This window comes from Sphaerodactylus townsendi, linkage group LG07 (assembly GCF_021028975.2).
Source record: "Sphaerodactylus townsendi isolate TG3544 linkage group LG07, MPM_Stown_v2.3, whole genome shotgun sequence".
Taxonomy (NCBI): domain Eukaryota; kingdom Metazoa; phylum Chordata; class Lepidosauria; order Squamata; family Sphaerodactylidae; genus Sphaerodactylus; species Sphaerodactylus townsendi.
This window is the reverse complement of record NC_059431.1, coordinates 104,821,495-104,932,565: the sequence shown is the minus strand read 5'-3', so window position 1 is coordinate 104,932,565 and position 111,071 is coordinate 104,821,495. Positions and strand designations below refer to the sequence as shown.

Below are 111,071 nucleotides of genomic sequence, written 5' to 3'. Positions count from 1 at the left end.
ATGACAGGGGTGTACTGCCCAGGGTTACATATGGGGGTCAAAGATACGCCAGATGGGACAGGGACATTGCAGCATTAGCTGTCAGTGACGCCATGACATCACTTTGAGGGGAAAACCCAGAAGTGACCTCCCACATCTCTAGTAGTTGCCATAAACTTAGTGGTAAAAATGGCTTTGTCCAGAAGTGACATCGGTCCTCACTAGGAATGATGAAGATCGATACAGTTCCTAAAGAGACATAATGTCACTTTCCTTTCTTTTTTTCCCCTGGAAGTGACATTAACAACAACATTATACTATCCTTGAGAGTGGTTTTTCCCCTGTCTTCCTCTGGTTGCTGGAGTGTATGCTCAAGGCCCATTGAGAATATAAGATCTCCCACCCCATTAGGCACATAACAAGGCAACCCTAAATCGTGGAGCAGAGCCAGGCATGACTCATTACTTCAGGGAAGGGATGCTTTTGAGGAGTGAATGGTTCCCCGATTTGGGTGCCAGCCAGCAGCTGGCAGCCAGTGGCGACATGGGGGCCACTGTTGGTGTGTCTGTGTTACATCACTTCTGGGGAAACTGAGAATCAATGCCATGTTGCTCCAGGAATCGACAAGAATCTCTGTGGTTTTGCCCACAGGGTTTCTGGAAATTTCTAGAGCACAGTGACATTGCTTCTGGAATTCACCTGGAAAGGATGTAATGCTGGTTGCATCAACAGCAATTTGTAAACAAAAATAAATCCTTCCATGGTACTCAGGGGCGGGGGCAAAACATGGGCGCCAGTTGCCTGGAGACGCACTGACCACCAGCCCCCCCACCCATCACCACTGCTGCAGCCAAAGACTGCTACAGAGCCTGTATATTCCGCATGTGACTACATGAGAGATTTAAATAAAGACATTATTATTATATTTTCAATCCCTTTTTATTTTCAATCCCTTTTATCTTCACTGCTGCTGTACACTTACTTGTTTTCTATGAACTACACTAGTGGTGGCGAACCTTTGGCACTCCAGATGTTATGGACTACAATTCCCATCAGCCCCTGCCAGCATGGCCAATTGGCCATGCTGGCAGGGGCTGATGGGAATTGTAGTCCATAACATCTGGAGTGCCAAAGGTTCGCCACCACAGAAGTTATTTCCGTGGTATTCACAGCGCATTCAGGTCCAGTCTGTGTATGGATGGTCAGGATCTTTTGCCATAAGGTACATCATTTTGCACTGACAATGGAGTCTTAACTACACAGTACATTGTTCCTGAATGTGTCCTAGGTTTTTCCCTGGGGTCTGTCAAGTAAATGTGCGTTCAGAGATCCTGCGACTCAAAATGGACTGCCGCATGGTTCGATTCTTCTGATGAAATTTTTGATTGAATGCAAACGCATGCATTTTATAATTTTAATTATTGTACGCTGTCTGTAGAATCTAAATAAAATAAATAAAAACATTATAAATACAATCATTTAAATACACATTATTGTAGATATCCTTCAGTTCTTTCTGGTTTGGATTCTACCATCCTGCATCATTTGATGTCATTCATAAAGCTCAGCCCTGGCCGCAGATAAGGAGCCTAACCAACTACAGTCCCAACAAACAAATTAAGAAAACCCACTATTTCTGATGGTTGAAATTTGTTTCTTAGGAATTCCTAGTGCAGTGATAGCAAACGTTTTCGAGACCGAGTGCCCAACTGCAACCCAAAACCCACTTATTTATCGCAAATTGCCAACACGGCAATTTAACCTGAATACTGAGGTTTTAGTTTGGAAAAAATGGTTGGCTCCGAGGTGTGCGTTACTCGGGAGGTGGCTTTGCTTTGAAGCAACCGTGCAACTCTTCCCATGGGTGAATCACAACCTTAGGAGGGTTTACTCAGAAGCAAGCCCCTTTGCCAGCAACCGAGCTTACTCCCAGGTAAAGGATCATGTTTTAGTTCTTCCCATGAAAATCAGTGAGGTTTAACAGCACTTAACAGGGTTACCTACACTGCTTCCCCAAAACTAGGTCTTAGGTTTAATGCTAATAATAGAGCCCAGCAGCCCAGGGCAGCCTAGATGTGTGGGGGGAAAGGGGCGACTCTGTTTGCACGTGCCCACAGAGAGGGCTCTGAGTGCCACCTCTGGCACCCGTGCCATAGGTTCGCCACCACTGTCCTAGTGACTTGGTGGCATGTGACTGAGATATGGAATACAAAGAAGCTTCTTACTCTGCTCTGCCATCTAAAGGAATCCAACCGTTACTACAAGCTCACCACTGGCAAGATATCATGCAAATAAATAAACACGTGAAATGTAACTTCTACTTGTATATAAAATGTGAAAACTCTGCAGTGCCAAAACTCTGGCCCCTTCTGCACACGCAAAATAATGCGTTTTCAAACCACTTTCACAACTGTTTGCAAGTGGATTTTGCCATTCCGCACAGCTTCAAAGAGCACTGAAAGCAGTTTGAAAGTGCATTATTCTGCATGCGTGGAATGAGCCTCTGAAAGTCAGGAGCTTTCTTCCAAAAATGGTATCACCTGTGGAATGTTTGCAACCAACAATTCAAAGATCTTATAACAATATTAAACTTCAATGAGAGATTATATCAAACGGAGTGGCAAAAACAAAGAGAAACATAAAACCAAGATTGTGTCCACATATGGTTAGATGTTGCACTATTGCCGTTCTGCCACAGTCATAGGGAATTTAATTTTCCTTGCAGACCAGAGAATCCAGTTGTGAATCGTTCCTACCCCGCAAGGATAGCGCGACATCCAATGCTATGCAGATGCAACTGAAACCTTCGCTCTACATCTAGTAGCATGCAGTTGGTCATGCACAACTCTTAGTGGCATCAGATGTAGATGCACATGATTGTCCAGATCCAAAAACATCTTTTATCCAATGGGAACCTGCGGGGGGTGGGGGGAGATTTGGCATTTGTTATTTCACGTTGGTTTTAAGTGAAAATGTTTTTAAAGCCACCTTGAACCATGAGGAAAAGTTAGATAATTTCAAAATAAATACATAGGTAAGCCCTGATGCATACCCAGAAGCAACTTTGTGCATGTTTATCATCATTGTGTGGTAGCCTGTTCCTCTGTGCAGGGCTGGCATGAAAGCATCTATTCAGCCTTGTTTATTGAATGTACACAGTACCATGTCAAAGTAGGCAGCCCAGCTGTGTATATGTGTGCTGGGATGAATACTCTGCTGTTTTCAAAGCAGCTTAGCTCTAGTAAATGTGCACTTGATGGTGGTCTTTAACAGGTAACTCAGGTGGGTGGGCGTTGAGTCCGGTGTCCAAAAACTGTGTTTCTGGTCATGTTTCTTGCTCTCATGAGTCCATTTCTTTTATGGCTTGAAAAATGTCATCACATTATTTGATTGTCATTTAAAATGGTTGTCAATTAGAAATGCTGAGGACTACTCTGTAAAATTCTATAAGACTGTTTTAACGGCATAACATTATAGCAATTCTTGATTTTTTTTAAAAAAAGAAAGTAAAACCCCTATTAGATGGGGGAAATGGTGCTGCAGGGGACCAAGGCAAGGAAAATGTGTTTTAAAAAATCTACCTGGATGCTGTGTTGCATCTGTGAATGCCTCTGCCTTCAAAACAACATGGGCAGCCCAATCAGAGCAACACTGAGAACCGGGGCTGTGTGGAAGCAACCTAGTACAGCTGAACTATATAGAACCATGAGGAGGTTTTTGAGCAACTCAGAATTCGACTTCAGACCCAATGTTAAGCAAATATAAAGCTGAGCCTTAGAGTAAAGATGTCGTGCTACTGTTGTGTAAAACTATAAGCAGACTTTCATGAAGTCCCATGAATTTCAGGGGAAGAAAGTTACTGTCAAATTGTTGCATTCAAATTAATGTGACAAACTTGGGCAGAATTATCTAAAAAGCTACCTATCAAAAGCAGCAGGTGGAACTGACAAGGGAAGTTGCTTTTGCAGGAGGATATTGGCAAGGGACGGGGTAACAACTGTGCCTTACTGCAGCTCTAATTTGGCCAAAAATGTGGTTCTTCCTTCAGATAATGGTGCCTGCTCCAGTAGGGGTTTTTGCTTCCATTTGTGCAAACCCCTGACCCCCGTCCACACCCCATGAAGCTGACCAACCCCTTCTTCAGCCATTTTCTCCTCCCCCTTCTCTTCCGTTTTCTAAAGAAATTTTAATTTTTGTTGTCATATCAAACCAGCGATGTAACATTGAGACAGAGATACAAACTAGCATAGTCGACTGGATCAGCTTTGTCAATTTCATATTGAACTTCCAATGTAACATTAGGACAGAGAGCAATTTTGATGTTGGGGGCAATTGAAAAGTGTGCTAGGAATGATCGCTACATGAAATCAGGGACTGCTGCAGCAAAGAATGTGTTAATGCAGAGCAAATTCCACTGGAAAACGTTATTCTTTGTGGGGGGAGGGTGAGCTAAATGTTTCTGTTCCTTCAGGTAATGGTGCCTACTCCAGGAGTTGTTTTGGCTTTCATTTTAGATTGGTAGTTCTCAATAGCAGGAAGGTAGGGCAGGACAATTTTGAATTGCCACTTCAAAATGTAACTATGCAGTTACTTTGGAACATTTGCACACAAAAAAGTGTGTGGGAGGGGTCTCCTACAGATGACATCCTACCACCATTAGGAATAAAAGGCTTCTAGCAGTATTGTGTGGAGTAAAGGCAACTGAAGAGACAAAGGTGAAAAGCCCCAAAACAACAAGAAAAAGGTGGTGTGTAGAATGATTTCACTGAAAACATTTCCAAAACACAAATTTTGACCATTGGGAAAATCTGTGGTAAGCTGTGCATGCGGAAAAGGCTTAACTTCTGAAATGAAATGTATTTAGGTAACTGAAGGCAAATCCTTATATCTTAGCCTTTTCCCTCCCTTAGGATAATACTAAACTATCTTATAGGACTATGGTAAGGATGAAAGTATGTGAAGCATTTTGAACATCGGAAATACCATATAAATGTCATTCTTTTTTGTTGAGGGGAAAATGGACTTGTGGCTGTTGTTTAGCCCAAAATCATCCAGTTGTTTCAGAGCTCTTGATTTGAGATTTTATTTTGAATTAGGGACTCACCAATCTTCCTATTTCTACATTTAGAAAATATTGATGCCACCTTTCCAAAAAAGTGCTTGAGACATATAAGCAAAAGGCACACTGGTGTGCTGCGTATAGTCTGCGTACAGTTTTGCCACAGGGTGGCAGTATGTTCTGTTGACAATGCTTGGGATCGTTTCAACATCAGACTACCCATTATGGCATTTCAGACTGAGACAGTTTTTAGTAATTCTTTTAACTGCATTTCTTTATATCAAATTTCCCCACATTGGAGAGGTGAACAGAACATGCAGGACACCTTAATGAGAAAGACCTTCCTGACTGAAGAGACTCTGTACTTTTAAGTTACTGCAAAAACGTATTGAGAAAACAATTAATCACAGGGGTACTTTTGTTAATTGTTGTTGTTGTTCAATTGCTTTTCTCATTAGAAGGTGGCTTTGAATACAGTTCTGAGACAACTCCATATCTGAGGTAAAAGTATGGAATTACTTCAGAAATAAGCATTTACAATCTCAACTGAAACAGGTGTTCTTTAGCTCTTAAATTTTTATACTACTTTTCCTGCAGGAAGCTGATATGTTGACATGCATTGTTTTCACCTCTCCATTTTTATTGATACAATGTGGAAGGTAAGGCAGTCAGGCAATGGCCCAAGGTCACCCAGTTAACTGCATGGTCACAGAAAAGGTTTAAACTCCGTTCTGTTCCAGCACACTGATCATATAATTTTAGCAGAAATAAGCATGTTATCTATCTATCCATACTCTAATCTCACAAAAAGATGTCAGTAGATTGTATTTTCCTCCCCCACAGAACTCAGACCTTCTTTGCCGTAGAATGTTTTGCCTGGGTCCTAGTTCCCACCTAGCCCTGCTCCCCCCATCTGTCTGAAAGTCATTCAATGAACTATAAATGCTCTTGTATCAAAGTAGTGTGTTCAGTAACACACAAAATAATGGTTTTGACAAAGGCAGCACATAAAAATGAATGCTAAATCTCATATTCATTTGGGACTATATTCTAATGCAGAAGCATACAATTTTCTCAACTGCTGCACCTCGACTGACCATAGTAACATCTTTATCTGAGACGGAGTATATCTATGTATACAGCTGTCACTTATGGGATGAACATAAGAACAAGCCAGCTGGATCAGACCAGAGTCCATCTAGTCCAGCTCTCTGCTACTCGCAGTGGCCCACCAGGTGCCTTTGGGAGCTCACATGCAGGATGTGAAAGCAATGGCCTTCTGCGGCTGTTGCTCCCGATCACCTGGTCTGTTAAGGCATTTGCAATCTCAGATCAAAGAGGATCAAGATTGGTAGCCATAAATCGACTTCTCCTCCATAAATCTGTCCAAGCCCCTTTTAAAGCTATCCAGGTTAGTGGTCATCACCACCTCCTGTGGCATATTAGAGGTTTATTTTTAAAAAGTCTACACTGTATTGGTCTCAGAGGACAAATGAGAAGTTGGCATTCAATGTTTGTTCTGTTTATAAATTAGAAATAACAAAATGGAATGGAAACCGAACATCCTCTTCTTCATTCACAACACTAACCAGCAGGCAGCATTTAGAGAATTTAACAACACAATCCTCAAAGGGACACAAATGAGCTTAGTGAGTCAACCGAACCATGTCCTGTTTTCCCTCCTCTGTGACCCTCCGCAGTTTATTTTTCACTTTGGTGGAAGTAAAGTATGGAATGCCTTCAATGCACTGCATCTCACTAGTCTTTCAAATCTAGAGGACGTGTAGAAATTCAGCAGATGAAGACGTCCTCATCACTCTATGCCCATTTGTTGAGTTCCTGCCTTTCATCAGGATTTTTAAAAAGCAAAACTCATCTAGGAAAAGATTTACCTGGGCCAGAAAATAAAAATGTAGCATCCTTGCTTCCTCTTCTTTTTATTGTTTTGATTATAGGGTGCAATTTGCTTTATGTGTTTTAAACACGCTGTAACTCCAGAGACCCTCCTGAGATGGACCACAAGGTAAAGACACACAAGATCGTTTAAAAAAGGTTAAAAGAAGGCATCTCAAAAGACTGCAACGAAAAACAGCTGCTCGCTCTGCTTGTCATATCTGACTGTTCACACCTCGATCACATTCATGTGTCCCCGCTTTAAGAAGTTTCAAGATGTGCATTGGGAATCAGAAACACCTTCAGAACACCGTTGAGGTTATTGCTTTTTGAGCAGAAGCTGCCAAAAGAAAATAGTGGAAATGAGTGGGAAACATAAGAGTTTGGGCTCACTCGCGTTGACCTCATTAACACCCGGCTGTAAATGGACAACTGCAGAGGGGTCCAGTGTGGCAACCTAAAACAGTAGCCCAGCGGTACCTGAAAGACCAACCACGTTTGTTTCAGCAGGAGCCTTATTTAAAGCCAGCTGAAGAAAAAGTTCTGACTCGCACAAATCCATGCTGGCTGAAACGTGGTTACTCTTTTAAGGGGCCACTAAACTTCTGTTGTAAATTAATAACCTTTAGCCCGCCATATTGTTAGACATGACGCCGCTCTGTCCCGGCGTCTCTATAGTGAGAGCTCGTCCATCTCTCGCAAACGAGCAAGAAGGAACTGCATTTAGTCCTCCTCTCCGCTTGGGGGAGAGTCTGCCTATTCCATCTCTATGGCAACAACTCTCATAGCGCGTCGAATGTCTCCGATTCCTGTGTGTGGGCACTCTATGGTGTGCGGGCGCTCATCTCTATGGTGCTGGTGGGAGGAATCTTCCGTTTACTGTCCTCCAAGGGCGGCCACTCTTGCTGCCTTTCTTCCGGGATGGGTGGGAGGTAGTTGTGATGATGGCGGACGAAGATGGGAGAGCGGATCCGGAGTCCTGTGCTCCTCGTCTGGAGGCGGAAGTGGAGGCCGCCGGGGACAACGAGTTGGACTTCGGGATCCCCCTGGACTCCAACGGCTACGTGCTGTACAGGTAGTGGCCGCGGCTGCGCAGCCCCTCTCCAAGCAGCCAGCTTTTGCTCAAGCGAAAAATGGGGTCTGCCGGGGAACAGTCACGCCTTCTTCCCTGGCTCGACCTGTTTGTTTTGCATCGCTCAGGAGGGAAGGGAAGGCTCTCTGCATGGACTCCGAGAGGCACTTTTAAAGATAAACCAAATAAAAATAAAATAAATACTTGGAGAATGAATTGGGGCATTGCAAAAAGATTGCAACTGCCGGAACTCCCCCCCCCCCCCCTTCTCTTGCGTCCTGAAATCTCTGGTCCCTCATGCCTAGAAAGGGACTCGTGGGAATTGCTGGGTTTAGAGGAAAAGACTCTTTGTATATGCCTAGATGTATATGCTGGCATGAAGCGCACAGTAATCAGTGCCAACTGTGTCTGACCAGCGGGGCTTTGAGTCTCAAAAGCATATACCCTAAAAATCTGGACTGGATCTAACAGTTCTATGGCAGACCGACACTGTGAAACTATCTGCTCTTAATGTTATACATGAGTATTGTAATTCTGCCCTGATGTTATTGTCTTGGATGAAAGGGGATTAGGGGTACTCATGCATAAATCCTGCTGATTTCCCTCAATCACCATGATTTAGGTCACATGTGACTCTCTTTATACAGTTATTAGCCCCAATGGATATTGCCTGCCACTCAGTCAGAATTGAGGGGCAGCACAGCTATCTGTCGGTGAAGCCTTTGAAATGTATGTTTCTTTGATGTGTCTGTTTCATATGCTTGTCATCAATTATGTCTTTACAGGGACAGAAAGGAATGGGCTGATATTGAGCCAGTACCTCAAGATGATGGGCCAAACCCAGTGGTTCAAATTATATACAGCGAGAAATGTAAGCTTTCAGGGGCATTTTAATAAACCAGTAAGATGCCCAACAAATAGGAAAGGAGTGGGCAAGGGCCAGCTGCAACTTTCCTTCCCAACTGGATTTGCCTGCCTTTCATTTTCCTAGCCCCAGTTTTCTCACTTTGCCCCCTTGAGATCTGTAACTCTGCTTCTTCCTTCTCAGATTCTGTCCTGTCACTGTGATAGTTTCTAGTAGTACTTGTACAACAGCTGGAACAATTTTTTTTCACAGGACTTTCCCACCTGATTAATTCTGCATGTGGAGGGCAGGCCTAAAGATAGTGTAGGTGTTCCTCTTAATAAAAGAAAAGAATTGGGAGTTTTGTGGGAATGCAAAGCTGATGGAGGAAAGATGATGACTGAGGACTACACTTGCTGTGAGCAATAATGTGTGGTGGTTAACAATTATTTACAACCTCACCTGCTTGTGTAAAAAAAATTAAAATACACTTTTGGAGTAAATACCAGTAAGCATGATTTCAGGTATTTCTGTAGAGAATATGGGTGCAGACAAAGAAGAAAAGTGAAGATGTTGAGTTACGCACATGTAGACTTCATCCAAGGATGTGGAACTGAAAGGCCAATGTGTAGGCTTTGCCAGAACTTTGTGCTTTATTTTTACTTTTTAATTTACATTTTGCTTTTCTCTATGATTGGAACCAAAGCAACTTTTCACATTTTTCTCTCCCCCAGCCCCCTGAAATGTTTTATTCTTGCAACAACAACCTTTTGGGGTCGGTTAGCTTGAGAAATTGTGACACACTCTGGGTCACTTGCAAGTTTCCGTGGCAGTGCAGGGATTCAAATCCAGTTTTTCCAGTTTCACTTCCCAGTAAGCGTGATGCCATCCTACCCCACTCCAGTCTTTAGGGAGGAACATAAACAACTGAAGCCTTTTTATGCTGAATCAGACTGTTGGTTTCCCCAGGCCAGTATTGTCCGCTCTGACTGACAGTGACTTTCAAGGATCTCAGGCAGAAATCTTTCCGTATCTCCTGCTACCTGAACTCATTAAGCTACAGATGGCAGGGATTGAAACAGGGACCTCCTGCCTGCAAAGCAAATGCTCTACAACTGAATCACCCCAAAAGGTTGTTGTTGCAAGAAGAAGCTAGGTTAAGGGCTGCTAGATTGAATGAATGACACTTATCAGTAGTGACATAACAGTAAATTAAAGTAGAAAGATGGGAAGAACTTTAGAGGGTTTCAAGGAAAGAACAAGGAACATGTTTGATGTATGGAAAAGTATGAGCAAAGAGTATACAGGTTTGGTGAAGAGCATCACCAGCACCCAAGTAACAGTAGCTGTGAAAGATATTGGCAGCAGTGTTTGAACTGAGTTGAAAGAAATGAGGGGTGACTAAAAAAAGTCCGGTGTCATTTGGCTTAACGCCCTTTTCTCCACCAGTCAGAGACGTATACGACTACTTCCGAGCCGTCTTGCAGCAGGATGAAAGGAGTGAAAGAGCGTTCATGCTGACAGGGGATGCCATTGAGCTCAATGCTGCAAACTACACCGTATGGTAGGCAGCAGTGTTCAAGTTTTGTTGTTGTTGTTGTTGTTGTTTATAAGAGCTTTAAGTAAACGAGTATAACATTCTCTTGCTAATTTCATGTATGAGACTTGAGTGCCCTGACATTTGCCATGGTATTCCCTTTGTTGAACAACTGACAATGCATGTTTTGTGTGGCCACCTTTGGTGAGCGTTTGGTCAGCATGGTGGAAGAGCTAGACTCCAGATGGGAAGTAGAAGAAGAAGAGTTTGGATTTATATCCCCCCTTTCTCTCCTGTAGGAGACTCAAAGGGGCTTACAATCTCCTTGCCCTTCCCCCCTCACAACAAACACCCTGTGAGGTGGGTGGGGCTGAGAGAGCTCCGAAAAGCTGTGACTAGCCCAAGGTCACCCAGCTGGCAGGTGTGGGAGTGCACAGGCTAATCTGAATTCCCCAGATAAGCTTCCAGAGCTCAGGCAGCAGAGCGGGGAATCAAACCCGGTTCCTCCAGATTAGAATGCACCTACTCTTAACCACTACGCCACTGCTGCTCCTGTGGTCCCAGTAGCTGCTGGGACCACAAAACGCATATCATCCAAGAGATGCACAAGTGGCAGGTTTGATTCAGGGTATAGTTGAAAACATTGCGCCCTTGCCTTGCCAAAACTTCTCCATCTGTGTGATGGAGAGTGAGGCTGTCATACCCCACACCTCTTGAGCCCCTGCCATTGGCACATGGCTGTCATGTTTGATTAGGGCATAAAGATGTAAAGTCCCACATACGTTGGCTGGAACAGCATGATCAATGTCCCAGGTAAAATCCAGAAATCAACCACACTGTCAGTTGAATGCATTTTTTACCCTACCTTTCTTCTCAGTACACAGCCATGAACACGATTCTCCCTTTCTGCCTTTTGTGGCTTCCCCGGGAGATAGTGAATGACCCAAGGCCACGCAGTTAGCTTTACTGGAGAATGGGAAACTGAATCCAGATTGTAATTGGGCATGCTGAACTGTATCCTGTTTACATGTTGGATGTGACGTGCGTCCTTGTGGCTATCCAGTGGCCCTGCCAGAGGGTGGAGTGGGGGGCTAGTAGTTGGACAAAAAGGGAAGCAAACTTGTTTCCTCACTACATATTATAGAGCAATTGGAAGAGAGAGCTGCCTGAGCTAGGCCTGGACATTGATCTTCGAAGGCCTTGTGAAAATCTTATCTCAAAGTGGTAGGCTGATTTGGTCTAGGTTGATTTGCTGATGTACATGTCCAGTTTTAATACAGCATTTAAGAGGGTTTTTATATTTAGTTTAGTTTTATTTATTGACTATGGATTGCAAGTTACTTTGAGAGCCTTGGCGAACAATTTCTTCAGAAAGTGAGACCTTCAGTCTCTTTAGATGCTGTATTGATTTGTCACCTCCAGGACAGTTTCTGCTAGCAGAAGGGAAAGAGATCACCCCTTCTTCTCGTGGCTGGCCTCTCACTCCCTACTTATGTTGTTTCTGGGGATACCTTCTTCCCCACAGAGCTGAATGTCCAGAAGAGGGGTGTGCAGCAGGAGTGGAGAGATAAAGAGGGCCTGCTCTGCCGATCCCTTATTGCAGGATGCAAGCTGCATTTTATAATATACTGTCTGGGACTATCTGATTACACAACTGGATAAAGGCCAAAATATTGCTGTTGTTTCTCATAAGCAGTGCCTTATTTGCACTGGATGCAATCCAGATGAACTCAGCTGTGTGGAGAATCAGTGGAACTTAAGTGTACAGATCCTTTTCTGAATTGCACTTGGTATGACTCAGATGGATGTCTCTCTCTTCTTGTGTCTGTCTTAAGGTTATTATAAGTGCCAGACCTAATAGAAGATTTGTGCGCCAGACAGCTTTTCTATTCATGCAGTCTCTCAAGCCAGGATGTGGGCCCAGGTCTCAGATTTTAGGCAGATAGTTGCTATTCTTTTAACCTTACCATTTGGCATAACGGTTTTCCTAAAAGATCCCATCTATTCCTTTCGCAATTATTGGACTTGTTTTTTGAAATTTTGCTCCTGTGATTTTTTAAAAAAATGATTGTGAGCAGTTGGTTTTTCATTATTCTGTACCAGTGCAAGAAACAGCGGAGAACCATGGCCCAAGATCAGTTTTTCTTGACATTTCTTTTTCTGCAGGCACTTCCGCAGGGTGCTTCTGCAGTCCTTGAAGAAAGACCTGCTTGAGGAACTCAATTACATCACAGCTATCATTGAAGATCAGCCAAAGAATTATCAAGTCTGGTAAAGCCTGATTCTGTTGTGTCCTTGTTCTGTGTTGGTGGTTCCATCTGGGGAGGCTAGATCAGTGGTTCTCAAACTTCCTAATGCCGCGACCCTTTAATACAGTTTGTCATGTTGTGGTGACCCCCAACCCTAACATTTATCCATTTTACAGATGGAGAACACTGATGCAGAGAGTCTTAGGTGACCCGTGTGAAAGGGTCGTTCGACCCCCAAAGGGGTCCCAACCTCCAGGTTGAGAACCACTGAGCTAGATGATCACATACAGACCACTGCTCAGTAGTTTAACCAGGCCCATATGGCTCAAATGTAAGAGAATAATGCAAGTTGCTTATATCTGTGTCATCAGTAATGGGCATGTTATATTTTGCAGAGGGCCATTATTGGATGAATGCAAGAGGAGGGGCAAACAATGCTGATAGAAAACCAGAAAGGCTTTCTGTACATTGACAATGCTAAAGACATGGGTCAATGAAACCTATTATGTTGAAAAAACTATAATGGTGAATTAATAAGCGAGTTAGAAATAAGATCCATTGCATTGAAAGATGGTTTCCACCTTGGGACTGTGTACCTTGCCCCGTGTGCTGTTGTGCCAGTATAGCATCTCCTCAAGGTGGGCTGTTAGTAGTTATGTATGTGGAAAATAGGTCTGGTTCACACATGCACATTTATTACAGGTGGGTTGACAGTGGCATCAAAAGATGACTCACAGGTGAGCAAGTCAATGCAACTGAGTTGTAGCTGAGGGAGCTTTCATGTAATGTGGCAGCAACTCAATGGATTCAACTCACATGATCTGTGAGTGTGGACCAACATTCCCTCATTCAAATGACATTCTACCTCATGTATTTTCCTGGTGATTAGCACCCAGCATGGTGCTTTCACAGCAACCAAAAAAAATATATCCCTTAACACTAAAAGTCACTGAATGGATGTTGTTTGAAAATGCATTGTGCTTTCTCAATTCATAGGCACCACAGACGAGTGTTGGTGGAATGGCTGAAGGATCCGTCCCGGGAGCTCGAATTCATAGCGGACATTCTTAACCAGGATGCCAAGAACTACCACGCCTGGCAACACAGGCAGTGGGTCATTCAGGTATTTTTGTTCCTGCCGTTACTGAGCAAGTATTCATCCTTATCCTGGAAGGAATGGGTGCAGACAGTTGAAATGTACTGTCATGACTCCCTTTCAGTGAAGGGCAGCCACAGCAGTTGAGAGATCCCCTTCCCAAGCCTTGCTCTCCATATCCTGCCTGCAGAAGTGAGGTGGGTGTCGACCAGAGACAGGACTTTTTCAGTGGTGTCTCCTCTCCACTGGATTGTCCCAACTCTCTGTCTGTTGAGACAGGAAAGGGTTACATTCCAAACCCATTCGAGTGGAGTTTGAACTTGAATCCTGCCCCTGGATCATTTTTGTTGACGCTATAGATCAGTGGTGGTGAACCTATGGAACTCCAGATGTTCATGGACTACAATTCCCATCAGCCCCTGCCAGCATGGCCAATTGGCTGATGGGAATTGTAGTCCATGAACATCGAGTTCCATAGGTTTGCCACCACGGCTATAGATGGATTGTTTCATCTTTTCAAAAAGTTCATAGGTCAACTCAGTTCATCCTATCAGTCCACACACACTCCTACACATTTCACCCGAGATGCTGTTCTGCGCATATAAATATTGTTGCTTCTCTAGTTTACATTTCCAAATTACAAAGGCTGTCTTGTCTGTCTCCAACATAGTTTTATTCATCTCAGATATGCCGATTTAGCCCTTCAATCTAGAGCTGCTCCCCCTGGAGATAATTGAGGCAATTTCTTCCTTCCGTCCACCCTTTTTTTTTCTCTCAGGAATTTAAACTGTGGGATGATGAACTGGACTATGTCGAACAGCTTCTGAAAGAAGATGTCCGAAACAACTCAGTCTGGAACCAAAGATACTTTGTTATCTCAAACACAACTGGATATGATGACCCTGCCATTCTAGAAAGAGAAGTCCAGTAAGCAGCAGTTTCTCCAGCTTCCTTTCACCCCATTTGCACAGGTAGAGGAAGTGAATGTATTGAGGATTTCCTGGCCGCAGTTGAGACCGCAAAGAGACAGTGCTCTAGGAGCAGCAGTGGCGTAGTGGTTAAGAGCAGGTGCATTCTAATCTGGAGGAACCGGGTTTGATTTCATGCTCTGCCCCTTGAGCTGTGGAGGCTTAACTGGGGAATTCAGATTAGCCTGTGCACTCCCACACATGCTGTCTGGGTGACCTTGAGCTAGTCACAGTTCTTCGGAGCTCTCTCAGCCCCACTCACCTCCCAGGGAGTTTGTTGTGAGGGGGGAAGGGCAAGGAGATTGTAAGCCCCTTTGAGTCTCCTACAGGAGAGAAAGGGATATAAATCCAAAGTCGTCGTCGTCGTCGTCTTCTTCTTCTTCTTCTTCTTCTTCTTCTTCTTCTTCTTCTTCTTCTTCTTCTTCTTATTATTATTATTATTATTATTATTATTATTATTATTATTGTTATCATTATTATCATTATTATCATTATTATCATTATTATCATTATTATTCAAATTTGACAATCTTTAAAATTTCTTTATGAGAGAAATATTCCTTTCCCCTACTCAGGTGAAGCACAAATGTATATGACTGTAACAGGTGTATTCTTTGGTTGTTCCTCACCTCGAATCTCCTCGGCTTTGGATTTTCTTTGTCCCAGTTTTTAGATTGTAAGTCCCCCAAGGCAGGGATTTACAGCTCGATGCACAGTAAAGTGTAGAAAAAAAGCATAACAGTTTATTCCGCTGAGGGAAAAATACTTTTGAAACAATCCATATTGGACATTTGGCATTTCGTGAGTAATCCTTTATACTTGTGGCCACCTGAGGCTTGCCTGTGTGTGTTGTGCAGATCTAGGAAACAATTCTTTTTTTTTTCCTTGTTAAGAGAAACTTTCTATTATGAACAAAGGAAAAGCCCTTTTTCATGAGGGGAACTCTGCCTTTTTCCTCTTGGAATTGAGCGCTGCGGCACAGATTTCTCGTCGCTTTTTTTCTCTCCTCTGCTGTTCGTCAAACACTTTTACTTCCTCTCCTTTTCAGGTATACCCTAGAAATGATCAAGATGGTGCCTCACAATGAAAGTGCTTGGAACTATCTGAAAGGGTGAGACTCCAGTGTTTGTTGGTAACTGCAACTGTGTGCTGCAAGCAGAGCAGAACATTGTAAGGTGTGATATTTGACACAGAGTTGCAAAATGTTAGGGTTGTAAATCACAGCAGGAAAGACCCCAAATGTATTGGGTTAAATCAGTAAAATGTTATTGGGAGCGTATTTCAAGAAGCTTAACAAGTGATTCCTAAGTGAGAATATTTGCATTCAGTTAAATGACTCCCAGGGGTATAGTTTGCATTCAGTTAAATGACTCCCAGGGGTATAGTTTGCAGCTCAGAGTTTGGGAAGAGTATCCTTCCTCACCCTGGCAAGACAAAGGGAGCCTGCCAAAGTTCCCTTTTCTGCCCAGCTCTTAAAAGCTCAGGAGCCCAGTTCTTTTTGGACTTTAGCCCTCTTAGTGGTGCAATCTGTTCATGGCATGATGAGCTAGGAGGGTAGAGGGCCTATTATGGGCCTTGTAGCATGACCATATTTGACTACATTCTGATTTCACTCAGCTTTTCTGTTGGATCAAAGCTGAGAGGGCTGCTTTACACAAGAAGATGAAGAAAAGCTGGTATTTATACCCTACCTCTTCTCCATCGTAAGGAGTCTCAAAGCAGTTTATAATTCCCTTCCCCCCTCCCCCACAATAGACGCCTTGTGAGGTTGGTGGAGCCAAGATAGTTCTGCGAGAACTGTGACTAGCCCATGGTTCTCCAACAGGCTTCATGTGAAGAACTGGGGGATCAAACCTGTTTCTCCAGATTAGAGTTCTCTGCTCCTAACCACTACACCGCTGGCTCTCAAGGAAATAGGTGATGGTTTCGAGGAAACCAATTGTGATTACAAATGTCTCACCACAAAAGGAATAACCGTATAATGTTGTTGACATATTAATGTCATAGTAACAACAGAAGAACACAGAAAGGGAATTGATTTTTTTTAAATGGAAAGTTGGGAAGAAGTCATCTGGAGTTAAATATATACATTATCCTTTTATTAGCACAAAATAATACCAGAATAGAATATATGAAAACTCTCAGTGTCCAAGAGTGTGGAATTCCTTCAGAAGATTGAATCAGAGCAAAACAGCATTAGCGAACACCTATAGTTAATGTATCATGTGCATCTTTGTTGGCACTAGAGGTTTGTGACCTCAGTGCCCAGACAAGTACATACCTGTTCAGACGCTCATTCAGATATTCAGGACCCAAGCCATTTGTATGTCAACGTCAACACCTTAAATGGGGAGCCAGTGTAGTTCAGGTTTAGGATGTGCCATACAGTTGGTTGCTTGGAAACCTTTTTAGCAATGAATGATTCATAGTTGGCTGTTTCACCTTGATTGATTGATTGATTGATTGATTGATTGATTGAATGAATGAATGAATGAATGAATGAATGAATGAATGAATGAATTTGTAGACCGCCCCATCCCCGAGGGGCTCTGGGCGGTGCACAACAATATTCATTACAATTAATACAATTATTAAACCAATAAAATCTATTAAAATCTATTAAAAGCAGTGGTCAATACAAGATATCAGGCGCCCCAAAAACCCAATTTAATTAAAGGCTTCCCTAAAGAAAGGGAACGGCCGGACTCCCCTCTAGGAGGGTAGCATATGGTGGTAATCAGATATATATAGAGAGGGGGCGCACATTTCAGCGACTGGACACTCCGAAGGCCCGGTGGAACAACTCAGTCTTACAGGCCCTGCGGAACTCACCAAGGTCCCGCAGGGCCCGGACAGCTGGAGGAAGAGTGTTCCACCAGGCCGGGGCCGGGGCTGTGAAGGTCCTGGCCCGTGTGGAGGCCAGCCGCATCATTGAGGGGCCAGGAACCACCAGCAAATTGGCCTCTGCGGAGCGCAGAGGCCGAGTAGGGGCATATGGGGTAATGCAGTCTCTGAGGTATGAGGGTCCCAGGTCGTGTAAGGCCTTAAAGGTCAAAACCCACACCTTGAAAACTATTCGGAATTCCACTGGAAGCCAATGCAACTGGCACAGCACAGGCTGGATGTGATCACGAAAGGCGCCCCCTGTGAGCAAGCGCGCCGCTGCATTTTGGACCAGTTTCAATTTCCGAATCAAGCGCAAGGGAAGGCCCGGGTAGATTTATCCGAGATTTCAGAAGCTCTCTGACTTTTGTAGGTACAGTGCGATGTAAGGAATAGGATGTGACCTTTGCGTCCTCATTCCTAGTGGTTTTCTTCTCGTGTCAGGATTCTGCAGGATCGTGGTTTATCAAAATACCCTGGTCTCCTGGAACAGCTGCTGAACTTGCAGCCCAGCCACAGTTCTCCCTACCTGATTGGCTTCTTGGTAGACATATATGAAGACATGCTAGACCACCAGTGTGAAAACAAGGAAGAAACACTCAACAAAGCGTTAGAGGTAAATGTAAAACCTTATCTTTTTAAAAGCACTGCACTTATTTACCTGGGCCGCTATTGTTTTTAGCCTGCTTGGCAGCTGTCAGTACAGCTACCTCTCCCTGTAGAATTTCATCGTGGAAACTAAGAAAGTACCAAATTTTAGCTCATTGCAACAGATTCAAGGATAGGTGGTTTTTTACACTGTCTCACAAAGTTTTTGCACAATTGTAAAGTAAAGCAAAATTGTATTGTCGAAGGCTTTCACGGCCGGAATCACGTGGGTGCTGTGTGGTTTCCGGGCTGTATGGCCGTGTTCTAGCAGCATTCTCTCCTGACGTTTCGTGGTACACAGCGCACAGACACATATCAAAGAACACGAAAGGCACTGCAGACTATTTCAGCCAGAAAAATCAGCAATAGCAGAACCCATGATAAACCAACCTGGACATAGAATATTATTTGAAAAAACAGAAATTCTGGACTACTCTGAAAGCCACTACGTCAGACTACACAGAGAAGCCATTGAAATCCATAAGCACATGGACAAATTTAACAGGAAGGAAGAAACTATGAAAATGAACAGAACTTGGCTGCCAGTGTTGAAAAATACTAGAGTCAAGACAGTGTCTAACCAGCTCCACACAAACACAGGATGACCATAGACAAAGGAAACAAAGGCCAGGATACTTCTATTCAGATGCTCCCACCAGTGACCTTGCTATCTCCATTGTTACTCCCATGCTATAGCCTTCATTGTTACTCATACTTCTATTCAGATGCCCTCAACTATTGACCTGGTTGCCTTCTTTGTTACTCACAGACAATGTTTCTTCACCCACCCTGGACACTCCAACAGATATATATACTCCACTTGCTTTCCCAACATCAGATCCTCTGAAGATGCCAGCCACAGATGCAGGCGAAACGTCAGGAGAGAATGCTGCTAGAACACGGCCATACAGCCCGGAAACCACACAGCACTAAAGCAAAATTAATGGGAGCTTTGCAATACGGTGGAAGTTGAGAGTTCTAATTTTCAGGGGATTTTCAGTGGAGTTACCTCGTGTGTAGAATTTCCTTTTCCTTGATGCTTGCTAGGCACCTACTATAAGGTGCCAGGCCAAAACATTTCTTTTTATCCAGGCTTTTAATTAATAATTTACATTGTTTTATAGTCCGCTTTTAGCTGAGAACCGTTTTGAGACTCATTTTAAACTGCTCAGTATTTTGTGTTATTTTTAAGCTGTCACTGTTTTAGTGGCTTATGAACTGTTAACTTTTATAGTGTCATTTTTTTTAAAATGACGGCTTACTTCATGGGTCACCTCAACCGGGTTCTCTGAAAGGGCGGCACAGAAAATGTCTAAAATAATTTCCATCAGTTGTTTAGTTATTTATTCAACTTCTGCAGGTTTCTTGAAATATCGTGGCACGAATGTGCTTTGTTCATAGTTGCTGTCACCGCTGAGTTCATACCTGCTGTTTATCAAATTGTTAATATTTAATGTTTGTCTCGACAAAGAAAGTCTATTTGAGCTTTTTGACTGTTTCATTTCAGGTCGCTTCCATTTTCTGTTCCCCTCATAATGTGCCATTCTGTGCAGATGCAGCATCTGATTTCTCTTCATGTCTAATATGTTCTCCAAACTCCTAATTTACAGTGAATGGCTTCCAGCCAAAACCGTCTCTTTCATAACGTGTGGGTGGCAAAGGTGCCATCTAACACTGCCTGTTTAGACGCGGCACTGTGTTCGCTACTTCTGCTGTTTTGGTGACAGAATCGCCAGTTTTGAGCTTCGGCTATAAATCGTGGTACATCAATATCACGTAGATGAGGAGGACTGGGAAATGGTTTATTTTTATTACTGTCCCTTTAGAGTCCTGGCTTATGCTTTATAGCCCTAATCAGAGGACTTACTTAGTCGTCAGGTTTGTTCATTTCCGTTACTATGTCAAATTTCAAAGGCCAGTGGCTTAAATGCTCAAACAAGAGGGAAAACCTTTTCTAAGAAGGATACATCTTTATATGCCAACAAACCTCTGTGCTGTGTCATTCATCGCTTTGAAACCTGGCACTGCTGCTCTTGAAGATCCACTGATCTACTTTACTTCCTTCATTTGTACCCCACTTCTTTCTTGAGTGGGAACACAAGATTCTCCTCTCCTCTACTTTAACCTCAAAACAACCCTGTGGGTTAACCTAGGCTGAGAGTGTGTGACTGGCACAAGGTCGGCCAGTAAGCTTCCATAGAAAGTGGTGATTCGAACCTGGTATCCCCAGATCCTAACCACTATGCCATAGTGCCTCTTTCTGAGAGCTGTCCTACATGCAGTGCAAAAAAAGAAGAGGAAGTATGCAGACTTTACTGCTTCAGATGCTGTGTTCGTATATGTCAGTGATGGTGAACCTTTTCGAGATCGAGTGCCCAAATTGCAACCCAAAACCCACTTATTTATCGCAAAGTGCCAACACAGCAATTTAACCTGAATACTGAGGTTTCAGTTTAGGAAAAACGGTTGGCTCCGGGGAGTGCATTACTCGGGAGTAAGCTTGGTGGTAGTTGGTGGCTTTGTTTTGACGCAACCGTGCAACTCTTCCAATGGGTGACTCATGACTAGGAGAGTTTACTCAGGAGCAAGCCCCATTGCCACCAACTGAGCTTACTCCCAGGTAAAGGATTGCGCTTTAGTTCTTCGCATGAAAGTCAGTAGAGTTTAACAGCGCTTAATAGGATTACGTACACTGCTTCCCCAAAACTAGGTCTTAGGTGTAATGCTAACCCCACTCTTTGTCTTTGTAACCCTGGTTTAACTAGAGTAGCTGTGGTTTATGTTAATTGCATTTTGTCTTGCCATAATGTGAAACCATGGTTCCATTTTGGTTTATTGTCACAGTTAGTCTAAATTATGGTGTGAATGCAGATGTCCTGGTTTGTTCCCTAGCACTGCCCTCCATAGCTGTAAAAGAAAGGCAGTGAAACCAGCATTTGAGTGATTGGGTCAAATCCAGCAATATACCAGCAGAAGGTTTTGATAACGTGGCTTTTAGTCCATGTGGGTCCCATGACCCTCGGAATAACTTTTCCCTGGGTCAGCTAGGACAGCTGGAGGGGGATAGAATGTGGGAAAGCTCTTGATTTTTGCATCTGTGGATCAATGGGCTCCAAGCTGTCACCTGTAAATCTAATCCTATTTTAAAAAACTAAACATTAGAATAAATCATAGTTTTGCATTGGGTCTAAATCAAGCTAACGTGTAAATAATACAACTGTGCAAATAGCCTTTTAACAACCTTGGGTTTGTTTGTTTTTTCCTTTATTCAGTTGTGTGAAATCCTGGCTAAAGAAAAAGACATCATACGGAAGGAATACTGGAAATATATAGGAAGGTCCCTGAAGAGTAAACACTGTCCGAATTTGGAACAGAACGTGTCAACTGAAACGGATCAGCAGTAACTCCACGTGGGGAGGCGTGGAGGGGAGCACATTTAGCTCTGTGGTGTATTAAGCTATGAGTGGGGGGGCAGAGTTAGGCAGGTGACTTTAACTGATGTTGGCCACTCCCTTCCTAAATATGGCGTAGTTATTCATTACTGCCGAGGTATTGCTTTTAACCACACCAAGAGCGCAAAACATTTGGCATAACCAACTGACCCCTGGTAACTGCTGCTATACACATTGGCTATGGGATGTTCCAAAGCACTCTGTGTATGTGTGTGTTTTTTTAAAAAAAAACTTTACAATTACTTGAATTGTACCAAATAAATGCATTATTTCTGAACAGTGTATATGTAAAATGCTACAAAAGCTGTTTCATATCCCAGATCTGTTCCCTCCACATGGTGACCCCCATTCTGGTCACAGCAAGTGCATGTAAGATACCGAATGTATTAAAGTTGGATTGCGGAAATCTTTCTGCATGGTGGATTTATACAGTAACTTAATTTTAATCACCACAAGGAGAGAATGCAATTGTATGTTGGAGCAGCTATGCAACACTGATTGTGTTATTATTATACCCAACTAATGTCATTCAATAATTTGTAATAAAAGTATAGCAGGCAATTCAGCACCAAGGTCTGAATGGAGCCCTCTTTGTATCTCGCCGAGCTTGGACCTCTATTTTTTTTGGCAGTATCCTCAAGGGTAACCTGGTTTATTGCCCTTGTGACTGTCAGTGGCACATGCTTTGTGTACAGAGGGTTCCAGGTTTGATACCTAGCACCTCCAATTAAAGATTCTCAGATGGAAAGTATCTGGAAGCTACCATTATTTGCCTGGAACTCACAGGGGCTGCAGCCAATCAGAGTTGGCAATACTGAGCTATACTGGTGATCTGACTCCGTGTAAAGCAGATTAATATATTTATCTAGCTCAGACGTCCAATGCATAAGGGTTTTTTTAGGAGTTCCCAAGTAGAACCCGTTGCATCTATAAACTACACATTATGCTATATAATCATCCATAGGACTAGAAAGCAAATTATCCATTCCTATTTTTATAGTTTTCTATCCGATACATGGAAATCTAACACATGGAAATCTTTGTTCCTTGAGTCATTCAAACACAGCAAAGGAAATAAATTTGAAGCTAATCATATTTTGTTTATTCTTCAAATGTTTTAAAGCTGTGCTTGGCAGAGGTGCAGTGATGTTCATTTTTTTTCAGCGTTAGTACCTGTTTAAAGCAGAATTAGTCGTACAATGTCTGTTTCAAATAGAAATCTCAGTAGACACTTACAATGCAAGGAAACTTTGGGTGGCGAATGGGGCCTCTCTAATCCATTTCAAGTTGATTCTCTGGATCAAAGATTTTAACTTTGTTTTTGATAGCAGTCGTTAAAACAACTGGTTCACTTCAAAAACGCACGCTTCTACCTGCTGGAAGAGGAAGGTAGACGAGTCCTACAAAGTAGCAAATTAATACATGGTTTCGGGCTGCTGGTTAGTTGGAACCGTGGCATTCTAGCAACATTCTTCCCTGACGTTTTTTTATGCGCCTGGGCATCTGTGGCTGACATCTTCAGAAGATCCTCTGAAGATGCCAGCCACAGATGCAGGCAAAACGTCAGGAGAGAATGCTGCTAGAACATGGCCATACAGCCCAGAAACCACACAGCACCCCAGTGATTCCGGCCATGAAAGCCTTCGACAATACATTAAACAAAAATTTTTTGATCTGTTTGCAGGGGGAGGAGGCAATTTGCAAACACCTAAAAATTCACAGAAATTCTGACCGGTACGTTGGCTTGTATCACTTAGGTTTGCCTCTACTTGAAAACAAAAGTGAGATTTGGCTTTGAATCCAAACAAAATCAAAGTCCTCCATCTGCATGCATAAGAACATATGCTGTTTATCGTCTCCACTACTCTTAGTGATCTCTAAAGTGCTACCTGGCTTGGATCTAACTCTAAAACCAGCTCTCTCCATCTCTGCTTCTTATCCTTGGCCACCTCCCCATAATTGCATGCAGACATGGGCGCAAGTTGTACTAAACCCAAACAAACAAAGCCCTATCTGTCTTTCAAGAATCCTGCACTAAATTTCCATTTAAAGCAGAAGTCACCTTGTGCTGACCCTGAAACAAATGCTCTTTGCAGCGTACTGAGCAAAGACCCAAGTTTTGTAACCAAGCCTACATTTTGTCTTAAGAAGAAGAAGAAGAGTTTGGATTTATATCCCCCCTTTCTCTCCTGTAGGAGACTCAAAGGGGCTTACAATCTCCTTGCCCTTCCCCCCTCACAACAAACACCCTGTGAGGTGGAATTGCAGGGCTGTCAGAGCTCTAAAGGAAAGCTGCTTGACTAGCCCAAGGTCACCCAGCTGGCATGTAGTGGGTGTATGCACAGGCTAATCTGTTGAATCTCCACAGATAAAGCTCTCCACAGCTTAAAGTGGCAGAAAGCGGGGAATCCAAACCCGGGTTCCTCCAGATTAGGAATGCACCTGCTCTTAAATCCTACTACCACTGCTAATTGCTACCTTAATATTCCTAGAGGCACAAGGTGTCAAAATTTCGGTGGGTTCTCCACATGTGTTATGGACTACAGTTCCCATCATCCCATCAGCATCATGCTGGCAGGGGCTGATGGGAACTGTAGTCCATAACATCTGGAGGGCTGCGAGTTTGACACCTGTGTTCTAAGGTCTGTTAAAGTGACCAACCTCTCTATTTTAGCCTTCCACATGCAGTATGGGAGCAGCAAAATTGATGTTGCTTACATGGTTGTATTAAGCATTCTGAAGAGGTCCACAAATGCTGAGCTTCATTAGTCCCCTTCTTAGGGCATCTTGTCTCACTACAGAAAGTGGGTGTCTATTTGTGCTGTAGTAACTGGAGTCAAGACTGCAACACATGATCTGGGCTAAAACCAATATGACCTGTTCTTTGCCAAAGAGCTCAGGCTATGAGGTCTCTTGCCATCTGATGCTCACAAAGAGAACAGAGGTGCGTGGCCAGATATTGTCTGGCCAAGCTGGTTTCTATGATTTAAAGGCCAAATTCCAGACTGTGCATTAGAAACATTGTGGGGAATCCACCTTTAAAACTTTTAAGAGAGCCAGAATGGTGTAGTGGTTAAGAGCAAGTGGATTCGGATTTGGAGAACCGGATTTGATTCCCCACTCCTCCACCTGAGTGGCAGAGGCTTATCTGGTGAACCAGATGTGTTTCCGCACTCCTACATTCCTGCTGGGGGGACCTTGGTCCAGTCATGGTTCTTCAGAACTCTCTCAGCCCCACCTACCTCACAAGGTGCCTGTTGTGGGAAGAGGAAGGGAAAGAAGCTTGTAAAGCCACCTTGAGTCTCCTTACAGGAGAGAAAGGTGGGATATAAATCCAAACTCTCCTTCTTAAGTTGGTCAGGCCACTATTTCTTTTTTGTCTTTATGTGTGCCAGGGATACCAGCCTCCAGGTGGGAACCTGGGGATCCCCTGGAATTACAGCTCATCCCCAGTCTACAGAAATCAGTTCCTCTGGAGAAAGTGGGACGCTTTGGAAGGTGGCCTCTGGCATTCATCTCACTGTCCTCCTCAGGCTCTACCTCCAAGTCACCAAGAGTTTCTTGCATAAAGAGTTCAGCAGCACAGATTTGTGCTACCCAAAAAAGTGGTATAAGTAATTTCTCCCTATGGGCTTTCCTGGGAGGGAAAGGATTGGTTCTTTGGAGGTCGCTTGGTGGCACCATCCCCATCAGCCGCTGCACCGCCCTCCCCCTCTGCATTGGTCTGTTACTCTCAAAAAAGTCCTACACATACATCTCTTTTTTTCACATTAATGTAGCAGTCTAAATATTCAATGACGTTTGTAAAATTACTGTCACTGTTCAATAATTTCATTAACGCATAAAGTTTTTGATGCAGTTCTGAGCGGCCTCACTGTTTTGTTGACACCGTCTGGTCAAGACGGAATAGTGAAAAAGAAAACGAAGGATGGGTGAAATGCTGGAATAGGTATCTCATCTGTTATTTAAGACCCACCAAGGTTGGTTGGTGGAATGCATGCTTAATAGCAGTAATTGATGCTGAACTTAATTCCGAATTTTATTGAAATAAAATCAATAACAAATTCCTGAATCACCTATGTTACCAAAACAGAGTCCTAAGCAAATGCCACCCATATAGGAAAAAAATATTTCAATGTGTCTTGAATTACATTTCGTTTTGTATTTGATTGTACAGAACCTGCTGTTCTGTTAAATCTATTAGTTTTGCTTAGTGCATTTGCTGCTCAAAAAAAAAAAAAGCTTAAAGGCAGTTACATGATTAAAGTTACAGATTAAAGGCAAATATCTTACATGCACAGTCTTACCATTTTGCTATTTTTCTCAATTGTTTGCATATTTTACAGGACTATTACTTCATATTGTAAATGGCACTGAAGCCACATAGTTGCCCTTAATAAACATGGCAACCACTTTCAAATACTCCTAATATAGGTAGGATTTCCAGAAGTAAAGATGGCTACCATTTTCATTGTTTTCAGTAGCAACTGAAGCAAAACTGCCCTTTGAGAAGATGGTTTCCCTGTAGACTCTATGGAAAGGAAACTGAACATAAAATGCAGACAACGTTTTGGAGAGTAGGAAAGAGGCTGAAAATGGATATCTGAAAGAAAGGCAAGAAAATGTTTATAGCTGAGCTAGATGAAACAGGAATGCCAGACTCCAGGTGGGACATGGGGATCCCCTAGAGCCCATCTCTATACCAGTGGTGGTACAGAGATCAGTTTCTTTGGCGAAAATGGATGCTTTGGAGGGTGGATTCTATGGCATTACACTCTGCTGAGGCTCCTCCCCAAACCCAGTCCTCCCTGGCTCCATCTCCACGAGTTTCTCAGTCTGAATCTGGCAACCCTATACGCACACCCTGCCAGTGGCCAGGGGAGACCTGGCAATGCCGAAAAGAGACAGAGGAAAAAGAAACGGACAGTATAGAACGGTTATGGCGAACCTTTTAGAGACCAAGTACCGGGGTGGAGCAAGGGAAACTCTGTCCAGGGCACACATGTGCCCTGTGCCCCTACCACGCCCCTGTAAGCCCCCGCCCTGCCCTGGAACGTCCCCGGAACACTCTGAAACACCCTTGGAATGCCCTTGCCATGCCCCGCAGGGGCACATGTCCAGTGCATCACGCACCCCTTACCCCCTTGGCACTATGCCACTGCCGAGTGGCCAAACTGGGGTGACAGCATAAGTGCCCACTAAGAGTGCTCTGAGTGCCACCTCTGGCACCCATGCCATAGGTTCGCCACCACTGGTATAGAAGAAAATGGGTGCAGGTATAAGAATCAAGAAGAAACCCGAGGTTGGCATAGTAACAGATTTAGAGAAGATTTAGGGCAGTGGAAGGTATGACATTCGGGCAGACCCAAGAGCAATCCTAACAAGCAGGTCTACTCAGAATTCTACTCGGTTCTGTCAAGGCCTACTCCCAGAAAAGTGTTCTTATGACCGCACTAATAAGCATGCTTTTAAGTAGATACAAATTGCACTGAACGTATTGGAATGATATAGAAATAAACATGGCTGTAGATGGTTAACAAAGCTGAAAAAGAGAAACATTATTTTGGTACAGTTGCTCTTTCCAAAGATGGGGAAAACCCATACGATTTTGCAAAAGCTTAATATAGGATTTCATTCTTGCAAATCAGTGCAAATCATTCAATCATATTGTTTTATTATGTTGGGCTGGCAACTCGGGTTGGGAAATTCCTGGATAACTCGGGATGGATCCTGGGGAAGGTGGGATTTGGGGAGTGGAGGATCCCCCAACAGGGCACGATATCATACACTCCACCTTCCTAAGCAGCTATTTTCTACAGGGAAACTGTTTTCTGTCCCCTGGAGATCAGTTGTGGCTCTGAGAGATCTCCAGGCCCCATCTGGGGGTTGGCAACATTCATCAATAAAGTTGATAAAGTTAACTTAAGATGGTCCTAGAAATATACATTTGGAAGATGGGGGAATATCGCTGCAAAATATTTCTCAATAAATATCATGCTAATGTAGCTCAAGTAAACTGTGTTTTCATATTGTTGGGATGGTAGATGTCGATTTACAAATAGTTCTGGTCACGTTCACAAAAATTTCCCAATAAAAGAGAAAAATAACACATCAGCACTTTTGTGGAACTGTTGGGGCTAATTCCAGTCTGTCCTCTGGAGAAGTAGCAAAGATAGAAACAGGAATTCTAACAGGACATCTTTTGGAAGGAGGCAAATAACAAAGGGGACATGTGTTATTGTATCAAGCAGTACTAAGAAGAAAAGCAAGTTGCAGGTATATTATTTTGAAAGTATTTAGTAATTCCCTTTCCCCAAAAAGGTGATAAAATTGATTCACAAGTGGTCGAAGCATAAAACACCGATCATAAAATTCACATCAAATGACAATAACTAAAACAAGTTTGGAGGCAAAACAACAGGCAACATTCCTCCCATAATCCTGTTTTAGGGCCTTTCAGGGAAGGCCTTTAGGATAGTGTGAATCATACTTCTTGATTAAACAAGTTCCACAAGTATAGTGAAAAGATATAGTTTTCTCCAATTTGGAACGAACAAATCCCTGCCAATAGAGGATTATATAAACATCGAAATTATTCTTTCATGGCAATGTAATTAAAATTTTCAATATAATTTATATAAAAACATTTCTAGTCAAGAAAAGGTTGCACATTACCACCTGTTGATTTTCAGGAATTATCTGTTCTGTTAAAACTGCTGTACTGATGAGTGTCCTCTTAAAAAAAAACACACTAGGCGATAATAATATTCACATAGTGTTTCCTCTGTAGCCCATGTTCAATACAGCTCTGAGAAGATAGCATAACTAGTAAGAAATTTAATGAGTGAATAATAAAAAACAGACATTGCTTTGATATCCTTACATGACACTTTTGTGTGTTGTGTTTCAAATGAATTATCTGGCATGACATTTGACCACTCAGTTCACAAGTCAGAGGCCTTCCAACATATTACTGGCTGCGTGTTCTTTCCTTATATTATAATATTGACCTGTTTCACAGTTCAGGATTTCAACTTTTTTGTTTTGAAGGCAAGTTGTGCCCCCCCCCCCCCCAGGTGGATTCCACACTGCAGATTTATAACGAATTGCAATCGTTATAGATTCATTTCTCATTCATGAAAAGGGGAAACGAGTTCCTTTATAACGATTGCAACCCGTTATAGATATGCCGTGCGGAATGAGCCTAACGTGGGGAAACCGATGACATTTATAACGACTGCAACCCGTTACAGATACGCCGTGCGGAATGAGCCTAATGTGGGGAAAACGAGTACATTTATAACGACTGCAACCCATTGTAGATATGCCGTGCGGAATCCAATCTGAGGGAGAAAAGGAGAGGAAAGCGTGAGGCGCTGAGGGAACGGAGCGAGCCCAGCAACCGCCGCCGTAAACCTTGCACTCTTTCCTCCCCTTCCAAATCCTCTCTCCCTCAAAGTCTCAGCTGCTCTCTTTCCTTCCCCTCCCCTCGTCCCCAAGCCAGGTGCTTTCCCTTCCTCTCGGCCGACGGGACCAGAAGAAGGGGGAGGAAGGCAGGCCGGGCTACGCGAGGAGGAGGAGGAGGAAGAAGAGGAGGAGGCGGCCGTGGCGGCGCTGTTACCGCCGAGCTGTGGCGAGGGAGGGGAGCAGCGGCCGGAGAAGCCGGCGAGACCCGCCGTCGTCGTCGTCGTCGTCGTCGAGCCGAGGGGCGGCGCTAGGCGCTGGCGGGGCCTGAGCCAGCTATCGAGTCACCGTGTCACGGCGGCGGCGGCTGCCGCCCGGGAAGCAGGGAAACTGCCGCCGCCTCCTCCTCTCCTCTTCCTCCTCCTTCAAGGCCTCGCTCCTGCCACCCTCGCCGCCGCCGCCGCCGCCGCCTCCTGCTCGGCCGGAGCCGCTTCCCTCCCTGCGCGCGGCCCAAGGCGAAGCGAATCCTCCCAAGGAAGGGAGGGACCGGCCCAAGCTAGGCCAGGCCTGCCCGGGCTGCGGAGCCGGCGCCAAGCGGCAGCCACAACCGGGGGTGGGAGGGCGGGAGGGAGGGAGCGGGGAACTGGAGCCCGGGACGGGCCTGGGCTGGGCCGCGCCGGGCCGCCGCCGCCGCCTTTCCCTCTGAACTAGGATGTCCCGACATGAAGGTGAGTGCGAGGCCGCGCCAGCCGGGGAGGGAAGGAAGGAAGGAAGGAAGGAGGGAGCGAGGTGGATCATCATGGCGCCGCTCGTGGAGTCCGAAGCCGGGAGCCGAGCCCGGCCTGGGGCGGCCGGGCGGGCGGGCGGGCAGGAGGGTGGGCCGGGCCCTGCTTTGCATTGTCATGGGGCCTGTGGCCGTTACGGCGGCGCTTCGCCCCGACCGGACGCGGCCTACAAGACCGGGCCCAGACCGCGGTGGACGCCTCAGCCGCCGGGCCTGGGCCCCGCCCTAGGCTGTGTGTGGGGGCCGCGGGGCAAGCGATCCGTGGCTGGGCAGGGAAGGGTGGCTGGCGACTGGGCCAGGTGGGGGAAACCAGCAGAAGGCTGGGGCTGGGGAGGGGCTGGGGAGGGTGGTTAACGATGCACGTGGGAATGGCGTGCCTACGCTGGAGAGTTAACGGCGCTGAGAGTTTGGGGGCTGCGGTGGGGCGAGAAGAGGACCCCGCTCGGGAGACATATGCCGAACACAGGCTACGTACGTCTGAGCAGCCCTGGGAAGGAATGGGCTGGGAGGGGGAGGGGGGGGAAGAAACAGGGGATATGTTTGGGCGAGGGAGGGGATTGCAGAGGTGGGGATGCCAACCCACCTGGTCTCGCCCGAGGCAAAATGGTTGCACGTTTTGACCAAATCTTCAGGTGGCGTGGACGTCGGAACACAGTCCAAAGAGGGATGTGGCAGCCGTCACGGTGAAGGTGTATACCTGGCGTAGTTGACAGAGGCCGGGAAGGTTCACGGAGCCCACCTGTGCATGAGTGGATGTTAGGTAGAATCGGGCCGGAGGGAAACACGCGAGTGCCTGAATGTTCTCTATTGAGGAAGTCAGTTTGGAAAGAGAAGTTGAAACTGAGCACTTTGGGCTCGCCATGAGAGGCATCATATGCTGGGTGCATACATGCTTTTTGTTTTGTGCAGTGGGGAGCAGCGTGCAGCTGTGGCTAGAGGAGAATTAACTTCAAATCGCAAAGGGTAAGAGGTGCGAGGGTCTACTAGTATGTACTCTGTTCTTGTACCATGTACAAAGTTGATTGGGTGGTGCTTTGCCTTTGTAGAGGGTTATTGGAAATCGCAGCTGAGATCTAGCCTTGTCTAGGAACAAGGTAGAAATCTCTACTGTTCCAGTAGTTTTCTATTGTAGCACTGAGGTGCATGTGGAATACTAAATTCTCTGCAGTACTGACTTCCTAGTAACTCTGTCCCCTTTGAAACTGTAATATACCACGCTGCCTTCCGCCTTTTGCTTGGTCATGTTTGCGATAAAACGGAAGGTAAAGTAAGCGATAGGTCAGATTTCTTTATGTAATGTTTATTGCTGTCACTGAAATAAATGGATGTTCAGGAAAGAGGAAGTAACTGAAAAGGTTGAAAAGTGTGCATGGCAGGAGGAGAAAAATTATATATATACATATATCGAGCGTAAAGCATGTGGCTTGTGATGTTTAATACTATAGCGGAAGAATGATATACAGATGTTCCCCTTGCTTCTCTGAAATAACACTTTTGAAACAATATAAGGGCAAGTTAAAAAGGAAAGGAAGTAATCGCTGGTGGATCAAAATTTTTGCTGTGGCATTAAAGGTATATATGGTAATGATTCAGAGGAATAGAAAGAGTTCAGCACAATCAAAACTTTATGTTAAGGTATATGTTCCTCGTGTGTGTGTTCTTGAATTTTATTTTATGTGGTAGAATGTTTTCCTACTTTTTACAGTTCACATTCTGTTGCTTTGTGGGATTTTCTCCAAGAAGATGCATATATAGCACAAATGGGTTTGAATGAGTACTAGACAATTTTTTGAAGAATAAATCTGTTGGTGCCTATTAACCGTAATACATAAATGGAATCTGTAGGAGCATACAATGAATTGAGGGGCTATTACCCTGATTGGGGGCTTCCCAGAAGCTTCTGGCCAGCCTCTGCTGGAAACAGGATACTGGCCTAAAAGGACTCTTGGTCTGATCCATTAGATCTCTTATCTTCAAAGTGAACAATAAGTTATTTTCTACATTATTTTGGGATGAATGCTTCTCAAATAGTGGCTTAAGTCCTGCAATCAAATTGTATATAGACTTGAAATATTCCACCAGAATAAAAGATCTATTATAACTGCACTGATTAAAATTATAAAGGAGAGATGCCAACTGCTTCTGAGGTTTTATATGTATCTTGTATATGTCAGCTCTTCAGAATCTGAGAGTTATCCCTATAAATTACTGATTTAAAAAAATCATTTGCTTGAGATTCTGTAAACATACCAGTGGCTGGGTATACACTATGAACTCTTGTGAGTTTCTTTAGTTTTTGCTGCTTCCTGATTGTATGAATGTTTACTTAGAGGTAAGTTGCATAGATTTTAGTGAGACTTTTTTACAGGTCAGATCTTGGAAGTGCACCCAATTGATTAGTTGGAATATAATGGTAATAGTGGTTCAAGAGCCACTCAGGGCTCTTTGTCCTTTTACCCAGGCTCTTCTGATCAGTCTTTCCCAGAATGGCACCAGTCCCATGTTCAGGAAAGTGGGCAACGCCATTGCCTGGTAGGGCTTGTGGTTGGTATGTGGTTCCCATCTTGAAACTACCACTGACAGGAAAATTAGTTAGCTGCAAGCCTCCCCAGGGTAAAGGCCTCACTCCAGAGATGGTAGAAAGTGTGGCTCCTCCAGTTGCTAGAAGTCATGAATACCACTGGTACTGAAATCATTTCCTGGTGAGTGGTTTTAGTGATAGAAAGAGGCTGTTTACTTTTAATTAACGGTGACTACCATTTCGGATGCTTTCAGAAAACCTTCAAAAAGTTCTTAATTCTGTAGACATTTGTGAAGAATGGACTTTCTTCTAAGATACACACTGTTTGGTATTTAAATGTTCAGTTTGACATTCTCCTCCTGAACGACTATAAGAGGAACACTGCAGGTACCACTTCAAGGAATGCTAGAAGCATATTCAGTTCTTTCCAGTGTATTCATCTCTTGCACACTAGAGAATCTACATCAGCTTCCAAAGTTACCAGTTTAGAGTAACTCAGGCCTGTTGCAGCAAGTATTCTCAGTTACTTCATGCATAGGCATCTTGAGCTGCTCAGTTTGGCATATGCCACTGGTAATGGAGTTGTGAGGCCAGTGGAAATGTCTAACGAAGATTGGATTAATTTTTTTGGAGGGATACTTGGAGGGGTACCCAGTGAATCAAGAATGAATAAGAATCTGGGAGTCTGGAAGATGCCCTACAGGAGTAGGCTGGGACTGGTCAAGAGAAAGACAAAATCCTTGTTATTTCCTGAAGCAACAAATGCTAGATAGAGTTCTGAAAAGCTGACCAAGGTAGTTTGTAACTAACTTGCATTAGTGACTGTGGTGACGTATTGTCAGTTTATGTAGTCTGGTGTTTGGGCTCTTGGTGATACTTGGGAAAGGGAACCATTGGTTCTGCAGCTAGTTACCTTGGAACATCCTCCTCCTTGAGTAAAGCTGCTTGGGCTGTGGACTCGAGACCTGCATTGCTTGGCATCTTTTACTTTGCTCAGATTAAAGCCTCGTGATTGGTGGGCTGGCTCTGGGGTATGATGGCTGAGTTTTAGTCCTTGTTGTGGCTTGTGGAAGCACTCACTGGGGAAGAAGATAACTGTGAAGAAGAATCTCATGAAGTACGCCTGGGTCACTCCAGTTAAGACTGCAAGACTGCTGGTGTTACTGGTTGCATTGACCAGAAACTGCTCCAGTCTCTTTAACATTTTCCTTCACAATACTAGGCCAAATCTAGCACTAGTACAAAATGTAGAGGCCCAGAAGTCAGAATTCAAATACACATGGAATGCTCATACTTTCATTTGGGTGCCTGTAATATTGAAGCAGGTTCAAAAGCTGCACACATTTTCAGATAGGTTTAGCTGCTGTCCCACCATTAACAGCTACTTTGCCAGATCAGATTAAGGATTCCAATATTCCATTTACAGCTGCAGTCAGTGAAGGGATAACCGGCATTTGAGATTCAGAAGTCTGTCTCTGTCTGAGTATGGAGGCTCAATTTTAGCTTTTCATGGTTTAATACTTATGTACCTTTATTCCATGTGTTTTTAAAACTCCCCTTGAACACATCAAGCTGGTGACCAGCAGCTTTGTCTGGTATGAAAGCTTTCTTTTTGTTTACTTACACTTTCATTGACCCTGCATTCTAGTATGAAACGAGATGGCTTGATCCAGTCAACTGTAAGTAGAGTGCAAAACTGAGCCTAGCCACCCACCACCCCAGTGCCTGAGCACCTGGTGCACCAAGCTGGTATAGGAAGTTGGAAGCTTTTGTGTCACTCTTGCATCACTGTCCAGCCTTCTTCCCTCCACTTGTTTAAGAAACATGATTTGTGTTCCTTGGCCTACAAGAGGGTTAGACAGGAGTCTAGAAAGTGAACATAGTTCACATATCACCCTCAATGGCTTAGTAGGTCGCTGAATGCTTTGATGTACACTCTACAGATGAAATTCTGAGCTATATTAGATAGATAGATAGATAGATAGATAGATAGATAGATAGATAGATAGATAGATAGATAGATAGATAGATAGATAGATAGATAGATAGATAGATAGATAGATCGATCGATCGATCGATCGATCGATCGATCGATCGATCGGAGTGTGTATATATTTAGAGAGAGTGAATGTATACATACACAGAGAGCACAAACAGACACTCTTTTTCCCTGGTAGCCAGGGAAATTTGAGCAAAAGAACTCCTAAAGAAAGCCATCAACTGGTCTTGTTGATCAGATATATTGAAGTTGTGGTGTGTTCTGCTTTATTTTATATACTTTGAACTTTTTGTTGTGATATTTGCATTGTGAAGGCCTTTGGTCATATAGTAAACAATTGATATAGATAGTTGTGTGTGTGTATGTCAGCAATTCTATTTTTGCGGTACTTTTAAAGCATGAATTCTATCTAAATCAGGTGACTTGTTTTTCATTTGTGAGTTCTAAAGCACTGTCACTTCTGTTTATTTCTCTTCCTCTGTATAGCTTGAAAACCTTGAATTTGTGTGTGGCTGTGTCTCTAGCATCTTTTGTAATGAAGTTTGATGCAACTAATTAACTTAGTTTTCCTTTAGTCCGTCTTAGCTTGTCTTTTCATAGCTTTGCATGCTGAACATTTTTATCCCAAACAGTTTTCTTAGCTCTGGTTCTTCAGTTAGCATGCAGCTTAGAATATGGTCTTTAGTAGGAGTTACAAAGTCTTTGCAGTGTCAAAAGACAGCCAACCACAAAGTTTACACATGCATCCTACCAGGATAAAGGCATGTTATCTTTCATTGGAATGGCTAGGGTTATGCTGCTGAGAAACGTTCATTTGTTTGTTTCTGAAAATATTAATATCCCACATTTCCTTTTGGCTCAGTTTTGAAGCCTTTCTCCAACGCTTATGTTAGACTTGTTAGGCTGAAGGAAGGTGACTTGGAGGAGGGTTGGATTCACTGCTCTCACCATACTTTCCCTTGGAAGGAATTTGATTACTGAATTGAGTTTATGAATAGTTGAAGGGATGTGTTGCATTTTGAACTGTTATACTTTGCAGAGTTCTGGCCTGGGGGTGGGGTCTGAAGAGTTATAGTCACCCAGATGTAATTATCATGAAGAACGAAGGCTCCAGTTTTTGTTTGAGTCTTGTGAGATGAGTCCTTGATGCTTTGGCCCAGCCACCAGTGATGATTTGGAACCTCTCTGAATTGTCAAATGTTCAGTACACAAAATCATATGTCGCTTCTCAATTGAGTTATAAAAATAAGGTTTATTTATTTTTATGTCTTTGTTTATAGCTTTTTCAGTAAACTATGTGGTCAAGTGTCAAGCTTTTATCCAAATCTGTAGCAGTTAAAGGTTTATTTTCATCAAAGACATAATGGTGCAGTTCTTGAGTTACTCAAGTCTAAGCCCATTCATTTCATTAGGTTTAGTCTAGAATAACTGTACATAGGATTGCACTGTAAAAATCTTATTACTTTAGCAGAAATACCTGAGATAAAAATTGCTTTTCATCTGTCAGTTGTATTGTATGCTTGACAAATGCTTAAATTGTGGAATTTTTCTTTGTCCTTCTAAAAATCCCTGCTTAGGATATGTCAACCAACATTTCCTAGAATTCAATAGCCAAGACACACTTTCCCCTGAATTAAAAATGGAGGGAAGTCATTCTTATATGGGGGAATTTCAGATTAAATGTTATAAAAATTATATGTTCTCAGAGGAACCTACCACCTGTTTTTTTATGTGAAGTCAGTGTTCTGGACTTGCCTTGAGAAGAAAGTGGCCAGTCTAGGGCAGTGACTCATGCAGAACTGCACCAAGCAGTTTTCAGAGGAAAGTAATTCTGCTTTATTTCTTTGCTGGCACTTAAATGATCCAGTCTTGCCATATATGGAGGCGGGATAGAATTCATAGTTTCCTGAAGAAGAATGAATCGTTAAAGTGTTTACGTTGATACAAGATTGATCCTTTCTTCAACATCCAGACACATGTTTTTGAATATGAAGTTCTTCTAAAAAACATTTACCATGCAATTTCAGTTATTGCTTGCAAGGAGATTTGATTATCAAGTATCCATGTTCCTTTTTAATCTGGTCAGTCACTTTCAAACCTTGTTAATGTGCCACCACAAAACTACGAGCCTGTCGCTATAACTTAATCAATTAATAGCTCCTTAGAATATAACCATTAGAAGTGGCTTCCTGCTGTATCTCTGCATGCATTACCACTTTGGCTTTGTCACTTTCAAACCAGCCTCCACTGGGGGTGGGCCATTCTGAGTTAGTTTTCTGTTCTGACACACATGAAACAAATTTTCCTGATTTAACTATTTACTTTCAGTAAGGAAACTCATTCATCGATGGAGTCCTCCGGCCTACTTGAAATGTCCCATTAATTTCAGTGAAAGACTTGATCTGCACATGTAGCTAGGTTCTGCCCTTGATATGAGTGACATTTCAGGCGCATGTATGCTCTCAAATCAGTGATTTCATTAATTAATTAATATTTATTTATAAATTCAGTTTAATAGACCGCCCAACCCCAAAGGGCTCTGGGCAATGTACAACATATTTAAAACCAACTGTAAACAGTTAAATAACATAAAACTTTAAAACTATCATTTAAAATCACAAGGTACCAATTTTAACTTATAATTATATAATTATAATAATAATCAGATGGTGCTGATCATACAGTACAGTAGAACCTCAAAAATCACCGATAATCCGTCCGGAGATTATCAGCGATTTTCGAAAATGGCATATTTCGAGGTATGCTGTTTGCGCATGCGCAATGCCATTTGTGAATGCGCAACGGCGTTTGCATACCTTCACGGCCACCGAAAATCGAGGTGGCCGACGATTTTCGATGGCGGAAATCGGCTCCTGGCAATTGTCGAAGGCACCGTTTTTCGAGGTTCTACTGTACATGTCACGGGGGCTAGTTAAGATGATATTCCATCATGTTAATTGGACAACAGGAGTGGTAACCTTTCTATGGATGTCTCTCCCCCTTCCCCCACTGCCAAAGGCCCGGTGGAACAAAACCATTTTGCAGGCCCTGCAGAACTCGCACAGGGCCCTAACTGAAGATGGTAATGAGTTCCACTAGATGGGGCCAGAGCACTGAAGGCCCTGGCCTGGATGGAGGCCAATCGTATTGTGGAGGGGCCAGGGACTACCAGTAAATTGGCCTCTGTAGAACGCACAGGCCAAATGGGGACATAGGGGGAATGGGGATATTAGTGGACTCCTAGGTAACTTTAATTTCATTGTATAATGGCTGTATCACACACTCTGAAAAGCCTTGCTGTGTACCATATTTCAGACTAATTAATATATTGAAAGAAGCCACATCTCATTTGTAAGCTTTTGTTTAACCAGGTAATCACATGGCATAAATTACAAAAAACACACCCTTGATCCTTGAGAAGTATAGGGAATTTTCCAATATGATTTATCTATTAACTGTTGGCTATTGTCAACAGTGATGTTAACTACTGTTAAAGCTAACCACACTTTCTTAACATTGAGAACATAGAGCATGAGAGTAATTATTCTCAATCAAACCAGTGGTCCATCTAGTCCAGCATCCTGTTTCCAACATGCCAAAGGACAATTCACAGGCAACAGCCCTCACCTGCTTCCCAGCATCTGTCAATCGGAGACATTCTGTATCTGAAACTGTAGGTCCCATTGAGCTGTCATTTCCTTATCCTCCATAAATGTGGACACACACACTCGTTTGAAATCTAGTCATTGCCCCCTGCCTCATTTTATAGCATTGAGATCTACTAGTTGTATGAAGCAGTACTTCCTTTTTATCTTCCTTGACTTTACTGCTCTTCACTTTCATAGGATGACTGAGTTTTGTGCATAAATTGTGACCCCGAGTCATTTTTTAATAAGTGAAAAGCTGCATATGCTTTATTCTTCATAGGATAGGCACTCTAACCTGAGATCATTTTGGTTGTTCCTTTTTTTCTGCTCTTCCTCCTTAGTATTGTTTTGAGTTGCAGGGACCAGAGTTTTATGCACTATGCCAAGAGTAGCTGTTCCATAAGGGTGTTACTATGTTAGTAGTTTTATTCTCAGTCCCTTCCTTGGTGAGTTGTAGCATGGAATTTGCTGGGTTTTAGCCTGTCTGCACTCTGTTGACACTTTCATCAAGCTAACCACTCACAGTCCCAAATTTTTATTGGTCTGTCACCACAGTGAGAAGTTTTCTAGATTTTGATAATAAGCTATCTTAACCTTGTGATAACTGATACTGCTGCTAAATTGGCTTTTTTGGCTTTATTCTTACTGTTTGCTGTGTGTTTAAGTTTAATGGCAGTTTTGTAAGCCACTTTGCATATTTGTTCGGAAAAAATAGTGTATATAAATTCCACAAGGGGAAAAAACCTAGATCCTGATGGAGAAGAAATCTAGCTGACCTAAGATCAATAGATGATTTATTCAAACACCATGCTTTCTCTTCTTTGCAGCTGTATCAAGTAGCATACTACTCACAAAAATAGTTGGATACTAAATTGTCACACTTTCTGTTGGGTAGAATCAATTAGTGTTAACATCTTCAATTTTCTGTATAAAATAACTTCAGGCTCCAGAAATAGCACTGACTGTCTTCCATTCAGATTTCTAACAAGAAAGAGACTTGGTAAAAGGAAGCATTGGGTCCACTTTTAGTAATCTGCTCTAGTCCATTGAATTTTCAGGTTTCTGTTACTATCAGCTTCACATTGTTGTTTTGAAGTTGGGAAGGAAGTGGTACTAATACGCTGTGCATGCTGTTCAGTAATAGCGAATTGGGTACTTACTAAGGACAGGTTTAGCCTTTTTGATTTAAAAACTTTTATCTTCCGTTTGAAGTAGCAACTTCCGTTTGAAGTTAAAAACTGCTCAAGTGGGCATCCACAAGGATTTATAGGAGAATTTTCTTCCCCATCTTGATTCTCCTATCTTTTGTCTGTTTTTATTTTCTCTGGGTCTGTCCCTCACACACACACACTCCTCTTTTTTCCTGGGTGTCCACTCCTTCCCCCAGTCTACCTCCTTCACTTTCCAAATTAAATTGTTTCTCCATCATGACCTTGAGAGTCAAAATGAAACTCCTTGTGAGATCTCAGCATAGGAATCTGATAAATATTTCTTATATTTTCCTTGCTGTTTGGAAATGAGGCTTGATAATTATGTTTGCTGATTATTGTTTTCACTGGATGTCTAAGATAAGCTAAACTTTCTGTTCATGATTTATTCATTGTACAGTTGTGAACAGCTAATTGTACTTTTAATCATTATTATTTTGTGGAAGCTGTAGAGAGGTGGCATATAAGGAACAGGTGTTTATTTCCCGTTACAGCCCTTTCTCATGATCTCTTGTATTGTAACACATGAAGCAGTCGATTGCTACACATTGCTTTGCAGAGGAAGCTGTTACTTTCCCATAAGGTATCTATCAGTGGCTAAAACAGTGTAATGTTTCCCAAAGAATAAGTGATTCTTCATTTTTTAAATTTAATATGCACTGACAACATTGTTTGCAAATGTAGAATAGGCCTGTGCCAGAATATTTGACAAGAATGCCTTGCTGGATTAGGTCAAGGTTCATCCAGTCAGATGTTTTTTCACCACTGGCCCTATCAGATGCTTTTCGGAAAGGCCCAAAGTGTAACACGCAAGCCACTACTGGTTTTTCCTCTATAGCAACTGGTAATGGAATAGTGGGAAGGCACATAAGTTAGCCCTGCTGAAACCAAACAGAGCCTGAATGAGAGACCTCCTGGGAACCTCGTATATGCCTCTGTCAGTTGTGCAGTGGAAGAAGGGCAGGCTACGCATGGGGAGATATTCCTTCTGAACATTCATGTTCCATTAGGTACTACCACAGTTCCCACAGCTGACCTCCATTAACTTTTCTGATCCTTTAAAAGAGAGTGAGAGGCCTATTGTGGGCACCACTGCACTTCGTGCCAGTGAATCCCCAAGTTAACTCTACGTTCTGTGAAGAAATACTTCTGGGCTCACTACCAGTGGAAGTTAGTTGTGTGGGGGCCAAACTAGGCACTTATCCTTCCTCAAAGGTTCCTTCATTTGTATATTTAATTCTTTCCCCCAATAAACTTTCTGTTAAGATTTCCAGTAGACAGATGTTTATAGAATCGTGATTGTAGTGTCAGGCAAGTAAGAATAGTTCAGCCATGGAATCAGCTGACATGGGAAGTGGTGAGCTTCCTTGTCACTGGCAGTTTTCAAGTAGCAGCTGGACAAACACTTGTGAGGAATGCTTTAGACTGATCCAGCATTGAGCAGGGATTGGTTGAGATGACCTGTATGGCTCCTTTCAACTCTGTGATTCTGTTCAGGAAAACCAAGACTATTTCATTTGTGTATTTAGATCATAAGATGTCTAAGTCTACAGGCTTCTGACAGGTCTAACTGTGCATAATGTATGCATTGTAAGGAGTGCTGGGATACCAAGCCATTGATGTGTACTTGTGTTTAGGATTTGTAACTGAAAAAGGTCCACGGTTCCCTTTAACTAGCCGTATAAACAGGATACTGCAGAACGGAAGGGGCATGTTGACCAGATTGGTAATTAGAATTGCAGGTTTCAGCATTCCAAAGGAAGGTCTGTATTGAGGAAGAGAGCAGGCCACTAGACTGGGAGAGCAGTCAGCAAAGGGGATAACCTATTATTTATCTTCTCAATAGGATTTTGCACCAGTTCAGACAGAGACTAAGTGGTAGCATGAGACATAGGCTGGATTTTGGAATAGGTAGTACTGGTGCCAGAGAGAAGATGGGCATCTTTTTCACTCTCATTGTCCAGTAAACTTCTCCGGTGATAGATTGCTCTATTTCGTAGGTGTCAAACTCGCAGCCCTCCAGATGTTATGGACTACAGTTCCCATCATCCCCTGCCAGCATGATGCTGGCAGGGGATGATGGGAACTGCAGTCCGTAACATCTGGAGGGCCGCGAGTTTGACACCTGTGCTCCATTTGTTTGTATTTATATTAGAACACTTGTACCTTGCCCTTTCTGACACATCAAGGTGACTTATGAAAAGGTTAAAACAACAAAAATGTAAAAGATTGATCCGAAATCCCTTAATAAATGCCATCGAGTCACGTTTGACTTGTGGTGACCCCTGGTGGGTTTTCATGGCTAGAGATGTTGAATTGGTTTGCCATCACTCGCCTCTGTGTCATGAACCTGATATTCCTTGGAGGTCTCCCATCCAAATACTTGACAGGATCGACTGTGTTTAGCTTCTGAAATCTGAGGAGATTAGGCTAACCTGGGCTATCCAGGTCAGGGCACACAATTGGAAGCAAAAACCCAAAACATCCATGGGGGAATCAAAGTATTTTTTTTTACATATCTGAAAGAAAAATAATGAAGCTCTTGAACTTTGGTTACATTATATGAAAACAGGACTCACTGGGAAATATAGGCAAAATCGAAGGCTGGAGGAAAAGAGAAAAACTCAACATGATATAAGTTGATAACAGTAATGGAAGCCACAGACTTCAATCTGCAAGACTTGAGCAATGCTGTGAATGACACGATCTGTTGGAGGTCATTAATTTATAGGGTCACCATAAGTCAAAAGTGACTGTACACAGAAAAAGAAAGGTTGGTACTGTATGAGCTATCACAGAGAACATCCTTAGCTTATTTATATAGGAGTGCAGACCTTTGCACATGGAGGTTCTCTTTAGTCACTATAATTATTGATCTGTCTTTCCTGCATGAATTCGTTGAATCCATGCAACTGGTAAACACATAATACAACCAGTGCAGTGAAATGATTTACTATTAGAAAGATTTCTCTTTCTGCAAGAGAGTCCAAAAGTGAAAACCTATCCAGCCTTTGCTGGTAAGGAAGATCCATGCTTCATCTACATGGTAATTTTGTCCTCCTCCCCCTTTCCCGTATCTTTTATAGTTCTGTTATGCTTCTGTTTGAGATGGGCTTAACCGCATCTCTAAACAGGAGTCAAAATACCAGGATACCGTCGATCCGTAAGCATATCTCCAATGCTCGCCTTCCGCGTTTTAAAAAATGCATTGGTCCAAATAAAAAGGATTGTCTTGCATGCCTTGCCATTCTTGTTACCATAGTAAAGGTTGGCCTTTAATTTTAGCATTCTGCGTGATATTAAGAGGTTTTGGAATGAGTTTCCCCAAACCTCTGAAATATTGTAGAAATGGGTTGTGTGCTTCTGCATTTGTTTACAACTGGAAATCCTGTGACTGTGCCTTAAAAAGTTGGCATTGTGATAATTTTTTCCCCACTTCCCTCATATGGATACTGACCGTAATCCAGGTATTAGTATAGACGTCTAGTCTTATATTTCGACTGCTGAATCTGGTATGCCTAAGCTGTGTACACAGAAGGTTGCTTTCACATTTGGATCATCCTTTCTGGAGTGAGGCCACTGTGCTGGTGAGGTGTTTCTGTTACAATAGTTTGGGGTAAGTTCTTCATAAAATGAAGAATTATGGAATAGGTTTTTCATCAGAAACTTACCTAGTAAGTACTGATACGCTTTCACTTAAGTGGGGAAGGCTAGTGTGAGTCAAGAAAGTTCCAGGTCGGATTTTTGTGTAGCTGCAAACTCATTAGAGGGGCTTCTACAATCCACTGTTACTTCATATCTCCTGCAATACTGGAATAACATACTAAGGCTACCTTATAGGGCTGCTGTAGGAATTGCTTCTTGATGTGGTAGCTGCTTTGAGATTGGCTCTATGTGCCATAATATTTGCTGTGATTTAATCCTTAATCATCACATAATGATCAGTTTGCTTCTTTTTTAATTACCTCTGGGATATTTGGAACAAATAGCGGGATAAAAATGTTTTGATAAGTAGAAGCTGAAAATGACGATTATGCCTTTGAACTGTGGTTATTTCATCATGGTCTTGCCAACTAACTAGCATTTTTTCTTCAGACTTACCTGAATTTATTTTTAGCTTGCATGAATTTGTGTTGTTCTCATCCCTCCCCTTCTTTCCTGGTAGGTTTGTACACAACTTAGCAGTTTGCTGCTTTCCTGTTCTATTCATTTGGATTCAGCTGTCACTGTAAAGAATATTTTCCTTTTTAAAAGCTTCTCTTATAGCATAGCGTCCTGGGTCTTGAATTCTTTGATCTTTTTTTCCCTCTTTGAGAGATGGAGTTGCTCCAAATCTGTTGCGTGGCTTACAGCCTTCAATCAGCTTGGAGGCACTTTGCGTTTAAATTTTTAAAAATGTTAATGAACTTTCTTCATTATAAGAACTTCTGAAGGCGGAGTTGTATTATGTGAAATTATGTGCAGAGTGCTGAATTCTGGGTGCTTGGCAGCCTGGGCAACTGCAGATTTGAAACTGGCATCTAGGAATTTGAAAATTTAAGTTTTAATTAGTTCCTGTATAGAACCGCTCCTGGACGTGGACACACTGGTGCCTAGCAGTTGAGGAAATACATTTCCAGCCTTGGTTGTTTGTTTTAATCAAGGTTTTGAATTGAATTATTTAGTGTCACTGAGCAACTTTCCTGGATTTTTGTTGCTACTGAGCTTAATTTAGGAAGCAGGGCTGTGTTGCTCCATTCAGTTAACAGCCTGTCAGAATCCCTGGGTTGGATTGATACAAAAGGTCTTAGTCTAGTCTTGTTCATTTTCTTTGCCAAAATTTGGGGAAACGAAAGTTCTTTAATCTTCCTTCCATTGTTAAGGTACAGTAGCTCCACTTTACCCGTGTGTTCTTTTTATTTATGACAATGAAGTCTCTTGCTAGCATCAAAAGATCCTTTTAGTCTCTGTGTTGGGTTCAATTCTACCCACTTTTAACTCTTCCTTTCTATCTACAGTTCTCTAACCTCAATGTAGGCTTCTTGCATTGGTGTGGATCAAAGATTGTAGATCTCATAACTGCCAGAAACTTGACCATGAGATTGTGAACTCCTTTTCTGTGTTACACCAATACAAGATATTAATCATGGTGAAGGTTAAGCCGGACTTCATTTTCACACCAGCTAAGATGCCTTTGTGAGGCTTAAAAAAGAGGAGGCATTTGTGCCTCAGATAAATGACTGGCAGGAGGCTGTATGCCATTTTGCAGTCTTTTCCAGTGAAGAGCTGCTTTTATATTTAAACTGGTGGGATTAAAAATCTGTATCGGCCCCTGCCTTAGGGCTTTTATGCCTGCAGGACTTAACTTGCAGCTGTGTGCTTTGCAGTGGGGTTTTTCTGTGTTTTTTTGTTTGTCCTTCTGCAGTGTGCCCACAGCCAGTCTGATCCACCATTTGGCCCACCCCCCACTTCCTTGTTCTATCTGAATGGGAGGAAGGCTGCTGTGTGGGCGGGAAAAGCCAGGAGGAGCTAGAAAACCCCAAGGAAGTGAAGCACATGTTGATTCCCCTCACTCTCCCTTTGCTGTTCTCTGGAAAGTCACACTTTATCTGGTCGCAGAAACCGTGGGGAGAGTCTGACTTGAGCGAGTGGTGAATTCTGAAGGAAACAGGCGTAGAACCGAGAATCCAACTTGAAGGGCATGTATGCTGAACGTGACGGAGACCAAACATGCGCAGTCAGCCTTAGTGTTGCATCCAGAAATAATTGTGAGCATCACCAAGAATCCATTAGGTTTCACTAAGTGGAAACTGCTGTATGGCCAGGGCCTTCAGTTTGACCAGTAAACAGGGAACTTGAACTTTGCAAAAGGGGTTGCCAGTGTTTTACTGGAGAGAGCAATTTAGTCTTCAGAACAAGCAGCTGAAATAAGTGTGAAGAAAGCAAACAAGTGAGTACTCTGATTTTTTCTCTGCCCTTCATTCCCCTTGTCATTCCCTGCCTCTGTCCTTCTTTCTTAACTTCAGCTTTCTGTGAAATTGTATACACAACAACAGAACCAGGAGCTCAGTTGCTTATCTGATCCCATCCTCCTTTTCAGAACTTCTGTCTCTCCAGTGGTTGGACAATTCCCCCCGGGCATCTTCTTTGTATGTTAGGAACTGCTGTCCTTTTGAAGAGTGTCCCTCAGTTAGAAGTGCTTTTATTTTGAGACTGAAAATCCTAATGGGGCCATAGTGTTAAGTCCATGTATCGGTCATATTTATTTTTCTTCCTGCTGAATACATCTTTATATTGGAGGTCGCCTACATGGGAAGGAGTGTAATTGCTTAATAGAATTTGTTCATTTGTCCAAACCTGTCAACTTGTCTTCAGTAGCTTATGATGGAAAGTACAGTGTGCCTGTGCTTTATCTTTTCAAAGCTTGATTAAAAAGTGAGGAAGCTTACACGCCAGAAAGAGTTTGGCTTTGAAAATGGTGGAAAGAAAATCCTTTGTTTGGAAACAGACCATGACTGAAAGGGCAGGAGCAACTTCTCCTTTACCTCGGATGTTATGAAAGTTAGCAGGGAGAGTTTCAGTGGGTTTTTTTCCCCCTTGTACAATCCAATCTTTAGCAGGAAGCTGTGGAGCTAGATGGCTAGTTCTGGGTACTAATGTGAAATCTCATGACTCATGTGGTTAAACTAGATTGTAGGACACAGAATACAATGACAGTATTTACAAACAGTGTGTGGGTGGTATGGTGCGGCTGATCTCAATTGACAGGAGGAAACTGTTGGTGTGCACAAATGTAAAGTGAACGGGAAAGCGTCCTTCTATGTACTTTTCTGAGGAAATAGGACTTCTGAATGAATACAAATTATTTTGATTTGTATGTGTTAAGGGAAAATGACATTTTAGTCTCCTTTTGTGAGATTTTCTGAGCAGTTTGAAAAACAGGTACTCTCTGTGTTCGTATGTGTTAGGGTGTAAGTATTTTGATTAGAGTCTTACTTGAAGCAAACTGAAGCCTTATAAAATCTCACTTGTTGTGATGATCTTTTGTCTGGGTGGGTTGTGTATGGCTTGCTTTTGGGGGACCCTGCCCTTTGTCAGGAGAAAGTTTTCTATGATGGTTTCACTGGGAAGTGCTTCATGAGAAAAGAAATTATTTTAATTAGTTTTTCCATATACTGTGTTCCAATCTTGTGATAATTCCAGACCGTTGTTACCATGATTAGGCACCTGATCAGATCGTATATATTTTTTTTAAATAAAGAACATATTTTTTATTCATTTTATTTTAATTTTATTTATACCATGCCCTTCCTGGCCAAGGCCGAACTCAGAGTGGCTTGCACATGTAATGAAAACATTAAAACCATACCAATATTATAAAACAAACTATTTCTAAAGACTAAAATCCAAACCAATGGCGACCCACGGAAATCCCAGGACCCCAGTCCTAACAATCTCATCCCCCAACCCAATCATGGAAATGAAATATGGGGTGCCTGTTGTGTTTTGTTCCCTTCTCAGTTATACTGCAAAAGAACAAAGGAAAAGAAGAAATTAGGCAATGATGATGTAATTCCTTAGGTTAAGCAGTGATATGAAAATCAGTAGGTTCATTTTCTTTCTAGCTACAGTAGCATCTCGAATTCAGTTTCTGCTCTTGGCTGAGAGTTGCTTGTCCCCAAAGAAGTACACATCCAATTGATCGAAAGTGTGTGTGGTGTGTGTGTGTGTGTTTATATGTTGCGCCAGTGGGTGACTGCAAATCCCATAAAACACAATGCAAACACATAGTTAACAATTATCCAAGCTGAAGTAATAGTACACGGAAACAACTGTGACCATCCTTAAAGATTCCTTAAAAGAGGATTGCAGCAATCACTCAAACAAAGGAGAGCAAAAGAAGCAATGGTGCCCTGGGAAAGAAAGTAGTTTGTCGATAAAATGATGACCTCTGTGTGTTTTGCAGGTCATTTTGTTAGGGGATCCATATTATGTGAAGTAATAATAGGATTATTAATAGAATATAGTTAACCCCCAATACTTAATGTTAAACGCAACATTAAAAACAACTAATAACAGAACATGAGATTGCAGAATTGTTAGACCGTGAACTCTTGGTAGCTGTAAGTTGGATCACATTGCAAAGGCTCAGTCTTCTCCCTCACAGAGTATAGCACAGGGGTAGGGAACCTTTAACACTCAAAGAGCCATTTGGCCCCATTTTCCACGGGAAAAGAAAACACTTGGAGCCGCAAATTTAAAATAGAGATAACACTATATATATATGGGTTTTTTTTTTACCTTTACCCACTCATTCTTGAGAAGCTGCGATGGATGTGCTCCTCTCTGCTGCCTCGCAGAGTGGGCAAGGATGAAGCTGGCAGTTCTCGGGCTTCACTCGGGCCTGCTCCAACGTGGGCGGGCGACAGGGGAAGCCTTAACGGCGCTGCCCAAGCCAACTGTGGGTATTGGTCGCCTCGGCCCTGCTGCCTGCAGGGCGGGCAAGGATGGGGCTGGTGGCTCGGCTTGTGGAGCCACAGTGCAAGGGCAGAAGAGCCGCATGCGGCTCTCGAGCTGCAGGTTCCCTACCCCTGGTATAGCAGAATGTAAATATCCCAAAATAACCAGAGGGCTGCTGTCAAAGATTTGGCTGGTTATTTCAAATCACTATCTAACCTTCAACCTTCTTAGCACTGTTTCTCCCTGATTGTATCTGCTTCTTGTGCCTATTCTCTATCCTAGTTTGCTTTTTACACTCAATTTTCTCAACCTAGGCTGTACCTTATTCCTTTGGACAACCCTTTCCCTGAGTCTTCTTCCTACATTTCCTAGACTCTCCCACTCTTCCTCCTTTAAGCATTTAGCCTCTTCCACCCCTTTCTAAGATCTGAACAGCTAACACTATCAAAGGCAGTCAGAGTTTGCCTGCCTGCCTGCGCCACTTCTCCATGGTGGGAACAGTGTAAGTCAACCATTGCAGAGGTGTCTCCATTGCCTTTCCAACATACATTACAATATGGATTTTTTTTAGCATTGAGACAGCTTGCCTTAAACTTAATTTTATCTCAGTTAAAATGTCACCCAGACAAAATGGTGCCCAGTTCCTTGCCAGCCGTGGTGTGCAGTGCAGCCACTGATGAGAAGCAGTACCCGGCTTCACAGAATGGTGGGGCATTTTGTTTTTGTATGTCTCCTTATAGTGCAGTCAGGCTGGCGTAGGGCAAATTGTCGTACCACTTTTCTCATTGCCAGATGTGCCACTGTTGGGCTCCTGGGGCAACACTAGGCTCGGGGCTTCTTTGTTTGTGCTTCTCCAAACTATTGGGCTTTGCTCTGCTGGATCTTGGCATAGCATGACTGGCTACACCTGGGCTGCTGGACAAAGCTGAGTGTAGCTGTGTACCTCTACCCCGGCCAAAATAGTATGAGGCCAGTGAAGAGAAGCCGAGGCCTGTGAGTGCCGGTCTTTTCTCTGTGCCAGCCTGGCATAGTGCATCCAGCAAGGAGGAACATGATGGTGCCTTTTCTCCCTCCCTCTGCTCTTTACCTCTCCCATCAGGTAAGGTGGTGGGGCCCTTTGCCAGGGCTGTTTAACTTCCCAATCCAATCCACCCCTGCCCCATTCCCATTTATTTATTTTTCTGTCAGAGGCTCCTGAAAGAATGTTAAAGAATCCCTCCCTTTCCCGGAATACGATCATTTCTGTGCACGTTGAGCCTTCTTTGTTTGGGCCTGTTTCCTGTAAGTAAGGCAGACCAGCTTTCAAGCAAGGCAAGGTTGTTATTCTACACTTACTCCCCCTTGTTTAACTTCTGCACAAGCGGTATTACATTCCTCTATTTCTTGTTGCAGTCATAGAGTATTTGTGCTGCATTGTGGGTTAATTAAGCTTCCGTGGGATAACCTGGGAACTGAACTGCAATCTATTCCATGTCTCTCTGTTGAGAAAGTACATTCTGAATACCTGACTTACAAGCAAACTTTTGGAATGCAACTTGTTCATAAATAGAGGAGTGTACTTTGAATACAGAGTAAATTGCTGTATGCAGAGTCTTTTGCAGTTACCTTGTTACGTTAAGCATCCTCATAGTTCAGATAGAAGTAAGGTATTAATGTATGGTTCCATCATTGTGGGTGGGGCAAGCAAGTATTTCTATGGAATAAATGTTTCTGTTCAGACTTACCTGTAGGGAAGGTTTTGTAATGGAAAGTTCCATCTTCTCTTGGAGGCGGAGACCTTCTCGGTGGGTGATTTCCACCCCCTCTCAGGGAGGCAGGGATAAAAAACCTCACTTCCTGTTCAGGCTAAGACTCCTTATTTCCCCAGTTCTATTTCCTGCCTGAACAGGGAGTGCAGCGGATCCTTAGGCTCCTTAGCTTAACCTTAATTTTTTACTTTCCCTGTCCTTTTTCAACATCCTGTTGCCTTTCTTTAAGGGTTGCCCCAAGGGTAGCAAAAAATTCCTCCCCCAGAACGAGCCCTCCAAGCCCATCCTCCCCCTCCCAGAATACTTAATTAAAAGAATTAAGAAGGAATGGGAGGCCCCAGCTTCCAACAAACACCTCCTCTCCAACTCACACAAGCTATATGCAGTGCCGGAGTTTGTCGAGGACCTCCTCAAGGTTCCCCTGGTGGATGCCCCCATTACAGCCATCCAGTCTTCAGGGCTGGTTTCCAAGGAGGGGGAGGGCAGCCTCAAAGACCCTCTGGATAAGAGGTCAGAGGCGGCTCTCAGACGCTCCCACGAATCCTTAGCACTGTCCATGAAAGCCATTGCCCCGGCATCCACAGTCTCCAGAGCCATCCTAGTATGGCTCGGCCGCATCATGGAACTCCTCCCCCCAGAAGCCCGGGGAGTCAGAGACGGACTTGAGAGAGTAAGGATTGCTGCTTCCTTTCTCATTGCAGACGCCACCTCCTGATGCTCCTGGATACTCTCCTGCCTCCAGCCTCCATGGCGGCTAACGTGGTGGCTGTAGGGACGTAACGCATGGCTCAGGAGCTCTGGCAGGCCGCACAACCAGTCCAAGCCACCATTGTGGCCTTACTCCTTCCAGTGTGGTAGGCTCTTCGGCAAGGAGCTCGATGATATCTTGGTCGAATCCAAGGACCACAAGAAGACCTCATGCCCAAGTCAGGGGTTCGCCCTTCAGGAGGGGTAGGAAACTCCCCTATGGCTCTAGGTAGAAGTAACTACCGGCCACAAAAAAATTTTCAGCGCCCTCCTAGGGATAACCGCAATTCCTCCTGGCAGAATAGGGGCTCCTTTCGTCGGAGGGGAGGTTTCAGAACACAGAACAAGTTCGACAAAGCTTCCAGACCAGACCCCACACCCAGATCCTGACTCCCTCGATCTTCCGGTGGGGGCTCGCCTTCTCAGCTTCGGGGCTCAGTGGAGAGGGGACCACATCGACGCCTGGTCACAGGAGGTGGTGTCTCTAGGCTACACCATAGAATTCCGATGTCTTCCTCCACCTTGCTTTCTTCCATCTCCCATCAGCTCCAGACCGGAGAAGGCGAACAGGACTCACGCGGCGGTCAAGCACCTCCTCACCATAAGAGCCATAGAGCCGGTACCAACCCCCCCAGAGAGGCTCTGGACATTACTCTCACTTCTTTACAGTCCCCAAGAAGAAGGGGACTGGAGAGCTCATCCTCAACCTCCGCAAGACAGTAAACAAGTACATCGTATCAAGGAAGTTCAAGATGGGGAATCCCTGAGGTCCATCACGGGAGGCCCCTCTCGGCCAGGGGACTTCCTCACCTCCCTTGACCCTCACAACTTGGAAGCTCTCACCTGCTACATCGCACTAATCCCGGACCCGGCCATCGCATCTCTCTCCTGCCAGGTTCAATCTAGGACACCAGCACTTCCAATTCAGGGCCTTGCCTTTCAGGCTAGCCACCGAGCCCGAGAGTCTTCTCAAAGCTCCTCCTAGGGCCCATAACTCTTCTTCGCCGTCGAGGGGTGCACATCCACCCGTATCTAGACGACTTACTGATAAGGTCCAAGTCCAAGTTGACAGCCCTACAAGACCTGGACATCACTATGCAGGTGTTGCAAACCCACGGGTTCCTGATCAACAGGGCAAAGAGTCACCTACGTCCCACGCAGCAGTTGATCCACCTCGGAGCCCGAATCGACACAGTACAAAACTCTCTCTTTGTCCCGGAGGACAAAATTCAGAAGATCATCTGCATGGTAGGCACCACCATCAGGTCCAAGAAACTTTCCCTCCTGTTCCTCTCCAAACTTCTAGGTGTTATGACAGCCACCTTCGATATGGTTCAATGGGGCAGATTCCACTCCAGGACTCCTACAGTTCTTCCCACGCTCTTCCAGAATGGGACATTATCCAGAAGAGAGACAGAACACCCAGCATCCCTCTTCAGTCTCTCAAGCACCGACCTGCAATGGTGGACCTCCAGAACCCACCTCTCTCAAGGCAAAATTTATGCAGACAAGCCGGTCATCCCAGTGATTCCTTCACAGATGCCAGCCTCTCCAGGGCTGGGGTGCCACCCTGGACGAGGAGTTCTCAGACAAGGTCTAAGTGTCCAAAAGACATCGCTACCTCTCCCTCTATCAATCTACTTCCGGGAAGCTTACGGGCCATCCTTCTGGCCCTACACCACTTCAGCCCCAAGCTGACCGGACACCACGTGTTGATCAGAACCAACAACGTGGCAGCCAAGACCTACCTGAACCATCAGGGAGGATCACGCTCATCTCGCCTCCACAAGGAAGCCAGCAAAATCCTCGGATGGGCAGAGAGGAATGTCATGAGTCTTCAGGCGGAACACATCAAAGAGAAACTCAACGTGAGCGCGGATTGGCTGAGCCAACAAATGGTCTCCCCGGCCGAGTGGTCTCTCAACAGAAAGACGTTCCAACAGATCACAGCCCGACTAGGACTCCCGAGCGTGGATCTGTTTGCCACGGCGGAGAACACACAACTACCGAAATTCTTCTCCAGGTTTGCCCACCACCTCGCCCAGGAGGTGGACGCACTGATTGCTCCATGGCCACGGGGGCTCCTCTACACGTTCCCCCCTACCCCTGTGATCCCAAAGCTCCTAAGACGCATCAGGGCCGAAATGGCGCAAGTCATCCTGGTCGCCCCATTCTGGCCGAGCAGACCCTGGTTCTCCGCGATAATGGAGATGGCAGCATCCCCTCCATTTCACCTCCTGGTGCTTCCAGATCTGCTACTGCAGGGCCCTCTTCGCCACCCAGATCCCGGGTGGCTCTGCCTGGCCGCCTGGCGGTTGAACGGCGATTTCTAGCGCGTAAGGGCTACTCAACGGAAGTCATCAACACCATCCTGGCCTCCAGATGGTCTTCCACGGTTAGACTTTACAACTCCACCTGGAAATCCTTCGCCCTTTGGTCCAGGGCTCGACAACGAGACCCATCGAGGCCCTCTGTGCCCAACATACTGGAATTTCTGCAGGAGGGCTTTGGCAAAGGTCTGAGAAGCAATACTCTTAGACGTCAGGCCGCAGCACTATCTACGGTGTGCCCTTCCTTTCGAGGGAAAAGTCTATCTCAACACCCAGACGTTCTCCGATTCCTCAAGGGTGTTCAACAACAACAGCCTCCTGTCAACCACAGATTCCCATCCTGGAGACTCCACACCGTCCTGACGGCCTTAACCGCTTCTCCCTTCGAACCGGTGCAAGACATTCACCTACGATGGCTACGCATGAAGACCATCTTTCTTGTGGCCATCACTTCTGCCCGTAGAGTCTCGGAGTTGAGGGCCCTCTCGGTGAACCCCAACCTCTGTGTTTTCCATCAGGACAGAGTAGTCCTCTCACCAGACCCTACTTTCAAACCTAAAGCGGCGTCTGCATTCCATCTTCAACAGGACGTCATTCTGCCGAATTTCTGCCCCAATCCAATCCATCCCCAAGAACGCACCTGGCATACCTTAGACGTCCAGAGATCTCTTAAGGCCTTTATTCTGCGAACGGCCGACATCAGACAGACACAATCTCTCTTTATCAACGTGTCTTCTCCCAACCTAGGGCATCAGATGTCCACGGCTGCCATTAGTTCAGCTATCAGATCTTGCATCGTGGAAGCACACAAAGCCCTCCAGTTACCAGTCCCTGGAGGAATCACCGCCCATTCTACCAGAAGCGCGGCTACCAACGCAGCATTCCGCAACAAAGCGTCTGTCGAACAAATCTGCAGAGCAGCCATCTGGGCCAGCTCGTCCTCCTTCGTCACTACAAGCTCCAAGCCTGGGGCACGGCCGAGACCGTCTTCGGCCGCAGAGTGCTCGAGAACATACTAGACGCTTAGCGGCAGCCCACCCTTGTTTAGGGGACACTGCTTGGGGAGGTCCCACCGAGAAGGTCTCCGCCTCCAAGAGAACGGACCATTGGTACTCACCCTGAAGGGGCCTTCTCTTGTAGGCAGGAGACCTTCTCGTCCCTCCCATGGCGCCGCTAGCGTTCAGAATGATCTCCAGTGTTTACCTAGTTAATACTGTTAGGTTTTTTCCCCTCCGCCCTTCGGAGGAACTCTGTTTTCCTGTTGCACTGTTGCTCAATTTCATGTTTTCCTTCCTGTTCTTTCTTATGGATACGTATTTATTCATGGTTTCACTGCTCAGTCAGGAGTTTCTGGGGAAATAAGGAGTCTTAGCCTGAACAGGAAGTTACGTTTTTTATCCCTGCCTCCCTGAGAGGGGGTGGAAATCACCCACCGAGAAGGTCTCCTGCCTACAAGAGAAGGCCCCTTCAGGGTGAGTACCAATGGTCCGTTCTATTGGTCTTGTCTTTTTCTGTAGGATGGTCTGGAGGAAGACATTTTTGCCCACTGTTCCAGTTGTCCAAAAAGAGTGTATTTGTGGGGTGTGACATTTGTGCGAACTTGTCGTGTAGTTATGTTCTCCAGGAGACATAGGAAGTCTCTGATGGGTTTCCTGTGCTCTGCTATCAGGAGGCAGGATCTTTCAAAACGATTGCTTCCCGTTGACCCCTTGACAGGGTTAAGTCCCCAGTTGACTTCCTGCCTCTGAAGGAGTGCAAGGCTTTTCCTAGAGCTCCTCAGCGTTTTTTGGCCGGGCTCTAGTTTTTTGCTTCCCTTGTTAATTTTTCCTTGTGTTGGTGTGTCTTACCTTCCCCCCCCCCCCCCTTCTTTCCCTGCATCGTTGAGTCTCATCGTTGCGGGAGCAATGCGGATCCTTCAGTTCCCTCTCGGGGACTCGCTCGGCTGAACGGGCGCCATTTGCTGAGCGCCGCCCCTGTTTTTGGCACGAATGCGCTACTGCCGCAGCAATGCTGCAGGTGCCTGTCCTTAGCATCTGATTTTGGCGCAAATGATAGATCACCTCAGCGACATCTCAGCGGGCGCCATTTTGAACGCTGCTTTTCTTCACCTGGGAGAACCCACGCTTCATGCAACGGTTCCAGGAGGCTATTTTGGCGAGGCGGGCCATTCTTTGCGAGGCATTTCTACACAGACGGCTGCAGGGATGGCAGACTGCCGCTTCTCTCCCGAGAGAGAGACCTTCGCACGCACAGCCGCAGAGTCAACAAGAGGCTCAACGGCCAGAGCTTCCTCCTCCCAGCTAGGGTCAAGCAGGAATGCTCTTTCAGAAAACGAAGCCTCCACGTCCAGCCGTCAGCAGTCCAAATCCGGGCACTATAAATCAGCGGACCAACAACCCTGACCGCACAAGGGCAGCAGCTCTAAACGCGCGGGGTCTCCTAATGCCAGCCAGGGGCGCAAGTCGACCAAGGCTATAAATGTTACTAAGTGAGGGGCAATGTTTCCCAAGCATTCCGGTCTCTGAAGACCAAGGCGGTAAACCCACTTCTTGCTTACTAGAGAGCAAGCCCCATTGACACAAGTAGGACTTTATTGTAATATTATGAATCTTTCAACAGGTTTTATCATCAATATGTTGTAATTGTTTTAGTTGCATTTGATTTTATGATTTATATGCGTTTTGTGTTGTAACGTGCCCTGAAATCTTTAGATACAGGGTGGGATAAAAATACATGTAAATAAACAAACAAACAATGTTTGGGTTTGTCCATGGAGCTTACTTAGTAAGAGTTGTCAGAAAAGTATTTAAGTTTGGTGTTCCTCACACTTGTAACCCTGAGAGCCACCTTTTCAGAAGTGAGGCTTGCATATTTCGTCTGCTGCTTGTGTGTAGTGTTTTTGTTGGAAGTATTAGCATATACATCTCTTAACCAGATCTTGACAGCATTACCTTTTTTTCTTTTCCCTGTAAAATCTATAGAACTGCCTGCTTGTTTTTCTCTGCCCACTCTGGTACTTTCCAGCTTCTCTGACTTATGAACAGCATTGATATGTGACTAGTTCCACACAAACCGTCTTACTGCTGATCCACTAGAATTTTCCTTCATCCCCTATTAGGTAAATGGGCATCTGTTTTGCATTGTTGTTCCTCTGGCCTATCAGCAAGCTTTCAGTTTGTGGTAGTGATCAGTGATGTGCCTTCGTGAATTAATCATAAGAGTAAACATTTCAAGGCACAGTAACGGGTACTTAGAATGGAGACAGTAAAACCTCACTTTTATAGGCTCTTCTTTTGGATTTTTTATTAATGGCTTTTATTGTAAATGTTCATACGACATGCAAGAGGGATACAATTTAGCAAAGATCCCATCTGCCACTAATTAGATAGTTTGGCCAACTATGTTAATTTTTCCCATATAATGGATCTCAGAACCGTTTATACATTTCTGAATAACCTCAGATATACCAAGTGGTTTTGCATTTTCCTTTGCACCAAATATAATGGGCTAATTTTAGAAGACCTGTTGCAGACAATTATTTACTAATCCAGTCATCAGTTGAGAGTAATTCATTAGCTTTCCATTTCTGAACATTTAAAATTCTCACTGTTATTGACAAATAATAAAGAAGGGGGAGGATGGGAACCTGGGTCTTCCAGGTACTCATCTAACATTAACTATTATACCACACTGGCTCTCTATACATTTTTTAATCATAAATCCTCAAAATGGCTTTCAACACTTTAAAAATACAAATTTAGCTTTTTCCTGCCCCTTTCCTACAATTTCCAATACTGTAACCCTCACTGAGGAATTGAGGGATTGGAACACCTTCCTTTTGAGGAGAGGCTGTAGCGTTTGGGACTCTTTAGTTTGGAGAGAAGACGTCTGAGGGGTGATATGATTGAAGTCTATAAATTTATGCATGGGGTAGAAAATGTTGACAGAGATAATTTTTTCTCTTTCTCACAATACTAAAACCAGGGGGCATGCGTTGAAAATGCTGGGGGGAAGAATAGGGACTAATAAAAGGAAACATTTCTTCACACAACGCGTGATTGGTGTTTGGAACATGCTGCCACAGGAGGTGGTGATGGCCACTAACCTGGATAGCTTTAAAAGGGGCTTGGACAGATTTATGGAGGAGAAGTCGATCTATGGCTACCAATCTTCATCCTCCTTGATCTGAGATTGCAGAAGAACATAAGAACATAAGAACTAGCCTGCTGGATCAGACCAGAGTCCATCTAGTCCAGCACTCTGCTACTCGCAGTGGCCCACCAGGTGCCTTTGGGAGCTTACATGCAGGATATGAAAGCAATGGTCTGCTGCTGCTGCTCCCCAGCACCTGGTCTGCTAAGGCATTTGCAATCTGAGATCAAGGAGAATCAAGAAGAAAAGAAATCCATCTTTTTTGAGGCAAGGCAGTCCAAGTCCCTACAAATCTCCAGCTCACAACCAATATCAACCTGATGTGATGGGGGCTCACTGCTCCATTAGATATACTAATACAGGGTGGTCCCTCTCCAGCATCAACTTCCTAGAACTATTTGCTTGGGATGCAACTCCTTCAGGATTAGATTCACGATCTCAACATCTGCATTAGGATGGACAATACTATGACAAAAACCTATGTGAACAGTCAGGAGTTACCAGATCTGTCAAGCTCAGGGGTCTGCAACCTGTGGCTCTCCAGATGTTCATGGACTACAATTCCCAACAGCCCCTGCCACCATGGCTCACAAGGTCTCCTGGGAAGTGTAGTTCCCACCAGGCCGTTTTCAGCCTGAAGGGAACAGGCTGCTTCCCCAACTTGCACTGTTTGACGAAGGTAAGTTGGGGGGAGAAAAGGGGCAGGGGCAATTTTCTGCCTCCCAGGCACCTGCCCATGCATCCCCTGGCCCCTGTTAGCTCCGCCTCTGATAACTTTAACTATATTTGCCCAGTAGTTCATATATAATGTGCGGAAGCCAATGCAGCCCTTTCTTAAACAAGGGAATGCTGAAGAGAATATACTGGTGCTGACACAGACAGAAAACAAACATACATTCTGCTTAACATATAAACAATACAATCGCCTCACATAAAAAAGCAACTGCACTTGCTAGAATTTCTCAGAACTATATACTTACATTTAGAAACACAGCTCCCCAGTTCAACAGGACTCAATATGAAATAAATTGTTCCCTGCCTGAACAGATGTGGAAGTTGGTTTACTGGAGGACATGCAGAAATGCATTTGTTGCAGGGGCACATTACACTAAGAACAGCACATTAGATGCTGCATGTTAAGTTAGCTTTCCACCCAGAATGATGGCAAAAGGTACCAGGGATATTTCAGTTTGGAACAAAAACGAATAAACGTAACTAATCTCTTGTCCTTTTACACATCTGTAATTCTCACCAACTACAATTTCTGTTTTGCATACACTCCATTGCAATATTTATTTATTTATTAGATTTTATAGACTGCCCAACCCCCGAAGGGCTCTGTGCACAATAAAATACAAGTTATAAACATCAAACATTAAAATCCCTTAAAAACACAATAGCAGCATTATCATAAAAGTCACATTAATCAATGGTGTTCAATCCTAAGACTGGGAGGGGACCAGCAATGCCAAAAATAAAGATGTAATAAGGCAGTGCCGGAAATGGTGTAAAATCTAGTATAAAATCTAGTGCGGGAGCATCAGAAGGGGGCAGGCAATCCCCTTTTGGGATAGCCAGCCTCCCCAAAAGCCTGGTGGAACAGCTCAGTTTTGCAGGCCCTGCAGAACTCACCAAGGTCCCGCAGGGCTCTTACAGCTGGGGGAAGAGCGTTCCACCGGCAGGGGCCAGGGCCATAAAAGCCCTGGCCTGAGTAGAGGCCAGCCACATCATTGAGATTGTTAACAGTAATTTTGACATTCTAGTCACTGAAGGACTAGCGGCTGATGCTTAGGACAGGGATGGCCTCTTAAGATTAAAAATGTTGTGAGACACAAACATCTCAGTGCTCAAAGCCCTAGAATGCGTAATCTTCCACTACCACCAAACAGTGGCGTATCTACCTAGGGACAAGGAGTACCCCTTGTCTCTGGGCGCCACTCTTCTGGTCACGGGAGGGGCGCAGAATCGGCCCCCATGTGACCAGGAAGTCCTGCTGCCTCGTTGTTTTCGCGTGCCTTGACCCCGTCCATGTATCACCGACATGGGTGGGGTCAGGGCGCTTGAAGACCATGCTGCCTCATTGTCTCTGCTGCCTCATTGTCTCTGAGAACTCCTGACCCCGCCCATGTCAGTGACACATGGACGCAGTTGAGGCGCGCAAAAACAGCGAGGCAACAGGAAGTCCTCCAAGTCCCACCCCTTCCTTCTCCCCGAACCCCACCCCTGGCCTCAGTGCTTATAAAAGCAGGTCTCTGAGGCCGGGACTTCAGTCTCTTCTCCTGGAGGCGATCTCGGGCATCTTGGATGGGTGATTTCCAACCTATACTCAGGGAGGCAGGACTAAATGATGTCACTTCCTGTGATGGGTTGGACTCTCTCTCCTCGATCCCCAGAATCTTTCCTGCCTGAGCAGGGAGAGCAGTGCTTGTTAGGATTCCAAGCCCTAGACCTTCATTTATTTACTTCGTCTCTTCCACATTGTCTCTTCGTGAGTCTTTTGTGTCTTCCCTGTTTTTTGTCTTTCCTGTGTGCTGTTGCCCGGCTAAATCCCCCCCCCCCGCCTTACAGCCTTTCCCTCCGTTCCAAGCCTCTCTCCCGAGGGCTATGGCGGAGCAACACAGTTACGCCCGCTCCTTCTCTCCCCCCCCCCCCGACTCCTTTGGGAAGTCAGCAGCGGAGAGCACCAGGGCAGCAACCCGTAGGGGTTTGCAAGAGCCCGCCGTCGCCGTCGCCAGCCAGGAACAACTCAAGGCTCCCTCCAAAAACGTGGCAAAAACAGCCTCCAAAAAAGGCGCGAAAGCCCCGGCCGAGAAAAAAGCGCGCCGGGAGCCTAGCGCAAAGGAGCAACACCGGCTGCAACGGAGCACCAGCGTCCCTCTCCGGGACGTGGCTGGTGGAGCTCCCCCGAGGCCCCACGACGAACAATGACGAGCGGAGCCGTTTTGCGCGCCAGGCGAGGTGCGGGGAGAGCGGGTCGACTCGGAGGGGGCGGGACGACATTTTGGTGCAGCCGAGGAGGACGCGCAGGCTCCAGCTTCTGAGGGCTCCTCCCCCATCTCCATTACCAGGCAAGATCGTGGGGAAAAGGAGAGGGAGGGCCCTTCCCAGTCTGCCTCTGCCTCCACCCTCCCAGAACCATTTCCCTGGGCTAATACTTCCCCAGAGGCTCTGATGGGCATCTTTAGAAAGACTATGAGGGAGGAAATAGCCCAACATGATAAAAATAAAAAAGCTAGATGCAAGGAAAAACGCCTTTCCCAATCCAAAAGGTCACATAGACATAGTCACCACTCCAGTTCCTCCTTTAGGTCATTAAGTCCTCCCCACACCAGCTATAGGGACCCCCTCAACCTCCCTGAGGAGGAAGGTGCCAGCGAAGGGGAGATAGAGGACACTTCAGACCATTTCTCTGACCCAGAGGAACCTCAGGAGGAAGATAAGGAGCAGTGTGTAAAATTTTTCAAAAAAGAGGACCTTGCCCAGCTTATGGCAAAGGCCATCTCTGCCCTTGAACAGCAGGATACAGCAGATGCGGAGGACCCCGAGGGCCCCTCCACCTCCAAAAAGACAGTCAAAGGGGTCCCCAAAGGGAAGAAGGGAATGTTCCCTCAGTCAGAGGACACTGCCGCAGCCTTCCCACTTCCTGAATTCTTTGAGAGAAGGATTAAAAGGGAGTGGCTTAATTTAGACGCTAATAAAAGTTGCCCTTCTTTAAAAAGTCTCTATGTTTTACCAGAGCACATCCATAACATCATCAAGACCCCACTAGTCGATGCCCCAGTAGTGGCTCTCCAATCAGGGGGCCTTGTCACCAAGGACGGAGAAGGGACCCTGAAGGACCCCATGGACCGCAGAGCGGAGGTCTTCTTCAAAAGGATTCACAACAGATTAGCCTTATCCATCAGAGCCCTAGCCCCCTCTTCCACCATGGCTAGAGCCACCATTGTGTGGCTGCGTCCCCTACTTCTTATGATTCCTCCAGAGGCCCAAGGTCTACGCGAAGGAATAGAAAGGATTTTGTCAGCAGTGTCTTATTGGGCAGACTCCACATTTGATGCACTCATGTTAGTCTCCCGGGCCCTGGCCCTCGGTACCGTTATTAGAAGACAGGCTTGGTTGAGAGCATGGTCAGCCGACTTTCATTCCAAACAGGTTGTTTCCACTTTCGATTACCACGGGACAAGACTCTTCGGAAAAGAGCTAGACGCCGTCCTAGTCGAGACCAAAGGAAACAAGAAGACCATGCCTAAGTTCGTCAGATCTGATCAGGCTTCATCCTTCAAGCCGTACTCCACCTTCCGATCTCAACGCACTCTTCCACGTGCATCCAGGGACGGCAAACGTTGGTTCCCACAACAGCAGCAGCCCCAACAACAACAGTTCCGAAGACGCAACACCTTCTCCAGTTCCTTTCGTCCCTACAATCGTCAACAGGGCAGAGGAGCTAAGCAGTTTCAACCCGACAGAACCTCCAGACCCTGACTATGCCCGGATACCAGTCGGGGGTCGCCTTCAACATTTCCACCACCAGTGGATAGGCGACCACGTCGACCAGTGGACCAGGGAAGTCGTCACCTCAGGATACCTTCTAGAATTCTCCAGCTTCCCAAGGTCCCGATTTCGAGTCTACCCATCTCAATGCAATCCGGACAAGCTAAAAAGAACCGAAGAGGCACTGCAACACCTTCTCAAAATTCAGGCCATCGAGCTGGTACCCACCTCGGAACGTTCCTGCGGTGTTTATTCACACTTCTTCACCGTTCCCAAGCGAAACGGAGATTGGAGAGCCATCTTAAATCTTCAATATGTGAACAGACACATTCGCCTGCGTCGTTTCAAGATGGAAACCCTCCGATCCATCGTGGAGGCCCTTCGCCCAGACGATTACCTCACATCACTGGACCTCACGGAGGCCTACCTCCACATTCCTATCAATCCCGCGCACAGACGCTTTCTTTGGTTCACGGTGGGACCACACCACTTCCAGTACAAATCTCTTCCATTTGGACTCGCCACCATACCCCGAGTTTTCTCGAAGGTACTCCTAGCACCCATCATGGCCCTACGGGAACGAGGGATTCACATCCACCCGTACTTGGACGATATCCTTGTGCGCTCGAGTTCAAGAGAACAAGCACTTCAGGACCTGAACATCGTCATGACCGCACTTCGCCAACACGGCTTCTTGGTAAACCTGCAGAAGAGCTCTCTCAACCCGTCGAAACGGATGGAACACCTAGGGGCAATAATAGACACATCACTCAACCGCCTGTTCATTCCTCCAGCCAAGATCTCCAAGATCCAAAAACTCGTACTCAACTTCCTTCCAGCCAACAGAGTCTCTCTTCTGCAGCTTGCCAAACTGATGGGACTGTTCATCTCTGTCATAGACATGTTACAATGGGGCAGGTTTCATGCCCGGACATTACAACTGTTCCTTCGACCTTATCAGTATCACATCATGCAGAAGAGGGACCGCCCCCTACAGATCTCCACAGAGCTCCGCAACAGCCTTCGGTGGTGGTCCCATCAACAGCATCTCTCGCGAGGAAAAGTTTACCTCTATCCACACAGACTGCAGATCTTCACCGATGCCAGCCTCAGCGGGTGGGGAGCGTCGTTACAACAGAACTTCGCCCAGGGTGTTTGGTCACCAACTCAGGCCAAACTACCAATCAATGTCCTAGAGATGAGAGCCATTCTGCTGTCCCTTCAACACTTCCAGCCCCTTCTCCAGGACCGCCACCTGCTGGTCAGGACGGACAACATTGCCGCCAAGGCCCATATCAACAATCAGGGTGGGTCCAGGTCCCGTCGGCTTCATCGGGAAGCAACGGCCATCCTGTCCTGGGCGGAGAGTCATCTCCTATCGCTGTCGGCGGAACACATACAAGGAACTCTCAATACTCAAGCAGACTGGCTGAGCCGACAGTCGGTAGTCGAGGCGGAGTGGCAACTACACCCCGACATTTTCCACAGACTGACTCTAGAGTTAGGAAATCCATCTCTGGACTTGTTCGCGTCAGCGCTCAACGCCCAACTGCCTCGCTTCTTCACCAGATACTTCCATCCAAAGGCCCAGGGAACGGACGCCTTAACCACCCCCTGGCCGAAGGAGCTCCTATATGCATTCCCTCCAGCCCCCCTGCTGCCAAGACTCCTCAGGAAGATATGGCTAGAGAAAGCCGAAGTCATTTTGGTAGCACCATGGTGGCCCAGACGGCCATGGTTCTCGTCAATACTACAACTGGCAATTTCTCCACCGCTTCGATTGCCCACGCCCGTAGACATGTTATCTCAAGGCCCCATCGTCCACCCCAAACCAGGGTGGTTCTGTCTGACTGCCTGGCGCTTGAACGCCAAGCACTAGCGACCAAAGGTTATTCCAGCACAGTTATAGACACCATCATTGCTTCCAGAAGAGCATCTACTACATGCATATACAATTCCTCCTGGAAGGAGTTCGTCTCTTGGGCTCAAAAGAGTAAGATAGAACCCCTCCGTCCTTCCATCTCGGACATTCTTTTATTCCTTCAGCACGGCTTCGAGAAGGGCCTCAGAAGTTCAACGCTACGTAGATATCTAGCAAGCCTAGCTACCGTGTGGCCTACAATCCATGAGGTACCAGTCACCAGACACCCGGACATTTTAAGATTTCTTAAAGGTGTCTCTCAGCAACAACCTCCGGTAGTGCACAGGTTCCCAGCCTGGAGGCTTAACACGGTTCTGTCAGCTCTTACCAAGCCACCCTTCGAACCCATCCAATCCATCAGTCTCCGTTGGTTACGTATGAAACTGCTGTTTCTCATCGCCATCACCACTGCCAGGAGAATATCAGAAATTCAAGCTCTCTCAATCAACTCTCAGTTATGCATCTTCCACAAAGACAGAGTGGTCATGCGTCTAGACCCGACCTTCATCCCGAAGGTTGCCTCCGCCTTCCATCTCAAACAGGAGCTCATTATTCCGACCTTTTGCCCTTCTTCCCATCCCAAGGAAAGACTCTGGCATCACCTTGACGTCAGGAGGACGCTCAAGGCCTTCATTATCCGTACGGAATCTATCAGAAAGACTGAGTCCCTTTTCATCAACGTTAACCCTCCGAACGTCGGAGCCAGAATGTCCAAGGCCTCTCTCAGTTACACTTTAAAGAACTGCATCACCGAGGCATATAGGGCCTCCAACACTCCGGTTCCGCCCGGCATCACGGCTCATTCTACAAGGTCCGCAGCAGCCAACGCTGCGTTCAGGCGTCTCATTCCCCTAGAAGACATATGTAGAGCAGCAACATGGTCCTCAGTCACATCCTTCATTAGGCACTACAGACTACACACCATGTCAGCTAACGAGACAGCCTTTGGCACCAGAGTGCTAGAACATATATTCGGAGACTAGACACCCACCCGGTAAAGGGACACTGCTCGGGGAGGTCCCATCCAAGATGCCCGAGATCGCCTCCAGGAGAACGGTCCATTGGTACTCACCCTGAAGGGGCCTTCTCCTGGATGGCGATGAGGGCATCTTGGCCCTCCCTGAGGTCATGGTCTCCGTTGCACAGCATCACTTTTAGGGTTAGAATTATAGTTAAAAGTTAGGTCTTCTTGGAGTTCGTTATAGGTTATTATTCCATGTTCAGTGTTATATTTCTATGTTGTTGTCACTACTCCTGTTATCCCGAGGTCTCCACTTTACTCTACTGCTAAGCCAATCGGATTCTGGGGATCGAGGAGAGAGAGTCCAACCCATCACAGGAAGTGACATCATTTAGTCCTGCCTCCCTGAGTATAGGTTGGAAATCACCCATCCAAGATGCCCTCATCGCCATCCAGGAGAAGGCCCCTTCAGGGTGAGTACCAATGGACCGTTCTGACCTGCCCGGAGGGTAGGTCAGAAGGGACTGCTGGCCGGGAGCCCAGCCGGCAGGGGGAGTCTGGGGGGGGGGAGTTGGGCACCCTAGACCTTGCCCATGTCCATGGTGACATGGGCGGGGTCAAGGGCACCGGCAGTGGTGGGCAGAGCCTGCGGGCATCGGGGGGCAGAGCTGGGGTTGTGGGGGGAGGCAGAACCCGGGGGACGCGCGTCCTGGAGACAGTTTATCTCCTGGTGCCATTTACCCTCAGTACGCCTCTGCCACCAAATAAACCGAAGATTCATTTTGCTCAAGTGCAGAATTTATGTACACGTATACATAGCACTTAGATGGTATTTTAGACTGCTTGAAGCATTGTTACATCTGTAACTTACAACTACAGAGGTCAGCATATTTATCCCCATACTACAGAGTGAGACCTGAGGCTAAGATCCTACCTAAAGCTGGTCATTGAGGTTGTGGCAGAAGTAAAATTTGAACTGGGCTTCCTGGTCCACAGCTCAGTTCTTTCGCCACTATGCTGCTCTGGTTCTCATAAGTTTTTGCCCACTCAGCTACAAATCATCAAACCAAAGCATCCTCTTTGCAACTTTCTCAGGCTTCGACATGAAGTGTTCGGCCTTGTTGTTTAAATCTTGCTGTGCCCCATCACAGCAAGATTAGGTTTTTAACCTCACTTTTATCTACCTTAAGGTGTTTCAAAGCGTGTTACAATCACAATCTGTTCCTGCCCCACACCAGGCACCTTATGAAGTAGGTGGGGTTGAGAGAGTTCTGAGAGAACTGTAACTAGACCAAGGTCACCCAGCAGGCTGCATGTGTAGGTTCTCCGGATTAGAGTCCACTGAGTCCACTGCTCTTAACTGCTTCAACCTGTTAGCTCAAAGCAGAGTTAACAGTTTCATTTTAAGAGCATGTAAACAGAGTGGAACACCTACCTCCAGTAAGATCAGTACACAGGCTCCATTTTCTCCCAGCCATGCTCCAATACCTGAAGTAGGCCCCACTGAGAAAAAAAGTACCTGGGATCATGGATTTGGGTGTGCATGTCTCGGATTTGTGGACCACACCAAGAAAATGGATGCGTGGAAGTTACAAAAGGCACAGAAAGTCTTAGGAAAGCAGTGCATTAATAATTTAAAATTAGGATGAGCCATTTTTATCTTTAGGCTTCTACCCTCCGGTGGCAGAGTGTTCAGTGATTCTGTCCTATTTCCATTGGTGTTCCAAATAATCCATAAGTGAAGTAAAAAGGGGGCATGAGGGTGAGAGAGAGAGACTGAAATTCAAGGGCATTTGGTCACCTTAGAAATCCATTCAGGGAGCTCAGTGGAAAGGCAGGGGAACTGGTTTTGTTATTATTTGCTGATAAACAGAGGTCATGCACTGCCTGCTATTAAGGTGAAGGAACAAAAGCGGAAAGTGTGTGTGTGTGTGTGACTGGTTTGGACGGCACTTATGTGAAGCTGTCATTGATGCACATTCATATTTCACTTATAAATAATTTACAAAATCTGGCAAAGTGGGAAGGGGACTGTCTTCATTAATATTGCTTAGCAAGGTAATTTGCAAGAAGAAAATGCATTTTTTTCAGCTATTTATCATCCTTTCAGCTTTAGTGATCCGCCCCTGTAATATATAGGGTTAATAATACCGGCATACTGTATGGAGTTCTTTCAAATGAAAGTGGAGTTCTTTCAAGTAAAGTTCTTTCAAATGATTATTGAATGAGTACATGTGAAGCAGTTTGAATACTGTAGAGCTTTATTTGTTTGTTTGTTTGTTTATTTATTTGGCTTATAGACCGCCATATATAGGGGCTCAGGGCGGTGAACAACTGTAATATAAATACAACTTTAAAACACCATATTATAAAATATGACTTTAAAACACAGTCTAAATCTCATATCACTTAATTAAAACCAGGAACTATATAACATTAGATGTTTATGCTTCGAATTTTTTGTTACAATTGAAAACTGGTCTCATGGTGACCTCACTCCACACACTAAAAGTGCTTGATGTTGAGTTGGAGGTAAATGGGTATGGTGCCATCACTCATAGTTCCAGCCTCATCGAACAAATCATCAGTCTTTGTAGCTGCATCAGGTCCCAAAGCAATAAAGTGGTGCCGAAACCTGCTGTCCTATAGGCCGAGCCCATGCAGTTTCATCACAATATTGAAGAAGTCTCAACTGCCTTAGCTCAGATCAGTGGAACTGAGTGTTATACAGAATTCTAAAAATTCTCCCATAGATCCCAAGCCTTCTTATGGCACAAATTCTTGACTCAATGGCCACAAAGTTGTCTAACTCTGGGTGTGGCTGCAGGTGAAAGTAGTTTGGGTCAGTGATACCTGTTTTCCAGAAAAAATATACATTAGGTTTGATGCCGCACATGTGGTTTGACTTGTATGTAGTACACGGTTCAATATTATGTTCCATCAGCAACAAATGTATAAACTGAAATATTGGATTGTTGGGGGGGGGGGGGGGGGGTCAAATGCCATTTAAATATTTTATTTATTTATTTATTTATTTCTTAGTCTTATAGACCGCCCAACCCCCGAAGGGCTCTGGGCGGTGAACAACATAAAATAACAGTTACATAATAGACTATAAATAATTTAAGTTAAAATGCAGCAATTAAGAACGACTAATAACAGCAATGCCCGCAACAATCCCTGTTAAACTCTCCCAGAAGGGGAGAAAAAGAGTGGGCCCATAGATGGTAATGGAGACGGAGATCCTTTGGCTTGGTCGTGGGGGTGAGATTGGGGATTTCCAGCCGCCGGTGTGGGAGGGGGCCATATTGGCACCGACCCCCTCCGTTCGCAGCCTGGGGGTCCACCTGGATTCGTCTCTTTCAATGGAGACCCAGGTGGCCCATATAACCCGGGTTGCGTTTTTCCATCTTCGACAGGCCCGTCGGCTGGCCCCCTCTCTCTCCAACACTGACCTAGCCACTGTGATCCATGCAACGGTCACCTCCAGACTGGACTATTGTAACTCGCTCTACGCAGGCCTTCCCTTGCGCCTGATCCGGAAACTGAAATTGGTCCAACATGCGGCGGCCCGGTTGCTCACAGGGGGTGCCTTTCGTGAACACATCTCCCCTGTGTTGCGCCGCCTGCATTGCTACCTATCTAATTCAATCATGTTCAAGGTGTGGGTGTTGACCTTTAAGGTCCTTACGCCCGGGACCTCGTATCTTCTCGACCGCATTACCCCATATGTCCTGCTCGTCCTCTGCGATCAGCAGAGGCTTAATCTACTGGAGATCCCTGGCCCCTTGATGACGCTGTTGGCCTCCACACGGGCCAGGGCCTTCACAGCCCTGGCACCGGCCTGGTGGAACACATTACCACCAGCTATTCGGGCCCTGCGGGACCTTGGAGAGTTCCGCAGGGCCTGTAAAACCGAATTATTCCACCGGGCCTTTGGAGAGTCCAGCCGCCGATAATGCCCCGCCCCCCCTGCTAGTAGGGTCCCCTAACATCATTGGGACCCCTCCTCATTTTTGGAAGAGGGTGGTATATGGGTCTCGTGGGCCCTATTGTAGAATGTACCTGTTTTAAGATTTTTATGTTTTTTGTATGATTTTATGTTGTTCACCGCCCTGAGCCCTCCGGGGATAGGGCGGTATAGCAAGTTTAATAAATAATAATAATAATAATAAAAAAATGTAGGAGGAGGCGGGGGCACTTATATCAGCGGCTGGACACTCCAAAGGCCCCGTGAAACAACTCCGTCTTGCAGGCCCTGCGGAACTCACCAAGATCCTGCAGGGCCTGGACAGCTGGAGGAAGAGTGTTCCACCAGGCAGGGGCCAGGGCTGTAAAAGTCCTGGCCCGCGTGGAGGCCAGCCGCATCATTGAGGGGCCAGGGACTACCAGCAAATTGGCCTCTGCTGAACGTAGAGGCCTAGTAGGGACATATGGGGTAATGCGGTCCCGAAGGTATGAGGGTCCCAGGCCGCGTAAGGCCTTAAAGGTAAGTACCCATACCTTGAAGATGATCCGGAATTCAACCGGGAGCCAATGCAGGGGGCGCAGTATTGGTTGAATATGATCACGGAAGGCGCCCCCTGTGAGCAGCCGGGCTGCTGCATTTTGGACCAGTTGTAACCTCCGGATCAACCACAAGGGCAGGCCCGCGTAGAGTGAGTTACAATAGTCCAGCCTGGAGGTGACCGTTGCATGGATCACAGTGGCCAGGTCTGTGTGGGAGAGGAAGGGAACCAGCCGCCGGGCCTGCCGAAGATGGAAAAACGCAACCCGGGTTATATGGGCCACCTGGGTCTCCATCGAAAGAGACGAATCCAGGTGGACCCCCAGGCTGCGGACTGAGGGGGCCGGCGGCTGGAAATTCTCACCCTCCCCCCCACGACCAAGCCAGAGGATCTCCGTCTTCGATGGATTAAGTTTTAACCTGCTCTGTTGCAACCAACCAGCAACCGCCTCCAAACAGTGCTGGAGAGCTGCAGGGGCGATGACCGCTCCCCCCTCCATCAACAGAATGAGCTGAGTATCATCAGCGTACTGATGACAGATCAGCCCAAAGCTCCGTACCAGCTGAGCAAGGGGTCGCATGTAGATATTAAATAACAGCGGGGACAATAGCGCTCCCTGAGGCACCCCACAATGAAGTGGGCACCGCCAGGAGGCTTGGTCCCCACACCACACTTGCTGACTCCGATCCCGGAGGAACGAGGCAATCCATTGAAGGACAGTGCCCCGTACCCCGGAAGCGGCCAGGCGGTGGGTCAAAAAGTCGTGGTCGACCATATCAAACGCTGCGGTTAGATCTAACAATACCAACAGCGCCGATCCGTCCTGTTCAAGCTGCATATGGAGCGTATCTGTGACGGCGACGAGGACGGTCTCCGTCCCATGCCCAGCACGGAAGCCGGACTGGATAAATTCAAAGTTTTATGCAGACATTTTTATATGAATAATACTTGGGCAATTAAAGATAATATAGTTCTACTTTTCTTAATTTGTAAAATCTATGAAAAAATCCTGAAGGTAAGGAAAAGAATAGGCACACTAATTTTAGGACACCCCAAGAACTGTGCTTTATAGCGTGTGAACAGGAGTATCTACGATACTCTTCTGCTTCAACAGAAGTGAACTCTGCTGCATGACTCAGGTCACTGGAACACCTCTAGTTCACTGTCAATCTCTGCAGCATCAAGTGCATTACTTATTAATTGCATTTCAGATTGATAACTACAGTATCTCTTATTCCATGTGAAAGGAGACATATAAATAAGAATTTTGGCTTTGGTTTAATTTGACCTGTGGAGCCAATCAGCAAAATTCATAACTTGATTTTTTTTGAAAAAAAATTAGATTATTACATGTAGTTTCATGTAATATTTTCATCCCAATTGGAAATCAACGAGACCTACATATAAAACATTATTTTTAGCAATGATCACCTAAGACAGGGGTCCTCAACCTTTTTGTGTCTGTGACCACACTGGGAATTCTGACACGGCATGGTGGGTACGGCAAAAAAAATATATGTCTGCCACGGGAGATGGAGCAAGCCCGAAGATAATTGCCACAACTTAACTTCAGTAATACAGTGCCAAAGCAACATTAAAAAAATCTCCAGTAGTCAATCAGAAACCTTGCTGGGCAAAAGCCTGACTTGACCCCACCCACTACCAAAGAATAGTTGATAGACACCCAAAAAGGTGTTGATGGGTGCCATGGCACCAACAGGCACCATGTTGGGGATGCTGACCTAAAATATTGGATTGGATGAAGCCAGCTTTTTCACTCTGTCTTCCTTACTGTAGCCCCCATCCCTCATGGCTTTGTCTATTCAGGTCTGATGGTCACCATCAGCTTTTTAGTGCTCAGAGTTTACCCAGTCCTCTCTTCTTCACTGGTGAAAAAGGTGGTTGGATTCCACTCATCAGTTACAACTTTGAAACTAATAAGCTGGACTAATATTGTATTGGCAGTGAGAGCCATTCTTTGTATTAGTTTTATGGCACGGCAAATCTTTAGAAAGGGAAATATAATGAAGATAACGTACTGGAAATTTTTCTGCCCTACATTTTTGGTCAAGGATGTGCTGTTGAGGAGACACCTTGTGTTTCAGGATGTCTTTCAGTGGGTGAACCACAATGGTTTATGAAGCTTGATTGAAATGGTTCCTCCCCCCCTGTTCTTTTAATCCCTTTTGTGTAATTAATAGTGCCAAACCATTTGCTTCAGTGGACTAGAAACAATGGCCCCTTCCGCACACGCAAAATAATGTGTTTTCAAACCACTTTCACAACTGTTTGCAAGAGGATTTTGCCATTCCGCACAGCTTCAAAGAGCATTGAAAGCAGTTTGAAAGTGAATTATTTTGCATGTGCGGAATGAGCCAATGATTTTAAAATTTGTTTTAATATTACATTTGTTGCTGATGTAAGTTAGGAATGTGTCTGAAACTCATTTTAATCAACACTGTTTCCAACTGGAGGTAAACCTGTATTAGACGAGCGTGGTCATGGGAGGTTTTCTGTGGGAGGAGAAATTCCATTTTCTTTCCTCCCTGCTTACTGTGGCTCTGTCGATTCTGCTAGCTGGCTGTAACCTACCAACTTTGATTTTCTCTTGGTGGCTGTGGACACTGCCTCTGTATGGCTTCCATGTTTTTGCTTGCCATTTTGGCTTGCCATGACAAACTGAATGCCACCCTAGCTTTGGGGTATTCAATATCCACAGAAATATTGCTGTTATCTATTTATTATTTCTTTAGAAAAATTAATATGCTGTCTCTCCAGAGAACCTTCTTTAGGTAGTTTTGCAGATGGGGGTTAAACGCTTTGATTAATCTTTTTTTTTTTTGGTGGCTTGATTTTGCTTGTCAGCTTTATCCTGCATAAGAAGTTAAATGGGAAATTTGGGGAGTTTTGCCTAAGCTGCAGACAGCATGTGAAGGCCAACAGACGATACAGAAGAAGTTTAGAAACTCAGAAATGAATAAAATATATGTATAGTATTGTATAATATCAACATATTTTATCTTTTATTGTCATAAATCTACCCACTTTTTTTCTTTTTTTTAAAGTGAAAATAAAAGAAAAAGAAAAAATCAGACTTACTCTCTGGTATGAAGGGAGGTCCAAAAATATTTTATGCAGATTTCCATGTTGCAGGGGGCACTGTGCTCCTAATCTCACTGATGTGGAAGGGATAACTGCACTTTAAAAGTTAAGCATAGATGAGAGATTATTTATGTCTGGATGCATTCATTTGGAGAAGGATAAGACTTTGTTTTGAGAAATAGCAAGTAAAATAGAATGTTTTCTTAGAGTAATATTAGCAGCTATAGTCAAGCTTATTTACTATTTATACCCCACCCTTTTCCCAACGGAGACTCCAGGTGACACATGGCGGACACAAAATAACATTACAGTAAACCTCACTTTAAAAGCTGCCTGTATAACCAACTGGAAAGATGCCTAGTTAAATGTGAAATAATTTGGCGCTAATGAATTTTTGTGTGTTTTTTTCCAGGTGTCAGCTGCGATGCATGTTTAAAAGGAAATTTTCGAGGTCGCAGATACAAGTGTTTAATTTGCTACGATTACGATCTGTGTGCATCTTGTTATGAAAGTGGTGCAACAACGACAAGGCATACGACTGACCATCCAATGCAGTGCATACTAACGAGAGTAGATTTCGGTGAGTGATTTGTGTGTGTGTGTGAGTGCCTTCGTCATGTTGTGCAATACATGATTTTGCAGAAAGTAACCTGAGAATTCCTCTGTCTTCCTGTATGATGGAGCATGTAAAAAAATTTTCTGGTTGTGTCTCCCCTTTATTTGTACAGCACTACAGCTACATGGTGCAACTCAGTATTTTAAAAGTTTGTTTCCTCTCTGAAGGCTTATTGTTTAACCAGGCAATCCTGTGCACACTTTAGGAGGGAGCTTCATACGGTTCAGTGGGGCTTTCTTCTGTATAAACGTACATGAACGTTTGGCTTTGGGTATCTCTCTGCCACAAGAGGGAGGACAAAAAAAGAGATCATGCAGCTTTACAAAGATAATGTGTCGTGTTTTGTTTTGTTATGTTATATTGCTAGCAGTCTTGAGGGCTGATCCTATTCAGAAGGAACGCTGAGATGAATGTTCTAAAAGCAGTACAATGTGTATTCATAAAGGGCTGGGCGGTTTCATGAAAATCACTCATCCAGTAAAAGTCCACATAATCTTCCTTGGACTCAACATTGTTTGGAGGGGACAAAAATAGAGAAATCAGAATGGATATAAGTCTTAAATAGTAAGAGTAAGCATTAGCAGATAGCAGAATTTTCAGTGCAGAGAGCAGAGAAAAAGAACCATGTGGTGACCCTAATGTGTTTCAAAGCCTCATAGATGTAGCATTTCATGATTTCAAATAGGTCTGTTTCCCTCTAATGGTTAGTAAACGTCATTGTCTTGTTTGGAAAGTTCATGGGTTAGGAGGAAACTGCTCCCCCATTTCCCTGTGTCCCAAATCTGTATAGTTTCCACCTCACTTGTACGGGCAGAACCATTTTTCCTGAGTGGGGGGGGGGGGGTCTCAGTAAGTAGGCAGTGCCTTTTTCCTCGGTGTCTAATTGGCACATTTATTTTAATGAAGGGAATTTGCTCAAGTCACAAAATCTTTGACTATTTTAATTAGGACACGGGTTTGATTTTGTATTTACCAAATAAACTCTGAGCACTGTCTTAGGAGATTCTGCCTTAGTTCTTCATTGAGTGGGATCTGACCATTCAATCATGCCTGTTACAGGGCTTCAATAGAATTGCTTTGTTTCAGAGGAGACAAACCAGAATCAGCTGCAGGAGTTTGTTTAATCATTTTAAATCAACTACTCCAAGTACTTGCCTTTTTTAAAAAAATATGGTTACTAGCAGAAATCAGTTGGCTTTCCTAGGTACCAGATTACCACAGTGTCTAGAAATTTTATTGTGGCCCCTAGTATTCTTAGCAATTACTTTATTTTAGCATCCTTCAGCAATTCCCCTTAAAGCATTTTGGCATTGCACTTACTACTTACCCTCGGGGGGGCTTGTAACAGACTTTCTTATCCATTCCCTACCCCATGCAAATGGAGGTGGCAGTAGCAAAAGGCTTTAAGCAGGGTGTGCAGTTTATGCACCTTTTGCTTCAACCTTTCTGCCCCCTCTGCTCTGTTGCCCAGCTGATTAGGGGTATGTCTGGTAGGAGGCTTGATGGAGGACCTGATTGAGCAGTGCCAGAAGAGGGACAGCTGTAATCTCCTCCCCCCCCCCCCCCCGCCAAATTTGCTGGGTCTCCCTCATTTGTTTACTTATGAACTGTAACTGTTTTGTTGAATAAAACAATAAGATACCATTTAATAAAACTGCAAGAAAAAGTTAGAAAATATGGCCATTAAAATACAAATCCCTGAAGTCTGAAAACTGAATCCGGCTCCTAAGCTTTTGGGTTGGCTCCTAGAATATTTGTCCTATTACTGGTAAATTAATAAATTGTTGGGTTTTTTTAACACATTGAAGAAGGCTTTTGGCATTGTTTATGCTTTTCACTACTATAATTTGCTTGAGCAGAATGGTTTTTTAAACCTCTTCCATGTTCTGCTGCCACTCCTGGCTTTATTTCATTGTCTCCTTGTTTCTGCTGTCTCCTTGGGGGCACAGTTAATGGGATACTTCATGGTCTCTGTATGTCACATTGAAGGGCTTTGTGCATATGTGGGGGCCTGGTTTTGGAAGCACCAGCATTTAGGCATGAAAATCCTCTCCCCCAGATGAAGCTTGGACAGCACATGCCCAGATGGGTTGTCTTTCCAGCTCAACTGTTTTCATCTAGTGCAAGCGGCAGCATCAATAGGGGGACTTTTGTGATGCTTTGTTTTGTCCTCTGTTTTAAAAAAGCAATAGTTTATATGGTTGTAGAAGTTATACATAATTATAGTGTAAGCAGTCTTCTTTGCAGCGTGCTGTAGGACTCAGGCTATCTTTAAATACTGCTGGCAGTGCTGAGCAAAATTCCTTCCCTCGGATGGGGATGATCATTGTCTCCTCTGCTCAGGGCCAGACAGAGATGCCTGCTTTTGGGGGAAAGTGCTATATAATGTGTCCTGCACATCCTGGAGAAATTGAGCCAACAGTACAGCCCTGTGCAGAGCTACTGCAGGCTGTAAGTTGCTCATGCTGGAGACTGCTGCCTTTTCCTATCATGTTCTGGTTGCTAATTTTTATGAGCATGTAGGTCCTTTCTAAAAGCACTGTCCATTGCAAAAGGTTTTTTTAAATAGCAGTTTGCAGAGCAGCGCCAGGATTCCTTTCTGTTCTCCCCTTCTCTTTGGCTAAAGTGTCAGTGTGAAAGCTTACATTTGCTTTTGAGTTCCTGATCGACTTAGCAATGTGAGTTTTATAGGTGAGCTTAATCTAAACAGTTCAAACTTGTAAATTGTTTATGCCCAATTGCCTCTGATGAATAGAACTTCTTCCAGGTGACCAACTTAGATAGCTTGTCTAGATTAGAAAAGAGTTGCTCTTAAGCCTTTGCTGTGCCACAAGAGTTAATGGAGAGATGGACGAGTGAACAGGCAGGCTAGTAAAATATTTGTGAGACCGTAACTTTTGCAGACTGAGTTGGGAAATGGCTATGCATAAAGTGTTTTTTGTAAAACCTGTGGGACAGTAACTTTTGCAGAATTGCAGCCCCATCCAGGGGTGGGGGGGGGGTGGCTGTTTGGAGCCAGCATATGTTCATGTTGTCGCATTTCTTTGCTGTGCTGGGGCATTTGATAAATGTACTGGTGGGGTGGGTAACCTGGGAGGTGGGCAGACCTGGAAGGACAACTCGGGTTCTGCCCTGCATTGGTATTCGATTGGATGCTAGTGCAGGGGAACAGGCTGGGGCATTCCAGGGGGAGGGGCTGATAATAGTTGGCTTTCATCTGGGCTTTCAGGCCATGGGAGTCATGGCTGGCACCCCGGACTTATGCCACCCGAAAGGGAGGCATAAGTCCATTCAGTCCCATGGAAGGCTTTGGGCCGGCTTGGTAGGTTTGTTGTTTTTTTCACCTCTCTGTGCTGGTTGAAAGCTGCGTTAGGAAATGGTTATCCAGAAAGTTTTTAAAATACCTCCTGGGGACTGTTTAGAAATATTTTGGGATGTCCCTTATTTATTGTACAGGTCATTCCCCTCTATGTTCTGCTGCAGGACATGACCTTCGGGACAGGCTCTGTTTCTCAGAGATACTTTATAGCGAAACCCTAAAGATTTTGTGCTTGCATTTATGTGCCATAAATAGCCTCTGCGTGCATTTGGATGGCCTCAGTTCCTAGTCAGAACCCATTAGGAATGGTCCTTGATCCTACACAAGGTAGATAAAGGCAGAGATGATGTCCCAAACTTCCCAATGTGTGTATAATCAAAAGAACTTCCCTGTGTCTTGCTAGAGGTGGCATTTAATGAGGCAGATCTTTTCATTGTGCATTTCTGCTGCCTCTTCACTGAAGCAGACAACAGAAAGGCCTAACATGGGCAATACCTGTTTCTTCACATCCTTCACTACAGTGAAGGACCGAAAGGGCTCTCCCTTTTGTGTCTGTAGTGACAAATATCAGAAGGTGCCTGGTGGATGAATTCAAGCTGAATTTTCTGGGACGAACATTCTTTAGTAGTTTTTTCTGTTTCCTGGTCTATGGATCTTACTCTGGAACCCATGCGTGCATCACTACCACAGAATTTCCCTGCTCACACGATGCTAGAATGGGAAGAACTTTTCCAAATCCAAAAAGGATTTGACTTGGAGGCACTGTCAGGCAAGAAATCCATGCTCCCAAGTATCTTGAAGTATGTTATTGGGAAGGTTTTACTGTTTGCGCGCCTGGATTGGCTCATAGCAGCCTGCCATGACACAGATAGCGAAGCAAATTTTTTTCAGCGTTGTAAGTAGAGTTGTTAAGTTACTTTAACAATCTGTTTTTAAATGTTAGTATCCACATGTTTACAGGAATCTGTGTCCTGATATTGGCATTCCGATAGTGCCTGATTCACAGTGCAAAAACTACAGTTGCATCTTTTAGAAACATACACACACACACACACACACACAGAGAGAGAGAGAGAGAGATATTGCAACCTCTGAAATTACTGCTGAATGTTAAACCAAAACCAGCAGTAGTTGCACCACAACTTTACTCCCCTGACCAAAATCTGCAGAGAATTTCGGTGTGTTCCTGAAACCGTCCACTATATATGCAGAAATTGTTCTTTTGCTAATGTAAGAACTGTGTTAGGTGAGTCTAGTGAGGATTAAAAAACTTCCTAGGAGTGCTTCTTTGGGTGAACTTGTGACGGGATGTGTGTTGAGAAGGGGGTGGGGTGGGGAGACTTCTTAACTTCTTGTAATGGATACCAGTGTCTAGTGCCCTTGTTATAGACAGTACTGCTGCTGCTTACGTGACCTCATCAAAAGCTGCTTAAGTGCTACAGTCTTATTGAGCAACAATCGTGCTCCTTAAGTAATGCCCTAGTTCTGATAATTGTGTATGAGCAGTCTGTGTTTCTTAGAGGACCAGTTTAAGCAAGGCCTGACGTTTGAACTTCCCTCATCTTTTGTTCACATGAGGAAGCACATGAGGAAGAGGAGTTGTGGCCCTTCATTTCTGCTTCTTATATTTAGATCTGCTTCTACTAAGTGGGCATTTATTCAGGCTTCAAGGAGCCCTTTGAATATTCTACAAAGTATTAAAGATTGCATGCTTGGATGTCCAGATGTAACACTCCCTACTAACTACATTTTCCAGCTGAAATCAACCTTATATCAACTACTGTTTTGTCCGCTGCCCTGCTCTTAAGAAGGAGAAGAAGAAAGAGTTGGATTTATATCCCCCCTTTCTCTCCTGTAAGGAGACTCAAAGGAGCTAACAAACTTCTTTTCCCTTCGTCTCCCCTCCCCCCACAACAAACACCCTGTGAGGTAGGTGGGGCTGAGAGAGCTCCGAAGAACTGTGACTAGCCCAAGGTCACCCAGCTGGCGTGTGTGGCAGTGCACAGGCTAATCTGAATTCCCCAGATAAGCCTCCATAGCTCAAGCAGCAGAGCAGGGAATCAAACCTGGTTCCTCCATATTAGAGTACACCTGCTCTTAACCACTATGCCACTGCTGCTCATTCATCTCTTTCATCTTCTGATTCAAAGGTTAACTGCGATTTACACTGGTGACTACAATTTCTGAACTGCTGTTGGGGGGAGGGGTGATTTGCTGCAGGGAGCAAACCCATTTTCTCGTTCTGAGGAGGAGGGCACCTTAATATTGGCTGATTCTCATGGGTAGCTCAGAGAGGCAGGACTAACTTCCTGTACCCCAGGTGGGAATCTTCTCAGCCCAGTTTACTTCTCGCCTCACTTAGGGAGAGCAGCTGAGGAATAGTTTCATAGCAGCTGTCCTTTTTCACCAACTAAACCTCTGTTTGTCACTAACTATTGCTAAAAAAGAGAAAACCTCAATTTTCTCTCACACCTCCTTTTTTCTGTTTCATCTTTACCCCCCACCCCACCCCCCGGCAGAGTTTCAGGATTGTGACAAATTCAGCAGATTTCTTTTTGAAGTGGACGCAGACCCAGGGCTGCTCTCTTCTCTGTTACAAGAAGACAGAGTGGTTGCCGGAAGCTTTACATGTGGTGAAGGGGGGAAGAGAAGGGGTGAAGGATACTTTCGTGTCAAAACAAAAGTGGCAAGATGTTCCACTTAAAAATGGCATGAAAAGGGCATTGACTGCAAAAACAGCCGCCTTCGGCCCTGATAGTAGACCAAGCCCCCTGGACAACAACCACCAGCACCTGATGAGGGAGAGGGAGCCTCCAAGGTTGTGGGAAGGCAGCCATCTTGCTCCAATGAGATTATGGAGGCAGTCAGGAGAACCTCAAGAGAAGAGTTACAGCAGATTCAGTGCGTTCCTCTTTCACCTCATCCAGGGAACCACTCTGTTTTCCCACTGAGCAGGAGGACACCTTGTGGGTGAGCCCCACTAATTGTCCAGGGAGTCAGGAACAAATTAACCGCTTCCTGTTTTCTGTGAAAGTCACCCCTCCTTCAGTTTCTTTCCTGCTTCACAGGGTTAGTGGCCTATGCTACTTTCTTTAGATTCTTAGCATCTAGGATGTTCTCTTTGATATCCAAAAACTTCTGTCTCTTAGTATCTCTAGCCTTCTGATTCTCCTTCCTGTACTTCTCCTCTGCTTTTTCTCCCCCCACCTTTATGTTGGAGAGATCCCCCTCAGATGCAGCATCAGATCTTGAGCCTTGCCGGGATTAGCAGCCATTCAGTCAGGCTGTTTAATGACAGTGACTTTCTATCTGTGGAGAAGACAACATGGACCGTAAGTCAGACTAACTTTCCAGAAAAATGCACAAAATCCATGTCCATCCGGCATCTATTTTCTTTCAGGCGCCCGTTGATTGGGCATGGAAAATCCTTCAACTGCTTCCAAAACTGGAGTGCCACCTTCTAAAGAATTCTCAGCTCGACCTCTGGAATGATTCTTCCTATCCCCCAGCACAGCCAACAAGGGAAAAAAACCTCAGAATCTCCACAGCTGTGAACCATCTGATTGCCATTCAAGCTGTAGAACCTCTTCCCGATCCAGCGAAAGAGCAAGGAATATACTCCTTTATGGTTCCCAAAATGGAGATTGGAGAGCAATTCTGGATTTAAAGCTCTTGAACAGGTTCCAAAAACTGTGACACTTTTGCATGGTCGATCTCAGAGGCCTTGCTGCCTGGAGACGTCATGACTTTGATAGACCTCATGGAGACCTATTTGTATCTGAGGACATTGCAGATTTCTCAGATTGTGTGTGATGAGACGACAACTCCAATTCAAGGCTGTCGTCTTTGGCCTTGGTACTGCGCCTCAAGTGTTTACAAAACTTATGAAACAGTATCCCTACTTTGGCATCAAGGTATCCATATTCATCCATATTTGGACGATCTGCTGATCTGATTTCTGACCTGCTTACAAGCAGAAGCTGACACCACCAAGACAGTCTCCAACAACACGGCTTCCTTGCCAATTGCTACAGGAGCTCCCTGGTTCCCATCCAGACCTTGGAACATCTCAGGGGTCTGATAAACACCAGGGATAACTGACTCTTTGTTACTGATGCCAAGGCTTGGAAGACTGTGGAACTGATATCCCAAAGAGCCAAGGCCTGACGATAAGCTAACAAATGATTCTGGCAAGTCTGACGGGTCTCCTAATTTCCAATATAGAGGCTACTTGCACAAAGCCTCCAACAGTTCCTGTGTCCATATCAGCTTTTCACAGCAAGGAAGATGAACCTCTCCCTCTTGGTTCTGTCTACAGTGAAGCTCAACCTACTCTGGTAGACCAAGTGGTCCAATGTGAAACAGGGTAAGTTCTTCTGGTTCCCAGAAGAGAAACAAGCCTTCACAGACACAAGCCTATCCAGGTGGGGGGCAATCGTAAACGAAATTCCAGCCTGTTTAAATTCCTGGTCTATTCAAGAAGTCACACTTCCTATAAACCAACTGGAACAATGTATAGTGTGCTTTGCATTGATGAGCTTCCAACAGATTATCTGCCAAAAGCCCGTATTAATCAGAATAACAACATTTTCACAAAGACATATATAAACAAACAGGGCAGATCAAAATCTTCAGGACTTCATTGTGATGCCTTGAGGATCACAAGATAAACCTTCTGTTCAAGCCAGCTGGCTCCATCGGTGACAGATCTAGTTCAGTGAATGGCGACTGAAGACATTCATCAAAGTTACGGTTTTGGGGATGGGTAGGTTGCCTCCTACAGGGAGAGCTCCCAACAATGGCCCACCAAAGCAGCCAAAATGACTTTACAGTCAGGCTTCTGCTGTATTCCCCAGGCAATGTGTCTTCCTGTTCTGTATCAGACAATGAAAAAGAAGGAGAGTTCTCATCAGAGGACAAGCCAGACAAAGAACAATCAACTAAACCAGGGGTCTGCAACCTGCGGCTCTCCAGATGTTCATGGACTACAAGTCCCATCAGCCCCTGCCAGCATGGCCAATTGAACATCTGGAGAGCCGCAGGTTGCAAGTCCCTGAACTAAACTATATCAGGCCTTATTGGCAAAAGTCATCACGGTGCTGGATCTCTCTGAGGAGCCTGATACTGGAGAGGAAGCAAAAGGGGGCAAATCCAGAGCCAAGAGGAGGAAAGGGTTTTTTTTCCAGTGTTACCATAATCAGATAAATCAGTCCCCTTCCTGGAGTACTTTGAAAGACTAGTGCAGGCAGTTCCCCTAAACTACCAACACATTGTACTCTTTATCCCTGTATGCCATGGACATAATGCAGGTTCCAAAAGTGAATGCCCCTACCACGGCACTCAGGCCACAGAGCTGTTGTTGGAGGGTGAAACGGTATCCATTAAAGACTCCCTAGAAAGAAAAGCAGACTGTGCCTCAAAAAAGTCCTGTGAGGTTTCGTCATTAGCATTCATAGCAGCTGCTACTGCTGCCCTCATCTTCAGGACTTCAATCATTTGGGCCCAAAAATTGAACCACCTAATTTCTGTTTACAATAAAAGGGCATCAGAATGCACAAACGTCATCTTCAAGGCTGCCACCTTCTTAGCAGATGCATCCCTTGACACCATGACTTTCATGGCTTGTTCAGTGGCTGTAGGAGCTACCACAAGATGCACTCTGTGGTTGAGAGCCTGGCAAGCCAATCTTCACTCTGAGTCAGTAATTATGGCCTACCCTTTCCAAGGTGACAGCCTGAAGATACTGGAGGAGACCAAAGACAAAAAGAAAGCCGTGCCTAGGAGCCTATAGAGGGATGACAGGAAAACCTTTTCATCAAACTCCTTTTGATCCCCATCACAAGTTACCACAATCCAGACCTGACCAAAGGAGATCACAGTGGTTAGGCAGCAGCAGATCTGTTCATAGAGGCTCATGCTTCAGCAGATCATCTCAGTTCCATCTACTCATGTGACAGACTGAACAAACAAGAAAAACTGAACCTTAGATACCACGAAGGATATCTTGCCATTGGGGGAGAGGCTACAGCAGCAGAGAAAACAATGGCTACAATCACAGTCAGATCACTGGGTTCAACAACTCTTACAATTCAGTTATGTTATAGAGTTTACCAGTCTTCCCCCAGATTAGTTTTATCTCTCCTCCAACTCGTCCAGGGGGCAAAAATACACCAGTACTTTAGCTGCCATAGAACATCTGCTGAAAACAAGGGTGACGGGCCCCTTTTCTCCATTGCTCACGAGTCTACTCCTTCTGCTTTATAGTTTCCCAGAATAATGTGGACTAACGAGCCATTCTCAACCTCAAATCCATGAACAGATTTGTGGCAAAAAAAGCTTCTGCATGGAGACTCTCTGTTCAGTCTCCAAAGCCCTGGATCCTAGGTCCTTCATGGCCTCATTTTACCTCACAGAAGCATACCCTCATATTCCTATTTACGCAGGGCACCACAGATCTCTGAGATTCTCTTACCAGGATCTGCACTTTTGAATTCAGAGCACTTTTCCTTGGACTGGTTTTGGCTCCTCGAGTTTTTTTCAAGATGTTGGTGACTTGAGTGACATTGACTCCGAGACTGGGAATACAAATCCATCCATATCTGGATGACATCCTGGGCTGTTCATTATCCAGGCAATAGGCCTTTAAAGATACAGACAGGTCTTGGAAGCTCATGCCTATCTCCTGAACCGAGAGAAAAGCAATCTTATCCCAACTCAGAAACTACAGCACTTGGCAGTCATGTTATTTCTGCTGCAGGAAAAGGTCACCAAGATTTCAAATATGGCCAAGGCTACAGCCATGGCTAATTTTTCACCCAGCTAAGTCTTTGACCCATCTACAGGGACCTATGATTTCATGTATGGACTCCGTTCTGTAGACTCATCTGCTTACAGGGGTTCCTCCATCTTTACAAAGGGGAGATCCTTCAAAATAAAACGACCTTGCCTCTACCAGTGAGACAGAGTATGATCTGGTGAACCAAAGCCAACAGTCTAAGTTGAGGACAACCTTATATGCCAGTCTGTCCAGCTCAGAAGCCTACAAGGGCCCCCAATCCAAGGTTCTTGGACAGAGAAAGAGAAGAGATTGAGTATCAACATCCTGGAACTTAGACCCTTCAAGAAGCTGTCACTAGAATCACTTCTTGACCTTTTGGCTAAGATCAAGTATAATAAGAAGGCACCTCTACAATTCCAGGAAAATGTCAGGGACCATCACATCCTCATCAACAGCATCTCTTCTAAGGGTCATATCAGCAAATGGGGGGGTCTAGATCAGGGGTCTGCAACCTGCAGCTCTCCAGATGTCCATGGACTACAAATCCCATCAGCCCCTGCCATCAATTGGCCATGCCGACAGGGACTGATGGGATTTGTAGTCCATGAACATCTGGAGAGCCGCAGGTTGCAGACCTCTGGTCTAGATCATCCACCTTGCATCGAGAAGTACAGAACATTCCTCTCATGGGCAGAAACATACCTGCAATTAATATTCTGCCAAGCACTATCAAGGATACTCAACATATAAGCCAGCTGGTTGAGCAGGCAGATGATAATGAGTGATCTTTCAAGGAGAAGATCTTCCAACAAATTGTGATCAAATTCAGTCGCCCAAGGGTAGACCTTTCCACCTTGGTTTCTAGTTATTGAGTATCATAGTTCTTTTCCAGATACCACAGTCCTTAGACAGAAGAACTGAATGCTCTTAACTTCATGATTACTCAAAGGCTACTGCATGCCTTCCTGCCACTTCCAGTGATATCATTGGCATTTAGGAAAATACCCCAGGAGTAGGTGTTAGTGATCTTTGTAACTCCAGGGTGGCTTTACAGATCCTGGTTCTCATCTCTAGTGGAATTATCCATAAAACAACCTTGAAAGGAACAGGTTGCTGGACCAATGCTGCACTCCAGAAGTTGCAGAAACTATCATGGCTTTTAGGAAAATATCCACAAAGCATTTATACAATTCCACATGGAAAACCTTTGTGAGATTGTGCCATCACAACCAAGTTGACCCTCTAAACACAGGTCTGGGTAAAATATTAGTCTTCTTGCGTGATGGGGTCCATCAGCAGCTTAAGGCTTCCACTTGCATCATCAGGTAACAGTGATAGCAACAATAGTGCCTCTGATAGCAGGCATTCAAATGACTAGACACCCTCAAATCACTTGTTCCTCAGAGGGGTGGTGCAGATCAGTGCCCCCCCCCCCCATCTTTCACAGACTTCCTACATGGAGGTTACACATCTTACTGTCAACTCAGGCAACAGCTCACTTTGAAGCATTGAGAGAGGTACCAGTTAAATGGCTACACATAAAAACCTTGTTTTAATAGCAGTGACTTCAGCTAGAAGGATCTCAGAACTGGGAGCCTTATCAGCTGGGAAAAGGCTGTGTGTCTTCCTTAAAGACAAGGTGGTACTTTGACCAGACCCTACATTTATCCCCAAAGTTAACACTCTGTTCCACCAAAGGCAAGAGATACTTTTATAGTACTTTTGTCCATGACCAAAACATACGAAAAAAAGCTTGACACACATTGAACCTGCATAGGGCACTTAGTCCAAGGAAATGGGTTTTCCATTCATTTCCTTGACAGCTCCGACAGAAGGAAGATGTCCAGATCAGCAGTAAGCGATAGTATCAGGCACTGTATCTTCTAAGCATACTTGGCCAGCAAGATTCCTGTTCTTCCAGGCATCACAGCACATTTTGTTCTAAGTGTGATTACCAACACAGCTTCAGTAGAAGGCCTGTGTAAGGTGTCTTCCATTTCAAAGTTTGTCAGGCATTACAAGATCAACTCATCAACGGATGCATCCTTTGGATGCAGTGGTACAATAAGCATTCCCACCTGGATGGACTGACGCTACTTTTGGAAGTCTGAAGATCAAGATGCCCCCCCCCCCTTCAGAGTGAGAATGTAATCTTGGATACTTACTATGAGGGTTCCTTCTGCTCTGAGGTAAGGAGGGCATCTTACCCACCTCAAAAAGAGACCTCTGACGTCCAGCAAAAGCAGTAAGGTGTATGAAGGGCACAGCCAGGACTACCAGTGATTTTGTTCCAAGCACCAAGGGAAGAAGGCTATTTCTTTACCCTTCTCCCAGTTCCCCCCCCCCCCCCCATTATTGCTAACACATAATAGTGTTTTCCACCTGTTCTTGTTAATGTCCCATGTTTCTTAGATCCGTTCCTGACATTCTTCTGAACTGAGCTTAGGAGATTCCTGCCTGGGAAACAGGAAGTGACCATTTTAGTCCTGCCTCCCTGAGCAGCTGGTAGGAATCACCCAAGATGAAGATGCCCTCTTTATCTCAGAGCAGAAGGAACCCTTCGTGGTGTCTAAGGTTCAGTTCTTAGAGCTGGCCCACTGAGGCCTGTGGATGCTCTCTTGACCTTTTTTAGGCTCAGTCCACTGACCGCTGCTCTTTCACAGTTGACACTGCCATCGTTGGGGCTTGTGCAAGAGGGGAAAGATAATTCCACTTGTAAGAGGAGAGCAGTATTTTCTGTGTAAAAAAAATCATGAACAAAGCCTTGATTATTATCAAACAATTCTGTGAAAAAGAGAAGTTTCAGTTTCAGCGGATGTACTTTGTTCCTTCAAGCATACAACCCCTTAAACATTGAGGGATAGTGCCACATAATGGTATGAATCCAGTGTGCTGAGGTCGCTTTAGTCTTTGTTGTGGGAGAGAGAAGAGATATACAATGATTTCCAAAGTGCCTTTTAATTGTTGCCTGGACTGGTCTGTCTTGAACTGGCCGTATGGAAAGGCCTTAATATTCTGGTATTTTAAAACATTTTATCACTGGGATTTCTATTTGCATGATTGACATTCAGGTCTAAAATGCTACTAGGCTTTTGGATGGTTTCTTAAATTTTAAATTCTCCCCGGGTGAGTTACGAGATTGACAATGAGAGGTGACTTGTCATTAAGTAGTATCACAAAAGCCTAGCCATGTAAAGTCAGAAGTTCGGTTGCATATGTCAGTCTGCCTCTAATGCACTGTACAGGTTTTAAACTAAGTTTGTGAATTTTGGTCCTACTGTCTCAGTTAAAAGTTCGTCAGAGTTTTGGCTTCTCCTATTCTGTAATTGCAATCTTTGATGAGCCCAACTATTTTTTTGTTTTTTTCCAGATTTGTACTATGGTGGAGAAGCTTTCTCTGTAGAGCAGCCACAGTCGTTTACTTGTCCTTATTGTGGAAAAATGGGTTATACAGAAACGTCTCTTCAAGAACACGTTACTTCAGAACATGCAGAAACATCAACAGAAGTGGTAAGCTTAAGAGCTTCATGCATGACCCCCAGCCACAAAAGTTGCCGTTCCGTCCACCATATCTGAATGAGAATTTTCATTCCTTTCATAAAAACGAGAATGAATGTTCACCGCTCCTTGGTGTAAGCAAGCTCCGTGTCTCATCAACCATTCCATTTGGTTTGGGTCCCCCCCCCCCCCACCACACACACGCCAAAAGGACTTTTTGTCCATGCCAGAATCAAGCTCTGTATACATTGAGTATAGTTCAAATCCTGTCCTTTAAAAAAATTCTTCAGGTGATTCTAGATACCGCTTTGGTGTTGTACAAGACTCTTTGGGGAAGTCTTTTCCATGTTTGCTGTAATAAAAAGCCTGTATTTTGGTGCGTCAAGGGGAAAAATTATAATATACTGCATAATATTTGTATAGCTCTTTGGCGTATTCAGAGTTCTTCACATGTCTTATGTTAAGGAGCCTTGCAAACACCCTGTAAGGTAGACCCTATTCCAAGGTGTCAAACATGTGGCCTGGGGGGCCGGGTCTGACTGCCTTGAGAGAATTTATCAGGCCTGTGAGCCAGCTGAGGCAACCTCCCTTGCTCCTGATCAGGCCTCTCAAGGTAGTCACCCTACCCCACGGCAGGCTCACAAGTCCAGGCACCCCCCCCCCCATTGGTGTCATTCTGGGGCCAGCTGAGCCAAGTCACGCTTATATCACATCCAGCCCTCGTGACAAATGAGTTCGACACCTCTGCCCTATGATGTAGGTGTGGTCCTGAAACTGAGAGAATAGTGACCTTCCTGAGGCCGTATGTGGAATTCAGGTTACTCGCTCATACCTCAGATCTTGAAAACAGCACTTTTTACTCATGGGTTGGTGAAGAGCCTTCCGGAGGATGTCTTGGTACTCTAGCTTTACCTTGTTTGGTTTATAGCAGCTCAGATGTAAGAGAACAAATGTACACACAGATCTCTGAGTGCAGTTTTCAAATCATTTGCCACTATGGTTGATGAGCTAGCCAGTTGAAAGGCACTTTGTTTGTTGTCTAGCTGTAGATAAATTTGCATATTATCAAAAAACCTCTATATAAGTGCCTTGGTGAAGGAGCAAAGGAAATGTTAAGTTTATTAATAAAAGCCAGTAAAAAACAAAAGCTAATGTTTTCTTTGTTCCTCATTCCATGATGTGGAACAACCTAGGAAGGCATTTTGTATACTGTTGATTTTTTGTATGTGTGATTATTGTCCTACAGTGAATTGTGCCCCCCCCCCCCCAAAGTAGCAACCTGCCTTTTTACTACTTAGTTGAGGTATTTTTAGGAGTGAAATCCAGGGACAGAAACTTAACAGCAGTCCAACTAACAAAATTGTTGTATATGATCCTTATACTTTTGATTCCACAGGACTGTTTCTTACTGGGTTTGCTAATTTAATTGTTTCTGCTATTCATCAAATTATTCAAACTTTATCATCAAAGGAGCGCCCCCTGTTCCTCTGTGCTGGTGTTTAGGTTTTTTTGCATCAAAGCAAAATACCTGTTGTCAATGTGATATTGCGTGGTTCAGTTATATCTCTCAGTCCTAAACACAAAATAAGATGGCAACAAGATTGTATGGATATTTCTGGAAATGCTCTCCGTTGTCTTTTGATAAGTGCAGACCCTGAAGTGAATCATAAACGATACTTAATCAGACACCTATTTTTAAGTATATACTTAAAACAAGCTGGGTATGCAGTTCTGTAGGCATTATTTTCTTTCTTTTTTTCTGTAGACATTATTATTCTTTGGGGCTGGTCTGATTATGCACTGGGGTTGAGTGTTATATTGATCCGTGTTCTGATGGATTCCACTGGATGGCAGTAATGTTACATTAATGTGGGTCACTATTCCAACCTGGATTTTCTTGTGCTTAAGCTGGCTGTGTCCTGGTGTCCCAGGTATTGTTCCAGGGCAAACGGTTCCTTTTATCATTGAATAGACATCAGAGTCTTATTCCCTGAACAGGGAGCCAGAAGTCACTCCGCCTCGGCTGTGTGGTGTGACTTCTTATAAGTTTAAAGTTATTTTTCCTTACTGTAGGTCTTTCGAACTGCTGTGCTTGTGGCTAGGTCACATGAAAGAGTGGCAGAGGAAAAGCTTGGAAGGTCATTTCAAGAAATGAGAACTAGTACACAGATCCGCTGCTTCAAAATATTTGTCACACTTGAGTCACAAGTTGGGTAGTGTGATGCAAGTTTTATCCAGTGTTCTGACAGTATTGAGCATACGGATATGGATTCAGTGCCACAGTTATGGGCAGGCGAAAGTTATTAAGCAGCAGTCCATGTTCTGCCTAGCCACTGGAGGCCCACCCCCCACCCACCCCCCCCACCCCCCGGCCACATTATGCTTGCCGTGTTGTGAGGCACTGTAGTACTAGTGGTCACAGAAAGAGGTTTTGCTTTGCATATGTACCAGCACAAACCAGATCGGCCCTTAAGCACGCTTTGCAAAGGATCAAAGTGGTGAGCCAGGGGAAACAAGATTGGAGAATCAAGGTCAGGATCCTAACTGATAAATTGCCAAAACAAATGTGTTTGGTGGCATTTAACACAAATTTTTAAAAAAATTATTAGCCAGGAGCCTAATCCAAAACCTCTTATACGGGCAGTATGCAGCCATCTTCCACTACAGAATTTATTTTGGTTTACGAACAGTAATTGTGAAAATGGGGCTTCTCTTGGCACTGTAAACATACATAAGGGCCCTCAGCAAGACTGTCTCCTTTCAGAAACTCCCAGAATTTTCCAGAAGCAAAGGCCATGGGACAGAAGAGTGTTTCTTCCCACAAAAAAGCATAACTTTCACATTAATAAACACACAAACTGTGACATCATGTGTATAGTGCTTGTCCTGAAAATCCCAGTTCTTTCTTTTACATATAAAATCAGACTTCATCACAACATGTGTATGGATGTCATGGATTCTGTTTTAAGAAGTGACATTCAGATATTAATTGAGATTTAAATCAATAAAAGGAAGAAATAATAAATAATAAAAATGACCAGTCCCTGGTCCCAAATTAGGATGTGCCTGCTCAGATATGAGTGCAATCTTTGTTTTTTGGGGGGGAATTGCCTAATTTGACTCGCCCTCTTTGTCAGAACAAGGGCAGCAATATATACTGTCTTCACATTTCTTACACTGGGCATTTTATTCCCTTGTAGTGGTTGTGCACCTCACTCAAATCCCAGAGAGATAACTGAACAAGGAACTTGGCTGCAAAGGAAGGCGATGAAACCAGCTTTTCCTATGGAAAGTTTACCTCTTTATTTCTTAACACGTTGATTCCTGACCATTCAGTTGGCCAGGAGGATCAGGATAGCGTCATGCCTAACCCTGAAACGAGAGAGGATAATTAAATTTAATTTTCTCCTGTGGGAGTTTGAACAAAAACTGGTTTGTGTGGCCCAGTAACAGTGACTTGTTTTTTTAAACATTAACTTCCTTAGTACAGCCAGTTTGCACATGGAATTCTGGCACATATATAGAGTTTATGCTATATCTTCTGAAACAGTGGTGTGGTGAGCATCGTGTTGTCTGGTGATGGCAGAAGCCGAGGCTTTGGAACCAGGGAATCCAAGCACATACTTTTTCACAGTCAGAAAGGATCTCAGAGGTGGTGTGGTATAGTCCCGTGCCAAGAAAAGTTTGAGATATATCTGCAAATGACTGTGGAAAAGGTCTGTTTGCCAGCACAATAGTAGAGGCTAGTGTGTGAGAGTATGTTTGGATCCCTGACCCAGGAATACAGGTTTTATTTCCCTTGTGGCTGCCATATTGCAAAATCAAATATGCGTGGAGTTTTTGAAGGTGTTTCCTACTTATTTTGTTTCTGTCAAAACATACCCTTTGCTGTTTTTTTTTTTGTTAAAGTGTTTGCAAAGCGAGGCTTTGTACCACAGTTTATATTGCTTATTACCTTTACATCGCTTTGGTTGCAGTTAGGGAGATTGGCTTTGGCATCCATACAATAGGGCACTAGTAGGAGGAGCAATGTATTTCCAGGAAGAAATATTGGGCTGTTTGGAGTGTGTGTTTTCAGGAGTTGCAGCTGCTTAATAAACAAGATGGTTTCAGTAAGTCCCTTAATGCCCTACTTAATTTGACCCCTACTGAGGTGATTAATTGGTGTCCAGCATGATGAAGTGGTTAAGAGCAGGTAGCAGAGGGGTATCTAAGCAAACTGGAGCCCGGGGACAAAACCTGAGTTTGCGCGCACCCCCCCCCCCCCCTCGGTATGGGCAGCCACCCTCCACCACTACAACCAAACAATGATTTTTTGCACCAGCTCACAAAACATCCCACCCCCAGCAAAACATACATGGCTTTCTCCTCACCAACTCTCTTTCCTAATTTTGTCCTCACACCAACCCTATGAGGTAGGTTGTTAGCCTGAGAAACAGCTCCAAGCCAGTGCAAGTGGGTACTAAGCATGTAAATCTCTCACAAATCACCCCCTGCAAAACATTTACCAAACAAATGTCAGCATCATCTCTCACAAAACACCTCCAGTGGAATCCACCCCCAAACAGCATCACTTTCAATGGTGTTTAAATTAGGGAGTCCAGATTCTTCTTTTAAATCCAACTTAAAGGGAGAATTTGGGGTCCCCAGTTAAAACAACATTGAAAATAATGCTGTTTGGGGGTGGATTCTCCCCTACCCTGGAACAGCATCACTTTCAATGTTTAAACTGTAGACCTCACATTCTCCCTTTAAGTCCATGCCAAAGGGGATGGATTTAAAAGGAGAATCTGGGGAGATTTGGAGTGTGCCTACTATCAGGAGTGCAATTATTAAGCCAGCAGTACCAAAATTTCAGGGTATCTTTAGGAGACTCTCCTGATGATACCACCCAGGTTTGGTGAAGTTTGGTTCAGGGGGTCCAAAGTTATTGACCCTCAAAGGTGTAGCCCCCATCTATTAGCTTCCATTAGAAACAATGGGGGATGGGAGCACCCCTTTTGGGAGTCTATAACTTTGGACCCACTGAACCAAAACTCACCTAACTTGAGAAAACTAAAAAAACCTAGAAAATACAAAAAAACCCCACAAACAAACCTGAAATTTTTGTGCTCTCCACTAGAGGGCGCCCAGTGACATGGGGTACCCCATGTTCCCTAGGCAAATACGCCACTGACAGGTAGACTCTAGTCTGGAGAATCAGGTTTGATTCTTTACTCCTCCACATGCCTGCAGGCGCTGATCTGGTGAACCAGATCTTTCCCCACTCCTACTTTCCTGCTGGGTGAATTTGGGCTTGTCACAAGGTTTCTGTTGTGGGAAGAAGAAAGAAAAGGAGTTTGTAAGCCCCTTTGAGTCTCATTACAGGAGAGAAAGCAGGGTATACATCCACACTCTTCTTCTGCTACTTCATAATTTTCCAGGCTCAATGTTAGCATTGCTTTTCTCCATGACATCATGATTTTCTGGTTACCCATGTCAGCATTTTTCTGGATTGTATGTTTAAACTTCATGTTAACTGAAGGCATTCCTAACTGAAATGGTGATCTGTAACGTTGGAAGGTGTTCTAGTAACATCTGTATTTGTAAGAATATGTTTGTGAATGAAAATATGAGTGTTTGGGGATCTTAAGTGTGCATGCGAATTTGTTTTCACAGTATATTCAATTGCTCGTACTTTGGAGAATATTTCAAAAAGAAGTTTGAGGCTGGGAAAAGTTCAATTTAAACCAACAATTGTTGGAAATGTTATTTTGTTGGACTGTGTTCTCGCCACTTATAAACTGGATATAAGTTTCTGGCTGATAGTGCATTGCATAATCATTTACTATTAGGTTGCATAAATAGATTAAATAAACAAATTGGAGATGAGACTCATGAGAAATCTGTTAACAGCTGCATGCTGTAGATTATATTAACGAAAACTGAGAATGACAGACCATATTTTTAAAGTAAGGGCTCTTCATCCTGGAATGTATGTTTGAGATAGTAACCAAAAATAAAAGTATTTTCAGTAGTGTTAATATTTTTGAACTTATTTAGAAAATAACACTAGAATAAAAATTTTCTACATGCAAATTGTAATTTCCAAAGGGGAGGGGGTAAGGTGTAAGAAGCTGAAGGTGTTTATTATTTTATGAATTTTACAAACCTCGTGTCCCACCTTTTTGCCTACAAAAGGGCCACTACTTACATCTTACTAAAGTAAATTATTAATCGCAGAACTTCATTGTTTAATGTTCATGTGAGATTTTTTTTAAGTTTATAAAGTTGAGTAAAGGATTTTATACTGAAAATCTTTCCTGTTATTACCTGTTTATAAAGTGTGCAACCAAATTTAATAACCAAGCTGAATCAGATAATAGGAACAATCATGTCCAGAGAGTAAAGTAGCATCAATATATCTAATTCTTAACATGGTCCCATCTGTGGATATTTAAATCCAGAGATTGTGGTCATGAACAGACCAGATAACTTTTTTCTGCAAACCCAAAGAAATTCCAGATTTTCAGGAAAATCTGAAATCTTTTAAAAAAAAAGGTGAAGTTGGGCAATTAAAAAACATCATAATGGAACCAGCTCCTGTTACTCTAAGAAACAGATATCCTCTGTGGCCATTGCTAGGCAGCCAAACGGTATTGTCATCCTTCGAGCCTTCTTTCTGTCATTAAAAGGTGTGTGGGGGGGGAGTGTGTGTGGTTGTTTTCATTTATTTATATTTCACCTTTTTGTTCAAAAGAACACTTGAGGCAGCTAACGAATATGAAATATCCTGTTATAATACAGACATCAAATAATTAATGAAACAGCACCGTCTTTCCAGCTTGTTTGCTTAATAGACAGGCAGCTAGGGGGTGGGCTGAGCAAATAGAAAAACTCACCTTTTAAGGGCATGACCTCCCTAGTCAAAAAGGGAGCATCTCCAGGTAATAGCTCCTCTTGAGAGCAGTTGGAAAAGCTTGGCCTAGATCACAAGATCTTCTCCTGAAAGGAGGACTTAGTGGTGGAAACTTGGTCACTCTTGTCAGGCTCACAGGCTCACAATCTTACCTCACAGGATTGATATAGAGATAAAATGAAGGACAATGATGTCAGCAGCTTTGGGTCCCAGTTGTGAAGAAAGGCAGAGTGTAAATGAAGTAGACAATAAATATTGTGAAGACGGGGCAGAAAAAAGGTAGATGGGCCGGTGGGAAGGAGAGAAGGAAGCAGAGCAACGGAGAGAATATGGAGGTTGCCAGGAGGAGGTAACGGAGAAATAGTGTTGGAAAGGGCATACTGGGGAATGTGAAGTGCTCCCCAAAGGTCCTTGCAGATACTGCACAGCACAGCTGTGTCCTGACATAGTGGGTAGTGCTGCACAACTGGGTCAGAGTTTTCGTGGTTGCCAGGAGGAGGGGAAAAGAGGTAAAGTTGTACACAAGGGGCAAAGATAATCTGGCTGGTGGTTAGGAAGGAAGGAAGCAGGGAAAGAGGAAATGTTTGGGGGCTTTCAGGGAAGGGAAATAAGAAATCACAGGGGAAGAAGAAATGAGATGCCCTTACAAGTCCTTGAGGGTCCTCTGCTTATAAACAACTATGAGCAGTTCCCTAAAGTCCATCATGAGTTTTATTTCCATATCTAATCCTCTTTTCAGCGCCCCCCCCCCTTGGTGCAGAGCTTTTATGAGTAACATAACCTGAAGTTGTAGGTGCCACTACTGTTTTTCCCCCAAAAAACCGATTCCAAATAAAAGCTTATGTTTTCCAGTATGTTGTTATCTAGCTGTTACTTTTCCTTGTTAAATAGTCAAACTGAGCTTCTAACTTTGTCGTTTCAGATTTGTCCAATATGTGCAGCATTACCAGGAGGAGATCCCAATCATGTCACAGATGACTTTGCAGCTCATCTTACACTGGAACATAGAGCTCCTAGAGATTTAATATCCTTGCCCAGTCCAAGAAGGAACAGCAAGATTGTTGTTGCTTTATATATTAATAGCTGCCTAGAGGTTGATTCTGAAAGGGGAGGTTCTGGAAGCTTGCTAGCAGGGCTGTCCCGAGTTATTTTGGTTCCAGCAGCTCGATGGGCCAGCGGAACAGTGCTTGAACACTTCCTTATTGCATCGATAATAGAGAACAGAAATTGAGAGACTGCATGTTGTGGCGGTTAAGAGTGACAGCTCACATCTGGAGAACCAGGTTTGATTCCCCCGCTCTTCCACATGAAGCCTGCTGGGTGACCTTGGGATAGTCACAGTTCTCTCAGAATTCATTCAGCCCACATAGAGGCAGGTGATATTGAAACACTTCCTGATGCCTCTTGCCTTGAAAACCATGCTGGGGTTGCCATAAGTCACCTGTGACTTGATTGTGCTCATGTGCACACACACAAATGGGTGAATATGATGTTACTTTCTATAAAGGTGAAAGTTATTCTGACAGAATGGTCTGTCATTGTCAATCTAAAACAGGGATCAGTAGCTTTTTGTAATTAAAGAGCCAAACTACTCAAAATTTAGAGTATAAGAAAAGAAAGCCCATTTGTGTAACTGAAAATGTACAATTTAACATTACTGATAAATTGACATGTTGATCATACTCCATAGCTTTTATGCAATCCAAGTGTTGGGTGCAAGTCCAGTATTAGGAAGTTGCATGCACAAGGTGTCACAGTAAGTCACACAATTGTTTTAGTATCCTGGCATGAATGTGTACATTTTGATTTCTGGCATTTCTAGTGTATCACTCGCTAACTGTGAAGCATCTCCAAGAAGTCCTTTAATCCCATTAAAATTTTTGCGATTCCTTAATAGCCTATTAACTCCAGTATCCCACATACCATACCCATGTGTGTGAGCGAAGTGCTGTCAAGGCCCGGGCAACTTATGGCAACCCTGAGTAAGGGGCTTTCAAGGCAAATGAAAAGCAGAGATGATTTGCCATTGCTTTTCTCTGCAGAACCTTCCTTGGTGGTCTCTCTTCCAAGTACCAACCCTGCTTAGCTTCCAAGATCTGATGAGATCAGGCTACCCTATTGCCTTGCCTTCCTTCTCCAGTGAGAGGTCACCTCAATGAAGAGGGCTGATATTTTATAGGTTTTTTTCCCACAAGGCAGTGGATTGTGCTTCCCTCTGTGATACACCTCTGAAGACTTCCCTCTGTGATACACCTCTGAAGATGCCAGCCACAGAATGCAGGCGAAATATTAGGAACAAGATCCACCAGACCATGGCCACGCAGCCCAGAAAACCCACCAGAACCAGTGTGCAAGAAATGTTTAAGATTATACCTTGTCTCACCAAACAATAGAAGTGACCAAATACCCTTCTGCCTATGGAATGCTCTGTTTGTGGGTCTTCTCCTGAAGAGCCACGCCCACAGTGGAGCATCCCACACAAAAAGGGGAGGTGTTTGGTCACAATCGAGCTTCTGTCTTTCGTTGAGACAAGCTATAATAAAATGCAAAGCTTGAAAAGGAGACCATTAATCATTATTGGTCTGTTCTTTAGCCATGAAAGCCTATATTCATTCACCCTAACGCTGTTTGGATTGGGTGATACCAACCATGCCGCAAAAAGGGTTAACTGCCATGGGCATCTCTTGCATCACTGATGGTACGAAAAGAGGATGACGGAAGGTCACAAGCTGATCCAGACCTGGTTTTAAGCCCCAGAATTTTCTCTGTTGTATAACTTTGAATTTAAAAAAGGAACGCTGCACAGTTTTAGCAATTTTGCCCCAAATCCTAATGCTTGATTCTTCCAATACAGGTGTTTTTGTGTTAATAACTACATAGTGTGGCCCTTTTTTCCCTTAACTTACTGGTTACGATGAATCCAGCGGTGTTCGGCATGTACGTAGAATGTTTCACCCAGGCCGGGGTTTGGGTGGCCCTCGCGCACGTAGATCAAACATGCACTTTACTAGCAGTTCCACTGGTGGGTTTTCATCTTCACAGAGTTCATATTCTCCAAGCAATAGGGAAGCCATGGATCCTATAGCTGGTAAGCTTTATGAATATTTATAGTGCGGCACCATCTTTGTTATCTGGCATTGGTGGGGAATGTGGGTTGCTTTACACCACATTTGTTTGTTTCGAGACTTCCTCTCCTCCATATCCTGAGTGCCTCCTGCATGACCTCATTCAGTGGCTCGCGGGCTCATCTCTCCTCCCCCAACCCTGCCCCCTTCGTATTCCGAGGGCCTTTCTAGGCACCTTCACTCTTGGTCCAATCTTTGAGTCTCACTGTCTCTTCTCCCCACCCACTCTACCAATCAACCTGATCAACTGAGTTTCCCAGGCATTAAAAGAGCCAGATAACAAAGTCTGTACCTGTATTATTCTGCTGTGTTTCTAGTTGTGTATGTGGTTTGAACTAAAAGCAGGAGTATACGCAAATCACTTTTACACTCATCTCAACTTCTCTTGATTTCAGTTTAAATATTCATGTGTTTGTATTTTTACTTCCTATCAAATGGTTAAACGCTTTCGCATTTGAAGGAGTTGCCACCTTGAAAGATAGTCCTGTAACTTGTTGAAAAGCCCCCTTGTTTTTTTCCACCTCCTGAGTTGTTGTAGCAGTGGCTGTAGGTTAGGTTGAATAATAGTTAGGTCGCTGCAGGCTGAGAGCTAAGGACTGGGAATGTGTCTTGTTCATGTTTCATAACCATGGTAAATTAAAAATATGTTAGATGGTATTCTGGAGGCAGTTGACTGTGACAAGGAGTTTTTACAGTAATAATTAAATCCGTTCACAGAAGACTGACGCTTCCCCTCCGATTGTTTTTCACATTGACAGAGCTTTTATCTCAGTTGTCTGGTGTGAGGCGTTCTGCAGGGGGACAGCTCAATTCCTCTGGCCCTTCTGCGTCTCAGTTACAGCAGCTGCAGATGCAATTGCAGTTAGAACGGCAGCACGCACAGGCGGCACGACAACAACTGGAGACTGCACGCAATGCAACCAGGCGCACCAACACTAGCAGTGTCACCACCACTATAACACAATCGACAGCAACAGCCAACACATCTAATACAGAAAACAGTCAGCAGACTATCCAGAATTCTCAGTTCCTCCTTACCAGGTAATTCGTTTTAGAGGGGTGGGCACTGTTGCTGACCTTGCTTCTGATTTCATTTCAGGCTTGAAGCACCTCCGAGGGGCTTTCAGTTTACCCATTGGTCCGCTGTTTCATCATGGGGCCACCTGCCACCTACAGGCCCCACTGGGCAAAGGCCTCACCTGCTTTCCTGAATCACGGGATACATGTCAAAGAGCCCCATGTGACTCCCAAGCCACTGAGTGACTATCATTTTCCTGGGCTTTCACATTAGGGGCTGCTGCTTGTGTACACGGCTGACGCCCTTACTCTGTTCCCATCTTACTATTTATTTATTTATTTATTTTATTAGGCTTTTATACTGCCCCATCCCCGGAGGGCTCTGGGCGGTGTACAACATATTAAAATAACAATATAAGATAGTTAAACATTTAAAAGCAGCGATAAAACTTGAAATTTAATTTATGCAGTGGATCTCAGTAAATAAAAATTTAATTTAATTTAATTGGCGTCCAGTATTCCAGATTTAAAATTCCCTCTCCCCCGAGAAGGGAGGCATGGTGAGTCTCATTAGATGGTAGGTGGCCTAGGTGATAAGGCCACAAGGGGGGCACCGTTAGCGGCTGGTTCCTGCAAAGGCCTGGCAGAACAACTCCGTCTTACAGGCCCTGCGGAACTCCCCAAGGTCCCACAGGGCCCGGACAGCTGGAGGAAGAGTGTTCCACCAGGCCGGGGCCAGGGCTGTAAAGGCCCTGGCCCGTGTGGAAACAGACAGTTGGTTTGTCTCTTAAGAAAGGAGAAGCAGCAAGGAGAAATTCTGATCAGAGTGTAATACCAGTTGTAAAAGTATCTTTAACAGTGCCTCAGTGAACAATCATTTCTTCCACTTTCCCTGACATTTCAGGCATTCCATTTACTGAGAGGGGTCAGTATTCTTCATCTGTGTTGAGCTGTGATTTATTGTGCCTGCAAAATTAATTGTTGACTCCTGAAAAACTCGCCTGTAACTAGGCTGAAAAAAAACATGGCTCACATGGATCTGAAACTTACAATCTTTTCTGGCTGTTGTGGGTTTTCTGGGCTGTGTGGCCTTTGGCAAAGCATAACCATTATTTCACCTCAACAGTTATCTGTACCCCAAAGTCTTTATAATCGCAGAACAATACCACGTGAGGCGATAACTTCCATTTGCATAACCTTTCCGATGGCTTGCATTTGTAGCCGTAAAAATCTTAGACACCTTCAGACAATCTACTAAGCATATCAACAAAAAAAGATGGAAAAATAACACAAAGAACCTATTGAAGACCTGAGGTAACAGACATCAGTCCTAGGAATCTCAATTTATTATTACTTTTGACGGGAAAGGAATGCTATCTTGACATAAGAAAGGAAGCTTCAGAGAGTGTTAATGGTTTAGAGTAATGGATTTTGTAAAAAAGCTTCATGACACTGATCAGTTGATCAAGGCTTGTAGGAATAGGTGGAGAAACAAAAATATTACCTCTAGAAATAATTTGGCCCCCAAATTTGTCAAGCAAAGTTTTTCCGTGCGTAAAGGTAAGAGAGGGCCACTTGTGTTTTTTCCATTCACTCAAACATCCCAAGACCCAAAGCCGTGGCGTCAGAGATGGGATCCAGCAGGTTCTCACAGGTTCCCGAGAGTAGGTTACTAATTATTTGTGTGTGCCGAGAGGGGGTTTACTAATTGGTGATTTTGCCACGTGATTTTTGCCTTAGTTACGCCCCTCCTCTCAGCAGTAGCGCGCAGAACTTGAAGCAGTCTAGCAGGAGGTGCACCGGCGTGCGTGGCAGCCTACGCCTGCGTGCATTTGTTTCCCGCCCAAGGACCGGCGCAGCGGCTGTGTCCTTGCCACAGCCCCGCCCAGGAATGCCCACACACGCCCCAGTCGTGCCCCGCCCAGCCCCATTGGCTCTACGCCACAGTTTGAATCCCACCACCATGGGAACCTGTTACTAAAATTTTTGGATCCCACCACTGGTACTTTTTCCCTTTTGAAGTTTTTCTGTCGGTACAATTTAGGCAGCCCAATTTAGATGAGGGGGAGCTCTGTGGTGGTGGTGGGAGGCCTTCAGTGGAGCTCTGGGCAGTGCAGCAAGGGGGTAAAAGACCTGCTGCCTCCTAGAAAACCCTATTGAAAAAAGTGACTTACACCACATGTTTTCATGGCTTAAGTTACAGGCCTGCGCTGGGGGATTCTGGGGCTGAAAGCCCATTGGAAGCCTACTCCTATCCTCCCCAGCAACCACCCTGGTCTGCCCCCACCCATGCCAGCTTCTTCCTTTATGCTGATGCAGCTTTGGGGGTGGGAGCCTCTTCAGGGCTAGGCACCGTGAACCTCCACAGCACCCACCCACTGTCCTGTTTGTCCTCCCTGCCAGCGCAGGTGCCAGGCTGCTCCAGTAGCCCATTCCTCCGCCCTTCCCATCTGGATGGGACTGTAAGGCAGCAAGTAGTTGGACAGTTTTAACCTTATTCTGATGGTTTCAAATGACAGCCTGAAGGCTCTGCTATAAAAAAAAAAAAGGCACATTTGCTGGATCTGTGAGACTCTGGCAGACTGAGAATGTTCTGGCGCTGGGTTGAGTGAGTAGCATGGAAGGAACATTGAAGTGCCTGGGTGACCTATGCAGGAAAGCCACTGAGTGCCGTTGCATCTATCCGCTGTACCTCAGGCCTGGAGGTACGAGCTCAGATATTTGTGACTCCTTGTTCTCAGCAGAGACTAGGGGAAGAGTGCCAAAGGATGAGGAGTGAGGGTGGCAGAAATTCTCTTAAATATTTGAAGATTTCTGAACTCTCAAACGTGCCCAGGGTTTACGTCTTAATTGACTCGCGCAGCAGACTCCCCAGCCATTGATCCTCTTGCGTCTCCTTTCCCTTTGTAGGTTGAACGACCCCAAGATGTCGGAAGCCGAGCGTCAGTCAATGGAGAGCGAGCGGGCCGACCGCAGTCTGTTTGTCCAAGAGCTTCTACTGTCCACTTTGATGCGGGAAGAAAGCTCCTCCTCTGATGAGGACGAGCGCGGGGAGGTGGCCGATTTTGGTGCTATGGGCTGTGTAGATATTATGCCTTTAGATGTTGCTTTAGAAAATCTAAATTTAAAAGAGAGTAATAAAGGAAACGAGCCTCCTCCACCTCCTCTTTGATGACATCCCACTTCGCAGACAATGTCCTCTGTGCTGTATTTGCCAATGAAAGTGGACGACAACTATCTTGGGTTTGTTTTGGTGATTGTAATTTCAGGTCTGTCACTCTTGTTACATTGTGTACATTCAAAGGAAGAGAGAGAGAGAGAGAGAGAAAAAAAAGATATATATGATAATCATTTCCACTTAAAATAATTTTTACTTCTAGCAGGTAAATGTAGGTTGCAGCGCAGAGGAGAGACTCCTCTGTGCCCTGTACTTTTGACATGCAAAAAAGGCTCTCCTAATACTCCACATTCAAACTGAAGACGAAAAAAAAAATGAAATCTCTAATGAAGCTGCTGTGTGTATTTATGAATATTAATGAATAAAAACTGCTTGGATGGTTTACCTTTACTGCATGAGGTTTTTTGCAGCGTGCATGAGTTTTAGTGACCTTGTCATTTAAAACGAGAATTTAAATACAAGGAGTAAAACTATAAACAACACCTTCCCCCTCCCCCACCAAAAAAAAAGCTTTCCCATTATTCAAAGGTTACAATACCAAGTTAGTGCTCGCTTAGCAGCGTGTGGCCATCGAGTAGCTTTTGAATAATGTCTGTCGGTCCCCACCTTTTTTTGTCCGTGCTGTGTTGGCACGTCGCGCAAGCTCTTCAGTGGGACAGCTTGTCGTTTTCCAGGGTGTGGCGTTTTGCTCAGTGTGACCCTTGTGTTGCTCTCTTTAACCATCACGACATCCACGTGGAGTTTCAGCCTGCTTTATTTGCATCTCGGGGAGGCACAAAAGTGAGGCCGATGCCAAAACCTTCTTGCAAAGGAGGGGGGGAGGGCTTTTGTGTGCCCTTTAATCAAAATACTTGTTCAATTTTGTTTTTAAGTTTTTTTTCTTTTTTTTTTCCAGGTTGTTAAGCAAAAAAAAAAAAATTCAAACTGTTAAACATGTTTTTATTCAGGTGTAGATGATTCATTTATTCATTGTCTTAAAAGAAAACGAAAGTTTAACCTGAATTATGTTGTCTTAGTTTTAAAGCCTTCACAGTCTCGATCATATGTTTTTTGAGTTATTTATGTATTTGCTTCCTAGTTTGCAGAGACTTGTCAGTATCTGGAGAGCGCGAGGGAGATGACTTCCCAAAACTTTTGTCAATATATTACAACTGCATTCTTAATGCTAAACTCTGGCACCTTTTTATTTATTATTTCTTCTTGATTTTTTTTTTCTGGCATAAAGTTAAAAAAAAAAGAAGCCTTTTAATTGAATCATGCCACCTACATGCCTATATTATTAATCCTGTATGTATAAAAATGTACAGTGTTTTTGTGCATAGACTTTCATAATAGCCCCAAGGCAAAGACAGTGGGGGTTTTTTTGAGTTTTTTTGGGGGGGAGAGGGAGGGAGGGGATGTAAAGTTAGACTATAAAGACAAAATTGCACACAGCTTCTGATAAATTTAAACTAGGCTTAGACCATTATCATGTTTCTCTCTAGTTTTTTTCCACTGTGCTCACCCTTCTTTTTCCTTTCTGCCTTCCCATTTCCACATTACAGACATCTTAGAGTAAAATTACAGACTTGAACAAGCAGGCGGGGTTTTCACAGACCTAAATGCGGATGCTTATATAAAATGGCAAAAAAACCCCGACCCCAGGTTTTTGTTTCTGACTTGTGATTTCTCTTTAAAATACAATCCTAGACTCGTTTTCTTTTTAGTCTCTGCAATGGAATGTTCTAAAGGGGAGGGAGGGGATTTTACACCTGCCCTCTGGTTACCTTGGGAGTTTAACCGGGAGGGGATTTTTTTTTTTATTGTTGAGGAATTTTCAAAACCAGTTTTCAAGCTGTAGTCTTTTCAAACACATCTGCACATTACAATACGACACACAGTTCAATAAAGCATTTTCAAGACTGTTGCTTAGTTGATTTTTCTTTGGTGTCGGCGTGTTATGCAGACAAATTGCTTCCAGGCGTTTTCTCCCCGTGACGTTTTACGGAGGCTTTTGCTGGAGAAGTCCTTGGCCGATTACGTCCACGCTCCGATGTGTATTTCAATGCTAAAGGTTTGTCCGTTTTGTAAAAACTGGGGCTTCCTTCAGTCCTAACTATGTTACATGACCGTGAGTGACTTATCCTTTTCTGAGCTGCCAACAACTATCCCCCTGTGAAATCACTGGAGATCAGAGTTTTAGACTGCAGTATTTGGAACAACGTGCCCTGGAACCCCTCTGTGGTAAAGTCTCCAATTGCTCCGGACACTTACTCTGAAATGAAGCGCACAGTGGATGGGCTGAGAGTTGTATTTAAAGTGCGCCGAAGTGGCCTTTTTCCTTAGTGAAAGTTAGAACCAGGTTTCATCTTCTGTTAGAGCAGGTGCTTGGTTTCATTTAGTGAGTTTGTAGGGATTCTTGTTTGTGTGTTTGTTTAGAATAGTATGGCAGGAGACACTCCTTCAGGTACCTTGTCCTCAAGCAGTTTAGGCCCTGGGCCTTAAAGGTAAGAACTATCACTCTGAATTATGCCTGGAAACAGATGGATAGCCAGTCAGCACTGGGGTAATGTAATCCCAGTGACCAACCCAGCAGCAGTTTCGATGCTATGTTTTGAACCAGTTGGAAGTTTTTAAAACAGTTTTAAAGGCAGCCCAACGTACAGTGCATTGAAGTACCCTGATATGATCAGAACATCGATGGTTGTGGCTAGATCATGCTTTTTAAGGAACAGCGAGCTGATAAAAGGTGCAGTGTGCTATGGGGTGACCTAAGCCTCTGGCCACAAACTATGAACCTGCTTATCAGGGGTAGTGCAACCCTCTCCACTGGCAAACAGCACCTTTGTCATCACTGGAACGAGCTTCAATTTATTAAGCCTCTATCCTGTTACCTTCTCCAGGCACCTATTTAGGACTTTCACAGCCACACCTGGCTTAGCTGCTAAGAAGCAATAATGCTGAATGTCATCTACATATTAGTGGTGTCTCATTCTGAATCCTTGGATGATCTTTTCCAGCAGTTTCATGTAACGTTAGCATGGAGGAATACGACGAACCCTGCAGGACCCCGTAACATAAATGCCGGGGCTGAGCTGCAGTTCCCCCAGAACCGCCTTCTGGAACTGATCAAGTAGGGATGGGACTGCCAAAGCGCCGTACCGCCCACTCCCAGTTTTAGGCTTGGCTCCACTGAAGCATTTTTGCTGATAGAAACTCATAAAGGGAGAGTTGCTTCCTTTGAGAGGGGTAGATAAGGAGGACATGCTTCCAGGGATGAAGATGACTATCCAAAAGGTAACTATAAAAAAAAGTTTCCCCTTCAGTCGTGTCCGACCCTGGGGTACCAGTGCAAGCAGTGATTTCATAGGCAAGCTGTTTTTGTGGGGTAGTTTGCCATTGCTTTCCCCAGCTATTCTTTACCTGCTAGCTATGTGCTAGATACTCATTTACCGACCAAGGAATGGCTGGCTGAGTTGACCATGAGCCAGCTGCCAGGATATCTAGCCCACAGGGGGCTCAAACTCCTGACCGTGTGAGCGGCAGTGCAAGCACTTAACCACTGTGCCACGCAGCTCCTTCCCCTAGAAGCCCAACGTAAACTAAATGGTCAATGTGGCAAATGAAAAAGTAGCTGAAAAGGCATGCTTGTGAGCCCTTGTCCACTGTCCCTTTTAAAGAGAAGGATCCTCCCAGTGTGCCACTGCCATAGATGACCTTGGAACACAGGTTCATACTGGTAGGTACAGGCCTACATGTGTTTGGGACCAGCTGACTAAAGTCTTTGGAGTTCCAAAACAGCACATTCAGTTTGAGAACAGAAACAAAAGCTAGGGAAGTTGATAAAACTCTGGCTTAGTGCATTTGTTGTGGTCACTGCATTAGGAACCAGCAGAGGATCCTAAAACAGTCTGCAAGGGCAGTCCCATGTGAAATGTTTTGCTGTGATCTAAGCCGGATATTAAGTGTACGTTAGGTCAAAAATTGCTGCAGCAACCAAATGAACTTGAGCTTTGAAAATCATGTTCTCTTTTGGTACATCAACCGCAAAATTCGAACGAAAATAATTAGAAACCACAATGATAATCACAAAACAATTAAAAATTGCAAGGAAATGCAGTATGCCAAAAAAAATCATTACAAGAAGTCATAACTCAATTTTAGCATTTGTAATCATTGGCAGAGTCCTAGATCCTCCATGTAAATGGACTTATTTGAAGTCTGAGCTGGTTAACTGTATCCAGTGCTGGGATTCATCTGGTTCGCACCGGCAGAACCAGTTGTTAAAATGGTGCTTGTAAACAACCAGTTGTTAAATTAGTTGAATCCCACCACTGACTGTATCCCAACACTCATCTAGGGCAGCAGTATCATCCGTATGTAACTTTCCCTTCATGAACAGCTCTGGTCCTCTTCAAGCATTTGCCCAGGAGTTAACTGAATGCCTACAGGAGGAAGTGGGATAATTCATCCTCTGACATCCATTCATTCAGCCTAATACAGTGGTGGCGAACCTATGGCACGGGTGCCAGAGGTGGCACTCAGAGCCCTCTCTGTGAGCACGCATGCACAGATTTGTCATGGGGGGGCCAAAAATTGCCCCCCACACACACACATCTAGGCTGGCCTGGGCCACTAGGCATGACATGTAGGTAACCCTGTTAAGTGCTGTTAAACCCCACTGATTTTCATGCGAAGAACTAAAGCACAATCCTTTACCTGGGAGTAAGCTCGGTTGCTGGTAATGGGGCTTGCTTCTAAACCCTCCTAGGGTCGTGATTCACCCATTCGAAGTATTGCACGATTGCTTCAAAGCAAAGCCACCGACTACCACCAAGCTTACTCCCAAGTAATGTGCGCCTTGGAGCCAACCGTTTTTTCTAAACTAAAACCTCAGTATTCAGGTTAAATTGCCGTCTGGGCACTTTGCGATAAAAAAAGTGGGTTCTGGGTTGCAGTTTGGGCACTCGGTCTCGAAAAGGTTCACCGTCACTGGCCTAATACAAGGATGTCTATATGTGGGCACTTGTACACATCTAGCTGGTTACTACTGACTTTCACTTACGAATGCACAGATTAATATCTGGTTTTGGAGTTGTCAACATTTGATGAAATGGGCGATGGTTTGCAAAAGCTTTTGCTACAATTCATTTGTTAGTCTTTAAAAAGTGCTGTTTTTAATTTGCCAGTCAGGGAAATTATCTGTCCTTTTGTATTGTCGAAGGCTTTCATGGCTGGAATCACTGGGGTGTTGTGTGGTTTCCAGGCTGCATGGCCATGTTCTAGTAGCCTTTTCTCCCGAAGCTTCGCCTGCATCTGTGGCTGGCATCTTCAGAGGATCTGATAGTAGTAAAGCAAGTGGAGTATATATACCTGTGGAATGTCCAGGGTGGGAGAAAGAATTATTTGCCTGTTAACAAGTGTAAAGGGTGCAATTAGCAAGCTTGATTTTGCATGTGTTGGGTGGGATCCACCCATTTAGCATGTGAGTAACCATGAAGAGAGCATAATCAATTAGTGAGGGCATCTGCATTGTAGTAGTCCGGCCTTTTGTTTGTTGATTGATTTTGGTAGTTTTCTTAGGGCCCAGAACATTAAACTTATTAATTTCTTTGGGTTATTATTTTTTCACTTGAAAACAGCAGCGTCTTTAAAAAAAAACTAAGGGTTTCCCTAACTTTTTTGGGGGATCTGAAAGTCCTGCAGTGTTGTAGTATGGGAGAGTTTTCAGAAAGCAATACTGGCTGCAAGGCTACGTTCGATAGTGAGCTAGACAAAAAGAAAACCAGAGGCCCTTTAGAACTTGTGAATACAGAGTTATACTCAGACTGAAGGACTGTTTTAGATGTCATAAGTATTAGCAGCTGCCTGAATCTTGGTGAAAACTCTCCCACTATGTCTGTGTCACCTTCTCACTTTGTACCGTTGTAAAATCTTCATTGCATTATCTAAAAATCCTGATTATATTAGCCCACGAGGAGGTCTTCTGGGTATCACAGAATTTTCAGGGTTCTTTTGAAAATACATGAACATAAGAACATAAGAACTAGCCCGCTGGATCAGACCAGAGTCCATCTAGTCCAGCATTCTGCTACTCGCAGTGGCCCACCAGGTGCCTTTGGGAGCTCACATGCAGGATGTGAAAGCAATGGCCTTCTGCTGCTGCTGCTGCTCCTGAGCACCTGGTCTGCTAAGGCATTTGCAATCTCAGATCAAGGAGGATCAAGATTGGTAGCCATAGATTGACTTCTCCTCCATAAATGTGTCCAAGCCCTTTTTAAAGCTATCCAGGTTAGTGGCCATCACCACCTCCTGTGGCAGCATATTCCAAACACCAATCACACGTTGCGTGAAGAAGTGTTTCCTTTTATTAGTCCTAATTCTTCCCCCCAGCATTTTCAATGAATGCCCCCTGGTTCTAGTATTGTGAGAAAGAGAGAAAAATTTCTCTCTGTCAACATTTTCTACCCCATGCCTAATTTTATAGACTTCAATCATATCCCCCCTCAGCCGTCTCCTCTCCAAACTAAAGAGTCCCAAACGCTGCAGCCTCTCCTCATAAGGAAGGTGCTCCAATCCTTCAATCATCCTCATTGCCCTTCTCTGCACTTTTTCTATCTCTTCGATATCCTTTTTGAGATGTGGCGACATGGACACATCCCAGAAAATTGAAGTGATGGTAGTACTCATTAAAGTACTGATATCAAGTTGTTCATAAGTAAATCTCACCTGATACACATTCGTCGTGGTTTAGGCATGACTGCCTTGTAGCAGATTGCATCACACTTTTGGTTCCCCACATAATTTTTAATACGAATGATATAAATCTAATAAATAAAGGTAACATCAAATTATCTGCCGTAACTTGAAATTTATTTAGGGCTGTCTCAAGTTAGTGATTTCCTGGAGTACTCTTTAATATGCGAGGCATATGAAGAACTTGCCTGCCAGTAGCTTAACATTCACCAGACATGAAAATGTATCTCTATACAAAGTCAAACAACATCACATCATTCATTGATGGTAGAACGGAGAAGTGGAGGAGGATCTTGTTAACTACAAGGAAGCAGCAAGTGAGACCCATCTGGGGTAAGTTTGTTCTCTCTATGCAAGTATTAAAAAAAACCTGGACAGTGCGAAAGGGTTCTTGGCTCCTAGCCCATGACTCTGCAGCCTGTTAGGCAGTTCTGCTGATCAATAAAAGAACAGGATGTTTTGTTTTTATGGCTTGTGTAGAAATTAATGGACACTGGTTCTTTTAAAAGCCATCAGCATGATTGGTTGGCTTTCCTCTTCCAAGCTTGTCTACGAAATTCCTTGACATAAAAGAGAACTTCCATAGAAAACTAATTCAGGGAGAATGGCTGAAGTGTAACATAACTGGGAAGCTGCTGCTGTTACTATTTGTCCCTGCAGGGCAGAGTCCTTTTACCAACACTCTTGGCGAGTGGTACACCTTTGTGTTTTGTGGTGGTGAATGCAGAATTTTGCCAGATGAGAAAAAGCACTTCTGCATTCAGTTCTTTTTCTTCTTGGAGTGAATTTTCTATTATGCAGCAGATTTTATCTCCTGCGTTGTTATTGGAAGTGTTCTTTTATGTCCTTTTTACATTCTGTCACCTTTATTGGTTTTATATTTGTTACCAACTCTACCCTCAGGATTTAAAAAAAAGGGGGAAGGGTGCTTTATTGCGGGAATTGCAGTTTTAAATCTAATTGTATAATTTTAATTGTATATATTGTTGTGCATTGCTCCAAGCCCCACTCGTTGGGGGAAAGCGGCTTAAAAATTGAGTAATTGAATTAAATAATTTGCATTGGATGCCTGTATCCCATCACTTCACAGAAATGGCTGTTGTGGATTTTCCAGGCTCTGTGGCCACGGTCTGATGTTTTAGCTCCTAACATTTTGCCCATATCTAGGGCTGGCATCTTCAAAGACATATCATGAAAAACCCACAACCACCAGTTGATTTTGTTGGTGTAAGTCTTCACTAATACTCCACAGAAGGTTAATAAGGAATACTTACATCTTTTAAAAATATAGAGAAAGCAATCTGCTAAATTCAAATCCTCATTCTAGGTTTTGTGATTGTCTGGTAAACGACATCAAATATGTGCTCTTCTTGATTTATAACAGGGAAAAGGCTGAACTTGCAAGTTCCCATTTTGAACCTCTCCAAAGCAAACTTTGGGCAATTTCAAATTATATACCTATGCTGTGATACCATAGCAACATACCTTTGGCTGAACTAACAGATCTGTACTCCAGAACTTGAACCTACTGTTGGATAAGTAGGCTCTGGCCAGGAGTGCATTTTACCAGCTGAAACTTGTTCGCCAGTTGCCGGGCAGAAAAGATCTGGCCACTTTGGACATGCCCTGGTTACATCTACATCAGATTACTGAAATGTGTTCTACCTGAGGCTACCCTTCAAAGGTATTCAGAAACTGCAATTGGTGATTGTCAGTTTGACATCTGTTCCTGGTAAATTAGTAGAATCTATCATTAAAGATAAAATTATAAAACATGTAGAAAAGCAAGACCTGCTGAGAAAGAGTCAGCATGGCTTTTGCAGAGGCAAATCCTGTCTTACAAACTTACTAGAGTTCTTTGAGGGTGTAAACAGGCATGTGGACAGGGGTGAACCGGTGGACATTGTCTACTTGGATTTCCAAAAGGCTTTTGACAAAGTTCCTCACCAGAGACTGTTGAGAAAACTCAGCAATGAAGGAATAAGAGGGGAAGTCCTCCTATGGATTAAAAACTGGTTGAGAAACAGGAAACAAAGAGTGGGTGTAAATGGGAAGTTCTCACAATGGAGAGATGTCGGGAGTGGTGTCCCCCAAGGATCCGTTTTGGGACCAGTGCTCTTTAACTTATTCATAAATGACCTGGAAGTAGGGGTGGGTCACAGACCAGGAAAGGGATTTAGGCGTCTTAGTTGATAGTTCCATGGGAATGTCAACTCAATGCATGGCAGCTGTGAAAAAGGCTATGCTGGGGATCATTAGAAAAGGAATTGATAATAAAACTGCAAAGATTGTCATGCCCTTATATAAAGCAGTGGTGCAACCGCACTTGGAGTACTGTGTCCAGTTCTGGTCGCCGCATCTCAAAAAGGATATTGAGGAGATAGAAAAAGTGCAGAGAAGGGCAACAAGGATGATTGAGAGACTGGAGCACCTTCCCTATGAGGAGAGGCTGCAGCGTTTGGGACTCTTTAGTTTGGAGAGGAGGCGGCTGAGGGGGGATATGATTGAAGTCTACAAAATTATGCATGGGGTAGAAAATGTTGACAGAGAGAAATCACAATACTAGAACCAGGGGGCATTCATTGAAAATGCTGGGGGGAAGAATTAGGACTAATAAAAGGAAACACTTCTTCACGCAACGTGTGATTGGTGTTTGGAATATGCTGCCACAGGAGGTGGTGATGGCCAGAATGTTCACTGAAATAGGTTGAAGGGACCACATCAGTCTGATCTTGGCCCATCTATGTTGGTTCCCAATCTGTTCCTGGGCCCAATTCAAGATGGTGACGTGGACTTTCAAAGCTTTATTTTGACTTGTGAATAGCATACCTAAAGCATACCTACCTATCTTCCAAGGCTGTGCTCTGGGTTTCCCCACCTCCCAAGATGTGGGGAGCATGGACTACTCATTTGTCCCAATCTATCACTGTCTTCTGCCAGCATATAAAGATTTACAAATATTTTAGCTGGCGCACCCTGAGCAATCTTTCCTTCCTGACCCATACTTTGATGGCTGTTTTTACATGTGTAATTTAGTTTCGGTTTTAATTAATGCTTTGTTTTTGATAATCACCTTAGTGGCCTTTTTGGAGCATTTGGAAAATTTTGCGAGTAAATAATAAAATAAATATCTGACCAAGTCAGTTCCCAGTTGGCCATACTGATGTTATTTTACAGTAGTGGGCCATCTACATTAGAAAAAACAACAACCCAATCCATACCATGATCATGCATGTGGCACGCAAGGGTTTCACTCAGATACAATCTACACTCAAGTAGGCTGGAGGGATTCACCTGTAAATAAATAATTGCTTTCATTTCAAAATATACCATTGGAATATGCCATTGGTTGCCCTGAAATGCACATTTTTCAGTAGGCTGGTGCATTGTATGATGTACCCTAGTTTTGTTTTGTTTCCTGGACCAAAGGTTAATTTTGGAGGAGAGTGACATCCCCAGCAGTGAGAATATATCGTCAGTAATTCATCTGATGAATTGGTATTGCAAGATATTTGTGCAGCAGAACTAACTTGCAAAACTGGTTTACCCAAGAAGCTGCAGATGGACAAAATGAACTACTGTGTATACACTATGAGCAATGATAGCTTATTATCCTCCATCTTCCTGGAAAAAGAAAAGCTCTACATGACTGCTCATTCCAATAGTCTGAACACTGAACTTTTCAAGTGCCTAAATCACCACATAAGTCATTCCGGATGGTGGTCAAGGGTTGCTTCACACCTTACAGCAAAAGATGAGCTTCCAGACTCAACATCTGCAGAGCATTAATGTGTCTGCAGACACATGACAAAAAGACCCGGCCAATGGCAGGTTCTGGTTGGTGTTTCTTTCATGCCCTGACTTGGATGCCCAGACCAGCTGGATCTCATCAGATCTCAGAAGCAAAGTAGGGCCAGTCCTGGGAAGTTCTGCCTCACCTCCCTGGGAAGGGAAGTGCTACGTCACAAACCTTTTGGAATTCTTTGGGAAAGCGAATAAGCACGAAGGTAACAGTGACCAGGAAGACATTACATACCTGGATTTTTCGTAAGGCTTTTAACAAGACACGTCACTAAAGACTCCTGAGAAAACTTTGAAGTGAAGGGATAAGAGGATAGGTTCTCTTATGGATCAAAACTGAGGAAATGATAGAAAGCAAAGAGTATGAATAAATGGACAATTCTCACAATGGAGGGAAATGAACAGTGGGGTCCCAAAAAGACCAATATTAGGACCAGTACTATTTGATTTGTTCATGAATGATC

The 111,071-nt window shown here is 44.3% G+C and overlaps 2 protein-coding genes across 4 annotated transcripts; both read left to right on the top strand.

Annotated features, from left to right (window-relative positions):
• The first annotated feature begins 7,818 nt into the window (after positions 1–7,818).
• Positions 7,819–22,234, top strand: FNTA (farnesyltransferase, CAAX box, alpha). Of its 2 annotated transcripts, XM_048504248.1 has the most exons (9): positions 7,820–8,006; positions 8,789–8,874; positions 10,297–10,411; positions 12,551–12,655; positions 13,630–13,756; positions 14,508–14,656; positions 15,746–15,808; positions 18,025–18,196; positions 21,501–22,234. In XM_048504248.1, exons 1-9 carry the CDS (start codon positions 7,873–7,875, stop codon positions 21,630–21,632), a joined length of 1,083 nt encoding a protein of 360 aa, XP_048360205.1. In that variant the 5' UTR covers positions 7,820–7,872; the 3' UTR covers positions 21,633–22,234. The 2 variants fall into 2 exon arrangements, with proteins under 2 accessions (XP_048360206.1, XP_048360205.1); XM_048504249.1 differs by lacking the exon at positions 15,746–15,808 and having other exon boundaries at positions 7,819–8,006.
• Positions 22,235–29,254: 7,020 nt separating this feature from the next.
• KCMF1 (potassium channel modulatory factor 1) lies at positions 29,255–101,977 on the top strand. 2 transcript variants are annotated; one of them, XM_048503718.1, is made up of 8 exons: positions 30,210–30,339; positions 30,501–30,557; positions 72,055–72,222; positions 85,726–85,865; positions 93,674–93,775; positions 95,665–95,839; positions 96,635–96,917; positions 99,804–101,977. In XM_048503718.1, exons 1-8 carry the CDS (start codon positions 30,225–30,227, stop codon positions 100,063–100,065), a joined length of 1,302 nt encoding a protein of 433 aa, XP_048359675.1. In that variant the 5' UTR covers positions 30,210–30,224; the 3' UTR covers positions 100,066–101,977. The 2 variants fall into 2 exon arrangements, with proteins under 2 accessions (XP_048359676.1, XP_048359675.1); XM_048503719.1 differs by lacking the exons at positions 30,210–30,339; positions 30,501–30,557 and adding an exon at positions 29,255–29,812.
• The last annotated feature ends 9,094 nt before the right edge of the window (positions 101,978–111,071 follow it).

Coding starts and splice junctions, on each gene's coding strand:
- FNTA (XM_048504248.1), top strand. CDS start 7,873: ATGATGGCGGACGAAGATGGGAGAGCGGATCCGGAGTCCTGTGCTCCT. Junction 10,412..12,550: donor GCTGCAAACTACACCGTATG/GTAGGCAGCAGT, acceptor CTTTTTCTGCAG/GCACTTCCGCAGGGTGCTTC. Junction 12,656..13,629: donor CCAAAGAATTATCAAGTCTG/GTAAAGCCTGAT, acceptor CTCAATTCATAG/GCACCACAGACGAGTGTTGG.
- KCMF1 (XM_048503718.1), top strand. CDS start 30,225: ATGCACGTGGGAATGGCGTGCCTACGCTGGAGAGTTAACGGCGCTGAG. Junction 85,866..93,673: donor CAGAAACATCAACAGAAGTG/GTAAGCTTAAGA, acceptor TTGTCGTTTCAG/ATTTGTCCAATATGTGCAGC. Junction 96,918..99,803: donor TCTCAGTTCCTCCTTACCAG/GTAATTCGTTTT, acceptor TTCCCTTTGTAG/GTTGAACGACCCCAAGATGT.